This window comes from Trachurus japonicus, chromosome 16, assembly GCF_045865225.1.
Source record: "Trachurus japonicus isolate A0001 chromosome 16, Traja_1.0".
Lineage (NCBI taxonomy): Eukaryota > Metazoa > Chordata > Actinopteri > Carangiformes > Carangidae > Trachurus > Trachurus japonicus.
The window spans coordinates 35,512,475-35,656,653 of NC_140922.1; the positions used below are offsets into that span (position 1 = coordinate 35,512,475).

Sequence of the window (144,179 nt, forward strand, 5' to 3'; positions counted from 1 at the left end):
CATTCGTTTTTATATGTTTTTTCTTGACATTTTAAGTTTAAAATGGTCAAACGGTGTGCATGGGGTACATGCAACTCTGACACTAGGTATCCCGAGAGGCTGGGCCACGGGGGGGATTTTTTTAACCTTTTCCCAAGCCACATCTCAACCCAGAGAAGTGTCTGCTCTGGATAAAGTTATGCAGTAGACCACAACACCAACTAAACCTGGATAAACTTAACAAGGATGTCTACATCTGTTCTAAGTTAAGTCAACAACGTATTTGAGGCAACATATTGTCAGAGATGTTTAGATGTTAGCCAGTATCACAACTAAGCATAAAGTCCACTAGCTTAATGCTAACGTATAATGTAAAACTCCATAGAGAGGCTAACAGCCATAGCAGTAAAGCTAAGTGAAGTTTTGGTGACTTCCAGATGATATTTAATCTTTCTGTCTCCAAAAATCATCAATTGCCTCCTGTGAAATGTCTCTACTTGTCACCGAATGTTGACTGTTTGTCCCAGTGAGTGGAGGGGGCGGGGCTTAGCCACAGGTCAATTCTAGCCCTTACTCCTTGCCCCTTGAAACGGAGCTACAAGGGGTAGAGGTAGAAAGTCAACCTCTACAAATTGGGACGCCCCTTCAACAATCACATAGCCACAAACAATCAATGTACGTTCCACTCCATCCTCTCCTCCATCTCTCCACCCTCTCCTCCTCCCTCAGCAGCTCTGATCTGATTAACAGGAGGAAGTTGTTCATGCGTCCAGTCAGAGTCGAGTTACAGGAAGTGAAGGAAGTTATTTTAACATCTGACCACAGATCAGCTGATCGTCATGGTGACCAGAGGAGGATCCGGTTTCAGTCCACATGTTTCTCTGCTACGTTCACAGGAGCCGATCGATCAATACCAGTTAAAGTCTGATCTGCAGGTGCAGGTGAGACCACTATTTTACGTTATTTGTATTTTTTTAAATGTATTTTGTATTGATTAAATTGATTAATGCAGTGGTTCTCACTCTTTTGTACATCAAGGACCCTAAATTGACACATATTAGACCATAGAACCCCATTGGACTAAATTTTGAAACAAACACCAGAAATACACAAATATTTACTTAGTCAAGGTGCGTTCAAATGAAGAGTGAATTTAGGCTACAGAAATCTCTGTTTTCTCTGCTTCTCGAAGCTCCTCTTCCCGGTTTGTCAGAATTGGACGAACCTGGAAGAGGAGCTTCGAGAAGCTTCTGCTACAAAACAAGCTTAAAATATAGACTTATTTAATTTTTTTCGGGATAATTTCTCATTTCGGGGCTTCAATACCAGAGGGACATTACATACGAGCAGCATGGAGGTATTTGGATGTTTTCTGGTGTGTCTTTTTGTTACGAAGACAGTTGGTATCCATTTGCAACCGTCATATGGACATGCACTGCTACGCCGAGACCCCCTGTAACTCAGAGAAGCCACGGAGGACTCTGAAACTTCTCCCAGCCCTTAGTCCACATGAGGGGGAGGAGATTTAAATTTTGGGTGAACTATCCCTTTAAAAAGTAACTTAAGTGTTGAATAAAAAGCTTTCCATATCAAGTTTTTGTCATAATCGTTATTTAATAATGTTACATCTGACGCCAGAGTTAACAGCAGGTGCAGGTGCAGGTGGGCGGGGCTTAAGGCCTGATTCAGGAAGTCATTCATTATCTGATTAAAGATGGTTTCCCTTCACAGATCAGTGGAGCTTTCTCCTCTGTCGTAAAAAAAAATAACACAATAAAACATTTGTAATAATCTCAGATTTTGTGATGACATCATGTTACATCATCAGCCTTCCTGTTAACGAGGTCGTTACAGAGGATTCACCTGAATTAACCAGACCAAGACGAAGAAGAGGAAGAGGAAGCAGCAGCTTTTTAACAGAGAGAGAAACATGAGTTATTCATCTCTGATAAAACATTGATCACAGCTCAATACACACACACACACACACACACACACACACACACAGAGAGAGAGGGAGAGCTCGACATTCAGCGTCTGAGGATATTCAGTGAATGAAATCTTCACTATCAGCTCTCACACACACACACACACACACACTCTAACACACACACAGATCTGAGAATAAAACCGTTTTCACATCAAACAGTCGTCACACTCCTCTGACTCCTCTTCACTCTGAACCAGGGAGAATCCATCCAGCTGTGCAGCTCAACACATCTGGACTGAGAGAAGCTGCTGCTGCTGCTGCTGCTACGACAACTAAACCACAACTAAACCACTCAGACACACACACACACACACAGAGGATGGAGAGTTGCAACAATTCATCGATTTATCCAACAATAATCAATTATTAAATGAATCGTCAACTGTTCTGAGAAAAAAAAGTCCAGATTCTGTGATTCCAGCTTCTTAAATGTGAATATTTCTGGTTTATTTTGTTCCTTTATGACATTTTTAACATTTTATTGACCAAACAACTAATCGATCAGTGGTTTAAATAGTTGACAGATGAATCGATAATGAACATAATCCTAAATTGCAGCTCTGGACTGAGAGAAGCTGCTGCTGCTGCTACGACAACTAAACCACAACTAAACCACTCAGACACAGAGAGATAGAGAGGATGGAGAGCTGCAACAATTCATCGATTTATCCAACAATAATCAATTATTAAATGAATCGTCAACTACGGTATTCTGATAATAATAATAATACAAAAAGTCAAAATTCTCTGATTTCAGCTTCTTAAATGTGAATATTTCTGGGTTTTTTGTTCCTTTATGACATTTTTTAACATTTTATTGACCAAACAACTAATCAATTAATGGTTTAAATAGTTGACAGATTAATTGATAATGAAAATAATCCTAAATTGCAGCTCTGGACTGAGAGAAGCTGCTGCTAAACCACAACTAAACCACTCAGACACACAGAGATAGAGAGAGAGGATGGAGAGCTGCAACTATTCATCGATTTATCCAACAATAATCAATTATTAAATGAATCGTCAACTATTCTGAGAAAAAAAAGTCCAGATTCTGTGATTCCAGCTTCTTAAATGTGAATATTTCTGGGTTTTTTGTTCCTTTATGACATTTTTAACATTTTATTGACTAAACAACTAATCGATTAATGGTTTAAATAGTTGACAGATGAATCGATAATGAAAATAATCCTAAATTGCAGCTCTGGACTGAGAGAAGCTGGTGCTGCTGCTACGACAACTAAACCACTCAGACACACACTGAGAGATAGAGAGGATGGAGAGCTGCAACTATTCATCGATTCATCCAACAATAATCAATTATTAAATGAATCGTCAACTGTTCTGATAATAATAATAATAATAAAAGTCCAGATTCTGTGATTCCAGCTTCTTAAATGTGAATATTTCTGGGGTTTTTTGTTCCTTTATGACATTTTTTAACATTTTATTGACCAAACAACTAATCGATCAATGGTTTAAATAGTTGACAGATTAATCGATAATGGAAATAATCCTAAATTGCAGAAGCTGCTGCTGCTGCTACGACAACTAAACCACAACTAAACCACTCAGACACACAGAGAGGATGGAGAGCTGCAACTATTCATCGATTTATCCAACAATAATCAATTATTAAATGAATCGTCAACTATTCTGATAATAATAATAATGAAAAAAGCCTAAATTCTCTGATTCCAACCTTCTTAAATCAAAAAATTGACCAAACAACTAATCAATTAATGGTTTAAATAGTTGATAGATTAATTGCTAATGAAAATAAAGAGAGTTAGTGTTTTACCTTCTCACAGGAAGCAGCAGCAGAATGAGAAGAAAAGGGAAAAGAAGAAGCTCCTCTGTGACAAAAGCATGAGAAAGTTTCCAGTTTCAGCTCAGACCGACTGATCTGAGACCAGCTGCTCGCTGACGGATGCTCAGCTTCATCCTCCTGCTGCTGCTGCGCCTCCTTCTCCTCCTCCTGCTCCTCCTGCTCCTCCTGCTGCTCCTCCTCTGGCTGCTGGAGCCTCTACAGCCTCCAGCCGCCTCACACGCCTTTATAGCCGGGGAAGCCTCACACACACACACACACACATTCACACACATTCACACACACACACATTCACATACATATTCACACACTCACATACTCACACACACACACACCAGGGGAGGAGGAGGAGGAGGAAGGAGCAGGCTGCAGCGCCTCCTGCAGGCCGAGCAGCAGCAGCACAGACAGAGCTCACAATGAAACAAATACAATGATGAAAATAATAATAATAATAGTAATAATAAGACCTTTATTTTGAAACAACCAGGAAGTGCAGCTCAAAGTGTTTGTTTTTTTTTTACTTTTTATTTTTCATTTTTCCACAAAAACAAAACATTCACTGACTTAGGACCATATATGAATTGAAATACAGGTAAATAAAATGCAGTAAAAATACCATAAAGAGAAATCGCACAGAGAACAGATATTTGCACCAAAGGGAATAAATAACAGCAGTACAATATCAATCTTAGAGATGTATGACAGTCTTATAATAACACATATTCCTCCATTAGTCCTCCAAATAGAGAGTAATACAGTTCCACCTTTGTTCAAAAGTCTCCAGTCATTCGCTCCATTGTGTAAGCTCAAAGTGTTTTAATAAAGAAATGACAGAGTGACTGTTAGAACATTAATAAATGTGAGATCAAATGGAAAAAACAAGAAAAATTGAACCATAATAATCCGTCTGATGAATAATTAAATCTCGACCACCACTGTCTGGTATGTAAAATAAATAAATAAAATTAAATTACACAACAAAACATTGTTTTTTGTGTGTTTTTTCTTTATTAACAGTATTTGAATAGCACTATGACCTAAAATAGGCAGTAGGACTTATGTAATAGGGTTTTGTCACAGACTAGATGGCATAAAAACAACCCCGATTGTATAAAAACACATGATTTTTAAAGAATTTTGGGCTAATCAACTGGAAAAGAAAATATGAAATGAAATGCAGCAATAGAAAACATCAGTCAGAAGAAAAAAAACTAAAATAATATTGTGCAGCATTAAAATCTTTGCCATAAACACGATGTTCATCTGTAGTTTTGGGGTAAGATGTGACCTTTAGACAGACATTCAGTTAATTTATGAATCAAAGTGCATTGTTCCTATAATTATCTGTATATTAAATAATGTATGAAGTGCAATAAGACACTTTAGAAACACATTTGCATCATGTTTTTGGGGGTTGTGTGAAGCCAAACGGGGCGTGGACGTGAAGGAGTTTTGGTTGCTGTGGAGAGACACTTCCCTCTAGTGGTCCAAGTGAACAATTACATCACTAGTATGGTCAGAAAGGCAGAACTACTATTTTGTTCTCTCACATTGTTTTGTTTTGAAACACAAAGAATTTCTGTATTTGAGGAGTGAAACAGGAGAAAAATCACCCACTTTGTTTTTTAACATAACATAAAAATAAGATTTTTTTTTATTTAATGTCCTTGAGAGGCAGAAAGGTACGGAGCCCCCAAAGGGACATGGAAGGAATTTTTTTTATTGCGAGATCTCGCAATACTTTTTGCGAGATCTCGCAATACTTTTCTCGCAATACTTTTTGCGAGATCTCGCAAAAGTATTGCGAGATCTCGCAAAAAAAGTGCCCTGTCCGCTGTCTCAGTGCTGAAATATGAATGAATGACAGCGTGTCACTGCCCGTGAAAGAGAGAGAGAGAGAGAGAGATGGTCAGGCTATGTCAGATGAATTAGTCCTCTAACACAAACTACAGCTTGACTTGTCAGTTTTACTAGTAGGATGTAGTTAACGGACAGCGTATCATAGGGTCTGGGTTGTTTGGGGAGCTCTCTCCATGCTGATCGCCCACGGTGATTTAATTCAACAGCGTTATTTTGCATCGGACTGATGTCACCACCATCTCTCCGTCATATTGTCCACTCCCAGAGCGCAGGAGGAGGAGAGGACGGCGCGGCTGCATGGGATAAAGCATCCGGTCCTATCGAGAGTCAATTAAATATCAAAGACTGGGAAAAAGCCACTATCACAATCGTTACACTCTGTTTTCTTGTTATCAGTCCTAGTTAATGCTGTTCATCACAAAAACCGAGAGAAAATCGGCATAAATAAAAGCGTCATGTTAATTCTGAAGAATATATTTCAGGATGGAGGACCAGGATCACTAACTGACTCAACAAGTTTTATCGATCAGTCTAATTACTGTAAATAGGCCTATATACAGCGGTGAGCCCCGTGCGTAATGCTGCACCGCGGCACCGCTGGAGGAGAATAAGGAGGGAGAGGGTCTTCAGGGACCGACAACTGCCTGGCCCATGATGGTGACTGGTTCATATACAGACTCACTAGAACTGTTGTCATTGTTGTAACTATGTGCCGAACCAGGTCCAGCATTTGAGAGGGCAGTGCACCAAAACAACACAGCGTGCGCTCCGTGCCGCTGACGCCGTTAACAGCTGCAGCAACACGTCACGTTGTCACTTTCACACCTGCAGCTGATTCACAGCACAGACAGAACAGAACAACAGCACGTCATGTTCATTTACATGCAGACCGCATTCATGTGGTGGTTTGCATTGACCATCTAGGGTTAAAACAGGGTGTGTACAGGGCGGAACGTGAAGCTGATTCAGCTGCGCACACTTGTAGGAACTCTGCGATTTATGAAGGGAAGTTTGCTTGCAAGTGTGCGTGCGCAGGGTTTTATAGAGCAGCAGAGATATAGCCTTACTGCTCCACAAAATGACACAAGAAAGCTGGTGGCAAAACTCTCTACACACTCTCTCTCTCACGGGCAGTGACACGCTGTCATTCATTCATATTTCAGCACTGAGACAGCGGACAGGGCACTTTTTTTGCGAGATCTCGCAATACTTTTGCGAGATCTCGCAATAAAAAAATTTCCTTCCATGTCCCTTTGGGGGCTCCGTAGAAAGGCAACAATGAAATAATCTTTTAAATTATTATCATTGTTCATTACAGTAAGTATTATTTGTTTAATTGGCTTTAGAAGAAGCATTCATAAAATTAGTTTTCACCTATGAAGTATTTTTTATAAATTAATATTATTGTTCATACAGCATAATGTTATTTGTTTACGTAATAGGGTATAATCATCAATAAAATAGTTTTCACCATTTCTTCATTGAGTTAAATGAGTCAAACTTTGTCGTCTGTGTAGGATGAAGACTCAAGGTGATTAAATACTGTGGCACAGAAATAAATACAAGTTCCAGATTAACGGCACTAAGGGATAAAACGGTTCATTCAGACCCGTCTGATGTTCTGCAGCTCCAGTTTCTGAAGGTCTGGAGAAGCTCTTGATTACTCCCAGGAAGACTTTCTAAACACTGACAGACTCCAGCTGCTTTCTTCTTTACCTTTTTGCTCCTCCTCCTTTTCTACTTATTCCCTGTGTCATTTCACTTTATCACACATTACTTAATTCGTGGACATAAATGTTTGGATTTAGTGTGCATTCGTTGAGTTGTTGCTGACATCCGGTGGCTCTATTAGAAATATATTTTCTGAATCAAACATAGTTTCAAACAAACTGAATTAAATTTCATAATCTTACATTTAATTCAGTCTCAAGTTTATTGGTATTCAGGTCCAAACTAATAAATTCAATTTCAAATTATAGCCTAGGCTACTATTCAGGTGTTCAGATTCAGTTTTTCAATGCAATGTTATTTTGATATTTGATTTTCAAATTAAACAATAGAATGTATTATATATAATATATTCAAATTAAACAATAGAAGTCTACAAACACACATACAATATTTGTATGTGTGTTTGTTTTTTTAATGGACCTTGAGTCTAATAATAAAGTCTATCTATCTAATAGTACAAATTCAAATGATGTGATTCAACTTGAGTTTTTTAATGCATCTATTCAAGTTTACCAATTCAAATTCAGATTTAATGATTCAATCAGATCAGTTTCTAGTGGCAGTGGCACATATTTCTGCCCATAAACATCTTTCAGTTTCTAACATTGAATACAAATGAAAACCGAGCGGAGGCAACAGGGACACGTACGCATTTTAATTTGAAAGTCCTTGGCGGAAATGGTGGTATAGCATAGCATCACTTCCTGTTTTGACTTGACACATTGTAAAAAACTCTGGATGCGGAAGTTTGTCTGAAGTTTTGTCTGAAGTTTGTGTCTGGAGCTCGCGGAGCTGCGCGCGCGGGGGGGAAACGAAGCGACTACGAACTTTCTTTCTTTCTTTCTTTTTCTTTCAGCGGGAAACTTTTTACCTGAGTGAAGCGGAGAGAGAGAGAAGAGACAAAGGTGAGTCCGACATTTCTGTCTTCTCCTTTTATCACGGGGGGGAAACTGTGACTTCCTGTCGCGCGGCGGCGGCGGCGGCGGCGGCGGCTCCGCTGTCGGTGACTGAGGCCACGGCGGTGACGTCACGCACCGGACTGCGTTAGAAAAACAAGAGAAAGTAACGAGAGAAAGTTGTTTTACGTTCAAACTGAGTTAAACAACGCAGGTACAACCATTTTACACACACACAGACACACGCACGCAGCTCCACCTTTAACCGTCTGGGTTTTCCCCTTAGTGTTGTTATTGTTGTTGTTGTTGTTGTTGTTGTAGGTTGAAACATTAGAATATAACATTAAAATGTGTTAATGAGGTTCGTTTCCGTTCGTTTCCGTTCGGTTCTGTTCGGTTCAGTTCGTTATTAGGTCGTAAATGAGTCACACACCTGTTCACCTGAACTTTATACCTGCGTTAACTTTCACTTTCACTCCCTGGGAGCGTGTCCCTGAACGCACCACACACACACACACACACTAAACTGCACAGATAAGAGCAGGACATAATAAGAAGGTGTCCGTAATCATTTATAGTAGGTAGCTAAATATTAAACTAGTGTGTGTAAAGGATCTAACGTCAGTTTAGAGGAGGTGGTGCGTTCAGGTGAAGTGTGTGTTTACATTCACTAATAACAAGTTTAATGTCTTGTAAATTCAAAGTATTAGTTAAACAACATCTCAACAAAGAAAATAGATAAAAAGCAAATACGCCAATAAACCAAGCCTGGACTTTACCTGTCTTCTGCTATTATTCTCATATTATTTCATTTTATTAGTTCTCTGCTCTGTTTTTCGTTAAATTTAAATGCCTGATAAAATATTTAGCACCTTATCCCATCTGCTACTATTTGGTGTAGTTTTGCTTTTGTTTTGTTTTTGATGGGGCGGCCGCCTCAACCACTGCGCCACGCACCGCCCCTTAGTTTGTATTTTCAATTGCTAAATCAAAAAAGAAGGGAAAAAAAATGTCTCATGAAGGAACTGCTGAATAGATGATGAATATGTGTAAAATGAGTTGGGAAAAGTCAGAATGAAATGAACAGCTGATTGGAGTTTATTTCTGTTTCTACTACTGTGTTTTTTGTTTTTCTCCAGTTTTAGTGATTTTCCAGTTTATTTCTGCTTTTCCTAGGCAGAGGGTTTTTTTTGCATTTCCTTTTTTTCATTGGCGCCTCTATTGACTAACTTTTTTTTACCAGGAGCACAGTTCCCCACTGACTTACTGACTTACTGACTTAAAGGAATAGTTCACCAAAAAATGAAATCCAGTCATTATTGCCTCCCCCTCATGCTGATGAATACTCTGGAGTAGTTTTTTATTCCTCAAAGGTCATCTGGAGACCTGGGAGGCCGGTTCATAGTCCAACCAGAACTTTATATGAGAGTAATAGGGCCCGACACAAAAACGTCCATAAAACTACACAACAACCATTTAATATTCCTCCACACTGCTCGTCCACTGCAATCCAAGTGTCCTGAAGGGAGATAGTCCAGAGTTTACAGGAAACTACCTCATTTAGGACATTTTTACAGCCTCAACAGTCGTGTATTCTGGACTATCTCCCTTCAGGACACTTGGATTGCAGTGGACGAGCAGTGTGGAGGAATATTAAATGGTTGTTGTGTAGTTTTATGGAGGTTTTTGTGTCGGGCCCTATTACTCTCATATAAAGTTTTGGTTGGACTAGGAACCGGCCTCCCGGGTCTCCAGATGCACTTTGAGGAATAAAAAACTACTACAACTACTACTTGGTGAACTATTCCTTTAAAATCAAGCAGAACATTTAGGGACGTAGACTGTTAAAGGGACAACGAGAAGTTTTGGAAAAGCAAAGTGTTTCCACACTACATTATGAGCCTCCGCACCGTGAAATTCTTTGACCGGCGCAAGACAGACTCATGTTTTCATTCATCAAGAATTAAAGTCAGAGGTTGGAAGACGATCACATACCGTCGTAGTTCCCACCATAAACGGAGATTCGGCGGCGTTATTCTCATGACTCGCCACGAAACCGAAAGTAAAGAAACGCTGGTCGGCTCGCCCAGCGTTTCCACCACCACTAATAATAACAAAATAACCATAGAGACAAAACCATAGATTTATCTAAAATGGACCATTAACAAGTGGTAACGGAGATTCATCCACATTAATATCAGACTTTTTTATAACCAAATAGAAACTCCTCGTTGTCCCTTTAATCAATCGACTTGCAAAGAATATCCTCACATTTACTTTTCATTCATGATCCTCACACACACACACACACATCTGAGTCGCTTCTTCCACATTTGACCAGTGTTAAAACAAACAAACAAACTGAGAGCTGAGATGCCGGACTGTCCCTGAACACATCAGCGTCTTAAACTCAGATCAGTTTCTTTCTTTCTTTCTTTCTTTTTTTAAGGACTCTCTGTTATTGAGTTTATTATTGATCAAAGACTGAAGCTGTGTTTGTGTTTGTGTGACGTGTACGGTGGCCCCGAGTGGCCAAAACAGTCACTGACCTGTGTGTGTGTGTGTGTGTGTGTGTGTCAGCTCCGTCATCATGGCTTCTCAAGGTGTTTACGCTGAGACGACGACTCCGAACCCGAAGTCGTCCTGGTTCCAGGTTCCGTCCGAACATCTGGACAAGATCCGCTTCGTCATCAAGATCCTGGAAGTGGTGAGTGAGTAGCTGTGGTTCGGTCTCTGTCACCATGACGACCACATCTGTACCTGTGTGACGTGATGAGGAGGCTCTTTTAAATGCACGGGATAAAAAATAATTACTTCACTTGGAATTAGAAATGGCTTATAATGAAAGGAAAAGCCCTCTAGAATATTTTAACAGGGTGTAAAATTAACTTTTTACCTCATTGTCGAGGTAAATTCATGTAAAACCACTGATGCGCGTTGCCTTCAGGGACAGTTTTTCATCAACAGTCTCTGTATTTCCCTCTAAAACAACTCTGTGTGGTAACGTTGTGTTATTATCTCATAGCGTGGTGAATGTGCAGCTCACAACTTGTCCACCAGAGCGTTGTGGAGTTGTTGGATTGTGTATTTGATGAGTTTGATGAGGGAAACCAAGAAATCCCACAATGAGCCTCCGTAGCGTAGCTCTGAGCAGCTCACGGCTCTGCTCCGCCGTTCTAAAAACAGCTTGCACCGACAATTAAAGGTAACAAACCTACTGCTATGACTATAGAGATTATGGCAATGGGCCAATTTGACAAAATGTTGAACTATCCCTTTAATGGTCACAGTGTTTAGACAGGGGCCAATGAGATACAGCGTCTTGCATAAACCCCCCGTCTGAAAGGAGAAGAAGCCCGTATGTGGAAAGACGTACGGTCCTCCGACATGTAGAGAAACACATGATGAGTCATCAGTCATCTGTCCTGTGAGTTCAGCTTCCGTTCATGTGTTTGAACTGCTGCATAGTTGATGCATCATTTACATCTGGAGCATAAAACATCATAGATATCTGGTAGGGGTGTAACGATTCAATTTAATCAAATCAGCATTAGGGATGTCACGATTATAGATTTTCTTGGTACGCTTATTGTCAGAGAAATAATCACGGTATTACGATTATCACGATTATTATGCATTAATTAATTTCACAACATGTATGTATGTGTAAATCAAATATAGTCTTGCTAATTATTTACACAAAGTATCTATTAAAAAAGGACTAATTATATTCCCCAGGGGAAGTGTTTGAATTATTCAAGCCATTAATTGTCATCTATACCAAAAGTTTAAGTTTATTTTAAACGTTTTTTTTGTTTTTTTAATTACAAATGACGTGGACTTTTAAATTCCTACCACTTCAAAATGGACCAGTATCTGTGCATTTTCCTTTACTTTGGCACACATCTGTCAAGATGGTTCCGACATAATCTTTTTTTGGAAAGTGACGGTATTTAGGAATCTTTACAATAAATTAATTGTGGCGTTTAACACCGCGATTACTTGTGAAAAGAAGTAATCGCGACATCCCTAATCAGGATTCGTGGTCGCCGATTTGATTCAAGGACGATTTTGGTTCATTTAGAACGATATGATCCGATTCAATAGCTTTTTTCAACCAGTGTGACTGTGAAATAGATAAATACCTGAAGTAGGGTTGTGCCGATTGGCGATCCGATCGTCTATCGGCGATTGGAAGGACGATAGGCGATGTTTTGTTTTCTTGCTGATTTTACACACACACATACTCGCTACTTTTTTTTATTGATCCAATGTGCGATCTGTTTGTTTTGTTTTAATGAAGCCGCTTCTCTGGCTGCTTCCAACAGATACTCTGTCAAATGACAGTGTTTCACCAATCAAATGCAGCCACTGGCGACGTCCAATCAGACGGAGCTAGGTAGTCATATGACCGCACACAAAATCTCTGTGGTAAACAGGGTGGCCACTCCGCCTCAAATTTGAGGAAACACGTTTAGCTGGTGTTGTGGCTGTGACGCTGCCGATGCCAGCCCTGTCACAGCCCGACGAGGTGTTCACTGATATATCGTTCCGTTCATTGATCATAGCGCTCTTTCTCCATTATTAGCCCTCACACACAGAGAGAGAGAGAGAAGCGCGCATGCATGACAGCAGGGCACGGTAAAAGCGAAACTCATACGCCTAGGATAGGTCTATCGGCGATCTCCTGGGAGGGCGATTGGGACGATCTGAGAATGTCAAGATCGCCCAACACTAACCTGGAGACTGGACAGTTCTTAAAGACGATGAGAAGAGAGCAGTAGTTCAAACGCTCCACATGTATTCAATATATTCTGATATTCACAACAGCAAAAAACTATTGTTATTAATAATAAAACTATAGCAAGAGACACACAGGAACAACTTTTCTACTTATCTATATCTATGCATGTGTTCACTAGGCTACCATTAGTGCAAAATGTTCACATAATATAATACAGCTGTCAGCATCTGTACAACTGGAAGAGAACACAGAGAGCATCAGGTGTCTCTGTGGGTCGTGTCATTAATGATCTGACTTACTCAGATATTTCACTCAGACGACGGCCAATCAGCTGGTGTGTGTGCGGTTCGTCTTCATGTTCACCTACACAGGTGTGGACGTACAGAGTGAGGTGAGATAGAAATAAGGTAGAGCAGTGTGAACCTTGTCTCTCATGTTGCTCTCTAACTCTGTCTTTACACTACAAGGTTCAAGAGGCCAGATCTGTAACATGAACGTGTTGTCAGATCAGATTAATCAGATACAAGTGCCAATAGACAGATGAGATCTGTCCTGGCAATGCGAGTCGTACATCATCAATAATATTAATTCCCGTTCCCACACGTTTCTCTGAACCTCTGTAGCCTGTGATTAACACGTAGGACAGACGTGGACGACCGTGTCCAGCTGTGGTCACTGTCACAGGAGTTATTACACTGTTTCATTTTCCTGGTGTCCGTGCATCTGTTTTTTTTTTTTTCCTCACTAGTTCTTGTTTTCGTACAGTAACATTCATTTCTATGCGGATCGAGGACAAGAGGGAGTGTGAAAGAGAGAGAAACACCAGTTTTCCTTCCTTCCTACTTCAGCAAAAACTGAAACAAGACGATTAGAAATAGGGATGCACATGATTAACCGTTAACCGATAACAAGAACTTTGACTGATTAATACTATCGGCTAATTTAAAAAAGAAAAATTAACTCCTTATGTCGTCAACTCACGGGGGCGTGTCGACACGAACAGACTTCCACGTGCCTTCAGTCATACTTCCCAGCAAAACGCTAGAAAGGGGGACTGAGGGTAACCTATGTGCTTTGTGCAGTCCCCATGAAGGAAGATCAGACAACAAATGTAGCCCGGGTCAGGGACTAGTTTCTGCTGCGGATTGATCCACATGTGATGTTTGCAGTGCGAGTTTGCAGCAGGACCTCTGAGTGTGTGTGTGTGTGTGTGTGTGTGTGAGTGTGTGTGTGTGTGAGTGACCTCTGTCCATCAGGAAGCAGCAGCAGGAAGTGAGAGTGTGAGAGTGAGTGTGTGTCCGCTGTCGTTAGCAGATCTCAGAGCTGCTGTCGCAACGAGGAGCCACCGGCTGCATCCGGCCCCGGGGCCCCGACACCCCCACACACACACACACACACACACACACACACACACACACACACAGACACAGACACACACACACCCTATGCCCCCCTCTACCCCCCTCTACCCCCAACCACCACAGAGTCATTCACAAAAAGAGGATCTGTAGTGGACTTTCACAATAAAAGCCTTCCAGGGTCTTCACCTCAGAGAGCCTTTGTTGTGAAACTGAGACAGGACCAGCTCCTCCTCCTCTTCATCCTCTTCATCCTCCTCTTCCTCCTCCTCCTCTTCTTGGAATCAAACCCTGACACATATAAGTGTAGAGTGTATGTGTGTGTGTGTGTGTTGACATCAGCCCTGTGTTTAGCTCTGTGGTTCTGGTCTCAGGAACCGGCCCAGACTGGTTCTTTTCACCACCGTGATGCCTTCACTGACCCTCAGAGCTGCTGTTCATCTTGGGTGTGTCTGTGTGTGTGTGTGTGTGTGTGGGCAGCAGCTCTTTCCTAAAACACTAACACACACACACACAGACACACACACACACAGACACACACACACACACACACGTTGGTCTCTCTATAACAGTGAGGACCGGTCTCTCTCGTCATGACTCCAGAGTCTCGGTAGTCGACACCAGAACATTGAAACGATTCTCGATACTTATTTCATAACACGATTAAAAAAAACAAAACCAGAACTCTGTGATTCTAAATCCATTTGTCTACTTTATTAAAAAAGAAACTGTTTCACATCAAACGTTCTTGTATTGAAGCTCCACTGAGCTTCAACAACTTTTAGAGTTTAAAGAGCAGCAGAAACAAGGTCACCTAGGTTACCTGTGTCTGTGTGTGTGTTTATAAACACTTTAACGAGCGCCAGGTGGATGGTTTATGAAGTTAACGAGCTCTGGCCTGAGAATCAGACGTTACCACGGCAACTTGAGGTGGTTGCCAATGACGATAGGGCCCCCCAGGCTGAGGCAGACAGAAACGTGGAGAAAAAGAGCGATTTTCTGCCTCTGCGCTGGTCTCGCAAAAGGCTTACTGTGACAAAACGGTAACTCCTATCAGAACAAAACACAGACCATCATCACTGTAAGGACTTCCTGAACGATTTGGTGTGATTTTGGTGTTTCTACAGCAAATATTTTGGAGACACTTGTGAGTTTAAAACATCGGTCCGTTCTGCTTCTCTCAGAAGCAATGAGGAGCAGAGACAGACGTGGCCGCACTCAGAGGCTGATAATTCAAATTCTGTAAGTCTCTCTGATATTTTGAGCACATGGTGAGAGACAGAACAAGTTTGTCTACAAATTAGGAAAAAATCATGTGTGTAGAGTTTAAATTGTGTCCAGGAGGAGTGTGGAAAGAGAAAAAAATCTGGAATTTTTTGGGGGCTCTCTCCCACTCTAACCGATGATGTCACGCACTCTGACATGAACATTCCGTGCAATACACACCCATTATAATCTCATAATTTCTCCAAAAATGATCATGGTCATTGATCAGGGATTGATCAAAAACTATATGACCTATCAAAACGTGGAGTAATATGACAATACACAAGACTTGTGTCTACTGTTTAAAGTTTAAATGGAGTCTCTAGGTGAAAGTATGCCTGAGCAGTAGACGTTTGAAAAACTCCAATGATTGGTCTTTTTTGCTTTTTTTTCCCGGCCCGTCCCATTGACTTCACAACTTAGTTAATTCATAGCTGTAGGGGCCAGTGCTCGGTGTGATGACTAATAAGTCTCAACACCAACAGAAAGTCATGTTGTCGTTACTTTTATCCTCCCAGCAGTTCAACCAGAGAACTGTTGTTCTCATTTATTCACTTGCATTCACAGGCTGCGTTCACTCAGACTGGTGAAGAAATGACTCACTAGGCGAGTTTTAAACAGTTTAAATCAATCTGTTTGAAGATCACATGTTCCCTCGTAAACCTGACATCTCCTCTCCTCTCCTCTCTCCTCCTGCAGCTCCTGTCCTTCGTGGCCTTCATCATGGAGGAGGTGGTCAGCAGCTGCATCAGCTGCTCGGCCCTCTACTTCTTTGAGTTTGTCAGCTGCACGGCCTTCCTCTTCACGGCGCTGCTCCTCATCCTCCTCTCCACCGGCCTGCACAGCCGGGTCGGCATCAGCTGCTGGCACAGCGTGGTGAGAGGCTCCGCCCACCTCACACACACCTTTACAACATTTCAAATGTTTAGATTTTTAATGTTCATTATTAACATGAACAGTTAAAGCAGAAGTAAGCGATCCGGTGGTTTTGGCTAATGCTGCGTTCCAGGCAGGCTTTTGAAACCGTAAATTACAGCTTCAAGTCACGACTTATGACTTTGTAGCGTTCCAGACAACCACCTCGTGTTTCTCCGACCTGTTTTACCGGTGAAAGTCACTATAACGGCCACTCGTAACTTCTGACCCGTGAACTCGTACCAGATCGAACTGGTACCACTTCACAGGTCAGAAAAACACGAGTTACGAGTTGCCTTGAACGCACCATAACAGTCCTCGTCCCTACGTCACCACATTCACGCGCATCCCTTGGCTGCACACACAGAGAGGACTGCCCCTTTATGCCGTTCTCTCTCCTCATTGGATAAAGGTTGTAGGATACAAGGAAAGTTTTCTCCTGGGCTCAGAGCAGAGCAGAGTGACTGACAGACCCGTGTTTCAGTCCAAACACTCTATAGAAGTGATTGCTGTCGGAAGATACAACTATTTAAGACTTAGATTAACACAAATATATCACTTACTTCTGCTTTAAGTGCAATATGAAACCTATAGAACTCTTTATGCTCAGGTCAGTAAACTCACCGGTGAGAAACACAACTATTTTTTTGTAATTAAAGAAAACTTTACGTACGTTCTCCTGTTTACATCACACATAGAATATAAAAACAACTGTAGACGGTCACAAGGTTTTCTGCTACGTTTTTAATTCAATTAAAACGTTCTCAGTTTCTATAATAATAATGTGTGTGTTGGCTAGGGGTGTCACCATTTCGATTTTTTATCGGAATCGATCAAAATTACGTCATGGTCTCGAGCATTGGAGTCAAAGAGGGGATCGACGTTCATTAAAGGGATAGTTCACCCAAAATTCAAATTTCCTCTTCTTCTCTCCTCAGGACTTCTTCTACACCCTGGTCATCGCCGTCCTCTTCTTCATCTCCTCCATCGTCTTCGCTGCTCAGAACAGCGGCTCCACGGTGGAGAGAGGAGCAGTGGTGAGACTCACCCCTTCACTCATTCACCCTCTCAACTCCTTCACTCCTTCACCCTCTCACTCCTTCACTCTCTCATCTCCTTCACTCCTTCTCTCCTTCTCTTCTTCACTCTCTCATCTCCTTCACTCCTTCTCTCTCTCATCTCCTTCACTCCTTCTCTCTCTCATCTCCTTCACTCCTTCACTCTCTCATCTCCTTCACTCCTTCTCTCCTTCTCTTCTTCACTCTCTCATCTCCTTCACTCTCTCACCTCCTTCCCTTCTTAACTCCTTCTCTTCTTCACTTCTTCACTCTTTCTCTTTTTCACTCCTCTTCTTCTTCCTTTACTCCTTCCCTTCTTCCTCTCTTCCAACTTTCTCTCCTCCTTCTTTCCTCCCGTGCCTTCTCTTTTCTTTCTCCTCCTCCTCCTCCTCCTCCTTCTTCGCTCCGTGTCTCTCTTTTCTTTCTTCTCACCGGTATCATCCCTCTCTCTCTCTCCTCTAGGCGTTTGGTTTCCTGGCGTGCGGCTCCTTCCTCGCTGACTTCCTCCTGCTCTTTAAGAACCGCGGTTTTCCTCTGAAGAAAGGCGGGAAGATGGAGTCGAGTAACGGCGTTGCCGCGGCGCCGGTTCAACCGGAGGCGGAGAAACTCCACCCCGGCGATGTGGCATAAACCCGTTTCTACGCTGCTGCACTCAGAGGTCAAAGGTCTTAGCACTATTCTCTTTTTAACGGGACAACATGGCGTCCATTTTTAAAATCCTGTGTAACACATCAATCAATCAATCAGCCGCTCAGTGAGAGACATTTAAAGAGATAGTTCAACATTTTGTCAAATTGGCCCATTGCCATAATCCCTATAGTCATAGCAGTAGGTTTGTTACCTTTAATTGTCGGTGCAAGCTATTTTTAGAACGGCGGAGCAGAGCCGTGAGCTGCTCAGAGCTACGCTACAGAGGCTCATTATGGGATTTCTTGGTTTCCCTCATCAAACTCATCAAATACACAATCCAACAACTCCACAACGCTCTGGTGGACAAGTTGTGAGCTGCACATTCACCACGCTATGAGATAATAACACAACGTTACCACACAGAGTTGTTTTAGAGGGAAATTCATGTAAAACCGCTGATGCGCGTTGCCTTCAGGGACAGTTTTTCATCAACAGTCTCTGTATTTCCCTCTAAAACAACTCTGTGTGGTAACGTTGTGTTATTATCTCATAGCGTGGTGAATGTGCAGCTCACAACTTGTCCACCAGAGCGTTGTGGAGTTGTTGGATTGTGTATTTGATGAGTTTGATGAGGGAAACCAAGAAATCCCATAATGAGCCTCGGTTCGTAGCGTAGCTCTGAGCAGCTCACGGCTCTGCTCCGCCGTTCTAAAAAATAGCTTGCACCGACAATTAAAGGTAACGAACCTACTGCTATGACTATAGGGGTTATTATGGCAATGGGCCAGTTTGACTAAATGTTGAACTATCTCTCTAAAACCAGATGAGTTGGACGAGTCGTCATTAAAATGTATTGACAACGAATCAAATCAATAACACCGCATTTTGTAATAAAAGTCTTGAACGTAACATGTAATAAACTTTGCTGCATTTTGTAATAAGTCGTTAGGCTACATAATGCACCAAATTATTACTTTTTTTTCCATAAAAGAAGTGCGTTTTGTAACAGTTTTTCATATTATGTAGCCTAACAACTTATTACAAAATGCTGCAAAGTTTATTACATGTTACGTTCAAGACTTTTATCACAAAATGCAGCAGATTTTTACATCATGAGGTGAACATTTACCATATTATTACATAATTATGTAATAAATCTGTCCTCGTCAACCACCATAGTTTGACCTTTTCCCTCCGACCTCTGGACCAATCACTCTGTCTCTCTCTCTGTTGTCAAATATTGTTTTATTTTTTGTTTTTTTTGTTTTTTATCAAACTTGTGTCAACAGAAACGTCTTCTGTCTTTAGCTCTGTTGGGTTTTTTCCACTTCTCCGCTGTTTGAACGTCGTCTTCATCGCTTTGTTCTTCATGCTGAATGTTTTCTGAAGATTATGATGCTGTTTTTTCCAACATTTATATATAAAAGTCATATCTGCGTTATTATTAAGTGTATAAGTGAATGTCCGATTTCCTCCACTTCTCTCTCTCTGTCTGAGTCCAGGACAGATGTGGACAGATGTGGACAGATGCTTCAGGTGTTTTGTGTGTTTTTTGTGTCAATTGAGGACGAAACAAAACTTTATTGAGAATGAATTTGCTGCCATTTTTTTGTGCGTTTTGAGCGGTCGTCGTGTTTCATGTCGTGATTCTCGGTTTAGGGATCGAAACAAAATCACTGTGTTTGGGTTAAATGTTTTTTTTAATGCTTTTAATCTCCAGTTTTAAACTCATAATCAATCAATCAATCAATCAATCAACCAACCAATCAGCCGGCCCTCCACAGTCTGACAGTCTTACTTTAACGTTTATGCCCAGAGAATGAAGCGGACTGCAAGTTCACACACACACAAGGACGCACGTCTCATTTCACACCAAGTTCAAGTTGATTATTTTTTAATATCTTTATTTCTTAACATTCCTTTGATAAGTGGCCACCGAGTCTCAGGAGACAAAACTAACAGGAGATAAAACAAGTTTTTATTGATGATGATGATGATGATGATTTTGCTGTTGTGAGAAATCAAATCAAATGGCTAAAAACTAACACACCTGTATGTGAGCAGGTGTTTGTTGTGTCTGTGACGGGTTTATGAGATGATCTTTGACAATGAAGTTGTTTGTTTTTTTGTTTGTTTTTGTGTTTTCTTTCAGTCTGAGAAATTTTAAATTATGTGTAAAACTAAAAATCTGCCCAGTAACGTCACAACGGTTTGTTAAACATCCAATAAATCACTAAAAATCCACTGTAAAACTGAGAATAATATTTCCTTTATTTCTTTGTGACAATCGAGACATGAATCATGTTCAGGAAGAAGGTTTTTGTGTATGTATATATAAACAATGTGTGTATAGATGCACACACACATATAAACATTCAGTGACGATCACTTTGTCTTTAACACTTGTTTCAGTTTATTTCTACAATCAGTGAATATTTTGTCGTGTAATAAATGAATCCGCTCTGTTTTTTAACTTTGTCAAATCACTTTTCTTCTGTTTTTCTGGAAAAAAAAAAAAGAAAAGTTTGAAGTAATGATGCTACAGGAATTTGTGATGTATGTGTCAAGCACACAAAACTTTGTTGTATATTTTCTCTGGTTATACGATGACAATAAAGGCGATCTCTAATCTTGAATCAATAAACAGCACTGAGGTCATATTCATTCTGATTGCAAAGGTATTATGGGTAATCAAAGAGTGGACAGACAAACTGAAAAAAGGGCTGTAGGAGGTAACAACCTCCAGGAGGGGGCAGCAGCGCCACGTTTAAGATGCAGGCTGCTGTGTTGTTTTACAGTAAATAAAACCTTTATTGTAATTTTTCAGACATAATTTATATTTACTACCTTAAAGGTATAGTGTAACTGCAAAAAAACAACAACACAGATTACACAGAGTATTTGCCCCCTTCCTTATTTCTTAATTTTTGCATATTTGCCACTGTAGCGGACCCTTTGTTTCAATGAAAGAAGCGGAGAGATTCGTACGGATGCTTAACTTGTCTGACATAGCACTGTGAAAACTATGAAAAGGAAATACAGAAAAGAAAGAAAAGGAGATCAGATTAAAAAAACATGAGTGAAACATTTCATTAACAATTTCATAATACAGATCCAAACCATCAATACACTTCTCCCCATTCAATAAAAATTAACAACATTTATTAAGATAAGATAAGAACATTTATTATTAGATAGTGTTCACAATCATCGTTAAAACCCAATCAAAGCCTATCAAACAGTGTGGGCGGCATCCTTCAAAATAAAACTAATCCAGACATCCTGAGGATAAAAGGTAATATCCCAAAAACTGAGGTCCACATACCTCGTTCCTCTTTACCCAGGGAGCTAGTCTTTTATAATGCTGAAGGTGCTGAAGGTGCTGAAGGTGTGGTCTGGTCTGGGAACCATCTGCCTCCCAATAACGATTGCAGCAACCTTATCATCAGATAATACATATGTACATAGTCCAGGGAACTTAGAACCACAAACAATCCAAACAAAGGAGACTCTCCTCCCTTTTCTACCTTGCTGCATCAACACAAGACTGGCCACTAGGTGGCAGTCACAGGTCAGTACTGGAACTGGCCTTGGACAGGCACTTGAGTAGGAGAACAAGGGGAGTCCCCACAGACAGAACAGAGGAAGCAACCAGAGATGGACTAGTACTCCACCCCAGGACTTGAGTAAGAGTACAAATACTACTGGTCAACATTTACTCCGTTACAAGTAAAAGTAGCTCAGTCGACATGTTACTCCAGTAAGAGTAAAAAAGTACTTGCTTTTAAAGGTACTTAAGTATCCAAAATAAGTAACAGTAAGAGTACATTTCTTATTCTTCACATCAATGAATTACTATAATTTTTTCTAAATGAATGTAAGGAGCTTTTAACTCTTGTTAGTGAGAATGAACTCTTTGAAAGCAGCTGCACTGATGTGCTGCTTTTAGGGGTTAGGGTTTCCTTCACAGACAAACACAGCTTGTGTCCAATAGGATTTTAGAAAAATAAATAAATAAATAAAAGAGCAGACCTGAAAATAACAAGTACTTTTCAGCCTTCCTAGAAATTAACTCGAGTAAACGTAAAAAATATTTGTCTTGGAAATGTATTCAAGTAAGAGTAATAAGTACCAAAGAAATCTAATACTCAAGTAAAGTACAAATCCTCTGGATATGTACTTAAGTACAGTACTCAAGTAAATTTACTCTGTTACTGTCCACCACTGGAAGCAACTCACTGTAATTCACAGTCACATTTACTGTAAAGTAGCACAATCGCAAATTCCAATACTTTGTTCGGCCACTAGATGGAGCCAGTGGTGCAGCGTATGAGATATAAACATCCTCGTCCTCTTTACATAGAATAAAAATAATATTAGACAAAGTAACCCAAGTAAATGTAAAATGCAGTTTTTACAATTGATGATTCCATTCATTAATTTCACTGTCCACACCCCCAGGCCTGATCACTGCCAGACCTGTTGAATCCAGTTGAGTGAGGTAAAGGAGGCTAAAAGATCTCAAACAGCAACACATCATGCAAAGAAAAGATGAAAAAAACAAAATCATTGACATCTATCAGTGTGGGAAGTGTTACAAAGCCATTTCTAAAGCTTTGGGACTTTAGCTTTGGGTTCTATTCAAGCGATTTATTGATCCAACAGGTCTGGCAGTGATCAGGTCTGGGTCAGTTTTCCAAAAAAATTGATGTAATAAATTACTTTTTCTTTTAACTTTGGTTATCTTTATCTAATATTAAAATTTGTTTGATGATCTTAAACATTTAAGTATGACAAATACCTATACAAAAAAGTAAGGAATCCGGGAGAAGGCAAATCCTTTTTTATGGCAGAACATAGGTTACCATGGTGATTTTCCATAGCAACAAGTCTTCATTTAATCTTGTGTTACTCACAGGAGGAAACAACAGAACCACTGGACTGATGAGATTATTTATTAACAGAAATGTACAGATTTTATGAATATATGTGTATATGTACAGCATTTAGTTATGATGATGGCATAATGTCCTTGAGTTTAAACTTTTTTATTTGTGGATTAGGAGCTCAGGATTTAAAGAGTTTACAAATATAAACCTGTGTTTCCTTTAGGGAAAGGGTTAACTACTGTAGGTCTACTAAGTGAGGTCAGATGAGATTTGCCATTTGAAAAGTATGATACTATAATAAGATATTGTAAAACATGTATAAAGTATATAACTGTAAATAGCAAAGAAATACTAATTGAAATAGGCACTTATACTGCAATACTATGATTCAACAACAGTAGTAACACTGCAAATGAAAATACAGCAAAAATACTGAAATGAAAATACAGTAAATGACAATTCAGTAAAATACAGTAAATGAAATACTGTAAATGAAAATACTCTAAAAATACTGTAAATGAACATCATGTAAAAATACAGAAAATGTTTTACCCTAGAGGGGCGAGGAACTAAATAACGTCATTGAATTGACCTTGATTTGCAATATATATATTTATATGGAATGAATCTTGAATATATTGAATAAAACTTGAATATGTTGAATTAACCTTGAACATATTGAATGAAACTCTGAATATATTGAATGGACCTTGAACATGTTGAATGAAACTCCGAACATATTGAATGAAACTCTGAATATATTGAATGAAACTTGAATATATTGAATGAAACTCTGAATATATTGAATTAAACTTGAATATATTGAATTAACCTTGAATATATTGAATAAAACTCTGAATATATTGAATGAACCTTGAACATATTGAATGAAACTCTGAATATATTGAATGAAACTCTGAATATATTGAATGAAACTCTGAATATATTGAATTAAACTTGAATATATTGAATTAACCTTGAATATATTGAATAAAACTCTGAATATATTGAATGAACCTTGAACATATTGAATGAAACTCTGAATGTATTGAATGAAACTCTGAATATATTGAATGAACCTTGAACATATTGAATGAAACCCTGAATATATTGAATGGAACTCTGAAAATATTGAATGAACCTTGAATATATTGAATTGACCTTGAATATATTGAATGAAACTTGAACATATTGAATGAAACTCTGAATATATTGAATGAACCTTGAATATATTGAATTAACCTTGAATATATTGAATGAAACTCTGAATATATTGAATGAAACTTGAATATATTGAATGAACCTTGAATATATTGAATGAAACTCTGAATATATTGAATGAAACTCTGAATATATTGAATGAACCTTGAATATATTGAATGAAACTTGAACATATTGAATGAAACTCTGGATATATTGAATTAACCTTGAGTATATTGAATGAAACTCTGAATATATTGAATGAAACTCTGAAAATATTGAATGAACCTTGAATATATTGAATTGACCTTGAATATATTGAATGAAACTTGAACATATTGAATGAAACTCTGAATATATTGAATGAACCTTGAATATATTGAATTAACCTTGAATATATTGAATGAAACTCTGAATATATTGAATGAAACTTGAATATATTGAATGAACCTTGAATATATTGAATGAAACTCTGAATATATTGAATGAAACACTGAATATATTGAATGAACCTTGAATATATTGAATGAAACTTGAACATATTGAATGAAACTCTGGATATATTGAATTAACCTTGAATATATTGAATGAAACTCTGAATATATTGAATGAAACTCTGAATATATTAAATTAACCTTGAATATATTGAATGAAACTCTGAATATATTGAATGAACCTTGAATATATTGAATGAACCTTGAACATATTGAATGAAACTCTGAATATATTGAATTAACCTTGAATGTATTGAATGAAACTCTGAATATATTGAATGAAACTCTGAATATGTTGAATGAAACTCTGAATATGTTGAATGAAACTCTGAATATATTGAATGAAACTCTGAATATATTGAATGAACCTTGAATATATTGAATTAACCTTGAACATATTGAATGAAACTCTGAATATGTTGAATGAAACTCTGAATATATTGAATGAAACTCTGAATATGTTGAATGAAACTCTGAATATATTGAATGAACCTTGAATATATTGAATGAACCTTGAATATATTGAATGAAACTCTGAATATATTGAATGATACCCTGAATATATTGAATTAACCTTGAACATATTGAATGAAACTCTGAATATGTTGAATGAAACTCTGAATATATTGAATGAAACTCTGAATATGTTGAATGAAACTCTGAATATATTGAATGAACCTTGAATATATTGAATTAACCTTGAATATATTGAATGAAACTCTGATTATATGGAATGAAACTCTGAATATATTGAATGAAACTCTGAATATATTGAATGAACCTTGAATATATTGAATTAACCTTGAATATATTGAATGAAACTCTGATTATATTGAATGAAACTCTGAATATATTGAATTAACCTTAAATATATTGAATGATACCCTGAATATATTGAATTAACCTTGAACATATTGAATGAAACTCTGAATATGTTGAATGAAACTTGAATATATTGAATTAACCTTAAATATATTGAATGATACCCTGAATATATTGAATTAACCTTGAATATATTGAATGAAACTCTGAATATATTGAATGAACCTTGAATATATTGAATTAACCTTGAATATATTGAATGAAACTCTGATTATATTGAATGAAACTCTGAATATATTGAATTAACCTTAAATATATTGAATGATACCCTGAATATATTGAATTAACCTTGAACATATTGAATGAAACTCTGAATATGTTGAATGAAACTTGAATATATTGAATTAACCTTAAATATATTGAATGATACCCTGAATATATTGAATTAACCTTGAATATATTGAATGAAACTCTGAATATATTGAATGAACCTTGAATATATTGAATGAAACCCTTAGTTTCCTGAATGGCATTATATCTAATAAAAATAAAAGTTTTGAAAAGAAGTGACAAGAAATGAAGTCTTGTGGTATTCTCCTGTAACTCTCTAGGGTTTCTATGAGCGTCCTATAAAGGGTTGAGGTGAAGCAGAACAGAGAGCATTTGATAACCATAAACACTGAACTAGAAGATATGAAGTCATCAGCTGTTAACACACATAACTGTATCAATATGTTTGATCAATGACATCAGTCACCACGGTGATGTCAGAGGGAGGGGCCTCGTCCTCGATGGCGCCCGCAGCCTGGAACAGGAAGTAGAGTTCAGTTCAGACAACACAGAGAAGAGGAGAAGCAACAGTGTTACTGTGCCTTCACATGTGCTTGTGACTAATTACATGCCCATTTTCAATTATGTTCACGCTCTGTGCTCTTTTCTGTATTCAATGACTACACAAAACCTCCTATAGGCCAGCGAGGCATGCTTTAAACTCTTAAAGCAGCTTTGCGGCTCCTTTAAATGACCAGCACAATCAAACTTTGACGTCAGTCACGTGAAAAGCGTCTAAAAATATTTTGCTGCTTCAGAAGCTGTCTTGTCTGAGCGCTTCCTCGGGAGACTTTGCCTCTTTGGAAGCTTTTGGTGTGAACGCACAGTTACAGAGATAGTTGAGTTTTTCTGAAGTGAGGTTCAAACTGCCCTCTTTAGTAACCTGTAACACCTGCAGCAGACAGCTCTCTGATCTGCCCCTGTTAGCCTACACAGGGGCATTTCCACCTCATATAACCCCACTTAAAAGGAACTGAACTGGCCCTTTACCATAATATACCAGTCATTATCTGTGACGTGACCACAGAGCAACTATGTTGAAATCAGTGTGGTTTTCCTCTCTGAGTGATGGTGTGAAACAAACTTCCCTGCTGTGTGGCGCTTGCTCTTTGAAACCACATTTTATCTGTTGGTTAGTTGAGTTTTCAACTAGATGATGAACAGGTATGAACCTGTAGTGATGGTTGGATTTGTGAAGAGAGACTCACCTGCAGCATCACTGGTCTTCCTGCTCAGCTGCTCTGCTGCTGCTGACACACGTCCTGAACAACAACAACAACAACAACAACAACAACAACAACAGTTGGTGGGTTACTGTGATGAGCTGCTCAGCATGTCCTGTCCTGTCCTGTCCTGTCCTTCATTTACCTTTTGATAACGATGACCGTTACCGTGACGATGAGCACGGTGTGCACAGCGATCAGCAGCAGGCGGCCGATGGTCAGGACACCGACTGTGGGACGAGGACAGACGGAGGCTGTGAGACAGAGGGGACAGGAACAGGAAGTAGAAGAACAGACAGAGACTGACCTGTGTGTGCAGCCTCCACCTGCAGCCGGTACGCTGCAGAGCGGGACCTCAGGTCTCTCTTCAGAGCACAGCTGTAGTTCCCAGAATCCTGTGCGGTCAGAGGGCCGAGCTGCAGGGCGGGGCCAGACTCTGGGTGGATGAGGTCATCTTTGAACCAGGTGAGGTTCAGTTGGTGGATGGTGCAGACGGAGGAGGAGCAGAGAAGAGAGACAGAGTCTCCCTCTCTCTGTGTCTCTCCACTGGAGCTGCTCACCCTCGGTTTGACTGTCCCTGAAATTCATTCAACACTTTACATCAGCTCATTAATATTAATGATTCATGTCAGTGTCAGAATGAGGTCATTGATTCTCTCACCAACAACTGTCACTTTCACTCCTTCTGGTCCAGTCCAGTGTCCTCTTCTATCCTCAGCTTCCATCCTGAAGCGAAACGTTTTGTTGTCTTTGTTCTGTACGTCTGTGATCTGTAAAGTGCAGTTTCCCTCCTTGTCTCCCAGGTATCTGTAGCGGGGGTCGTTGGGGTTGTTGGTCACTGAGTCACTGTCGAACACAGACGGAGTCGGACCGAAACAAATAGGATGATCTGTGCACCAGACGACTCTGGTGATCTTCACTGGTTCTCCGTTCCTCTCAGACTGAGGAGTGAAGGAGCAGGGGAGGGTGACAGTCGATCCTCTAACAGCACAGACAGGAGATGAATAGTTCACACTCTGACCCACAGCACCTGCACACACACACACACACACACACACACACTGTGAGACTGCTGCAGAACTGTTCTCTGATCAGTCTCTGAGTTGTTCTCAGAGATGAAGGTGCAGAAACAAAAGGTCAAACAAAAAGTCACTTCATTGGTTTGATCTGAGACATCTGGAAACACGTTGAATCAGGGCTGTACGTTGTTGCACATTAAAAAATGAATGAATGAAAATGTGTTTATTTCGGTCAGGTCATTCAAAGTTAAAAGTCCAACAAAACAAAACAAAAATCAACTCAACTAGAAAAGAGCCGACCGAAAAGGAATAGGCTGAAGCTCTCGCTTATTTTCGCCTACCCTTCTTACATGATCAACTTCATCAGATCACATCATTCAAAACATCAAACAGAAATAATATTGTTTTGCACAATATCCCAAAAACATAATACCATAATAGTGTCAGTTACGTCAACCACAACTCTCATATTTACCAAATACCTTTTTCTTGAACAAACGTTTGAATTCATACATTGACCGGCACATATTCAGATCATCGTCTAGTGCATTCCATATATTTACACCCCTTACAGAAATACACTGATCTTTTATTTTAGTCCTGGACTTTGTTTTTTCCATCATACGTTTCCCTCGGAGCTCATATTTACATTCCCTTTTTTTAAACATGATTACAATTTTACAAGGTAACAAGTTGTTAAATACTTTGTACATTATCAATGCTATTTTATAATCCACTAAATCCATAAATTTGAAGGCTCTTAATTTAATAAATAATTCATTTGATGGTTGTCTATAATTTGACTTAGTGATAATCCTTACAGCTCTTTTTTGAAGAATAAAGATCGGTTTAGTATGGGTAGGATATGCATTCCCCCATATTTCTAGACAGTACGTTATGTAAGGAACAAACATTGTACAATACAGAATATACAAAGCACGCTGGTTCAACATATCTTTTACCTTGTATAATATAGCGATTGATTTAGCTAATTTAGATTTGACATGATTAATATGCATTTTCCAATTCAGTTTATGGTCCATAATAACACCTAAAAATTTTGTTTCAAACACCCTTTCAATTTCTGTATCCTCTATTCTCAATTTAACTACTGTATCTGTTTTACGGTTCCCAAAAATCATAAATTTTGTTTTACTTATATTTAAAGATAACTTATTTACATCAAACCATTTCTTTACAAGTTTCATCTCATTTTCAACAGTAGTTATTATATCAGTTAACTGGTCCCCAGAACAAAAGAAATTTGTATCATCTGCAAAAAGGATGCAGTTCATATATTTCGACACTTTACAAAGTTCATTCAGATACAAAATAAATCATTTTGGCCCCAGCACTGACCCTTGCGGGACCCCGCATTTAACCTTTAATAACACAGAATCTGTTTTATCACAGGATACATACTGCCATCTATTACTTAAATAAGAACACAACCAGGAATAAGCTACCCCTCTGACACCATACTTACACATCTTTTGCATTAATAATCCATGATCAATCGTATCAAAGGCCTTTTTAAGGTCAATGAAAATTCCTATCGTGTGTAATTTGTTGTCTGTGGCGGTGGTTATTTCATCCATGAGTTTCATAAGTGCTAATCCAGTAGACTGGTTTGTTCTAAAACCATACTGATTTTCGCTCAGAATGAAAAAATGTCCGTACTATGAATTAATTTGCTAAGTAGCGTGCGTGCCACAGCTCTGCCAGTCGTTTGTGTGTTTAGAGTTCTTTATTGTCCCTTAAGGGGAATCTTTTTTTTTTTCCCCTCAAGGGGAAATTTGGTGTGAAGTGTGAAGGGCAACAATACAAGACGCCGATCATAACAATAGCAACAGTCACAGTTGGAATAACCATCATGATTAAATTGTGTTCACAAAAAAAAAAAAGTTCACATTTTATCTGTTTTTGTGACAGGAAACTGATTGATTCTCCCCAGGTGACATCTATATCAATCAATAAACATGATCATGACCTACTGCTCAAACTAAACACACACACACAAGAGGTCCTACCAGCCAGCAGCAGCATGAAGCTCCAAATCTTCAAAGACGTCCTCATAGTGATGAGTGGACTGTTCAAGTCCTGATCAGACGACAGGACTGGTGATGGAGACAGACTGTCTCAACTTATCACTTCCCCTTTTCATTTTTTCATTTTTCAGGAAGTATTGATTGATATCTTGGTGGTTCTGCTACATCATTGCGTTGCAGCATCATTGCGTCCATCCTTCTGTACTGTGCAACCTGCTATTTCCCCATGCTGCCCCTCAATAACAAACAGAAACTTCTCAGAGTCACTCACACACACTCAAAATGTATTGGCTTTCCAACTCCCAGTCTGCCACCCCTCTAATGGTTTACATCATTTCATCATTTCACAGAACTGCAAAAACTCAAAATCTTTCCAAGAATATTTGTCTTATTTCTTGTCAAAATGTCTAATTTCTAGTCAAAACTAATCTATTTCCACTTAAAATAAGACTTGTCACCTAAAAATTTACTTGTTTTTAGATAATTTGCACTTGTTTAAAAAAAAAAAATACACTTGAAATAAGTAGAAAAATCAAAATCAAAGTTTTTTGTGCTTGTAATAGTCGTATTTTTCTACTTATTTCAAGTGAAAATCTGCTTGAAAGAAGTAAAAAAAAAAAAGTGTCTAAAACAAGCTGCTTTTTTATGTGATGAGTTTTATTTTAAGTAGAATGAGATTTGTTTTGACTAGAAATGACATTTTGACAAGAAATTAGACAAATATTCTTGGTAAGATTTTGAGTTTTTGCAGTGAGGTTTCAACGCAAATCTCAAAATAGCAAAAATCACATAAGACTTTCTCACCCTAACCTTACCATTGGTTACAATCAGACATGACTACCTTTCCCTATCCTTAACATTGGTTACATGTTGATATCTTTACTTCATTTTTAACTCATACATGACTTTATATGGTCATCTTCTCTAGGTGCTAGGTACATTTCACATCATTGCACCCGTCCTATTGCCTAACTGCACTTCCTCTTTTATATGCTAATGTATGAGACACTAGGTCATACATGTCTCAATTTAGTCTTGTTAATGCTATTACCATTTTGATTATAGTTGAGTATAGTCCTGCGATCTCAGTCTCACAACAACTGTGAATGAAAATACAGTAAAAAAATAAACTTGATGTAAAAATACAGAAAATGTCATCATCAACTGTTTACATAGATAACTGTATCAATATGTTTGATCAATGACATCGGTCAGGGTCCAGAGCAGATGTGTCACTGATGTCAGATGAAGAGGCCTTGAAGAGGCGTAGGCCTTGAAGAGGTGCCCGCAGCCTGGAACAGGAAGTAGATGGTGTGTGAAACGAACTATCACTTCCCTGCTGTGTGGCGCTCACTCTGAGATCATATTTCATCTGTTAGTTAAGTTGAATGACAACAAGATGATGAACAGTTATGAACTTTATTTAAAGAGGACCTATTATTATATTTTATTTTTATTATTTTGTTTTATTTTGTTGTTTTTCATTTATTTAATTCTGTAATTTGTTGTATCATGTTTTGATTGTCATGTATGTCATGTATATTTCGCACATTCTGTGACAAACTGTAAACTGTTTTCTTGTCTGTAACAACATCTATTGCACGTCTGTCCGTCCTGGGTGAGGGATCCCTCCTCTGTTGCTCACCCTGAGGTTTCTCCGTTTTTTCCCTGTTAAAAGGGTTTCCATGGAGTTTTTCCTCAGTCGATGTGAGGGTCTAAGGACAGAGGATGTTGTTACAATGCCATGTAAAGCCCTTTGAGACAAACTGTTTGTAAAAACGGGCTATACAAATAAAATTGCCTTGCCTTGCCTTGTCTTGCCTTGCCTTGCCTATGAGTGTCTGGACCCCAGGAAGAATAGTCCTTACCAAGGTGAGGACTAATGGGGATCCATAATAAAACTCAGCTCAACTCAACTCAACTCTTATTCTACTTTTCCAGCTTTTAAAATGTTGGACACTTGTTCTAAAGCAGTGGTTCTCAAAATTTTACATCAAGGACCCCTAATTTGACACAAATTAGACCATGGACCCCCGTTGGACTAAATTTTGAGGCACACACCAGAAATACACAAATATTTGTTATGAGACTGAAGAACATTACTTTTTCAGTCAATGTATACATTCAAATTAGGGTGGTACAATTTCTCCAAAAACATTTAAACATGGCTAGAAAAAAGTGGTCAGGAGCCAGGCACTCTGTGGGCTCAACACTGGAAACAAGAGCCAGACGCTCAGCCGGCTGGACATGAGGAAAAAGGAGTGGCGTTAGCCGGGACCCCCGACAATGGAGGACGCTGCAGCTCTGAGGACTGCACCGAGGGATGCTGCAGTGCTGGAGTTCAAATCAAATCAAATCAATTTATTTATAAAGCACATTTAAAAACAACCAAAGTTGACCAAAGTGCTGTACAGTTCAGTGAACACAAAATTACAAACAAAGTGCTGTACAAAATAGCCATGGCTGGGACAGCCAGAGTGAAAAATGACGCACACTTGAGACCATCAGGGACATTTAAAGGCCTGGGAAAACAAAAAGGTTTTTAGGTTTGCCTTAAAGGCAGCTGCAGAGGAGGAACATCTAATTGAAATAGGTAGGCTGTTCCATAGCCTTGGGGCTGCAACGGCAAAGGCACGATCGTCCTTTCCTCGTAGCCTAGACTGGGGAACGGTCAGGAGCAGTTGATTCGAGGATCTAAGAGTCCTTGGGTTGGAAAGGGGGGAGAGTAGGTCACAAATGTATTGGGGGGCCAGGCCATGTAGTGCTTGAAAAACAAATAAAAGAACTCTGTCCTATACTTGATGGGGAGCCAATGAAGGGATGCTAGTATGGGTGTTATGTGTTCTTGCCTCCTAGTTCCTGTTAGCAATATGGCAGCAGAATTCTGAACCAACTGTAAGCGGGATAGAGATGACTGGCTAATACCTAAATAAAGTGAGTTGCAATAATCCAGCCTAGAGGTAATCAAGGCGTTGGTAACTGTTTTAAGGTCAGAGAGGGAGAGAATTGATTTAAGTTTGGCAATGTTTTGTAATTGGAAAAAACAACTTTTCACCACAGAGTTTATTTGTTTATCAAATTTTAAATCTTGACCGAAGATCATCCCAAGATTTCTGGCATGGGTATGAAGATTGGGCGCCAGGGGACCTAAGTGATTTATTATACCTTTGGAGGAGTTTGGGGGACCGAAAAAGACCACTTCTGTCTTCCCATCATTTAATTGGAGATAGTTATTTACCAACCGAATGTGGGAAGGTGAAGAGGGCCCAGGCGGGGATTGAACCCACACCTCCTGGGTAATAGTCGTGCGCGCTTGCCAGTCACCCAAAGGGACATCCCCTTGGCCAAGTAGCCAGGGCACATGATCAATTGGAGGCATAGTGACAGGACCCTCAACTGTCACATCTCTCCCCCTCTTTTCACAAGCACATCCTCGTGCTTCCGCGCAGGCTGCCACACATTAGGAATCCATGGACCCACCCCTAGTGCTACATGGATCCTGCCAACAACGCCAGAATGTGGCAAGGTGAAGAGGGCCCAGGCGGGGATTGAACCCACAGCTCCCGGGTAATAGTCACGCGCGCTTGCCAGTCACCCAAAGGGACATCCCCTTAGCCGCAGCCAGGGCACATGATCAATTGGAGGCATAGTGACAGGAACCTCAACTGTCACACATAGTTTGACGTCTTGGAGGCAGTCAAGAATGGACTCCAAGGTGGAGTTGTTGATATGACCAGGTTCAAGTGGAAGATATAACTGTGTATCATCGGCGTAGCAATGATATGAGATATTTTGCTTTTGGAGAATGGAGCCTGAAAGGAGCAAGTATAGGGCGAATAGGATGGGGCCTAAGATGGAACCCTGGGGTACGCCGCATGTGATTGGAGCAGATGAGGAGTAGAGATTACCGATGTTAACAGAAAAGGATCGGTTTGAAAGGTAGGAGGCAAACCACTGGAGAGCGCTGCTTTGGATACCGACCTGGTGCTCAAGCCAGTTCAGCAAGAGGGAGTGGTCAACAGTGTCGAAGGCAGAGTTGAGGTCTAAGAGTATTAATAAGGCGGGTTTACCAGAGTCGAGGGAGAGCAGCAGGTCGTTCGTGACTTTTAGCAGTGCTGACTCTGTACTATGCCGTGCCCTGAAACCTGACTGAAATTTGTCCATGATGTTATTTTTATCTAAGAAGGACAGAAGCTGGGAGTAAACAATTTTTTCCATGACCTTGGATAGAAACGGGAGTTTTGAGATTGGCCGAAAAATTTTTAGAACAGCAGGATCTAGGTTTGGTTTTTTGATAATTGGCTGAACAACTGCGTGTTTTAAGTATGATGGAACAGAACCATTAGCCAGGCTACTATTGAAGAGGAGTGACACTGTGGGACCCAGAGTGTTAAAAACTTCCCTCAGCAGTTGGGTGGGAACGTCTGTGGTACAGGTAGTCGGCCTAGTATGGGAGACAATGTCGACAATCTGAGAGAGGCTCAAACCTGGTGAGAAGTTGGCCGAACTGCCGATGAGGCAAGGGGGAGCAGGAGTCGGCCGGACCACGAACTGCCTCTCCATAGGCAGGGGATATGGAGGCTGCAGCCCAGCTGGGGAACTTGAAGGCTGCGGCCCAGCCGGAACAGCAGGTTTGCCTGCCAGCTTGCTTTGGCTGCTGGCGGCGGCGAGAGGAGACTCCTCTGCTGGGTCTTGGGGAGTTGGAGACAGACGACTCACTCTTGGCAGTCAAGATACTCAACAAAAGTGATCATTCGGTCCACTGGGTCCTTCTTTGGTCGGTTCATTCTGTCAGGTTTGGTAGGAATGCAGGACCCAAATGCAGACTTTTAAAGAACACAGGCTTTATTTTACCTTGGCGTGACACAGGAACAAAGGAAACACCATGGAACGTGAAAAAATGACAATGAACCAACGAGGACAAAGGGAGACACTGGGGTTAAATACATGAGGGACATTAGGTAATCAAGGGTAGGGAGCACACAGGAAGACAGGACAAGGACTTCAAACTAAAACAGGAACCTAACAGGAAACAAAAGACACAGATCATGACACATAGGAAAACATAGAACTTCAAAATAAAACAGGAACTAAACTAAACAGGGACTGAACTCAACACAAAGAAACAGACACAGGGACACAGACCATGACACTGGGCACTTTTAGTAGGAAGCTGACATTATATCTAACCGTACGATGATGATATGAGATGTGGTGGAATTTAGCGTTTACCATTCAGAGAGGTGCAACATTTTATGGATGAACTCGACATTTGGAGCATCCTAAATTAATTAGTAGCTGAACTAGTAAACAAGCCAATTTCTGTACCTTTTAGTTACACAACTTCCTTGAATGTGAGAGCAGGCTTGTCATTGAGTCCAAAAGTATTTCAGAGGGAGCCGACGTTGTGTTGTTGTTGGAGTTTTTTATTGATTGAAACGTTCAATAGTGCTTCACTGGGGTCCAATATCACATTAAAAGCTCCTGAAAATAGCGTAATAGGTCCTTTTTAACAGTGTGAGGGTCATTAAAGTGTCTCTACATCCTGCTTCAGCTGCTCTCTCTCACATGAACCTGCAGTGTAACCTCCTCCACGCTCTCTCCTGCTTCTCCACCAATCAGCAGCCACGCTGTGAGAGACTCACCTGCAGCATCACTGGTCTTCCTGCTCAGCTGCTGCTCTGCTGCTGCAGACACATGTCCTGAACAACAACAACAACAGTTGGTGAGTTGGGGTTATTCCTATGTTCCCACAGCCTTATGTTCCCACATTTCTAACTTTTGTTGTCACTGAAAATTAGGCCCTATGTTCCCACAGCCCTTTGGTCCCACCATTGGTTGGGTTTAGGCAATGAAGAAAAGAGTTGGTTAAGTTTAGTAAAAAGACCCGGTAGAGGCTAGACAGGCCAGATAGATAGAGTCCAGATAGGTAGAGAGAGTCCAGTGGGAACATAGGGCCTAATTTTGAGAAAAATCTTAGAATTGTGGGAACATAGGGCTGTGGGAACATAATTCTGTGGGAACATATAGTCTAGTACGAAGAGGGGGGTATCATGCACCCCCCGGAAATATACTTCTAACCAGTGTTTCTAGATTGGAAAAAATGTGTAGAAAATGATGAGCTATGTTAAAAAGTTGTCAGAATGTCCCATGTATCATTTTTATGCAAATTAGTGCTGCCATTATCGAAAAAACCTCATTTCACTATATCTCAGCCAATTGCAGATATCTGAACAAATAAGGTGTCTAGACCCATGTTTTGAGGGTCAGAGATCACCGTCTTGTAATTGGTAAAAGGGTTAGGTTTGCTTACTAGCATGCCACCAACATGTGATCACTTTATGAATAGTTTTATTGTGATCTCTGACCCTCAAAACATGGGTCTAGACACCTTATTTGTTCAGATATCTGCAATATTGGCTGAGATATAGTGAAATTAGGTTTTTTCGATAATGGCGGCACTAATTTGCTAATTTTTTTATAGGGTCACCATGATACCTTTTTTTTTTATCTTGTGAAACATTGTATAGTGGAAAATTAAGGAAGTGTACTTCAATTTGCCATGTATTGTTGTATTTTAATATACTTTGGTGAGAAATATTTTTTTATGGGTATATTATATCGGGTAAAAAATACCCGGCGTTAGTGATGATGTTACTTTTTGTAACGTTAGTGTTCTAGGGTTAAGGCAATGGCCTGGTAGGAGATGAAAGACCTCCTAAGGGCAAGGGAGAGGGGGAGTATAACATTAAAATATAGACAATAATACAACAACAGTGACACAAAAGAATAGAGACAATAAGCCAACATAATGCAATGACCACAAAATGACAGTTCATTTTACGTACAGTGTCAGTCACTACGTTTACATCACACTTGAAAAAAACAAATTATTGCCTTAGTCTACCTTACCTAATTTGATTGGAAACCGTTTTTCTTCTTAATTAGAGTTAAACTGGACCATGCATGTGCACATGCTCCACAACAGATAAGATGACACAAAGTGTAGCACAGAACCCGGCCTGAACCAGGCAAAGACATTTTAAAAAAGCACTGATGGAGGACATTTCATTCATGTAGGCTGAAACCCGGTCGGCAACTGAAGTTGGGAACTCTGAGTTATTTATTTCCATTTTTTTTATTCTGTGACAGAAAAGTCAACAGAAAGGAGTCCGTATGAACTCACTGACTCGATGCATATCCACGCCCATTTTTAGGAGGACACTGTCAGTTATTTGATCTTCCCTGTTGCATGTAAACTGGCACAAGGACAGAAGTCCGACAGGACGCTCAAATGGAGCTGAGCATGTAAACACACTGAGCGATGTAAACGTGAGAGCGCTCCCCAGGCAAAGTCAACACAGGACTGTTGAGGCTGTAAAAATGTCCTAAATGAGGTAGTTTCCAGTCAACTCTGGACTATCTCCCTTCAGGACACTTGGATTGCAGTGGACGAGCAGTGTGGAGGAATATTAAATGGTTGTTGTGTAGTTTTATGGATGTTTTTGTGTCGGGCCCTATTATTACTCTCATATAAAGTTCTGGTTGGACTAGGAACCGGCCTCCCGGGTCTCCAGATGACCTTTGAGGAATAAAAACCTACTCCAGAGTATTCATCAGCATGAGGGGGAGTCAACAATGACTGAATCTCATTTTTTGGTGAACTATTCCTTTAAGGGAGTTCTTCCTCAGTGGATGTGAGGGTCAAAGGTCAGAGGACGTTCTTATGATGTCATGTAAAGCCCTTTGAGACAAACTGTTTGTGAAACCGCCCTGCCTGCACTGCAAAAACTCTACATCTTTCCGAGAATATTTGTCTTATTTCTTGTCAAAATGTCTCATTTCTAGTCAAAACTAATCTCTTTCCACTTTAAATAAGACTCATCACCTGAAACTTATCTTGATTTCAGATCATTTTCACTTGTTTCAAACTGATTTTCACTTGAATTAAGTAGAAAAATCTGCCAGTGAAAGCAAGTTTTTTGTGCTTGTAATAAGAAAGAAAAACTTGCTCCACTATCAGATTTTTCTACTTATTTCAAATGAAAATAGACTTGAAAGAAGTAAAAAGGTGTCTAAAAACAAGCTGCTTTTTTATGTATAACTATGTATGTAAATGTATAAATATAGATATTTTAGGTATAATGAGATTAGTTTTGACTAGAAATAAGACAAATATTCTTGGTAAGATATTGAGTTTTTGCAGTGTGTGTCACCCGTTGTTCAGGTGAAACGTCTTCAGGTCTCTGCAGTGAAAACATCAGCGTCTTCGAGGGCCTCTCGTCCAATCAGAGGGCTTCGCGCCTCGCTGCCGCCCCCCCCCCCGAGTGGCGTTCAAGGACTCGTGGTTCCACCAGCGCGCACAGAGGAGGATGGAGAAGAGGGTGGGGGGGAGGTGGGGGGGGGGGGGGGGGTACAGGTGTCCTCCTCATGCTGACTCAGCAGGTCTGCAGGTTTATAAACCGTTGCAGAGACGCTCGGCCCGTCACCACAGAGACGATGGCTCGGCTGCTCGGCATCACCTGCATCCTGCTCTGCTGCCTGGAGCTGCTGCACGGCAAAGCCTCAGGTAAGCAGCTACCTGTGTGTGTGTGTGTGTGTGTGTGTCTGTGTGAGCTCTGTGCTTCTTACTGTAGATGTAGAGTTTAATGTAAACAGGAAGTTTCTGACTCTAAGAGGAAGCAGAGTGTTGCTGGTCGGGACTATTTTCAGCGGCGGATGAATCCACATGAATCAGTGTCTCTGTTTATGTCAGAGAATCTCTTCTTTATATTTAAAGGTACATTGTGTAACTTCTCCTGTTATCTATTCACGAAAATCGATTATTTTGTTCAAAAGTACATTTTTCATTCATTAATAATCCCCCCCCCCCCCCCATCAACAAAGTGAAGTGTTCCTTTCAGCTCTGAATGAGCCGTTCATATCATTCATATCTCCATGGAGCGGGTAAGCTCGGTGCTGCTGCCATGTGGTGTCGCCATGTTTTTACGTTCAGTGGCAGCGTGACGGTAGGAAACCACGGAAACTCAGCGGAGACACCGGAGCTGTTGGCTCAGGTGGAGGTGGCGTCTGTGAAAAGTCACCGCGGTAACGCAGTGAGGAGGAACGGAGCGTTACACTGATGCTGCATTCACCTGCAGTCGGGCAGACGGCCGTCGCTAACAAACCAGATGTCATTTTAGTCACAGAAGTCCAGAGAAAGACGGTAAAACAATACCACATCGCCATGACAACATATTATCACGTGTATTGTGTTGCCTCGTGCTGACAGACCACTTGTTTACATAGAGGCTTGTTTATGCCGTTACGTGCAGCGGCTGTCGTCCGTCTGCCATCTAACCGATTTCACGTGAATGCAGCATGAAAAATACGACTGAGTTGCTTGCGATATACAACCACAACACTAGATGGGAGTAATTCCTACACAATGTACCTTTAAATTTAAATATGATATCGTATAATCTGTGTGACTACAAACTGAACAGTGTCTGACTGTGACGCTGCAGTTCATCACCTGTTGTCTTGTCTGTATACAACATCTATGTCACGTCTCCTCTGTTGCTCACCCTGAGGTTTCTCCTGGTTTTCCCTGTTAAAAGGGTTTTCTATGGAGTTTTTCCTCAGTAGATGTGAGGGTCTAAGGACAGAGGATGTTGTTATGATGCCATGTAATATGGAAAGCCATTTTAACATTTAAAAGCCAGACTGGATATGTGTTGCAGATATCTGTAATTCAGTTTTGTCTAGTCAAAAATTATATTTCCGATATCTGCAACTACTGTACATTCTTCCTATCCACAATTTACATTTCAGATCCACAACTACATTCTGTCTAGGACAAATGATGTAACTTTAACCATTCATGTGTATGGGGTTTGTCATTACAGATATCTACATATCAGTTGCAGATATCCACTATGTGAATTACGGATATCTGTAACAGAATTACGACTAGTACTAATTCCAGTTTGAGATATCTACAATTTGCTTCTGACTAGTCATAATTCCAGTTCTAGATATCTTTAATTCACCTCAATTAAAGATATCTACATGTCCCTTTTCAGATATCTGTAATTAAGTTTTGACTAGGCCAAATGAAGTTGTAGATATCTGTAACTGGAATTAGGAATAGTCGTAATTCAGTTACAGATATCTGTAATTCACATAGCGGGGGATATCTGCAACTGAATTGTAGATATCTGTAATGACAAACCCCATACACATGAATGGTTTAAGTGACGTTGTCTGTCCTAGGAAGAATAAAGTTGTAGATCTGAAATGTTCTTTTTGACAAGAGGCAAAACTGAATTACAGATATCGGGAATGAAAAATCCAACTATTCAAAATGTAATTACGACGAGTCAGAAAGACGTTGTTGATATCTACAATGTTAATTCCGGATAGTCAAATTTAGCTTTTAAATGTTAAATCTGCTTGCCCTTTGTAGTCTACTTGCCAACAATGAGTACCTGGAAATGTTGAGTACCCCAAAGTTTTATGTTATAAATATATAGTATGGGTCCCCAGTATTCAAAAACTGTCGGATGCTAACTTATATATATTGGGCAATTAGCATAACAGACATAATTAGCATAAATTTGCATATTTTGCCTATATGGGCAATATTTCAACAAAATTGACTTGGCTGATCTGGGCAATATTGGAGTGGTTTTAGGGGTTATTGATGATGCTGTTATGCTAATTGCCCAATATATATAAGTTAGCATCCGGCAGTTTCTGAATACTGGGGACCCATACTATCTATTTCTAACATAAAACTTTGGGGTACTCAACATTTCCGGGTTCACAATGGGGCCCTATGGGCTGGCAAGTAGACTATTGAGACAAACTGTTTGTAAAAATGGGCTAAACAAATAAAACCGCCTTGATTGCATGATGTCGCTCCTGTCTGACCCTCATGATGTCACAGCTTACTGATGATGTCACTGTTGTTGTCACGTCGATGTCGTGCAGAGTACCAGCTGGACTCGGAGAGCCTGAGCCAATGCGAGTTGCTGAGGGGCGTGGCCGTTGCCAAGCAACAGGGTGCGGCCCCTCACTGTACGGAGGACGGCCGGTTCAGGTGAGCGTCGATGATGACATCACAGCACATGGTGTGGTGGCAAAAAATGTTGTTCCTTCACCAAAGTATTTAAAAAAGGATGACTGGACACGTCAGCTGTCTTTCTGTAGTTTTAATAAAGGGCATTCATGAATGGAGTCACACACACAACTGAACGGGAGTACAGTCAGTGAGCGAGTGAGCTCAAGAAGTTTAGAGACACGCTATCTTATAGTTCAACAAAGCTTTGAACAGACAAAATATATGGCGCCATGCCTGGCTTCACCCCCTGATAGTGAGAGTGGTAAATCTCCACAGGCACTGTGTCAAAGAGATCCTTCAGGTCCTGACCTCGGGCCTGCTCTGTGTGGATATTGCTTCCCCTGATAAGGCCACATAAATTGTCATCATAGGAATGTTCACTCGAATAACATGTTTGTGCCCTAGTCTTAAAGCATATAACATGCTATGCCAAAATTTCCCATTACAATGGTCACGCTGAAGCCTGTGATGTCATGACGTGTGTGTGTGTGTGTGTGTGTGTGTGTGTGTGTGCAGGCCGGTGCAGTGCAGTGGTCAGGAGTGTTGGTGCGTCGATGCTGAAGGTCAAGAGGTCGTCGGGACTCGAACCAGCAGCTCTGCTCCGTCCTGTGAGTTACTGTGACGTCATCAATCACACGATGACACTTTCCTGTCTATCTCTACTATGGCTGTCAAATAAAAAGGCAAAAAAAAAAAGAAATCTTACCACTTTTTTCTAGAATTTTTTTTGTTTTTTTACCTTTTTTTTCCTTCTTTTCAAATTTTACCACTTCTTCTAGAAATGTTTAAGCGTTTTTGGAGAAATTGTACCAGTTTTTTCCAGAAATTTCTCTACAATATTTCCAAAATTTCACGCCGTTGGTCCTAATTTGAACATACATTAACTAAAAAAGTAATGCTGTTCGTCTCAAGACAAATATTTGTATATTTCTGGTGTTTGCTTCAAAATTTTGTCAAATGAGGGTCTGTAGTAGCCTGACCATCCAGACTATATCATGAACATGTCTAGTGTGTCAACGAGCGGTAGACCTCGGCTCAATCCAGGGGGCGGGATGAAGGCTGTCTTTCAACCTGCCTCTGCACCAATAGGGTAGCACTACGACCAATCAGAGCAAAGAGCAGGATGACGTTAGCCTGACGAGCCAATTAAAATGTATGTCGTCATGGCGTTAAGCCGCCCAACGACTCTCTAAACAGATAGAGCGCTGTGATTGGTCAACACAATCGGTGTTCGAGACTCAAAAAGTTCCTATGGCTCGTTTCTAGACCCACCTACGGAGCAAAGAGATTTGCTGCTGCTAGGGTAAAGAGAGATTTATAGGCTAGAATTTTACCACTTTTTTCTATAAATCTCCAAGCGTTTTTGGAGAAATTGTACCAGTTTTTTCCAGAAATATCTCTACAATATTTCCAAAATGTCACGCCATTGGTCCTAATTTGAACATACATTAACTAAAAAAAGTAATGTTCTTCAGTCTCAAATATTTGTTTGCTTCAAAATTTTGTCGAATGGGGGTCTGTAGTCTAATTTGTGTTAATTTAGGGGTCCTTGATGTAAAAAGTTTCGAGAGCCACTGAGGTAGAGGATAGTTAGGGGACAGGAAGAGGACATAATATGAATCAAGCTGAGTCTTAAAAACTGAGACGTCTGTGTCGTGTGTCCTCACCTGTCCGTCCTCAGGCCCCTCCCCCTGTCAGCTGCAGGCGGTGCTCACCTGCGCCCCCTCAGGTGAGTATGAGTCGGTGCAGTGTGACTCCAGCAGGGGGCAGTGTTGGTGTGTGGACCAGGACGGGATGGAGCTGTACGGGACCCGACAGAGCGGGACGCCTGAGCGCTGTACGTACACACACCTGACCTCTGACCTCTGACCCCACTGCAAAAAACTAAATCTTTCCAAGAATATTTGTCTCATTTTTGGTCAAATTGTCTCATTTCTACTCAAAACTACTAACTTTCCACTTAAAATAAGACTCATCACCTACAAATTAACTTGTTTTTAGATCATTTTCACTTGTGTCAAACTAATTTTCAATTGAAATAAGTAGAAAAATCTGACAGTGAAAGCAAGTTTTTTGTGCTCATAATAAGAAAGAAAAACTTGCCCCACTATCAGATTTTTCGGTAACATAAGGGTCCCTTAATTAACGTTAGTTAGTACATTATTAAGCATTAATTAACTGTTTACAGATATATGAACAATCATTATTATGTATTACTTAGGATTAGGAAACACATTAACTAATGTAGCCTATTAGTAAGTAGTTAATTCATGTTTACTACTCAAAGTTAGATAATAAATTATTAAGTAACAAAAACAGTTGAATAATGTAATTAGTTATCATTATGTATGCATTACTCAGCATTAATTAACATTAGTTTATATAATAATGCTTAATAATGCACTAAGTAACGTTAATTAAGGGACCCTTATTGTAAAGTGTTACCGATTTTTCTACTTATTTCAAGTAAAAAATCTGCTTGAAAGAAGTAAAAATTGTATAAAAACAAGCTACTCTGTATGTGACAAGTCTTATTTTAAGTACAACTAGAAAAGGCATTTCCAAGAATGGAAATGGTGTGACTGCTGACAGCAGCTGAACGCTGTTGCAGAATTAGGAAATAGTGCAAGCAGTGATCACCATATAAATGTTTGACCAAGGTCGGACTCGAACCCACAACCTCATGGTCAATAGACTTCCACTCTGCCTCTAGGCCACAGTGCACACACAGTTGCAGAGACTGTTGTCTGTTGATGAGCTGCACTCTGTCTCACTCTGACATCAAGAAAGCTTGAGAGTCAAGCTTGAATGACTTAGAATGAAAATTTCTGTGAATAATTGTTATTGAGGCAAGATTTGAACCAGTAACCTTCAGGTCTCCAGCTCAGCAAGCTAACCACTAGGCTACAGGCAGAGACAGTATGTGAGTGGCAAAGAAAACCTTTAATAAGAGGATCACTGGCTCCTGCTTAAAAAAAGGTAAGGAAAGTGCAGAAATTAGCCACACCAAGTAAGACTTAGAATGAAAATTTCTGTGAATTTCAGGCTGAGAGCAGCAGTTTCAACATGAAGCAAGTTATCAGAAGTCAACAGAGGACGACTGGGAAAATAATTCACTATAATTGTTGATGAGGCAAGATTTGAACCAGTAATCGAACCCACAACCTCATGATCACTAAACCTTTACTCTGCCACTTCACCACAGAGAGCACAGACATAAGCATGTTGCCATTGTAATGTGATGATGTGCAGAGAGCTCCCTGGCTGCATTTAAAAAATATTTAAAATTATTATCTAAGTCTCTTTGCATTTTTGACCAGAATTTTAGCCAGAAGACAAGTGTGGCTACAAAACTGGAGAAAATAATTTGTCTAGAGTTTAATTTGCAGAAAAAGTTTAATATTTTAAAAAGTATAAATAGTTAAAAAGAGAAAAGTAACGCAGATAAAGTTCAAAAAAAGCTGCACGTTTTGATATATGAATTGTTGAAATAGCACAACACCTAACACACTAACCATATGGCCACAGAGAACCTGAGTTACAATGAGCTTTATACTATGAGGAATCAAAGACTGTCCAATGACAGCTGAATAATTGGAATCAAAAGTCAAGCAATGATGTGAAATGACTGAGGCAGGAATCGAACCCGTGACCATATGATCACTAAGCCTTTACTCTGCCACTCGGCTACAGAGAGCACACTGCTTTCAAGACTGTTGTCATTCATTGTAATGTGATGATGTGCTGCAAACTGGTACGAGTAATCAAGGAGATAACAAACACCTGTAACCAATTGAAGGCGGGGGAGGAGAGCAGAATTCAACATAACATAACAAGAATTCTTCCCTTGGATTTGAACCAGTGACCTTAGGGTTGGCAAGCAGTTACCCTACCCCCTACACTACAGTGGAGTTGTCAAGAAGAGAGGTTGAGACTTTGATGAATGTGAGATTTTTCAATGATGCTTAAAACAAAAAGAAATTAATATAAATTAGCCACACCAAGTAAGAAGAGGACTTTTTTGTGACCTGTGACTATTTTTTGGTGAATTAAAATGAATTAAAAAGCACTTAACAGCAAGTTACAAAGTTGAGCTCCTTCTCCTGCTGATGTGAAAAAAATGCATTGAGCTGAATGAGAGCAGAGAGCTCCCTGGCTGCATTTAAAAAATATTTAAAATTATTATCTAAGTCTCTTTGCATTTTTGACCAGAATTTTAGCCAGAAGACAAGTGTGGCTACATAACTGGAGAAAATTATTTGTCTAGAGTTTAATTTGTGGCCGTGCTGACAGTTTAGCCAGAAAAACTCTAGAATGTTTTTTTGCCTCTCTACACTCTAGCTCTGCTCGTTAGACGCAATACACACACATTATAAAGCTGAAAAAAATCAGAAAAAGTTAAATATTTGAAAAAGTATAAATAGTTAAAAAGAGAAAAGTAATGCCGATAAAGTTCAAAAGAAGCTGCACGTTTTGATATATGAATTGTTGAAATAGCACAAAGTATGAAGGACTAGAAGAAGACCGTAAAAAGGCGGAAGAAAATGGCCAAACAGAAGAACAATAGTGTGACTGCTTCAGCAGTCACACTAATGAGATTTCTTTTGACTAGAAATAACATTTTGACTAGAAGTAAGACAGATATTCTTGGTGAGATTTTGAGTTTTTGCAGTGCAGCACTAACCAGGAGCGTTTGTCTCTGACCTTCAGGTCCTGGCAGCTGTGAGGTGAGGGAGCGGCGGCTACTCCACTCCCCCGGCTCTCCTACCTCCCCCCCTCAGTGTGCAGCCGACGGCCGCTTCCTGCCCGTTCAGTGTAAATTCATCAACACTACCGACAGGACCGAGCTCGACCTGCTGCACGCCATCACCAGGTACACTCACCTGACACACCTAATGTAACACTGAATTAGTAGGAATTTAACTTTTAGTTTGTCATTTGCAATAGAAAAACAAAACATTTGGTCCTATGTTAATAGATATTTCCAATATTTTGTGTATATAATTAGTAAGGTCATGTGCTGTCAAGTGAATTCTCTCTGTTGCCCTCAGGTCGTTGCTATGTCTCACCTGTCTGCAAGACAAACCCTTTTTTAAAATCTTTTATCCCCTCTGCTATTCGCCTCTTAAATTCTTTATAATGATTTTATTCCTCTTACCATGCACATTTTATTGGTCAAACATGTGCAACTTGTGTATTATTCACTTATTCAACTGATCTTTGACAACACTGTATCCTTGGCATCCTATTCTCTTTATTTACCTTATCTTTTATATGTATTTATTGTGTGTACTGTGTTTCTTTTTGGACTGTGCAAGCTGCTGAAATCAATTGCCCCTCGTGGGACTAATAAAGTTGTTTGAAGTTGAAGTTGAAGTTGAAGTTGAAGTTGAAGTAATGTAATTATATTTGGACTATATTTGATTTGTTGTGAGATTAATTCATGCATAATAAACGTGATAATCGTGATAATACTGTGATTATCTCTCTGACAATAACCGTACCAAGTAAATCTAGTGACATCACCTGTCTCACCTGTGTGTGTCAGTTTCCCAGAAGCCTTTGGGACGTTCAGCAGTTTCAGGAAGACGTTCCCGTTTGTCTCCTCCTACTGTTTCTGTTCAGACAGTCGAGGCCGCGAGCTGGAGGACACAGGTACATGATGATGTTGATGATGGTAGTTATGGTGAAGGTGATGATGATGGTAGTTATGATGAAGGTGATGATGAAGGTGTGTCGATCCCGTCCAGGTGTGGAGCTCCTCCTGTCTCAGGTGTACGACTCGGCCTTCTCCGCTCTGCCCTCTGGTCGCTCCTTCTCTCAGTCCAACATCTACAGGATCCTGCAGCGGAGGATGCTGGGAGTTCGCCTCGCCCTCACCGGACGCTTCAGATGTAACGTCACTCACTGGTCCTAACTGGTTTAGATTAGATTAGATTAGAAAACTTTATTGATCCCCAAGGGGAAACTGCTTTGCCACCCAATAAAAACACATACATCCACTTAACAAATATATACACAAACATTTCCATACCATTGCACAAAACTTATCAACATGATTGGATACTTCATACGACAGAGTAGGCTGCTCAAAGCAAGTGATTTAAATTGATATTAATATAGGCAAAGATAAATAAATAAATATACACCTCCAGAAGATAAAAAAAACAACAACAACAACAGACAGCCGCTATTTGTGGTTAAAATATCTGACTGCTGCAGGAACAAAGGAGCGTCTAAGTCGTTCAGTAGAACACCGAGGCATCACTAACCGCTCACTGAAGGAGCTTTTAAGATCCTTAAATATATTGTGGAGTGGGTGGTTATCATAGAGAAGGACTGTTTTCAACTTGGTCCTTGTTCTCTTCTCCACTATTACCTCAAGCTTATCTGGGTTAAAACCAATCAATCACTTTATCATCTTATTAATCCTGTTCTTGTCGTCAATAGATATACTGCCTCCCCAGCACAGGACAGCATAAAATAAAACACTAGCCAGGATGCCCTGGTAGAAGGTGCCTAGCAGCCTTGGGCTAATGTCAAAGGATCGAAGTTTCCTAAGAAAGAAAAGCCTAGACTGAGCCTTCTTTACAAGGACCCCAGTGTTTTCAACTGTTTGAACAGGTTTGAACTGGTTAATAACACTGTCTGTCTGTCTGTCTGTCCCAGGTCCGTCCCCCTGCGAGGAGGAGCAGCGAGCGGCGATGGCGGCGTCCAGCGTGTTCGTCCCGTCCTGTGACATCAGAGGAGGCTTCACCCCCACCCAGTGTCAGAGGGGGGGGCAGTGCTGGTGTGTCGACCCCGCAGGGAGAGAGCTGCCCGGGACACGGCGGCTCGGAGACGCCCCGCACTGTGGTGGGTGTTCACCAGACAAGACGCAAGGGTTTCTTTATTTTTTTTAATTTATGGATAGCCCCTTGAGATGAGCAGCCATCTTGTTTTTGAGGGGGTCCAACATAAAACGAAAAGCACATACAGTCATGACAACAAACATACATAGAAGCTCTCAAATACCCATCCACCATCCATATACAACAACCAAGGCGTAATACAAAACAACACAACAGAGCACAGACGGTAACAGTTCACGGCTCTGCATCATCCATTAATTCCTGATAATCATCGGTCGTTATCCCTTATGTAGCCGATGTTATCTGGCTCGCTGCGTTGTGTTTCAGTACAAACTGCCCCAGGTGGGGTTCGAACCCTGGTTTCCCGCACGGTTACATGCTGTCATTCCAACATCCCGCCATTTAGACATCCAACCATTCCAACATCCCACCATTCCAACATCCCACCATTTAGACATCCCATCACTCTGACATCCCACCATTTAGACATACCACCATTTAGACATCCCACCATTCTGACATACCACCATTTAGACATACCACCAAATCCGATATCCCACCATTTAGACATACCACCATTCCAACATACCATCATTCCGACATCCCACCATTCAAATATCCCACCATTTAGACATACCACCATTCCGACATCCCAACCATTTAGACATCCAACCATTCCGATATCCCACCATTCCGACATCCCACCATTGCGACATCCCATCATTTAGACATACCACCATTCCAACATACCATTATTCCGACATCCCCCCATTCCAACATCCCACCATTTAGACATCCCACCACTCCGACATCCCACCATTTAGACATACCACCATTCCAACATCCCACCACTTTAACATCCCACCATTTAGACATCCCAGCATTCCAACATACAGCTATGGGAATTGTCGGAAAGGCAGGATGTTTAAAAAAAATAGAAAAATTAAGTGTTGCCATTCAGACATAGAGGCCTATGTCGGACTGGTGGGATGTCAGAATGGGGGTTGCGGGCGATGATGCAAACCGTTGTGCCAAGAGGTCAATGACCACTTGGCAGTCGGGTTTGCACGTCCGTTATGGGTGAATGAGTGCACCCGGACCGTCCGTTACATATCACAGTATATAACAGTCAAATCCTCCTCCTCCTCCTCCTCCTCCTGTTCCTCCTTCTCCTCCTCCTCTTCCAGGTCCAGCTGACTGTCCCTCTAAGCGTCGAGTGGCTCTGTCCCGTCTCTTCTCTGGCCCTGTTTCTCCTCCTCGTCTCACCTTCTCCATCAGACTTCCTTCCTCCTCCTGCGCCTCCCTGCTCCGTCCTCTGAGGGACCTCCTCTTGCCCGTGGACTCGGACCCCACCTCCTTCCTGTCTCAGATGGTGGACGTCCTCCACGGTCTCTTCCCCTCGGTGGGCGGGGCTCTGCAGGCTCTGGCCCGCTCCTCCTCCTCCTCCTCCCCCTGGATGCTGCAGGAGAACCTGTTTGGAGGGAAGTTCCTGAAGAACGCCGTGGCCTTCAACCTGAGCGGCGAGGTGGGGGCTCGAGGAGCTCTGGGTCTGGAGCGTCTCTCCTCTCAGAACCTGCAGAAGAACCGGGACCTCGTCCGGTCGGTCAGCAGAGTCCTGGAGGATCAGAGCTTCCTGTCGGCGCTGAAGCAAACGCTGAGAGAACTGAGCATCTCCCAGGACGAATCCCTGGACCAGGTGAGACTGCAGGTGGTCATGCGGGTCACCGTGACCCCTCAGGGACTTCATTTATAAAAACTGTGCGTAGGATCATTACTAAAAGTGTATGTGCGTCCAAAAGTGAAAGTTAACGTGCGCCAAAAAATATTGAGACTTATAAAACCCTGCGTATGCACACTTGCAAGTAAACTTCCCTCAGTGTGCCTACAAACGTGCACACCTGAATCAGCTTCATGCCCCGATCTGTACACACCGTTTTTTAACCATAGATGGTCAGTGCAAACCACCTCATGAATGAGGTCTGCATATAAAGGAACCTGGCGTGTTCCTGTTCTGTCGTTGTTGTGAATATTGTCTGCAGGTGAGAAAAGAACGATAAAAGAGATTTCTCAGTGATGTGTGATTAAAGTCCCTTGATCTGGCTCTACAACCACTGATGAGCATAGGTATCGCTCCTAATCAATAACACTGCACAACAGAAAATATCAATTACCTACTTTAACTGCCCACAAATATATATTACTATACTATATATTACTTTACTCTTAGCGTTTCTATGTCCTTTAGTACCTTTTGTTTACTATTTTCCTGGTTTCCTCCTTATTTGTGCCAAAAACCTATTGGTTGTGATCTATAAGTAGTCTAATTTCAAAGAGAAATGAACAAGCACAAATAATATTTTATATTATAAAATTAGATTTTGATTGACAGGGGAAGACTCTATTAGGTACCAGTTCCGATCGGCAAGTCAATTGAAGTGAACGACATAGGCCTACGTGTCACTCTCACATATCACGTCACTTTTGTGTTGTTTCTATTCTGTTTTACAACCAAGGACCACCATGTCTTTAGGCCACTTTCCTTGCATCACCAACATTTCAGAGCTCCCCCTAAGTCGGCTTTCAGGGGACCATCCTTAGGCTACCGTTTTCAAAGAGTCTCAGACTCTGGTCTCCTGTAGTGAACCGGGTCTGGCTTCAAGTTTGAGCAAATAAAAGCCGGTCTCATTAGAAGCCAGGTCTATATCTATTTTCTGCAAGTTCTTGTGAATGTAAAATCCAGTCATAGCCAATGATGCCAGTTTAAACTGTTTCTAAGCTCCAACCAGGTCAGGTCAGAAACAGCGGGTACGCACCAGATGGTTGCCGATGGCTAAAGATAGGAAAACTACAGAATATACAATATACTGTATGTCCAAGAGACTTTGTCCCGTCATCACGTGCGTGAACGAGGGAGGATCGGATGGTGGCTCAGGTTTAGTGATGAGGAAACTGTCACTGTCAGCTGCACATCTGTCAGCAGCTGCTCCAAACAGACACGTCACAAACTTTAATTTGAAGGGACAGATTAGATGTTGATTTTGTTAACAGGGACTTTAACATTAAGTATAGTATATCTGTCGGCTGCTGTCTTATCCGGTACAATCGACAGGTTGGTGTCAATCTGTTGTTTTTTGACGGATGATTGACAGGAGAGGTCTGAGGTCACAGAGTGATGCTCCTCCTCCTCCTCCTCCTCCTGCAGGTCCTCTATCCGCTCCTTCGTTCCTGCTCTGATAAAGAGGACGACGTGGCGGCCATCTTTGTTCCCAGCTGCTCGCCCGATGGTGGTTACCAGGAGGTTCAGTGTTGGAGAGGAGCGTGCTGGTGCGTCGACCCTCAGGGGTCGGAGGTGCCCGGGTCTCGGACCTCCTCCGGCCGGCGTCCTCGCTGCCCGTCCCGCTGCGAGACAGAGAGAGCGATGGCGCAGCAGGTGAAAGGAAACCTGGCGGCCGGAGCTGAGATCTACGTCCCGGCGTGCTCCGAGGACGGGGACTTCCTGCCGCTGCAGTGCGTCGGCCAGCGCTGCTTCTGTGTGGACGGCGAGGGGAAGAGGACGAGCGCCGGACCAGCAGGGGGCGCTGCCAGCTGTAAGTCACGACTAATAGTGTTTTAATTCAAACTAGAGCACTGGAAAAGAGAGTAACGACACCACCATTGACTCCAGTGGTAAGGGTTTTGCGCCCTTAGTGGCGGGATATGGGTATTGCAAAAGCGCCCCAGAAAACCCATTCACTCCAATGTATGTGTGTTGCCCACTTGCTTGTAAATTGATGAAAACGGCCGTGTTTTTGTTTTTAGGTGTCTTGGTCATATCAAATTATACTTATAATTTGTTTATTACAAACTGTAGATTGCCACTTGCAACAGACAACAGTTTTTTTTTGTGTGTTTTTTTTTTACTCGCCTATGTGTTAATGTTTATCTGTAAAGGATCCTCAATGATGCTATTAACGTGGGTGATCTATAAATGTCCTTAAATTATTGAAAACACCACACTTGCTCATTCACCAACAATGCAGAGATGTCAGTTCTTGGGTGCTTTTGCAATACCCATATTTCGCCATTAGGAGGCGCTTCCATTGAACCAATGCGTGTCATTACTCTCTTTTCCAGTGCTCTAATTCAAACCAAAATATGCAATACACATAGGCCTGGACTACACAAATACAATACATTCCTAAACGCACATTTTTCTGTCCAGTTGGGCCTCTCAACCACACGGCGATTTCACCCACATAAACGGAGATATTTTTAAATGGATAAAAAAGTGGAGAAATAAAAAAATATCCGATTGAGTGGATCCGTGTAGTGATGTTAAATGGAGCTGGTGTTGACGCGATGACGTCAAGCGCCTAGCGACAAGCCGTTCGCACATGTGCGTTTAAGCAAAACGGTTCTCAACAACAATGGCCGACGTGTAATGGGCTATCTGTGAACGTAACGTTGTTGCATCAACTGCACTCCACCGGTACGTAAAGGCATCTGCTGCGCCCAATTTTACTGGATAGCCCCACGTATCCACGGTTTAAAATTGGCCAGAAACGCCCGTTTTGGGTCAGACCGGGTCGGTACCCATTGCACGCCGCGCCCATGTACCCACACTGGACAGTTTCTGATCCTTCCAAGTTTAGTTCAGTGAGATAATCTTCAGATATGAACTCCTTTTCTACCGTATCTGAAGCTTAATGCGATGTCCAGAAGTAAAAAGCTAACGTTAGTCTTTAACGGACTACTACACGGTCACCACCACTAAGCTTTCCACTGGTTTCAGCTGCTTTAAGTTAAAAACATTGTCTAATGGGGAAATGGGACTGTTTTGACTTGTTGAAGAGCCGTAAATAACATCAGATAACCTCCATTAGACACTCTGGAGCCACAGCAACCGTCCTGTCATTGTAACGAGTTGAATCGTGATGCGGCCACTGTCCGTCTGTTGTGTTTCAGGTCCAGAGACGACGTCACAGAAGCTTCCTCCGTCTTCAGGTCAGTTCAGCTGAGACTGATTCTGTCTCTGTAAACATCTGGACAGCTGTGACACGCTAACCTAGTGCCTATCCTCTTCCTCCTCAGGTAGCTGCTCTGAGGCGTCGGCCCTCGCTGCTGCGTTCAGGGACCGGGTGAGGAGCGTCATCTCTCTCTCTAACTCCTCCCACCTGCCGCTGGGATACGGCTTCCTATTGGCCGAGGGTCTGCGTCTGACGCCGGAGGAGCTGCAGATCAGCCAATCAGAGGAGGAGATGAGGATTTCTGAGTCGCTGCTGAGCCAATCCAACGCCGCTCTGCGATTGGCCGCTTTCTCCAGTGAGTCTGACCTTGAAGAAACACTATGACCTCACCTGTCAGGAGAGTTAATGTGTGAATTAGAGCACTGTAAAAGAGAGTAAGGACACCACCATTGACTCCCGTGGTAAGGGTTTAAGGGTTTAAGGGTTTAAGGGTTTTGCGCCCCTAGTGGCAGGATATGGGTATTGCAAAAGCGCCCAGAAAACCCATTCACTCCAATGTATGTGTGTTGCCCACTTGCTTGTAAATTGATGAAAACGGCCGTGTTTTTGTTTTTAGGTGTCTTGGTCATAACAAATTATACTTATAATTTGTTATTTTCAATACCCATATTCCTCCACCAGGAGGCGCTTCCATTGAACCAATGCATGTCGTTACTCTCTTATTCCAGTGCTGAAGTGTGAGTAAACACGATGTCACTTCCTGACGATGTCGTGGCCCTTCAGAATAAAAGCTCCAGAGAAACAGAAGCTGCAGAACTTCATGGAGAATCCATTGATCACACGACCACATCTGATCACAGTCTGTTCAGTCCAGGTGTTTTATTGATCTGATTAAAAACATAGTAATAATAATATTTAGGGCCATTAGTTGACTAATTATTGCAGACAATGATAATAGCCTACAGTGTTTACAATTAATTAACGAGACTATGACGTAAAAATAAATACATTTTAAAAACTGACAGTGAGTGAGTGTCACGACTTCCTTTATTTGGCCCTTCAAATTAAAAGCCCCATAGCCTTTCATACACAGTTCAATCATATAGATTTTGACTTCATTTTGATGAGACAAATGTTTTTTTTTTTCTGCGACCAAGCAACCAATGAAATTCAGGTTGACTAATGAGTTCTTGCTCGACTATATTGATGATATTGATAATCACAACAGCCATTAGAGCTGGTGGTTCGAGTCTCGGAGTCAAAACCTGTGAGCTCAACAGTGTATGTGCTGTCCTTTTTGGGTTACTGATGATGATGATGATGATGATGATGATGCTGTTGTTGTTGTTGTTGTTGTTTTGCAGCTGTCCAGATGTTGCTGCCTCTCGGCCGTCGCTCCTATCAGCCCTTCACTCCTCAGTGTGACGCCGACGGCCGCTGGCTCAACACACAGTGTTACCACGGCTCAGGTAACACTCACCTGTCTTCACCAAGTATCATAACTGTGTTACATTTATATATTTACATTATATTCTTATACAGCTGCAAAAACTGGAAAATAAAAAAAAAATTCCGGTAATTGAGTTATAGGCCGTTAATTACGTGTTAATATCAAGCAATAGCCAAGAAATACCAATTCATTGCATAGTAATGTCAAGAAATTGTCAATTTCATAGTAATGTCATGTTTTTCATAAAGACCAAAGATTACACATGCTTTTTTCTTGCTTTGATTTTTTTGGGAAAGGCCAGAATGTTTCTCCACCAAGTCCTTTTAATTGACCAATATTTCTGGTCTATTTCTACGTAATCAATTGTTATTTCTTGGCAATATTTCTCAACGTTATGACACAATTAATTGTTATTTCTAGGCTATTTCTTGACATTATCGTGTAATTAACGGCCTGTAAATTAAACGGCCTTACCCACATTTCCTCAGCAGAAACGTTGGCAATCTTGGAAATGATGTGACAAACATGTTTTGTTTTTTATCAGACTTTAGTTTATTTTAGTTTATTTGCACATTATATAGCCTGCATAAAAACAATGAAAATACTGAAATTCAACATTGTGCAGGAGACGTGGAAGACAGAAAAGGCTGATGAAAATACATCCGCTATGTGAAAACAACAGTGGTCGTCTTCTAAGTAACAAAAAAAAAGATAATACAGAAATTCAGAACACAGAACTGTGATATTTAACTTGTTTTATTGATCATCAGTCAGGACTAAAGTAGAACCGAGTGACATCGTCATGTAAAATAACCACAATAACAAAGTGTGTGTGTATGTGTATGTGTGTGTTCAGCTCAGTGTTGGTGCGTCGATGAAGATGGAGAATACATCCCAGGCTCCCTGACCAGCCGCTCACTCAGCCTGCCCAGATGTAAGCACACACACACACACACACACACACACACAGAGGAAGATCAGCATAAATTAACTGACTTGTGTTAGAGCTGGAAATGCAGGAGGCGACAACCTGAACGTGTGTGTGCGTTGCAGGTCTGACTTCCTGTCAGAGAGCTCAGACTCGTTCTCTTCTCTCTGGTTGGACGAAAAACATCGACGCTTCACCGTACGACCCCAAGTGTGATGAGGTAAGAACACACACACACACACACACACTCTGACACGTTACTGCACTTTTAAACCAACATTTAAAGGTATTCAGAAAAGAAACTTTAATTTGATTCCACTATGGGTCTTAACATTAGTCTAATAACTCATCTGTCAGACGATGGAGCCCAAACTTTGTGCAAAATTCTATTTTCGAGTAAATCTGGGGTGAAATCCCGCCCGCTTGGTAACGACCAATCAAATTAGTTTTCCTTACTCGGGTAAACTCGTGTGGAAACTTGTGGAAGGAGGTGGAACAAATAGGACAAACGGCCGTTTCTGAACACCTATAAAAGTTTCTCAGACTCTGTGGCACATTTGAAAACAGTGGATCAGATCTGATCAATAAAACAACTATCGATGAAATTATAGATGAGAAATATTGTGTCCGTTCAAAATGTTCATATACTTTAACTCCGCCCACATGTCTAACACTTGTATTTGTGTGTGCGTGTGTGTGTCAGGACGGCCGTTACTCTGTGCTGCAGACAGGGGGCGCTGCAGGTTGGTGTGTGAACCCTCAGACCGGAGAGAAGATTCAGACGGCGACGCTGAGCACCAGCGGAGAGCTGACCTGTACGAACACACACACACACACACACACACACACACTCTCTCTCTCTGCCGTCAGTGATGCATTCACTGTCACTTCACTGTGTTAAAGGGACAGTTCAACATTTAGTCAAATTGGCCCATTGCCATAACCCCTATAGTCATAGCAGTAGGTTCGTTACCTTTAATTGTCGGTGCAAGCTGTTATTAGAACGGCGTAGCAGAGCCGTGAGCTGCTCAGAGCTACGCTACAGAGGCTCATTATGGGATTTCTTGGTTTCCCTCATCAAACTCATCAAATACACAATCCAACAACTCCACAACGCTCTGGTGGACAAGTTGTGAGCTGCACATTCACCACACTATGAGATAATAACACAACGTTACCACACAGAGTTGTTTTAGAGGGAAATACAGAGACTGTTGATGAAAAACTGTCCCTGAAGGCAACGCGCATCAGTGGTTTTGCATGAATTTCCCTAAAAATAAACAATTAAAGGTAACAAACCTACTGCTATGACTATAGGGGTTATGGCAATGGGCCAAATTTGACAAAATGTTGGACTATCCCTTTAAAGTGTTGGCGGTGTGTGGTGCGTTCAGGTCCCAGCTGGTGTGAGCTTCAGGGTCTTCAGTGTCGCCCCGACGGCTCCTTCCTCCCGCTGCAGTGTGATGTCACTTCCTGTTGGTGCGTGTCTGTGGACGGGCAGGAAGTGGGCGGGACCAGGACGCCTCGCCAGACGGGTCGGACGCCGTCATGTGACCGTAAGTCATCAGCAGGTCGTTGCCTAAGACTAGAGCACTGTAAAAGAGAGTAACGACACCTCCATTGATTCCCGTGGTAAGGGTTTAAGGGTTTAAGGGTTTTGCCCCCTAGTGGCAGGATATGGGTATTGCAAAAGCGCCCAGAAAACCCATTCACTCCAATGTATGTGTGTTGCCCACTTGCTGGTAAATTGATGAAAACGGCCGTGTTTTTGTTTTTATGTGTCTTGGTCATATCAAATTATACTTATAATTTGTTGATTATAAAATGTAGATTGAAACATTAATGTAGATAACTGTTTTTTTGTTGTTGTTTTTTACTGGCCTATGTGTTAATGTTTATCTGTAAAGGATCCTCAATGATGCTATTAACGTGGGTGATCTATAAATGTCCTTAAATTATTGAAAACACCACACTTGCTCATTCACCAACAATGTAGAGATGTCAGTTCTTGGGCGCTTTTGCAAAACCCATATTCCTCCACCAGGAGGCGCTTCCATTGGACCAATGCGTGTCTTTACTCTCTTTTACACTGCTCTAGTGATGATGAAAGACAGCAGCTTCTGATTGGTCTGTCTGTCTGTGTGTGTGTTTTTGTCACTGTGTTTGTCTCCAGGTCCCGTCTGTCCCGACCCCGTCGTTACCCACGGTGCACTGCTTTGCCGGCGCCTGGCAGCAGCCGACGGCCGTCAGAGCTGCGACCTCGTCTGTCACCATGGTTACCACAACTCGCTTCCTGTCAGCAGCTTCACGTGTGACACTGGGAGTCGCCGGTGGGACGGAGACGACAAACCGCTGAGAGGAGCCTGTCAGAGTGAGACATCGTCTTACTTCTCTGAGGATCTTTGTGTGTGTAACACGTTTACACACTTTGATTGTTTTTCTGTGTGTGTGTGTGTGTGTGTGTGTGTGTGTGTGTGTGTGTGTGTGTTCAGTCTCTCGGCCTCTCCAGACGGTGTCGTCCTCTCAGCTCTGGTCCTTGTCCTCGTCCTGCTCTCAGATCAGCCGGTTACAGTCTCTGTTGTTCATCTCCATGACCAGCAGGGGGCTCTGCTCCCAACAGGTGAACACACACACACACACACACACACACACACACACACTACTCTTGTCATAATACCAGAGTCTCAGTAGTCGATACCAACACCAGTGAATTTTGATGATTCTCGATACTTATTTGATACCAAGATTTTTTTTTTAAATACAAAAAAAAATCTGAACCCATGTGTTTCTCAATTCATTAGTCTACTTTATTTTTAAAAAAAAACTGTTTCACATCAAACTTTTTGTATTTAAGCTCCACTGAGCATCAACAACTTCTCAGGCAGAAACATGAAGTAAGAACAGAGTTAAATGGTGAATATGTCTCAACACAAACAGAAACTCATGTAGTCGTTACTTCTCATTCATTCACTTTCAGGCTGTTTTCACTCAGACTGCTGCAGAAACGACTCATTGTTTTTCAGTTTGTTTGTTTCACATTCACACGTGTATGTTTTTCCTCTGGTCCAAACCATCATGGATGTGTTATGGTCCATATGAAACAGTTTCAGTTCACTAAACCAGTGGGTCTCAAAGTGGGGTCCGGGGACCCCGAGTGGGTTCAAGGGGGCCCCCAACGTTTTCTTGAAATTTACTATAGAACTGCTACCACTTTTTCTAGAATCTTTTTCTTTTTACCTTTTTTTGAGAAAATTTTACCAGTTTCTTCTAGAATCTTTTAAAAACTTTTTTTTGAGAAATGTGACAACTTTTTTCTACTGTAGAAAAATGTTAACTTTTCTATTTTAATTTATATTACAATCTTTACCACGTTTTTATAGAATTTTTTTATAGAATTTTTACCACTTTTTTCTAGAAATGTTTAAATATTTTTGGAGAAATTGTACCAGTTTTTTTCCAGAAATTTCTCTACAATATTTCCAAAAATTCACACCATTGGCCCTAAGTTGAACGTACTTTATCTAAAAAAGTAACGTTCTTCAGTCTCAGAACAAGTATTTGTGTATTTCTGGCTTGCTTCAAATTTTGTCCAATGGGGGTCCGTGGTGTAATTTGTGTCTATTTAGGGTCCTTGATGTAAAAAAGTTTGAGAACCACTGCGTTAAACAATTGCACATTACTACATCTGTGTGTGTGTGTGTGTGTGTGTGTGTGTGTGTGTGTGTGTGTGTGTGTGTGTGCAGCTGCCCATGTCCGGTAGCTCTGTGTGGGTGTGTGACGGCTCCTCGGTGCAGCTGCAGTGTGTCAGTGTCGGTGCTGAGTCGGTGGATCTGAGGCTCAAGTGGAGCGTGTCCCTGTCTGAGCTGTCTGACCTGCCCGACCTGCACGACGTCGGTGAGTGTGTTTCCTCTTTAATAACATGTACGAGCAAACTGTTTTTAGACCCTGAGGATATTGAATGACCCCTCCCACATCCTTCACTCAGAGTTCGACCTCCGACCCTCAGGTAGACGTTACAGAGTCCCTCACTGTAAACTCAACCGTTTTAAGAATTCTTTTATGCCAACTTCTAGCAAATTGCTTAACAAGTCTGTGCAATAACTCTTACAGTGCTCTTACCATGGGGACTTTATGAGGTGTATGTATGTGCTATGTTGTGGGATGTGTGCAATATGTGTTATATGTTATGGGATATGTGCAATATGTGTTATGTTATGGAATATGTGCAATGCTGTTGGATTAATATGGCTGAGGTGTATTGTTCTTTTTGTTTTTTGTTTTTGTCATTATTTTTGTGGCCATCAAGGCATTTATGGCGCAGCTACAGTGTCCAACAACAACAACAACACACACTCGTGATCAGAACCATCAGAAGTTGATCAGGTTGTGTCTTCTGTGTTCAGGTTTGTTCCTGAACGAGTCCAGACTCCTGGAGGGAGTGCAGAGGCTTCTGGGAAACATCCGGTCCATGTTCACGTCGGAGCCTAAACTGGTTTCCATGACGACGGCAACCTTCGGCTGTTCCCCCGGTTACCACCTGTCTGGAGACGGTGAAGGCTGTGGTGAGTCGTCTGGTCTGGACTGGTCTGGACTGGTCTGTGCTGGTCACTACTAGTCTGGACTGGTCTATACTGGTCTGGACTGGTCTATACTGGTCTGGACTGGTCTCTACTGGTCTCTACTGGTCTGTACTGGTCTGTTCTGGTCTGTACTGGTCTCTACTAGTCCCCGTCTCTGTCTCTACAGTGGCTTGTCCTGCAGGCAGCTTCTCCAGAGAGGGGGCGTGTCTTCTCTGTCCCGAGGGAACCTATCAGGACGAAGAGGGGCAGGGCTTCTGCAACAGCTGCCCCACTGGTTCCTCACCCGCTGGATCCTCATCTGTCAGTCAGTGTGAGTCAGAGCTTCACTCACTGGGCCTTAAACCATCAATCAATCAATCAATCAATCAATGGAAATCTAACTCGATGTGTGTGTGTGTTTAGAGTTTAGAGTTTATTTATTTAGCACAGAAATGACATGACACATTTCAATGGCTAACAAGTAAACATAGAAAAAAAAAGCAGATAAAGTGCATACATAATCAATGTTACATGAGCAAAATGAACAGAAATGAGAAAAAAAATAAAGAGATAAAGTGCAAAGCGATTCGGTAACAAATAGAGACAATAGAGATAAGGTACAAAAAAAAATGTATTAATTAAACTCATAAAGAGACAAAGTGAGGATGTGGGATATGGAGAGAGCGAAAGAGAGCGAAAGAGAGAGAGGAAAGAGCGGGAAATTCAAGAGAAGTTGAGATGTATTTGTAGCTGCTTTTTAAAAAGTGAATAAGAAGAAATGGATCTTAGTGAAGGAGGTCGTCCATCCCAAAACATAGGACCTCTGTAAGTCAAATTAAACTGATGGTGTGTGTGTGTGACAGGTGTGACGGACTGTCAGGGGCGGGGCCTGCGCTGTTCGGAGAGCGGCGACTTCCTGTCAGCGCAGCCTGACTTCCTGTCCGGCAGGTGGAGGTGTGTCAGCAGCGTGGGGGCGGAGCTTCAGTGGACCAATAGCGACGAGGCTCTGACCGATGAGGAGTGCTCAGGTGACGACGCAGCAGCAGCAGCAGCCAATCAGAGAGCAGCTACTGTTTGTTTGTTTTTTTAACATTTGGATGGATCAGTGCTGTTAATGTGTGTGTGTGTGTGTGTGTGTGTGTGTTGTAGTTCTCAGCAGGTTTCAGGCTGTTCCTGGATCAGATCTGATCGTCGGAGCTGAAGATACTGAAATCCTGCAGACGATGACCTCTGACCTCAAGACCTGTGTCCAAGGTGACACACACACACACACACACACACACACATACACACACTGTGCTCTTCACCAATCATGTGTACCACACCAAAAAAATGGGTGTATGCCAATTCCACCGCAAGGATCTGAATTTATCAATCTTAACATGAGCGTAGGGTTGAGAATTTTTGGTAACACTTTACTTTAATACATGTTCATACTGTAATATTGACATTACACTGTCATAACCATCAATGAATACTTATGACAGCTGTCTTTAAGTGTCATTCGGTAAGTTATATCACTTTGTTATGACAACTTGACATAATTTGGCACTTGGGTCTGCTATGACAGGTTATGTTGTCTTTGTGTCAAGTTGTCAGAACAAGGACATCTCAAACAATGTCAACTTTGCATCAAAAGTGACATAACTTACCGAATGACACTTAACGACAGCTGTCATAAGTATCCATTGATGTTTATGACAGCTGTTATGTCATGGTTATGACATTGTGGTCAGTTTTATCAAAGGTCAAAAGGTCAAAGGTCTCTTTATTGTCATACAACACATGTTAAAAACATGGGATGAAGGAAATTTCGATGCCCTGGTCCCATGCCAGCCCACTAAGATAAACAAAAATAAATAAGTACAATAAATAGAAACTATAGCTAAAAACTATGGTAATGTCATTTAAAACATACCGTAAAAAAGTAAGTATGAACACGTATTCAAGTAAAGTGTTACCAAACTTTTAAACTTTTTTGAGAAGTTTTACCAGTTTCTTCTAGAATTTTTAAAAAACTCTTTTTGTGAGAAATTTGACCACTTTTTTCTAGAATTGTTTTGAGAAATTTGACCACATTTTGTAGAACAGTTGAATCTGAGCTCTGTTGTGTGTGTGTGTTTCTCAGCTTGTGCAGTGGAGCCGTCCTGTCACCATGTGGCGCTGTTCAACAGACAGTGTGAACTGTACAGCACACACACACTGAACACACACTGCAACACCTCGCAGCAGGTACATACAAACACACACACACACACACACACACATACACATACACATACACATAAACATACACACACCTAAACATGTGATTCACGTGTATTTGACGTGTCGTTCTCCAGACCAGTGGGTTTCTGGGTAATCCTCAGGCCGAGCTGTTTGATTGGCTGAGCTGCTCTGTCAAAGTGAGGGGCGGAGCTTCAGAGCTGGTGGTCATCAGGAAGAATGGTAAGGTGTTACCGTGGCAACCAGGCGGCGACGGACACTTGGAACAACAGTTAGTTTAGTTTAGTTTAGTTTGTTTGGGTCTTGACATGGCACCTCGATGTACAATAGAAATTACAGCTCAACATAAATACAGCAATGTGACAAGGTCTAAAAAAGAAAAGAGTAACAAAACAGAAAATATGTAAATCAAGGTAAACAGTAAGTAAATTAAGAAAGTGTACAATAGACATTTAGATTGAAAAGGTGTAGGCTGAAGCTTAGTTTATTTTGCCTACCCTATTATAAATCAGGTTATATTAAAAACTATGCAATCTACTAGAGATAAAACTGTCTACAGCATAGCAGGCATCATGGTTCATTGTTCTAACTTACATCAATTGATCAGCCGATTTTTGAGTGTTTTTTAAATGATACTATGGTAGTCTGACAGGTGTGTGTGTGTGTGTGTGTGTGTGTGTGTGTGTCAGGGGCGGAGTTTCTGCAGACCAGGATGACCCGCGTAGTCTCAGGTGTGTTCAGGACTCAGGTGTTCCCGTCCGGTCGGACCTCGGTGACCGACGCTCACCGTTTCTGTCAGGACAGCTGCAGCCGCGACGCCTGCTGCGACGGCTTCGTCCTCAACCACAACAAGCTGAACGGAGGTACGTTACTATAGAGACGGGCCGGGTGAGTGAGTGAGTGAGGAATGAGAGTGGTGGAAAAAGTTTCTTTTAGATAAAGGAACAGACTGTGCATATGAGAACCAAGGGGAAACAAACAAACATATATAGTATATGTGACAAACATACAGTATGTGTATACATTTATAAAATAAGTAAAACTAAGGCCAGGGCTTCTTTTGTAAATCATACTTACCAATAATACTAAGCAGTTTAATGGCATTTTTCTTTTTCATAAGATTGAGAGCTTTTATGAAATGAAAACATTTGTTATGAAACATGTAAAAAACCTAAGAGTTGATTTTTAGAAATTTGCACTTGTGTCTGTATGTTATTGATGAGAAAGTCATCAAGTTGTGAAGTGCACATTCACCACGCTATGAGATAATCACGTATAATTATGTAACATAACGACACATGAAACAAATACTCTGAACTACTTGTGCTTTTGAAATCCCTCCGCCCAGCAGCCGTGTCAGGAAAGTAGTTCTGTTCTGTCTCATATTGTTACATGATTATTTCATAGTGTGTTGTATCCTTGGAAAACATTTGTGAGATTGAATTTCTATAAGAGGAGTATAAGATATTACTATGAATTTTACGTATAGTTTTGTCAGGAATTTAAATCTTTTCAAACTCACAGGTTAACTCCAAGAGAGAACCAGTGATACATGATCATACATGTTTCGGTGTTGTCTAAGTGTTGTCCATTGTCTAACTGTGTCTATTTATGCCTCATCTTTGTATAGTAGCTTGTATTCTGTGTATTTTATCACTTTCCTGTTATGTGTAGGGACGACAGATGGAAATTAGCTGGGAGCTAAATCTGGTGCAACCATCTTTTCATTTTTTTTTCCTTTAAATGATTAATGTAATTGCACACTGTCCCTTAGTAAACTAATAAACTAAACTAAACTAAGTGATGGTTTTAGATATGGATGTAGAAGTGTTAGTGAGTGACTGGATGAACGCCCCCCCCCCCCCCACAGGGTCTCTGTTCTGTGGTTGGCTGAGAGCTCCGTCGGTGCTGATGTGTGGCGACCAGGACTGGGACGTGATTGGACAGGGACCGGCCAGTCGTGACTGTGGGACGAAGCTAACGAACAAGGAGCAGGACGGGCGCTTCGTGTGGGACTTCGGAGGAGAGACATTCACGTTCGGTGAGAGAAATTTTTTTAATTTTTTTTTAATGCATTTTGTATTATTGTTTGCCGCCACTTTTTTGAGAAATTTTACCACATTTTTCTATAATTTAAAAAAAAAAATCTTTAAAACATTTTTTTTTACCACTTTTTTCTAAAAATTGTACCACTTATTTTCCAGAAATTTCTCTATAATCTACGCCTAATTTAAACGTACATTGATTGTTTATGTATTTTGTCAAAATGTTATCCAATGGGGGTCCGTGGTCTAATTTGTGTCAATTTTGGGGTCCTTTTTTTTTTTTTTTTAATTTTCCAATAAACAAACAATTAACAAACAATGACAGACATTCCCTCCACACTCTACAGGGTTATAAAAGGGGAGAAAAAAAAACAAAAAACAAAAAAGTAAAACAAAAAAGAAGAAAAGGTGAGAGAATTTAACCCTCGAGGTTCAGACAGGAAGTAGGTTAGTTTCTACCCACTGATGCTGTGTGTGTATGTGTGTGTGTGTGTGTGTTTGGTTCCCAGGTGGCTCAGCTCTGCCACAGGACGATGCCTTCGTCTTCCAGGGCGTCTACCTGAACTCAGGTACCTGACCTCTGACCTTAACCCTGACTCCCACTGCTTTTTTATTGTGCAATACAAGTGACAAACATGGAGACATGACACAGCACAAGACATGAAGGACCTAACACCGCAACACAACAGCTAAAAAAGCAAATTAATTGAGAAAAAGAAGAGAGTTAGAATCAAAGAGAGTTAGAAAATTAAAACCTTTTCTAGTTTTAATTTTAGCTATAGCCTTTCGAATATTTCAAATAAAAAAAACATCAATTTGAGCAGCTTGTCTGCATGATTATCATTTGACAGACACTGTTGATATCAACACTGGTATCTTGTACAATGCACAATAACAAGGTAGGTTTATACATGGCACTGGGCCCAGATTAATAAATTGCAGTTTTATATAATATACTGTATATAGTGGGTCCCTGCTGCATCTCTGCATCAGGTTGGGGGTCTTTGGCCTAAAAAACATTGAACACCCCTGTGTTAGACGTTAGCAAGAGAATAGAAAGAATGAATAAAACGGGTATAAAAAGAGGAAGAAAGAATGTAAGTGAAGATAGACAATTTAAAAAATGCTAATAAATGTTTTTTCTTTTGTTTGTTTATTTCAGTCATTTACTTTTTTCTTCTTTTTTTTTTAATTTTATCTCTACGTCTAACTTTTTCATAGATTTGTTCTTTGATGGCCCACTGCCACGGTTAATACACAGCAGTGTGTTAAACATCATGATGATCGGTGTGTACGTGTGTGTGTGTGTGTGTGTGTGTGTGTGTGTGTGTGTGTGTGTGTTGACTCACTGTTTGTGCATCTCAGCAGCTCGTTCTGGTTCTGGTTCTTCGTCATGTGCAGCATCGACAGAACTCGATCCTCTGGACGGTGTGTATCATCTGAGCAGTTCTTCTTTTTCTTCTCCTCCTCCTCCTTCTTTTTCTAAAATAATAATATTGTGATAAAAAAAATATTATTTTACTCACATCAGAAAACAAACATCCTGTCGTGCGTTTGTCACAGATGAAGATCAATATAATGTGTGTGTGTGTGTGTGTGTGTTCAGTGTCAGTGCAGCAGAGGTTCGAGTCCCTGTCAGGAGACGACGTCCTCGTCGACCCTCAGAGGAAACTCCCATCTCTCTCCTTCTGGCTCAACAAGAACAACTACAACTCCCAGCAGGCATTGCTCTGGTGCTTCTCACGTACGTACCTACAGCCGCAAGTTGTTGTTGTTGTTACTTGTGTGTGTGTGGTGACCAAGGGGGCAGTTGTGGGTCTGAGAAGTGAAGTCACTTCCTCGTTCAACAAACTGCAATCCCCTCTTCTTCCTCTGGGGGCTGGTGTCAGAAAGCAGCATTCTCCATAGACCCCCATGTTAAAATCACCCACTTTACATCCTCAATAAACATGATCAAAGCCTGGTGTCAGAACGTTTTCTGCTCTCAAACGATAGTTTCTACCCCCGCACACACTCTGAGGGGGGGGGATTTTTTTTAAACTCTACCGTTTTACTGTTATTAGGTTAAAACTTGAGTGACAGGTCCGAGCAGCTCCGTGGACAGCTGCTTCGAGGCCAGTGGGCGGGTTCTCGGCCGGCCAATCCAACATGGCGCTGTTCAGGCCGCCATATTTTAGTCACAAAAACGACTCCCCAAAACCAATGGGGGACGTCACGGATGCTACGTCCATTCTTTTTACAGTCTATGGTGGTAACAGGTGTGTGTGTGTTTCAGGCTGTGAGGTGGAGCCACTGTGCTCGCTCTGTGACATCACAGACGGCGACGATGACTCAGCAGGTTTCTTCAGCTGCTCCTTGTTCCCCGACACCAGAGTGTGTGGAGGCTACGAGACACCGCTGAGACGAGCCTGTCGCCCCCTGCTGGACCGGAGGCCCAACAACACCTACAGCAAGAAGGGTGGGACACAGACACAGTATCCTTCTCCTCCTTCCTCTTCTTCTCCTTCTTCTTTCATTTCATTTATTGTTTATTTGCCGAGGACAATGCACATTAATGAACAATTTACCACAGTGGCGTCATGTACGTGTGCCGGATTTAGCTCAAAGCTAGTTTCCGTCCGTAGTCCTCACATTAAAAAACAGACAGACATACCAGAGATCACAGATAATAATAATAATTCTTGTTCTTGTTCTTCTCCTTCTCCTTCTTCTCCTCTTTCTTCTTCTCCTTCTTCTTCTCCTTCTTCTGATAGGAGAAATTGGAAGTGTTACATCTGACCCATGTTACAACCATCCCCGCTCTGCCCTATGTTAAGTGGATGTGTATTACTGATTATTGATTCCTCTTGTTTGTACCAGTGGATCTGTCAGGACCGGTCAGGAGCTTCTACACCAGAGTTTCCTTCCAGAAGATGGTGTCCTACTCCGTACGCAGCCGAGTCAGCGTGAGAGAGGACACACCGCTGTCTGAGGGGTACACACACACACACACACATACACACAATAAATGTATTACTGTATATGTGGAGTTAACATCTTCAAAAAGTGAAAGTTTAGTGAGTCAATCTGCATGTGTGTGTGTGTGCAGGTTCAGGGAGTGTGAACGTCGTTGTGATGAAGATCCTTGTTGCCGTGGCATCGGTTTTGTCCGAGACACCAAGTCAACAGGTGACTACAGGTGTAACGGTGATGGCTGCTGTTTTGTTTAGTTTGTTTACTATTAACTGTGTGTGTGTTCATGTGTGTGTGTCTGTGTGTGTGTGCAGGGGCCTCAGACGTGGTGTGTCTGTCTCTGATCAGTCTCGGGGTTCAGACATGTGGTGAGGACGACAGGACGACCTGGAGGACTCAGGACTGTCGGGAGTCTGACGTCAAGACCAAACCAGAACCATTCGGCTGGTACCAGAAACCTGGTAACGACCACACACACACACACACACACGGACATACACTGACTGAAAGGCATGTGTTATGGGCCAAAGCTTAAAACTTCACAGACAGCTTAGAACTGATCCTTTAGTGATTTGAAAGGGTTTCCCTTATGGGAACCTCAATCTTGGTCCCCATGTCGTCAGTGGTGCCCATTGTGTAGGTGGTCCCCGTGTTGTCAAAGGTCCCCAGAGGTCCCCGTGTTATCAGAGGTCCCCATGTTGTAGGTGGTCCCCATGTTGTAGGTGGTCCCCATGTTGTCAAAGTTCCCCATGTTGTAGGTGGTCCCCATATTGTCAGAGGTCCCCATGTTGTCAAAGGTCCCCATGTTGTCAAAGGTCCCCATGTTGTCAGAGGTCCCCATGTTGTACAGTGTCGGTGGAACAGCAACCTTTGACAACACGGGGACCTTTGACAACATGGGGACCTTTGACAACATGGGGACCTTCGACAACATGGGGACACCTGACAACATGGGCACCACCTACAACATGGGGACCTCTGATAACATGGGGGCCACCTACAACATGGGGACCTCTGACAACATGGGGACCACCTACAACATGGGGACCTCTGACAACATGGGGACCTTCGACACCATATGGGGACCTTTGACAACATGGGGACCACCTACAACATGGGGACCACCTACAACATGGGGACCCCTGACAACATGGGGACCTCTGACAACATGGGGACCACCTACAACATGGGGACCAAGATTGAGGTTTGATTGATTGAGGTCCATACCTATAGTGTAGGTGGTCCCCATGTTGTGACTGTGTAAACACATTAATGTTCCCATCACGATACAAATACAAGCCCACACATAAACACAGTGTAACCCAGTGTGTGTGTGTGTGTGTGTGTGTGTGTGTGTTGTCAGTGAACCAGTGGAGTTCAGCTCCTGCTCTGTGTCCGGAGTTCAGCCTCAAGACAAACACAGGTGAGACTGGATACTACTGATACTACTACTCTTACTAATGTTACTACTACTGCAGTACTACTGTTACTGATACTGTTATTAATACTATTACTGATACTACTACTATTACTAATACTGTTACTGTTATTGCTGTTTCTACTTCTCTTACTGATACTGTTACTGCAGTTGTACTAGTGCTACTGCAGTTGTACTGATACTACTACTGTTAGCTTCTGATACTGATACTTCTGTTACTACTACTGTTACTGATACTATTGTTACTACTAACCTCCTCCTGCTCCTCGTGTCTCAGTGTCTCTGGACGTTTGGCGTCTCCTCCCTGACTCTTCCCTCCTGGTCGACCCGTCTCTCTCCACGTATGACGTCATCCACTTGAGCCGTGACATCAGCACCGACCGGAACAGGACCAGGGATTGGTGTCTCCATGGTAACCACAGAAGACAAACACAACAGAACACAACACACGTCTTGTGTTTCACTGTGTTTCACACACTGTCACTGTGTTTCTGCGCCGCCATATTTGTGTCCGAATCAGGGCAACCTGGGCACAGATCACAGCGTCACGTTACCAGAACAAGTGGAGTAGTAGGAGGAAATCATCAAGAGACCGAAAACTGACGTTATTTGAAAGATGCCAGGATTATATTGTGCTGTTGACTGTGATAGCAGTCGCCAAAAAAAACCCGGACTGCAGTTTTATTCCATCCCAAAAGACGTAAAGTTATAGACGGAATAAATGGTTGACTGCAGGCATCTATCAGTGGCAGCGTGGGCTGTGACAAGTCTCACTAAAAGAGGGGATTCACTTTTTAATAACATGGATATATTGAATTCTGCATTTTGATTACTTTCTTATTAATTGCTCACTGATTCTGCATTTAGGGTAGTTTTATTTCTGTATAACAGACCGTTGCTAAGTAAAACGGGCCGTTGCTAGGGACGCCGCTCTGATCAGCGGAGCAGGGCAGAAGAACTATCAAGGATTTTTACCTTGTGTTTCATTTTTACCAGCTTCAGACTAATTGTGACTTGTAGCTTGTTAGAGGGAGAGTGGAGGCTCTCTGCCTCCCTCACCGCTGCTGGAATCAAACCTGCGATCAGAGCAGACAGAGCGGACGGGCCAGCGCAGTGTCACAGCTGTGACCAGCTGTGTCTGTGCCACCGCGAGTCCGTGACACAAACGTGTCCCGTATCGTCATCTCTTATGACAGACAGGACGACATAAATGTCCACATCGTAACATTTACATGATAATTCATCAATCTACTGATTGATTATCAAAAGCTCGTTGAAAACAACTACACACGAGTCGACAGGAGGAGGGTGAGGAGCAAACAGTGGAGAAGTGACCGGACTAAGGACTTTGATCAACATTACGTCTCAAATTAATTAATTAATTAGTTCATAAACTGTGTAATAAGTGGGATAATATAGAGTTAGTCTGTTGTTATAGAGATATAAACCCAGACAGGATGTATGAAACCCTGTCATTTTGTCAAGAAACGGTCATTTCCATCCTGCGGTTTGATGCTGTCATATGAGGAGACCTGTCAAATCGGACACAAATATGGCGGCGGTCCCTTCGACGTGACGTCACTGCAACCCATGATTACCAGATAAAAGAATTGGACCCAGATTAGAGGTTGTCACTACCCGATTTGTATCGCTACCCGATTTGTGACAGCTACGTACGGCAACTCCACTTGGACAAACTTAGTTGAATTGACTTAGGATCACTGCCCTATGTGCGTCGCCAGAGACGGTTTATCTTTTTATTTTATTTTTTAAAATACGTTATTAGTAATGTAAATTGAGGGTTGGTTGTGGTGGTCTGGATCTTTATGCTCAGAAAACAGGAACAGAGGTAGAGACTTTTAGTGTTTGCTCTCGTCTTTTCTCGCCGGCCTCATCACCACGACAACCACAAACAATCACAACTACCACAACACTCACTGAATAAACAAGTCTGCCGCGGCTGTCTTATGACGGACGTCCGCGTTTTTTTGTTTTTTTTAAAATCATTTTCACAGTATCGTATTTTAAATGTACAGAACTTTAAGCAGACTTGCGATTGTACGCAGATCGGGCAGTGCCCAAATTAAGTTTGTCCAAGTGGAGTTGCCGTAGGCAGCTGTCCAAGATGGCGGCCGGCCTGCGCATGCGCAGACCAGTTTTGTCACAAATCGGGTAGCGTTGCAAATCGGGTGGTGACAGAGATGCATCACTTCATCACTTCCTGTTCACTTCCTGTCAGCCTGCGAGGAGGCGGAGTCTTGTGTGGCCGTGTCACTCGGGGAGGCGGAGTCTGCCGCCCGCTGCGTCCTCTACCCCGACACCACGGCCTGTGGGCTGAGCTCCGCCCCCGGCTCCTCCACGCCCGCCGCCACTTCCTGCCGGCTGGTCGTCAGAGAGCCGGCCGCCCAGGTGTACCTGAGGACAGGTGAGCGGCGTCAGCCAATCACAGCACAGAGCACAGGTTGGTGTTGGTGCTCACCTGGCTTCTTGTGTGTCTCCTCAGAACGGTTGCCGCCAGTTACGACCGTCGCCATCCCGGGTCACGGGACCTTGCAGGGCGTTGCCGTGGAGACAGCCCTGGGCTCGGACCTCCAGAGGACGGTGGTTCAGTTCCTGGGAGTCCCCTACGCACGTCCACCAATAGGATCGCTCCGCTTTGAGGAGGCGCAGCCAGCTGATTGGACGGGAACCTGGGACGCCACCAAACCACGGTAACCACCTGTCTGTCTGTCTGTCGTGATGTCATAATGTAATAAAGTTTCACCTCATGATGTAATAACACCGTATTTTGTAATAAGTTGTTACATAATGAACCAAATTATTACATTTTCTTCATAAAAACAAATGCAAAACCTGCATTTTGTAATAATTTGGTGCATTATGTAACAACTTATTACAAAATGCGGCAAAGTTTATTACATATTGCGTGTGAGGGATGATGCCCGACGACAAGGTGTCACTAATCAGGAATTGTGGCTGAATTTGCCTTAATTTGTGTAACTTTGTAAAGACTTGATTTATTACCTTAGTTGTTATGTGTTGTTCTTTGTCATTATCTGAATTTTCTCATTACTATTTTATATTTTTGTGTATTTGAATATTGTGCTGATTATTAAACAAATCAATCAGAGGTTACTCAACAGTTTCTTAGTACTTGAGTAGTTTTTTCAGCAAGTACTTTCTTATTTCTCTTATTCAAGTAAATAGCTTGGCTACTGCTATGGCTCCTTTTTACTTTTACTCGAGATATATTATTCTAAGTTACAATACTGCTACTTGAGTACAATCTTTCTGTGTGTGTGTGTGTGTGTGTGTGTGTGTGTGTGTGTGTGTGTGCGCGCGCAGGCCGACCTGTGTGCAGCCAGGTGAGGAGGAGTCAGCAGGTGTCTCTGAGGACTGTCTCTACCTGAACGTCTTCTCTCCTGTTGCCGTGGTGAGTCTTCCTGTTGCCGTGGTGACTCCTCATCTCTCTCAGGTCATCTCACAGTTCACCTTTGACCTCACCTGTGTGTGTGTGTGTGTGTGTGTGTCTGTGTGTGTGTCAGAGGGGGCGTGTGCCAGTCCTGGTCTTCTTCTTCAACCCATCAGCCAATGACAACGCGGCGGGATTGTTGGACGGCTCCGCCCTCGCTGCTGTGGGTAACATCGTCGTGGTAACGGCAAACTACAGGACTGCAGCGCTGGGATTTCTGAACACAGGTGAACAACACACACACACACACACACACACACACACACACACACACATACCTCTTCCTTAACCACTCCTTTATATATTAACGACATCTGTAAAATGTATTTTTTTGGTGAAAAACACAAATATTCTATGTTCTGGTGATAATCTCCAATCTCCCCTGTGTTACCAACAAGGAACTGATCAAATTAAAGTGTTGGTTTGATGAAAATAAACTATCACTAAATGTAATAAAATCTGAAGTATGCTTTTTGGAAATTGTAAATGTAAAAACGCAAGTTCACCTTAAAATTAAAGACAAGCTCATTAAAAAAGCAACACAAGATCACAGCATACAACACAAGATACAGTAATACAACACAACACAATAAAAACCAAAAACACAAAAATGTGTAAAGAAAAAGACATTTTGGATCAGAAATCTCTACTTACTTTGTACCATTCACTTATAACCCCCTATTTGTTATATTGTGTTGAAGTATATGGGGTAATACGTGTGAAAGTAACCTCAAATGGATATGTACATTGCAGAAACAAGCTATACTATATAAATATTTTGTTTTTAGCCTCTAAAACATTAAGATTTCTGGACCTTGAAATTTAAAACTGGTCAACTTATGTTCAATGTAATTAATAACAATGTTCCAGCTGTTTTCTGATAGAGAAGGGGGTTATTATTATCTGAGAGGACACCATGTGTTAAAACACCCTGTTGCCCTATGGAATGGCTTTAGATATAATGTATTTTAAAAATATGTTTGGTGCTGCTTGTACTCGGGGGAAAATTAAGAAATGAAATGAACGACTTGACTTGCCCCTTCCTCCCCCCAGATGATGAGTCTGGTCTCCGTGGTAACTACGGGCTGTCGGACCAGGAGGCGGTGCTTCGTTGGGTCAACGCCCACATCTCCCTGATGGGCGGAGACAACAGCAGCGTGACGGTGGGGGCGGAGCGTCAGGGCGCTGACATCACCAGCCTTCACCTCCTCTCCTCCTCCTCCTCCTACTCCTCCGCTTCCTCTTCCTCCTACTCCTCCGCTTCCTCTTCTCCTCTGTTCCACAGGATGATGCTGATGGTGAGTCTGTCGGTCACTCCAGATGTTTCCTCATTCAGCAGCTGTGGAAAATTTACTGACACCTCCTCTTCCTCTTCCTCTTCCTCTTCCTCTTCCTCTTCCTCTTCCTCTTCCTCTTCCTCCTCCTCCTCCTCCTCCTGCAGGGTGGGTCTGTCTTCTCTCCGTCCCTCCTCTCCTCCTCCTCCTCCTCCTCTTCCTCCTCCAGACGTCTGGCTCTGGATCTGGCCTCGGAGCTCGGCTGTGTGACCTCTGACCTCCCCTCCTGCCTCCGGGCGGCGCCGGTTCACCAGCTCAACGCTGCTCAGACCAAGGTAGAGTTTAAAGGCCTGGTTTCTGTCTCACCTGTGCTTGCAGAAGTCATAAAACATTAGGGTATGGATTCACTTTATTACCAGACCTTAAAAAAAAACAATAGACCAATGGTTCTCAATGTGTGGTCAACTTTTTCTTGAAATTTTACCATTTTTTCTAGAATTTTTTTTTTTTTTTTCAAGAAATTTTTACCACTTTTTTTGAGAAATTTAAACTTTTTTTCTTTTTTTTCTGGAATTTTTTAAAAGCTTTTTTAATTTTTTTTTAAAATTTTACCACTTCTTTTCTAAAAGAGTTTAAGCTGTTTTTTTTTGTTTTTGTTTTTGACGACCATCAATCATCATGTTTGCTTTGACACGACTCCCAGTCAACTTTTAAACCACTTACAATATTTGGAGTTTGAATCCAGTGGGGAAAATTTCGGTCTTCTTCTCTGTTTCTGGTGTTTATGTGTGACAGCGTTACAGCGCCACACACAGGCCTGGTGGAGGTACTACAGTGTTTAGAGTTGTTTTTACTGGATCAGAGTGGAAGCAGAGATTTATGGAAACAATGATGCATTTAAGTAGCCTATAAATCTCTCTGCCCCCTAGCAGCAGCAGATCTCTTTGCTCCGTAGGTGGGTCTAGAAACGAGCCATAGGAACTTTTTGAGTCTGGAACACCGTTTGTGTTGACCAATCACAGCGCTCTATCTGTTTAGAGAGTCGTTGGGCGGCTTAACGCCATGACGACATACATTTTAATTGGCTTGTCAGGCTAACGTCATCCTGCTCTTTGCTCTGATTGGTCGTAGCGCTGCCCTATTGGTGCAGAGGCAGTTTGAAAGACAGCCTTCATCCCGCCCCCTGGATTGAGCCGAGGTCTACCGCTCGTTGCCAGACTAGACATGTTAATGATATAGTCTGGATGGTCAGGCTAGCATTTAAGGGAAACTTTTTCAAAATGAACAAGAAAAAGATTGTTTTGAGTTCACTCACTGAGGCCTCAGTGTGCCTAGTTTCTGCAATTTAGTGAAAATAAGATAATAAAAGGTACAATCTCAACAAAAACAGTTTGTGGCGAAGGTCAAAACTACCAGAAGTTAAGGTCCTAAAAACATAATGATTAGTTTTAAAAAAGCCTCTCACCTGTCCTGTCCCTGCAGCTCCTGGCGGTCCGTGGTCCCTTCAGGTCCTGGTCTCCGGTCCGCCGTGGCTCCTCCCCCCCATCAAGCCTCCACAGAGTCGACCTGCTGCTGGGAACGTCGGAGCAGGACGGGCTGATTGGCCGAGCTCGCCGGTTAAAGGTCAGAGGTCACAGGAAGTCACACCCCACACCCCACCCCTCCACAATAAGGGTGTATTCCCATCTTTGGTTCAGACCTTTTGGGTCGTTGCAAATGCATATACAAATACAAATACGAATCCTGGTACGATTCATTTGTGGTGTGAATTCAGCCCGAACCTTCTCCGAACCAAATGCAAAATCTAGTAATGTACAAAAAAGTGCCTTTTTGGGTTCAACAGGCTTCCGTTTTTGTCAGAAAATGCAGAAATCATTGCTCATTAGCAACATGCCAGCCATATTTTTTATTTGGTAGTTTTTCATTTGACACATAACTTTCTGACAGCTGTAAGAGTCTCTCCATGTTTCTCCTCCTTCTGTGAACAGTAAAAATGGTACATTTACAACACAAGATGATTGTCTTTGAGTTTTTTTTTTCTATTTTATTCTCGACTATTTGAATATTTGAAAATCATTGCCCATCCCTAGAAGACACACTCCCCAATATATAGGAGGCATTGATGAAGGCTCTCCTCCGTAGTTGTCTTGCACGTCTTTGCCCTCAATGATGAAGTGATGTAAACGACTGGAAATACCAAATTAAAAGGGCAGCGAGAAACATGACCTGCACTGTGTAGCTACTTTTTATGCAATATTCCGTCAAAAAATGTTATCCAATAATTGAGCAACTGTAGGACACACATGCTTTTGTTTTCAAAGTTTGTCTGCTTGTAAAAAAAAATGCAATGTGAATAGGAACTGCACCAAGTTAAAAAAAAGCATTTTTTCCGTACCAAAGCAAGTGAACTATTGGACTTTCCTGGTGTGAATACGTTTGAGTCAGTGACTTGGACCCATTCGGGCTCCACTTCCTGTTTGTACCGGGTGTTTTGTGTGTGTGTTCAGGACTTCGAGGCGCTGCGGGGCCGGGCTGACGGGAAGACGGCATTCTACGAGGCGCTGAGTCGCTCGCTGGGCGGAGAGACAGGAAGTGAGCTGCTGAAGGAGGCGGCGGCCTGGTTCTACTCTCTGGATCACAGCCCCTCCCCCGCAGGATACAACCTGTTCTCCAGAGCGCTCAACAACGCCACCAGGTTAGAGACACACACCCAACACACACACCTGGTCCCACCTGAGATCTGGATCAATACCTGGAATTGACCGAGTAACTGACAGTCTAGTAAAAAGTACTTGAAAGTGATACTTGAGAAAAAGTATCTTACCAGAAAATGACTTTTACCCCTTTCCCACTGGTCAAAAAACCCGTTTAAACCCGCTAACAATCGGCTTTTGGTGGCAGTGGGAAAGGCGCACCGAGCCTCAAACGACTCGGCAAGCGACGCGGGTTAAAATCGCCTTTAATCGGCTCGGCTCCGTTCGGCTTGCAGTGGGAACGCCAGACCCGGGTCAACCCGCTAATTTACGGGATGACACTGAGCGTTAGGTGACGCCACGACATTTAAAAAACCCGCGTTTGATTCTAAACTTTTATTTTGTAGTAACGAAGATGGTTAAGGGAAATGTATCAGAGTAAAAGTTCACATTGTATTTAGGAAATATAGTGGAGTAAAAGTGGAAGTTGTCAGAAATATTTAGTATTTAGTACAGTAACAAAGTATTTGTACCTTATTACATTACAACGCTGCCGAGTGATTAGTTATTGATCCAGAGGACGTTGTGTCCCCACAGAGATCTGTTCATCACCTGTCCCACTCTGCACATGGCGTCCCACTGGGCCGACAGCAGAGCCAACGTCTTCCTGTATCACCTACCGGCCTCCAGCACCGACCTCAGGTACCACAGCTGTCCAGAGAAAGAGTTTCACTGTACTAGCTGTATACGTGACAAATAAAGCACCTTTAGCTGTCCACTTCCTGTCTGGGCCTCCACCACTCTGATCACCGCTGATCATACCTGTTGATTGGGTTTTTGTTTTTCAGAGCCGACGTGTTCGTTCCTCTGGACGTTCAGCTCGCGTTCGGGACTCCGCATCATCCAATCAGCGCTCAGCGTTTCACCTCCTCTGATCGACGCCTCTCATTGGCCATGATGAGCTACGTGTCCAGCTTCGTCAGGACGGGGTGAGACACCTGCACAGGTGTAAGGACGGGTGGAGCCTAACCCAGGACTCAGTAGAACTCAGTAGAGCTCAGTAGTACTCAGTAGAGTCCAGTAAGATCTAGTAGAACTCAGTAGAGCTCAGTAGAACTTAGTAGAATTCAGTAAGATCTAGTAGAACTCAGTAGAGCTCAGTAGAACTTAGTAGAATTCAGTAAGATCTAGTAGAACTCAGTAGAGCTCAGTAGAACTCAGTTGAGTCTAGTAAGATCTAGTAGAACTCAGTGGAGCTCAGTAGAGTCCAGTAGAACTCAGTAGAACTCAATAGGACGAATCACCTTGTTGTTTACAACTACTTCCTGGTAGAAAACCAGCATGAGAACAATAGTGACGGACGAGAGTTTCGCTTTATATATCTAATTTCATGTCACTATATCACCGTTTAGACTAATCTGATGTTTGTAAAGTCTATAAAACCAATGATTGGACAAACATTACTATTACGTGTGCACATTTTTGTAATTAGTCATGGTTATCATAGATTAGCTGGGCTAACGGTTAGCTACCTGTTTAACTTTAATAACTCAGTGACTCAATAAACGGTCCATGAAAAAATATTTTCTCCAGCGGATATCTGAGTTCCAACATGACTGAGCTAACTGGAGTAGTTTCATGTCGTGTCCCACAACGGGAGGGTTTTAACAGCTGACGTCCTGCTGTTAGCTTAGCTACCGTTAGCTGTCCCTGTCAGCTGAGCCACTGATGCTTTCTAGACACTGCGATTCCCCCAAACTGAATAAATACAACACATAGCAACACAAAACACACACACACAGAAATAGTAATGTTTCTTCAACCATTTAATATGATGTATATAGCTAAACTCTCGTTCGTTACTATTGATCTCATTCAAATTACTTGCTGGTTTTCTACCCGGAAGTAAAATGTAAACAACAAGGCGATTCGGTCCATAGAGCTCAGTAGAGTCCAGAAGAGCTCAGTAGAGCTCAGTAGAGTCCAGTAGAGCTCAGTAGAGTCCAGTAGAGCTCAGTAGAGCTCAGTAGAGTCCAGTAGAACTCAGTGGAGCTCAGTAAAGTCCAGTAGAGTCCAGTAGAACTCAGTAAAGTCCAGTAGAGCTCAGTAGAACTCAGTAGAGTCCAGTAGAACTCAGTGGAGCTAAGTAGAGCTAAGTAGAGTGCAGTTAGAGCTCAGTAAAGTCCAGTAGAGCTCAGTGGAGCTCAATAGAGCTCAGTAGAGTCCAGTAGAAATCAGTAGAACTCAGTAAAGTCCAGTAGAGCTCAGTAAAGTCCAGTAGAACTCAGTAGAGCTCAGTAAAGTCCAGTAGAACTCAGTAAAGTCCAGTAGAACTCAATAGAGTTCAGTAGAGTCCAGTTAAAGGGGGAGGAGTCTGGCTCAGGGAGGTTTGTGATGTCACCAGGTGAGATGATGAAGTTAATTTGTCGTGTTTTTTCCTCAGGAGCCCGAACCCGTCCCGTGTGTGGGAGGAGTCAGTTCTGCCGCGCTGGCGGCCGGTCCAGGCCTCCGAGGCCCCGCCCACCTACCTGCAGCTAAGCCTCGCCCCCGTCCACCAGCAGGGCCTGAGTCAGAGACCCTGTTCCTTCTGGAGACACCTGGCCCCGACACTGACCGCTCTGACAGGTGAGACGGACTGGACTCTACTGGACTTTACTGGACTCTACTGGACCCTATTAGACCCTACTGGACCCTACTAGACCCTACTGGACTCTATTAGACTCTACTGGACCCTACTGGACCCTACTAGACTCTACTGGACCCTACTGTACTCTATTAGACCCTACTGGACTCCACTGGACTCTGCTGGACCCTACTGGACTCTACTGGACTCTATTAGACCCTACTGGACTCTACTGGACCCTATTGGACTCTACTGGACCCTACTGGACTCTACTGGACTCTATTAGACCCTACTGGACCCTTCTGGACTCTACTGGACCCTACTGGACTCTACTGATCTCTACTGTGTCCTCTTGACCTGCTACTCTTTGTTTTACTTTACTACAGTAGAGTCTAGTGGAGTCCAGTAGAACTCAGTAGAAGTCAGTAGAACTCAGTAGAGTCCAGTAGAGTCCAGTAGAACTCAGTAGAGTCCAGTAGAGTCCAGTAGAACTCAGTAGAGTCCAGTAGAGTCCAGTAGATCTCAGTAGAACTCAGCTCCCTCTGTTCTTCTCTCTGCAGGTGAGTCGGGGGCGGAGCCTGTCCTACCTGTGCTGAGCCCTGATTTGCCAGTGGCTGCAGCTTCCGGCCAATCACAGCCCGAGAAGGACGGCTACAGTTAATCACATGACATCACAGCTTCCTGTCTCCACTTTGATTCATTGATCCAGTTTGTATTGATCCAGTTTCCAATCATCAATAAAAGCATCTGAAACTCACCTGAGTCTGAGCTCGCTCTCTCAACTGAAACATGACATCATCAACACTTCGCTATGACATCATCGTTTCAGGCCGCTGAGTGTTGATATTTGATACTTTCTTCAGTGTCGTCATTTTTATCAATAAGAAATCATAATTTTCCAGCCCAGAGGCATGATGGGAGTTAGCAGTTACACTCACCTGATGCTGTTGCCCAAGCACACGGCAGCGCCACACAGCCGCCATCTTGATCAGATCAGACTGGGGCAGATCATAAAGCAGAGAAAGTTGAACTGAATGTATGAATGACCTTACTGCAGAACAGTACAAGACAAACATGGCACATAAAATAAAAAGAGGAGTAAAGCAATATTTTAAGCGGCAATATATATTTAAGCATCAAAGATGTTCAATCAAACCCACATAGTTTGAAACAATGTTCAAAACACACACAGCTAGTGTCACAACTAAGCATAAAGTCTGCTAGCTCAATGCTAACGTATAATGTAAAACCTCATAGACCGGCTAACAGAAATTAGCATCGCTGTCACCATTTCACAGCAACCGAGCCATGTAATAGCAGTAAAGCTTCTAAAAACTGTTTTAATTCTGGCTTTAGCGCTGTTAACATGTCACCGTTTAATCCAGAGTTTATAACGCTTGTTTTGGGAGAAGTGCAGAGTCTGTGGAAGCCGCGACCGGGGACCGTGGCAGCGGCTGTCACAAGGGCAGTAGCCCGGTCTACTCAGCTGATCTGCCGGGGCAGAGCTCCGTCCTCATCCCAGGGGATCCTGCACGCTTTTAGAGGTTTACCGCTGGCTGGTTAAATTCTTTTTAGGAGATTAGTGTTGGTCTCATTGATGAAAATTAACAACTGTGGCAGTGGCATTAGTTTGTTTGAATGAAAAGTGAGCAGGGCTGCCTCTGGGCTACGTACTGAAAACACCACATTTACGTAAATAAATAATGATGAACTGATCGGTTCATCGATCAGTCTAATAAATGTTATTTTGTTAAGTCAACATGGTTACTGTACATGGCAAAGATTATTACCACTTTATGACTTAAATTGGTCTGTATTTCTATGAGAGTCCTATCGCCACTCTGTTATATCAATCGCTCTGGTCGGCAGTCGGGGCGGTGTGTTTCACTGTTTCCTTTCTCCCGACGAGAGGCGAAAGACTCGTTGGTCAAAGGCCATCGATGTCAGGTCGTGACGGGGCGGTGAGTTCCTGGCTTAAGGGCAGAGGATGTTGTAAAGCCCTTGGAGTCAAACTGTTTGCCAGAGAGTTGAGGGAGTTGGAAAGAGTGTTGTTTAGGCTGTCAAACACAGCCTGAATGATTGTAAACTATATCCTCCTGACTAATTTGTCCTCCACAGAGGACATTTATAAACCTGAGTATCTCCCACCTACTGCATACTACTGAATGAACTCCTTTTGCTCTCTACAGAGGACATTTAGGGCTTTTCAATGATACCAAATGCAGGCGCGCTGGAAGTTGATTTCAGTGGGGGGGGCTGGGGGCTGCTACCTGAATGCATAACGTAGGCTACGCGGCGGCGGCGGGGGGGGGGTTACTGACTGGGGTTTCTATTGTAGCCGAGCGTTCTGGATTCGCATACTGTATTGATATAGAAAATCAATAAACGGGACAGGAGACGAGATAGCGTGTCCAGTAGCAACTCTGCTTCACTTTATTCCTCCAGACCAAGAGACACCTACACAACACTAGGGCTGTCAATCTTCCCCCAAATCAGGTTCGAATTTCTAACCCCTTTCATGTTAAATATATAGGCTATATTTTTCGGGGCACACTTTCCTGATCCACCATGTCAGATATTAATACCTACACGAAAGGAGGCTCCCACATGCTTGAGCCTAAACTGCTGAATAATAAGTCATGTCCTGTTATTTTAAGCCTTTGAATATATTTCATCCTACAAGTCAGGGTCCTGAAATATGTGTTTCTCTTAATAAACATTACACATCTCGGGGTTTGCAGGTAGGCCTATCACACACACACACGCACAGACACACCTGCTGCTGTGTTATCTCTCCCTCCTCTGCCTCCGGGCTGGGCTGCCTGGCTGTTTGGGCTCCCTATCTGCATGGACCCCTATGGGCTTAGATTTGAGTTCTCAACGGGCCAGAGCGGCTCAACCAACCCGACTGGACGCGCCAGTTCGAGGCGGGTTCAGCCCAAGAATGTAGAAATGACACAGTCAGTCAGGTTGGGGCCGTCAGGTTGTGCCTCGTGCTTCTTCTTCTTCTTTTTTTTCCACGGCGTCGTTTCCGAGCAGATGGTGAGACGGCTGGGCGCTGTGCAGCCCGAGTATAATTTATGGGAAGTAAGTGCATAAAGTTTGTTATTGAGCCAATTTTGGCTTGAAATGTTGTTGGCATATTTTATATAAGTCTCTTAACAACACATTAAAACACTGTCTGAATTATTCTAACTGTATTTTAGCATAGTATTTAAGTGTTTAAAAAATGTCCTCTGTAGTGGACATTTGTAGTTATTTCCTCCAATTTGGTGTGTTTTTTTTAAATGACAAGAAAGGGAGTCATTCTCAGAAGCAGGGATAGTTTACTGCAAATTGTTGGTGGAAACTCAGATATTGAGTTGTCTGATGAAGCAGATCAAGATGCAGTGTTTGAGGCACAAGCAGAGGAAGATGATTCAGAGCTCTGAGGATGAAATTCAGGCAGGGCAAGCAGATGCAGAGGAGTCAGATCAAGCAGAACAGTTCACATCTAAGTCACCAACACATGACTTCAGTATAAGAGTGACTGCTAGTTTCTGGAGGAAGAAACCACTGAAGTTCCTTGACTTCAAACTGCTTCTTGGTGAGTAGTTACTTACTCGGGCCCTAACTTGAATCGTGACTGACAGCGAAGATGACTACACTCCCCCATGTCAAAAGTGAAAACGACAACCAAATGCAGCTCTGAGACACTATAGCGACATCATCCAGAGATGGTGGACGAAACACATGCATCAAGGTGTCACAGATCCGGCTGCAAGAGCTAAACATACTGTATGTGATGTGCACAAAGTGCAAGGTATTCCTTTGTATTTCGTAAAAGGGGGATTGCTTTTTGAAGTATCATACCAATTAACCACAACAAAGCAAAACAAAACAAAACAAAAGTGATGATGCACAGTTATGTGGATGTTAAACTCATTCTTGTGTTGGCTTTTTGGTATTTTCTATGGGACAGACTGGTTGCCATCAAGGTTCAGTTTCACATGTATGGCGTTCCGATGTCCACTGTAGTGGACACATGATATCTTAAAATTAAAAAATTATTATTATTTTTTTTTTTCAATATACTAATTACCTTACAAAGATTGGGGAATTAAAAAAAATAAGTGATTGGACAATATTTTTTTTCTTGGTAGTCAGGAGGATATGACAGCTTCAAAATGATGTTACTGTTTTTTATTTAACCAGGCAGAATCAATTAAGAACAAGTTCTTATTTACAATGATGGCCTGACAAGAGGAATAAGCTTCTTGAGGGGGAGGGGGAGGGGGGCTGTGAGGGAGAGAAGATTAGAAGATTAGATTAGAAGATAGGTTAAAAGACAATAGCAAATATGCACAACTACACAAACATTCAGCAGAAAACAAGGCATAAAAGTTAATAACAAGGATATTCAAGCATAAAAAGACATGATTTTTGCAAGCATAAAAAGAGTGAATGTCTGTTACAGATATTACAGGATTCTTTAGAGAGCAGTGTGTCACAGAAAGTGGCCTAGGCCGACAGCGGCAGGTATGGGCATGCAACAAGCAGAAAAACTGAGGAAAAGGGTTAAATAGTTAAATAGTTAAATAGTAGGGAAGCAGCTGCAAGAATCTGTAAAAAGATGTGAGATGGCGTCTTTGAAGGCCAGGATGGACCGTAGGATGGACCGCACCCTGTTATGTTGAAATCCAAATCAAACCCTCTCCTCTCCTCTCCTCTCCTCCTCTCACCTCATCCCCCTCTCCTCTCCTCTCCTGTCCTCCTCTCCTTTCCTCTCCTCCTGTCCTCTCTCCTCTCCTCTCATCCTCTCACCTCATCCCCCTCTCCTCTCCTCTCCTCTCCTCTCCTCTCCTCTCCTCTCCTCTCCTCTCCTCTCCTCTCCTCCCCTCTCCTCCCCTCTCCTTTAAAAGTGTTGATGGAGTTTTTCCTCAGTGGATGTGATGTTTGCCAGAGAGTTGAGGGAGTTGGAGAGAGTATTGTTTAGGCTGTCAAACACAGCCTGAATTATTGTAAACCATGTGACAGCTTCAAAATGATGTTACTGTAACCGCACCCTGTTATGTTGAAATCCAAATCCTGTTATGTTCTGTTATCTAACGGCTTCTGCTGAATGTTCTCTTTTGGGTGTATTGCAGTAGGGCAGCTGGAGAGAGAATGGGGAGTGAGAGAGCAGGGGCAGACTCTACCAGCTGAGCTACACCATGGCCCGTCTCAGACCACACCATCGGTCACTGCTCCGTCTCTGCAGCCCAGAGCAGCTGGAGACCCAAGGTCACAAGTTCAGGAGGTAGTGCGGATCGTTTCTTAACCGGAAGGTCGGAGGTTCGATTCCAGGCTCCTCCAGTCGACATGTCGAAGTGTCCTTGGGCTCCCTGAACCTACACTTGCCCCCCGATGTGTGCATTGGGTGTATGAATGTATGTAAATGGCTTAGTTTCCTGTGCTGTGTCTAGCGCTGTATGAATGTGTGTGTGAAAGGGTGAATGTGAATGTGACCCACAGTGTAAAGCGCTTTGAGTGGTCAGAGAGACAAGAAAAGTGCTGTAATGCAAGTCCATTTATCATTTACCATCACGGAGCACAACCAGCTAATGTTATAACAGCGGCGTGTATGAAGTGACATGTAAACAACAGGTCACTTTGCCTTTCTGAGACGTTAACAACATTACTCTGTGATTTTTTTTTCTTTACTTAATGTTTGTGTTCTTGTGGATGTTTTATATCATAAAATATTGTGTTTATTCTTCCTCCATGAGCTCCTGTTTGCTTTTTCAAATCCCGCGAGATTTGCACAGACACCCAGTTCACGGCTCTGCAAACTGGTTGTCTGGGTGTGAACAATTTCTCATGTCGGGGCTCCAATACAAGAGGGACATTACAGACGAGCACTTTGGAGGTATTTGGATTTTTTTTGGTGTGTCTTTTTGGATGAAGAGAAGTGAGCTCCGTTCACTACCGTTATATGGACATGCAGTGCTGCGCCGAGCCCCTCTGTAACTCAGAGAAGCCACGGAGGACTCTGAAACTTCTTCCATTAATTCAGTCAGGTCGAGTTTCCATTATGCATCAGTGTGACGAGACAATCGATATAGATATAAGTTAATGTGCTGATTCAGATAGTTAGAATAAACAGTGGTTATTGTGATTATTTATTGCATTTAAATGTGCCTGGAACTGTGGACTGTGGACTGTGCACTGCACACTGGCCAGTCAAATTACCACTGCGCTGGCTGCGCTTCTCTTGCGCCGGGAGTAGACCAGGTTGGAGCTGGCGAGCTTTCGGCGCACTCTCGGCGCGGCCTTTTGACACAAAATTGTTGAATCTGTCGACACCTCCTCCTGCTGCGCCACCACACCCATCTTGACTCACTGCAGTCTACCAAATCCGCCGCGCACGTTGCTGCACTGGAGGAAATTACCACTGTCCCCTAAGGTTGGCAACCACTGATGGATATTTATTCTTCTGTTCAGTTCATGACACGGATGTATAATAGATCCATGGTTCGGTTCTTGTTGTTGTTTGTTGATGTTTCCGTTTACCGGGCGGACTGTGAAAGCTGCAACACGGAGGCGGGACTTCCGCCGGGTGGCTCGCTCGTATATATATTATGCAGAATTGAAATATGTGGACCCAGAAAATTTGCATCCTTGAAATTCAACCCTGCAGCAGAGACCGATCCTGGCCGAAAACAAACCATAATCGAGGTTATGAAATCCAAGGGAACATTCCTGCCTTAGCTAATAAGTTATTAAAAATGTTGGACATGCTTTTACCAGTTTAGACTTTTAAAACAAGTTGTTTGAAAACAGTTCAAGAAAAGGCTTGGTTTAAAAACGTTTAGGAAATGTCAAGTTAAATGGCAAACTAAACCTGTCAGTTGTTCCGTTGTGTGACTGGGCTGGGCGCTGGCTTCAATTTGGACTCATGTGTTTCCGCAGTGCTGTGTTTACTGTCACTGACATTATTATGTTATCCTGGAACATGAAAGAATCATTTGCATTGACCTGAGTCTTTGGATTTATTTTTGTTGAGATTAACGTATGGCTTGACTGTTTACAGTTTACAATATATGTACTTGAACTTGTACTAACTGACTGTCTTCTAGTCTAGTTGTATGCTGTAATGACTGAACTAAATGTGAAGAGTCTGCAACTTTAGTATAGGGAACAAATGAGGGTTAATAAGGGTCAAACTACTTGTGAATTAAATATGAACAAGACCCCACTTTAGAATAGAGGACATATTTTGAGTTACAAATAATTAATTTGTAGTTATTAGGGTAATATTACCACTTGTAGTTTTGCATATATATATATATTTTATAGCACAAACAATATCATATAAAAAAAACAACATGAACAATCAACATGACTATAATGTAATAATAAACCATAAACTATACCAGTCCGACCCTCAGAAGGAAATCTGAGGGACCAAGCACCAAACTGGGGGGGACAGAGCCTTCTCCGTTGACCCCCTCCCATCCCCTCTGGATTTCACTCCCTCAACCCATCAGAGTCTGTACAGACTTCAAATCACTCCTACACTCCTAATAAACAAACCTTTTTAAACTGGCTCTGAATATGTGAATTAAATAGGTCTAATTTTCTGTTCTTTTATCCTCTTCTCATTTTATGTCTTTTTTAACCTTCGACATTGTTTATCTTTATTGTGTGTTACTCCACATTGTTCTACATTTTAATTGTGTTGATATTTTCATGTTAGTGTCTTTGAGCACCTGTAAAAGCACATTATGAATAAAAGGTATTATTATTATTATAACGTTGTGAACATTATGAACCCGACCACCACCCGTCCTTGTTGGAGGACGCTGAACAGACAGAATATAGAGTAGAGTGAACTTTACTGATCCAGAAAGGAAATTCCAATGTCAGGTAGCTCATCATAAAAAACAGATAACCAAAAATTGGCTCAAGTGTTGGTCCTACAATCTTTGAGCAAATGCTTAGCAGTCTCTCCAGTCGAGCTATAAGTTGCACTGAGAGACAACTATACCATGCACTGACTCCATAGAACAATAGGTTGAAAGAACAATAACAGAATAGGCTTACGAATGCCAAAAGACCTTAGTCTCCTAGGAAAATAAATATGTTGCCGTATTTTACTACAATAGTCAATGTGTGCGCTCCATGATAGAGCAGCATCCACATGGATGCCTAAATACTTAAAGCAGAAGTAAGTGGTCCGGTGGTTTTGGCTAATGCTGCGTTCCAGGCAGGCTTTTGAAATCGTAAATTACAGCTTCAAGTCACAACTTACGACTTTGTAGCGTTCCAGGCAACCCACTCGTGTTTCTCCGACCTGTTTTACCGGTGAAAGTCACTATAACGGCCACTCGTAACTTCTGACCCGTGAACTCGTACCAGATCGAACTGGTACCACTTCACGGTCGGAAAAATACGAGTTTCCTTGAACGCACCATAACAGTCCTCGTCCCTACGTCGCCACATTCACGGCGTCCCTTGGCTGCACACACAGCCCTGCATGCCGTTCTCTCTCCTCATTGGATAAAAACTGTAGGATACGATAAAAGTTTTCTCCTGGGCTCAGAGCAGAGCAGAGTGACTGACAGACCCGTGTTTCAGACCAAACACTCTATAGAAGTGATTGCTGTCGGAAGATACAACTATTTAAGACTTATATTAACACAAATATATCACTTACTTCTGCTTTAAAGGAAAAGACGTGTTTTTTTTTGTGTTATTGATAGTGACAGGTGGAGGATATGAGTTCTCTGGAAGACCAAAAGTGACTTCTTTTGTCTAGAGTTGGAGCTAAACTGCAACGGGCCGTGGTATAGCTCAGCTGGTAGAGTCCACCCCCTGCTCTCTCACTTCCCCATTCTCTCTCCACCTGTCCTACTGTGACACACCTACAAAAAGCCCCCAAAAGACAACATTCAGCCCAAGACATTAGATAACAGAACATAACAGGATGTGGTTTTCAACATGATGCAGTTAACACCTTTTTTCAGCTGTCACATGGTTTACAAGAGTTCAGGCTGTGTTTGACATAAGGGTTTGCGAAGCATCCAATCTAGGTGAAAAAAAATCCCTTTTTTTTGTTACACTTCTAATTTAGGATAAGTAAGTGTAAAAATAAGTATTCTTTAATTAGGCATTACAATAATTATGGATGTAATGTAACATTACATTGGTTGATGTTTTTCATAAATCCAGCAATAAACATGTAAGGAGGAACATAATTGAAAAGAAAATAACACCAACAACTAATAAATACCGTTGTGAACATCGTGAACATTATGAACCCGACCACCACCCGTCCCTGTTGGAGGACGCTGAACAGACAGAATATAGAGTAGAGTGAACTTTACTGATCCAGAAAGGAAATTCCAATGTCAGAGAGCTCATCATAAAAAACAGATAACCACAACCAAACTTCCCACAGGAGCATAAACCCACATAGAGCATAGACAACACGAGGACAAACCATTAAATAAGTTAAAATAAGTTAAGGGGTTCGGGTTAGGGTTGAACAGGTTTCAGTCAATCAATCCATCTTTATTTAAATCAGAATCAGAATCAGAAAACCTGTATTGTCCGCTGCAAAAAGTAGTGGACATTTTTCTTGGACGTGTGCATAAAAGAAACATAAGTTAAGAAAAAGACAATTTAACATAACATAAAACAAACAACAAATAGATACAGAATGACACAGGTAAATACAGAATAAAACCTTAAAAAGTGTAGAATCACCACATGGTCTTAAAACAGAGCCGGATTGTTTGCAACGTGTCACTAGCACCTAGCATTTACTCTGATCAACACAAATGAAAGTCTACAGCCTATAATGCAGTGTAAAGGGTAGAGCAATCAAAAAACTGTACAAAATCGATCACACAGTCATTCATCTTCATGGTCTTTGGTCTGGGTCACAGACCACAGCACTTCATCAACATCACATGCTACATTTGTCCCAGTTAGACTCCATGTAATGTAATGACATCGTTTTGATGGACCATCTCAACAATATGACAGTCTGGCAATTCTACAAAAAGTAAATATACAAAATATATATTTTTTTCTTATTTTTTTCTTATTAACCCCACCACCACCCCCCCTAATGGGGACCTTTTTTTTTCTTCTTCTTCTTTCTTTCTTTCTTGTTAATTTCTTTTCTTTTCTTTTCATTTAAAAAAAGAAAAAAAGACAACATTCAGGTGGCAGTAACATAAAAACCCATCAACATCACAAAAACATAGGGACGGACAAAATACAAACAAAACAAACAAAAACCAACAAAAAATCGACAAACAAAAAATAATAATAATTCACTCTACAACAACCAAAAAAGGAAATCAACAACAGGCACAAAACAAAAACATACAACACAATAAACTATATTGAAACTTCATCCCAAATTTTTGTCATTGCGAGAATTTCCCATCTTTTTTTCTCTGCACAATTTTTTGGCAGTAGCACCAGTGTAGTTGAACGACAAACAGAACATCAACAGAAACAGACGGCATTGGGGCTGCACTGCACCACACAAGTCGAGGTCGATTAACGTCAAAACATACCTGCAACAAATCTACTGTTGGAGCAGCAATGGTTTCCGTCTGAGCATTACTGTATATGAAAACGTCAGACATGACATCCTGAACATGCCTGTGCCATATGACAAGGACAAACTGAAGAACTTCTGCACTGCCACAAATCCACAACTACAAACAAACAACCTAATCAGCAGTAAAACCAAACCATAAAGAAGGACAAAAATGATACAAAAAAAACAACAACATCAGCCACAAACACAGCAACAAAACAACAACATCAAACAACAACAACAACAAAAAGACAATAAAGGTGAAGAAAAGGGAAAAAAAAACAAAACAATGATAGAAAGAAAGTAAAAACGGCCCTCCATTAGCCTACAATTATAACCGTTTTAGGGTAAAGACCAACCTTCACCCTGGCTCAAGATTTCCCACCCACGTTCGAAGATTACACTTTGTTCTTTATTTCTGCTAATGTCTTTCTCGAGTGACCACTGAAATTTTAAGAATATTTTGAAACTTTCTAGATTCAGTTGTTGTCTTTTTGTAGCTCGAAAAATAAAAGCTTTTCTAACCAAACTAATAATATTATTCAGGTTTTTTCCTTCTGCACTGTCTCTTGACTTAAATCACCAAAAATTATAGTTAAAGGGCAACAATAGAAATTTAAACTGCGAGCTGAAAACCATTTTCCTACTTGATTCCAAAATAGTGCAACTTCCTTACAGTACCAAAATAAATGAAGATCTGACTCTTCTTCCTCTTCACAAAATCTACACAAATCACATGATTGAATACCCCATTTTTTTAACCTCATTTTTGTGGGCAGATATCTGTAAATAATATTTAGCTGTATCAGCCTAATAGAAATGTCAAAAGTAGCTGTATAAATACACATAAAGATTTTTTCCCATGGAAGACATACATCAACAAATATTTCCCACTTTGCTTGCACAGCAACAGGTGGCTCTGCTATTTTTTTTTTGAACATATAAAACTGATACATTTTTAAAATGTATTTTTCTCTTGTTTACCCATGTTCTATCTTTAATCTTTAAAAGGTCACTTACAAATAATATGCCCTTTTCAAACATTGGTTTAAAGGTTCATGAGGCAAGAAATTCACATGCGTTTTAAGTTTTTTACTGCTAATGGGCGATGAAGCGTTAAAAACCAAAAAGAACTAGAAAAAACATTTCCAAGAATGGAAATGGTGTGAATGCTGAAAGCAATGCTGAATGAGCTGAAGAAATTGTTGAAAGAAAGAAAGAAAGAAAGATTGAAACAAGAGAGAAAAAAGAAAAGGACAGAAAGAAAGAAAGAAAGAAAGAAAGAAAGAAAGAAAGAAAGAAAGAAAGAAAGAAACAAACAAACAAACAAACAAACAAAGAAGTAAAAAGACAGAAATGGAGTGAAAGAAAGAAAGACAGAAAAACAAAGGAAGAGAAAAGGAGTAGAAAGAAAGAAAGAAACAATCAAGCAAACAAAGAAGTAAAAAGACAGAAATGGAGTGAAAGAAAGAAAGAAAGAAAGAAAGAAAGAAAGAAAGAAAGAAAGAAAGAAAGAAAGAAAGAAAGAAAGAAAGAAGAAAAAGAGAGAGGGGGATGATAGGTAGAAAGAGGTAGATGGATGGATGGATGGATGGATAGAGAGGGAAGGATAGAAAAAGTTACGTAAAATACAAATGAAGGAGTAGAAGAAAGAAAGAAAGAAAAAAAGGAGACAGAGGGGTTAAAAAATAGGGAGGGGTATAGATAGATAGATAGATCAGAGGGGTTAAAAAATAGGGAGGGGTATAGATAGATAGATAGATAGATAGATAGATAGATAGATAGATAGATAGATAGATAGATAGATAGATAGATAGATAGATAGATAGATAGATAGATAGATAGATAGATAGATAGATCAGAGGGGTTAAAAAATAGGGAGGGGTATAGATAGATAGATAGATAGATAGATAGATAGATAGATAGATAGATAGATAGATAGATAGATAGATAGATAGATAGATAGATAGATAGATAGATAGATAGATAGATAGATAGATAGATAGATAGATAGATAGATAGATCAGAGGGGTTAAAAAATAGGGAGGGGTATAGATAGATAGATAGATAGATAGATAGATAGATAGATAGATAGATAGATAGATAGATAGATAGATAGATAGATAGATAGATAGATAGATAGATAGATAGATAGATAGATAGATAGATGTGTGTTTGTCTGTTTGTGTATGTGTGCACGTGTGACTGTGTGTGAGTGTCTGTGTGTGTCTGTCTGTGTGAGTGTGATGCCTGTGTTTGTGCGTGGACATCCTCTGTCAGTCTGGTTTATCATGTGTCTGTGTGGGGCTGTGTTTAAAAACATCTTAACGAGCGGCCAGGCTGCACCTGCACTGTTCTATTAATAGACTTTGATAACGAGCTGGCCGCTACAGCTGGACCAACTGCACACAGAGCAGAGCAGAGCAGAGAGATTTGAGCTCTGTGCAGCTTCCCAAAACAGCCCATAAAAAGAGAACCGTACCTCTTATCAGAATGTGGCCATGACTACTGGGGCAAGGAGACCTTCCTGAGCACATTGATGTGCATTAAATGTTTGTAGGGCAAAAACTTTTCTCAGAATCGCAAGGTAGAAAAAGGGGGCATTTCTGCTTTTCTAAAAAAATCAGCTCCTACTTTTATATTGAAGTGGATGAGCCACTGGAGCGGGTCTAGCTGCACAATTAGGCTCATTGAGACAATTCTGTAAGTCTGTCTGCTGTTTTGAGCACATCAGATGAGAGACGACAAGTGTGGCTACAAACCGGTGAGGAAATCATGTGTCTAGAGTTTAATTTGTGGCCGTGCTGGCAATATATCCAGAAAAAATCCTGAATGTTTTTTCGATCCCTCTCACTCTAACGATGATGTCACTCACTCTAAGCCCTGCTCGTTAAACGCAATACACAACCATTATTAAGTTGGATTTTGTCGAAAATTTTAATGATTTTAAAACAGCCAAATACCTAAAAACTGTTGAAGATATCAATAAGCTGAGTAATATATGAATAGATTAAAAGTTTGTCTACAGTTTAAAAGTGAAATGGAGTCTGTGGGAGAAAGTATGCTGAAGTTTTAGAGGTTCAAAGTAGTAAGAAGATTTTAAAAGTTTGAAGATGTTTTCAATGCATTCCTATTGGAAAAAAATTGCAGAAAAAGTTAAATATTTTAAAAAGTATAAATAGTTAAAAAGAGAAAAGTAATGCCGATAAAGTTCAAAAAAAGCTGCACGTTTTGATATATGAATTGTTGAAATCGCACAAAGTATGAAGGACTAGTTTAAGTCCGTAGAAAGGCGGAAAGTAGTAAGAACTAGAAAAAGCATTTCCAAGAATGGAAATGGTGTGACTGCTGACAGCAACTGAACGCTGTTGCAGAATTAGCAAATAGTGCAAGCTGTGATCACCATACAAATGTTTGACCAAGGTCAGAATCGAACCCACATCCTCATGGTTATTAGACTTCCACTCTGCCTCTAGGCCACGGTGCACACACAGTTGCAGAGACTGTTGTCTGTTAATGATCTGCACACTGTCAACATCAAGAAAGCTTGAGAGTCAAGCTTGAATGACTTAGAATGAAAATGTCTGTGAATTTCAGGCTGAGCACTAACCATATGGCCACAGAGAACCTGAGTTACAATGAGCTTTATACTATGAGGAATCAAAGACTGTCCAATGACAGCTGAATAATTGGAATCAAAAGTCAAGCAATGAAGTGAAAAGACTGAGGCAGGAATCGAACCCATGACCATATGATCACTAAACCTTTACTCTGCCACTCGGCTACAGAGAGCACACTGCTTTCAACCCTGTTGTCATTCATTGTAATGTGATGATGTGCTGCAAACTGGTACGAGTAATCAAGGAGATAACAAACACCTGTAACCAATTGAAGGCGGGGGAGGAGAGCAGAATTCAACATAACATAACAAGAGTTCTTCCCTTGGATTCGAACCAGTGACCTTAAGGTTGGCAAACATCCACCCTAACCCCTACAGTACAGTGGAGTTGTGAAGAAGAGAGGTTGAGACTTTGATGAATGTGAGATTTTTTGTGAAAAAGTTAAATATTTTAAAAAGTATAAATAGTTAAAAAGAGAAAAGTAATGCCGATAAAGTTCAAAAAAAGCTGCACGTTTTGATATATGAATTGTTGAAATAGCACAAAGTATGAAGGACTAGAAGAAGACCGTAAAAAGGCGGAAGAAAATGGCCAAACAGAAGAACAATAGTGTGACTGCTTCAGCAGTCACACTAACTAGAAAAAGCATTTCCAAGAATGGAAATGGTGTGACTGCTGACAGCAACTGAACGCTGTTGCAGAATTAGCAAATAGTGCAAGCAGTGATCACCATACAAATGTTTGACCAAGGTCGGAATCGAACCCACATCCTCATGGTCATTAGACTTCCACTCTGCCTCTAGGCCACAGTGCACACACAGTTACAGAGACTGTTGTCTGTTAATGATCTGCACACTGTCAACATCAAGAAAGCTTGAGAGTCAAGCTTGAATGACTTAGAATGAAAATGTCTGTGAATTTCAGGCTGAGCACTAACCATATGGCCACAGAGAACCTGAGTTACAATGAGCTTTATACTATGAGGAATCAAAGACTGTCCAATGACAGCTGAATAATTGGAATCAAAAGTCAAGCAATGAAGTGAAAAGACTGAGGCAGGAATCGAACCCGTGACCATATGATCACTAAACCTTTACTCTGCCACTCGGCTACAGAGAGCACACTGCTTTCAAAACTGTTGTCATTCATTGTAATGTGATGATGTGCTGCAAACTGGTATGCGTAATCAAGGAGATAACAAACACCTGTAACCAATTGAAGGCGGGGGAGGAGAGCAGAATTCAACATAACATAACAAGAATTCTTCCCTTGGATTCGAACCAGTGACCTTAGGGTTGGCAAGCAGTTACCCTAACCCCTACACTACAGTGGAGTTGTCAAGAAGAGAGGTTGAGACTTTGATGAATGTGAGATTTTTCAATGATGCTTAAAACAAAAAGAAATTAATATAAATTAGCCACACCAAGTAAGAAGAGGACTTTTTTGTGACCTGTGACTATTTTTTGGTGAATTAAAATGAATTAAAAAGCACTTAACAGCAAGTTACAAAGTTGAGCTCCTTCTCCTGCTGATGTGAAAAAAATGCATTGAGCTGAATGAGAGCAGAGAGCTCCCTGGCTGCATTTAAAAAATATTTAAAATTATTATCTAAGTCTCTTTGCATTTTTGACCAGAATTTTATCCAGAAGACAAGTGTGGCTACAAAACTGGAGAAAATAATTTGTCTAGAGTTTAATTTGTGGCCGTGCTGACAGTTTAGCCAGAAAAACTCTAGAATGTTTTTTTGCCTCTATCCACTCTGACACCACTCTAGGTCTGCTCGTTAGACGCAATACACACCCATTATAAAGCTGAAAAAAATCAGAAAAAGTTAAATATTTGAAAAAGTATAAATAGTTAAAAAGAGAAAAGTAATGCCGATAAAGTTCAAAAGAAGCTGCACGTTTTGATATATGAATTGTTGAAATAGCACAAAGTATGAAGGACTAGAAGAAGACCGTAAAAAGGCGGAAGAAAATGGCCAAACAGAAGAACAATAGTGTGACTGCTTCAGCAGTCACACTAACTAGAAAAGGCATTTCCAAGAATGGAAATGGTGTGACTGCTGACAGCAGCTGAACGCTGTTGCAGAATTAGCAAATAGTGCAAGCAGTGATCACCATACAAATGTTTGACCAAGGTCGGACTCGAACCCACAACCTCATGGTCAATAGACTTCCACTCTGCCTCTAGGCCACAGTGCACACACAGTTGCAGAGACTGTTGTCTGTTGATGAGCTGCACACTGTCAACATCAAGAAAGCTTGAGAGTCAAGCTTGAATGACTTAGAATGAAAATTTCTGTGAATAATTGTTATTGAGGCAAGATTTGAACCAGTAACCTTCAGGTCTCCAGCTCAGCAAGCTAACCACTAGGCTACAGGCAGAGACAGTATGTGAGTGGCAAAGAAAACCTTTAATAAGAGGATCACTGGCTCCTGCTTAAAAAAAAAGGTAAGGAAAGTGCAGAAATTAGCCACACCAAGTAAGACTTAGAATGAAAATTTCTGTGAATTTCAGGCTGAGAGCAGCAGTTTCAACATGAAGCAAGTTATCAGAAGTCAACAGAGGACAACTGGGAAAATAATTCACTTTAATTGTTGATGAGGCAAGATTTGAACCAGTAATCGAACCCACAACCTCATGATCACTAAACCTTTACTCTGCCACTTCACCACAGAGAGCACAGACATAAGCATGTTGCCATTGTAATGTGATGATGTGCAGAGAGCTCCCTGGCTGCATTTAAAAAATATTTAAAATTATTATCTAAGTCTCTTTGCATTTTTGACCAGAATTTTAGCCAGAAGACAAGTGTGGCTACAAAACTGGAGAAAATAATTTGTCTAGAGTTTAATTTGCAGAAAAAGTTTAATATTTTAAAAAGTATAAATAGTTAAAAAGAGAAAAGTAACGCCGATAAAGTTCAAAAAAAGCTGCACGTTTTGATATATGAATTGTTGAAATAGCACAACACCTAACACACTAACCATATGGCCACAGAGAACCTGAGTTACAATGAGCTTTATACTATGAGGAATCAAAGACTGTCCAATGACAGCTGAATAATTGGAATCAAAAGTCAAGCAATGATGTGAAATGACTGAGGCAGGAATCGAACCCGTGACCATATGATCACTAAGCCTTTACTCTGCCACTCGGCTACAGAGAGCACACTGCTTTCAAGACTGTTGTCATTCATTGTAATGTGATGATGTGCTGCAAACTGGTACGAGTAATCAAGGAGATAACAAACACCTGTAACCAATTGAAGGCGGGGGAGGAGAGCAGAATTCAACATAACATAACAAGAATTCTTCCCTTGGATTCGAACCAGTGACCTTAGGGTTGGCAAGCATCCACCCTAACCCCTACACTACAGTGTAGTTGTGAAGAAGAGAGGTTGAGACTTTGATGAATGTGAGATTTTTCAATGATGCTTAAAATAAAAATAAATGAGTATACATTAGCCACACCAAGTAAGGAGAGGACTTTTTTGTGACCTGTGACTATTTTTTGGTTAATTAAAATGAATTAAAAAGCACTTAACAGCAAGTTACAAAGTTGAGCTCCTTCTCCTGCTGATGTGAAAAAAATGCATTGAGCTGAATGGGAGCAGAGAGCTCCCTGGCTGCATTTAAAAAATATTTAAAATTATTATCTAAGTCTCTTTGCATTTTTGACCAGAATTTTAGCCAGAAGACAAGTGTGGCTACAAAACTGGAGAAAATAATTTGTCTAGAGTTTAATTTGTGGCCGTGCTGACAGTTTAGCCAGAAAAACTCTAGAATGTTTTTTTGCCTCTATCCACTCTGACACCACTCTAGGTCTGCTCGTTAGACGCAATACACACCCATTATAAAGCTGAAAAAAAATCAGAAAAAGTTAAATATTTGAAAAAGTATAAATAGTTAAAAAGAGAAAAGTAATGCCGATAAAGTTCAAAAGAAGCTGCACGTTTTGATATATGAATTGTTGAAATAACACAAAGTATGAAGGACTAGAAGAAGACCGTAAAAAGGCGGAAGAAAATGGCCAAACAGAAGAACAATAGTGTTAACAATAGTGTGAATGCCTTCAGCATTCACACTAATGAGCCCACTCGCGTATCTCTCCGTTGCCTTGAACAGGCTGTGTGCTGCATAATGCGCTGCAATTCTGGGTCCGAATTTCCCGCGCTGTCCGCGGATGTGACGTCAAATGACGCTGCATGCGCGTCCTCGACCGCTTCGGCTTTCCTCCGCTTGCGCCCAGCGGTCGGCGGATGTCTTGCAGCCTGAACAGTCATGTGAGCAGCGAGTAGAGAAATAACGTCACTTTCTTACATTTTAATATTTTTTCATGCGAGAAAGTGACGGTTTAGATTCCCAATCTGTTGTCAGTTTATCCAAATAACGTCTGTAAGTATTAGATTTGCTCCGACATTTTTCGGAGGAGTGCAGAGCCACACACACGCAGCAGCAGCAGCGGCTCGTCACAGAGGCTGCAGCCGGGGAGCTGAGCTCATCGGCCGGGCAACCTCTGTCCTCTGTCCTCCTCCTCCCAGGGAAGAAAACGAGCCGAGTAACTTCCCCACAGGTTTTTAGACGTTTTCTGCCGGCTGGTTGAATTGTTTTTAGGAGATAAATGCTGGATGAAATCTAACAGTGGCACTGTGGCAGTCGGATTAGTTCATTTGAATGAAAAGTGAAGCTTCAGGTGTGTGTGAGCAGCGCAGCCTTGGGGCTCTGTACGTGCAAAAATCACCATATTTAGGCTACTTCAATAAATAAATAAATAGTTTTACAATGAGCCGATTGATTCATCCGTGGTCAGTTTATCCAAACAACGCCTGTAAGGAAATTCTCCGACGTGTTGGGAGGAGCAGAGCCACTAGAGCAGTCGAGCGGCACCAGCGGCTCACAGAGGCGGCGGTGGCCGGTGCTGACCAGATGCCTGGGCGGTCAACCTCCCGGTGTCGCGGTACAGTGAGCACTGTACAATGAGCGCGGCACGGCGCATTTACTGTTTATTAACAGCTAGGTGTGTAGCCTACGTGTGTGCGTGCGTGCGTGCGTGCGTGCGTGCGTGTGTGCGTGCGTGTGTGTGTCTGTGTCTGTGTCGTGAGACAGCAGGGAGAGGGGCTGACTGGCAGAGATGAGGGATAGTGAAAAATGTTCTTTTTTTTTGTGTGAGAGACTGCTGCGGCGGACACAAACCAAACTGTGGCGGCTGATTAATGTAAAACACTGGTATAGTAACGTTGTGCCGTTTCCAATTCAGCCACAGTGTCACTGTCACATCATCAGCTGCTGCTGTGGAGAGTTGATGCGCGCTCCCACACCAGCTTGGCTGATATGGCTGCAGTAACCCTGACGGCCGCTACGGCCGTTGTATCGCTACTGAGTTTTATTCCTCGATGTTGCCTCAAGCACCTTTAATAAAGAAACACAAATTATTCATCAAAATATTGCTATTGTACCACAACAGTTGATTTTGGATTTCATAACAGGTACTAGGCTGATGATACTGGTATTGAAGCCAGCTCACTATGACTTCTTCCAAAAAGCCAGATAAATAAGGAAAAGCTTTTCTTTTTAATAAAGCAAGCTGAACACCAGTTAAAGGTGCTTGAGGCAACATCGAGGAATAAAACTCAGTAGCGATACAACGGCCGTAGCGGCCGTCAGGGTTACTGCAGCCATATCAGCCAAGCAGGTGCGGGAGCGCGCATCAACTTTCCACAGCAGCAGCTGATGCTGTGACAGTGACACTGTGGCTGAATTGGAAACGGCACAACGTTACTATACCAGTGTTTTACATTAATCAGCCGCCACAGTTTGGTTCTCTCACACAAAAAAAAGAACATTTTTCACTATCCCTCATCTCTGCCAGTCAGCCCCTCTCCCTGCTGTCTCACGACACAGACACAGACACAGACACACACACACACGCACGCACGCACACACGCACGCACGCACGCACGCACACACGTAGGCTACACACCTGGCTGTTAATAAACAGTAAATGCGCCGTGCCGCGCTCATTGTACAGTGCTCACTGTACCGCGACACCCGGAGGTTGACCGCCCAGGCATCTGGTCAGCACCGGCCACCGCCGCCTCTGTGAGCCGCTGCTGCCGCTCGGCTGCTCTAGTGGCTCTGCTCCTCCCAACACGTCGGAGAATTTCCTTACAGGCGTTGTTTGGATAAACTGACCACGGATGAATCAATCGGCTCATTGTAAAACTATTTATTTATTTATTGAAGTAGCCTAAATATGGTGATTTTTGCACGTACAGAGCCCCAAGGCTGCGCTGCTCACAGACACCTGAAGCTTCACTTTTCATTCAAATGAACTAATCCGACTGCCACAGTGCCACTGTTAGATTTCATCCAGCATTTATCTCCTAAAAACAATTCAACCAGCCGGCAGAAAACGTCTAAAAACCTGTGGGGAAGTTACTCGGCTCGTTTTCTTCCCTGGGAGGAGGAGGACAGAGGACAGAGGTTGCCCGGCCGATGAGCTCAGCTCCCCGGCTGCAGCCTCTGTGACGAGCCGCTGCTGCTGCTGCGTGTGTGTGGCTCTGCACTCCTCCGAAAAATGTCGGAGCAAATCTAATACTTACAGACGTTATTTGGATAAACTGACAACAGATTGGGAATCTAAACCGTCACTTTCTCGCATGAAAAAATATTAAAATGTAAGAAAGTGACGTTATTTCTCTACTCGCTGCTCACATGACTGTTCAGGCTGCAAGACATCCGCCGACCGCTGGGCGCAAGCGGAGGAAAGCCGAAGCTGTCGAGGACGCGCATGCAGCGTCATTTGACGTCACATCCGCAGACAGCGCGGGAAATTCGGACCCAGAATTGCAGCGCATTATGCAGCACACAGCCTGTTCAAGGCAACGGAGAGATACGCGGGTGGGCTCATTCTTTTTGGTTTTTAACGCTTCATCGCCCATTAGCAGTAAAAAACTTAAAACGCATGTGAATTTCTTGCCTCATGAACCTTTAACTGAAAATAAGGATACAATTGCTTGGAAAAAAGAGGGTGAAAGGTCACCAATAACTTTGCCGAAAACCACTGAGGATTTGAGATAAGTTTAGGCACAAGGGATGCTTTCAAAGAAAAATTAAGTCCTCTTAAGCTTACCATTTTTAGCCCACGATAACTGTACTCATTATACCGGTAACCACGCTTTATTTTGTCTGGTTTACCATTCCATAGAAAATCGAAAGCCATCTTTTCATATTTCTTAAAATGGTCTTCCTTTGGTGAAGGCAGTGCCATAAGAATATTGGGGAATTACTAAAGCATTTAATATTGTGTGACAACCCCAAGTGGTTGTGTGTATGTTCGCCTGTGTGTGTGTGTGTTGTTATTTTCCCATATAAAGTCAAATTAGCCGTTGTCCAGACCTTTAGTGTCTTTTCTGCTTTAAAAGTTTTCTTTCAAAATTTTCATTTAGTAAGTGTTCCATATTTCTAGGCACATGTATACCTAGAACATCAATAGGACCATCAGACCACTTAATTGGCAGGCTAGAGCAAAGCTCAAAGTTAGAACCTCTCAGGGAGCCCACACGCAGTACAGTGCATTTATCATAATTTGGCTTCAATCCAGAGATAACCGAAAAGTCATTTAGCTCATCAACTAAGGCGGAAAAGGTTGCCATATTTGGTTGTATTTGAAAATTTACATCATCCGCGTACATTGCAACTTTTGATTCCAAAGTATGTATTCTCAAACCCTCAATTTTATTGTTAGCTCTTACTTTTTGGGCTAATATTTCTATAGCTAAAATAAATAAATATGCCGAAATTGGACATCCCTGTTTAAAATATACAAAATATGTGTAATGTCATGTTTTGAAATATATAAATACAGTACAATAATACAATAATAAAACAGTACAGTAAAAAATCTCACTGGAAATGACCACTCTTCCCCTTCCACTTCCTCCTCTGACAGAAGGTCCACGGTGCACTTACTCACCCGTAAAAAAAGGACGTGCAAACCAAGACCTCCTCTTGGGGAGGGGTGTGTGTGTGTGTGTGTGTGTGGGGGGGGTATTATAAAACAGAGAAGGGTAAACTGAATGTATTCACTGCACAGCAGGAGCAGAGACTCAACACATCGTCCACCTGGAAAAGACAAACATGGCTGGTAAGGTTTTTTTTTTTTACAACTCAGGGTTATTTACAGGATTATAATTTGTCTATTTTATACGGAGCCCTCTAGGGGATATGCTGCCGGACCCGCCAGAGCTGAGCTCCGCCTCACATCAGACCGCAGCTACTGTCACAATGAACGATATCGCGTATGAACTGTAAACACGTCTCTACGGCACTAAAAGCATCGTTAGAGTGAGAAATGTCCATAGATCTGTTATTATATTGTTTATTTATCTGCTACATCACAGACAGACAGACAGACAAACAGACAGACAGACAGTCTGTGATATAGCAAAAGTTTGCGAGATCTTCATCCTTTTTTTTTCACCCATCAATTTTTTCCCCCATGTCCTCAAGGGGCTCCGTAATTTTACAGTGATTTAATTTCATAAAATGTTTCTATTCTAAAGTTGGACCACTCATTGACCTCATGATTAGTGTTGAGCACTTTGGGGTTGGTACTATGTTAGATGTGAGGTTAAAATGTGCAGCTCATGGCTGAGTGGTCAGACAGCAACGTCCCACACAGGCTGTGATCCTCAGGCAGGAGATCGTGGGTTTGATTCCAGACATAGAACATGAGTTACTGTCTGTTAACTATTGTCTCCTACTGTTTCCTGTCATTCCTCAACTGTCCTATCTAATGAAGACCAGAGAGACCCTACATAATAGTGTATAGAAATGTATTAGTGATCAATGTAACAGGTCCCAGGCAGAGTGATAAGGTTCCTGTAAAACAGGACAAAGAATGAGACAGGCGACCGTTTGCTTCTGTTCACTGCAGCTTTGCTCAGTAGAATTTACTTTTCAATTTGCAAATATCTTTTTCCATATGCAAATGTCAATTAGCAGTACAACATCCATAATATCAGAAACAAAACCAAAATACTGTACATACTGTATAAGCTATAGTTACAGCACAGATCTCCTATTTCCAAATAAAACACACATTTCTCAATTCTTCATCAGGAGTAATCCTGAATTCAGTGGACCACTGCATTAATACATCCTCATTCAGTCAATTGACCGAGCTATCATTTAGTTCACAATACTGAAAATAATACCATGAAATATAAAATGTATAGACCCTCACACAGTTGCTATATTTATTGTTTATATGGTAAATGGTAAATGGTCTGTATTTATATAGCGCTTTTACTATACCTGTAACGATACCCAAAGCGCTTTACAATACATCATGCATCGCATTCACACATTCACACACACATTCACACACTGATGGCGGAAGCTGCCATGCACGGCGCTAACCACGACCCATCAGGAGCAAGGTGGGTAAGGTGTCTTGCCCAAGGACACTACGGCAGCAACCGGGACAGAGCGGGATTCGAACCGCCAACCCTCTGATCTCTGACCCATTATTAGAAAACTATTTACAGAAAAGCATCAGCATTGAGCTTCAGATTTTTGATCACAATAGTAAACAATTTACAGAATAAGTTCCTTAGAAACACAGAACATGGATATTCTCGACCAGCGCAGGACGGACGTTGTAGTTCCGACCATAAACAGCGATTCGGTGGCGTTATTCCCATGACCCGCCGGGCAGCGTCCACAAAATCAAAACTAGGAAACGCTGGGTGAGTCGACCACTAAGTGATAATATCAAAATAACTATGAAGACAAAACGATATATTTATCTACAATGGACCCATTAACAAGTGGGTAATGTAGATTCATCCACATTAATATGAGACTCTTTTAGAACCAAAAGGAAACCCCTCGGGGAATTTTTAAGTGCATCAATGAATTATGAATTATGAAGGAAAATGCAGTTTTTTTATGATCAGACAGTGATTATTCATTTATTTATTGTTTTACTACCTAATGCCCCCCCCCACCCCTTTTATACACAAAGTTAAACATAATGTTGATTATGGTGTGTGTTTAGTGAGTGACTGAGAGAGAGAGAGAGAGAGAGAGAGAGGAGAGAAATGTTGCACCAAATATGCTGTTTTCTCAGATCTTTACAGTATTTACTTTAATGAAGACGGACTAAAAAAAACAAAAAACGACCAGTGTTGCGGCAGTGAGAGTCACGAGTCGCATTCAATCCTGTCAGGTCAAAACAAAAGCACCACGTCTGTTACCAGGGGCGGAGTGGCCATCGGGAGGACCGGGAGATTTCCCGGTCGGCCGGCGGCCAATAAGCTCAAGTGAGCCGGCCCGAGAGCTGCCCTGCACGGCCGTGTGGTGCTCACGAGTAAAAAGTAACATTTACTGCCCCCCCCAATGATAATCTCCAAGCACCACCTCTGCACCTATTCAAAAAGTCCAACCATTATTTGTACCCCTTCATGTCTCTCTCCATCTCACTCATGGTTGCGATAGTGAATCAGACTCTCATCAATCCAGCCTACTAAATGATTTTTGTTTAGCCTCCAATCTTTATCTAATTATTTTTGTTCAATGTTACAGAACTTTCATGACCACAATATATAAAAATAACCAGCAATTTAATGTTTGTTTGTTCTTAAACTAATGTAGAATGGTGCAAAGCCTCATGGGAAACGGTAAATGCGTTAGCCTATCACTGTGAAAGTTATCATTAAACTAGCGGCTGCGGCTAAAAACAGATCGACTCACGGAAGCTACCCAGCAAACCCGATCAGTCCTGCCCGTGTGTAACGTAATCTATAAATTATATTAATTTAACAAGACAACACAGTCCGTGCTTTACTGTAAGTGGGCCAGGGGGCGGCGGTATGCGGACCGCGGTACCGTTATGAGCCGGAACCTCATGATGAGTAGGACAAGACCCAAAACGAAACCGTGGCGTTTGCAGCGCGCTGTCAGCAAAATCAATTTGCAGAGTAGAGTAGTTGAGAGGGGGAAATAAAGGAGTAAACATGACTGGATGTAATGTTATGGTCAGCAGTGATAAGTAAATCTGCTTGGGAGGCACTGATTGCAGCTCTTTCACATTCTGTATTTCTGTAATTTCTTTCTTTCTTTTTTTTTTAGCTAGATAAAAGTAACAATGTGTTAAAAAATGCACCAGCATATGGGAAATGGTGTAGCCTTTATAAAAAAAAATTAGTTAAATTTAAAGTAAGTAAAGTAAATTTTAGTAAAAAAGCAACTGGACTTATTCTCTTGACAAGAGAAGAAGTCCAGTTGCTTTTTTACTAAAACTCCACAAGAATAAGATGACTGGATGACTGAGAACCTTCACGGACAGAGAACAACAGATGTAGCAGCGTGTGTGTAAAAACATCTAACCTTATTCAATAATGTAGCATCCCCGGCTAAATGATGGTCGAAATCTCAAACTGATGGTTCACAATGTTTTATTCCTTGGACCATTTCAATGTAAACACACCGTAAGAGCTATGAAAAGAAGAAAACAAAATACAGTTACCTTTACTCTTACTTGAAATTACCTTTAACTGCCTTTATCACAATCATGTAAGTTGACCTTTTATCTAATAAACTTATTGTAGACTCACAGGTTTTACTCCATGAATTTAAATATATATTTTAACTGCTACGAATGATGTTACAATCATGAAGGAAAATTCACCTTTTAACTGAAAGACAACCTCCCATAGAGTGCAATATAAAACAATATTTAACATGAAATTAGCATTTTTAACCGTTCGTTTTTAACCCAATAAACAGTTTTTAACCTTAGCAGCCCTTATATAAAACAGACAAAATACATCATGTTGCATTAATAAAACAACCTACGAGTTAGCTTATAGCTTCATCTCACTTCAATACAGACCGACACGGCAACTTGACCGCTGCTAATAGTAGAGCTACCGCTAACCACAATACATGAAAATATCCACGGCAACCAAACTCGAGCCGGACATAAATATAGCATGAAATGGTAACAAAAACAAACCTTGTGCCCCTTATTAGCCAGGTGCTAGGGCGTTCTATGTGAGTTAGGCACACTTTGCTTGCTTTTAGCATTGAAGACACCTGTCCCATTTCTCCACACTTGGCTCAGTGCGCTTGGTTACGCACACACTTTGGTAACGTTTTGCCGGCTGAACGTATATTTGCATATAGTGTGCAAGCATGGATTAAGTGGTGTGGGGGGATATTTAAAAGCAATCGGGACACACTTGACAAGTGCAGCCTGTGCCGTTGCGCACAGCACACTAGCACAACTACTACACACACACACACAGCAACAGTTTTAATAACCAGTGCTGCTGGATCAGTCTCATCTACTCCTAAAGTGTCTCTATGCGCAAGATTCAAATCATAAATGTGTAAACCCAACTCCGTAAGTAAATAAGACAAACAAGAAAAATGAAAATATAAAAATAAAAATATGACATTAAAAGGTCATAATTATTAGATAGAAAGTTAATTTCATTTTATTGAGATTAATTCAACCGCATTTCCTAAACGTGACTTGTGGCTCTGGGTGATGGCGGACTTCACCGTGGTGCATTGTGGGATTTATACTTGGCCAAAGACCGCTCGGATGCGGTCTTACCATAAGTGTGGGTAAAGTGCAAATCAAGCGCGCTGCACTTTCGGTCGTTGGAGAAATGGGACACACTTGCGCACTGACACTAGGCCCATGAACGCGCACGCCAAGTGCCCAAGTGTGTAAGTGTGATCGAGTGTGCATATTGGGACAGGCCCACTCTTAGCCTTGCAGACACACTTTTCCTACTGCCGGTAAAGTCCAAAGCACCGGATGTGTACGAGGTCTCGGCGAGACGCCTTCAAAATAAAAGCACTGAATATCCGTCTGCTTAATATAAAAAATAAAAGCCTGGCTTTAAAGAATGTTACTAAGTAAACATAAAAACACATTTATAAAAATATTATGCTCATATTAAAGGTCATTTACAAGTAAACTATACAAACAAAGACGTGTGTGTATCATTTAAATCAGACCGTCTGCTCCTGTAGTGTACTGTGTACCAGTATTTCGGTGGTTTGAAACATGTGTGGGACTTTCGGTTCCAGGATGTCATTCCGAAGGGCCGCCTTTCCGAACATTTACTTTAATTTGTTGGAATGCCGGCCCAGGCGGCCCTTAATTATTTATGGAAAAGGGCTGCCATTCCGAACCTGAAAAAAGTCTGCCATTAAAACGTTTAACACACTGGGTACACCCATTGTAGTGAATGCTTTGATAGAACAGTGGTTAGAGCATCCACCTGCGGCGCAGGAGATCAGGTTTCGACTCCTGAAGGAGCTGCATATTAGCGGAGACTTTCTTGGCCTCTACCTGATCTTTTTACTAAACTTAACCAACTCCTTTCTACATTGCCTAAACCCAACCAAAGCACAGAGCAAGGACATTTATTTTTCAGCAGGAGCGCCGCGGCTGCATCAGACTCGCACCTGTGACCTGGGTGAAACTTTGGAGGGGGAGGGGGGGGGCTGTCAAGCCGGGCAGGAAGTCAAACCACGAGAGAATCCGGTCAATTTTCAAAATAAAACACATTCGGAACAGCGGCCCCTCGGAAGGAATTTTCGGACTGGCAGACCGTCGGAATGGCGGTCCTTCGGAATGGGGGTCGCCCCCTGGGACTTTCCTGCATTATGAGTGTTATATTTGCGGGAATCTGTTAAATTATGCGTGCGGGGAGGGGAGGCGGGGAGGAGGGGGTGAGGTGGAGGGGAGAGGAGGGAAAGGGAGATGAAAAGAGAGAGGAGAAGAGAGGAACCAATCAGATCAGATGGAGACGATGGAGCAGAAACACCTTGAACCTTGTGTAGAACTTCCATTAAACCTAAACTACATCCTGTTCCTCTTTCCACATTAGCACCACCTGTTAGCGTCACAGCAACCTTCAAGGCCTTTAATGTGACTGTGATGAAGTGAGTTTGTTTTCTGGACCCAGTATTTAATGACTGTTTAGACCGTAAAGGACAATTCCAGGCAAATTCAACTCGGGGCTGTATGTTCCTATCATTTTAGGTCTAAAAGAAGGAATCTGAAGATTTTCAGTTCAATTGCTCCTGTTTTGCGGTGGTTGTGTCTGTCCCCGCATCGCCACGGCAGCAATGAATGGGAGCGGATTGAAGTTCTGCTGCTTAGACTGTTTACAGCCCTCAAAGCCACAGACAGCGTCAGATGGAGACTCAAACATGCACCCAGAAGTTTATTTAGCTACTTCAAGCAAGCCGACATGTTTGTAAAACTAGATCTAATTCAAAGTCTCCCAGAGTCTCGCGCGAGACCCAGTTGCCCAGCTACTGTTTTTGTCATAAACACAGGATTATCAACTCTTTACTTGCTTCAAGTGGACATTTTTTTCCACAGACAGCGTCAGATGGCGACTCAAACATGCGCTGAGAAGTTTTTTTAACTTCAAGCAAGTCAAGAGTTGATATTCCTGTGTTTATGACACGAACGGGAGCTTTCCCACTGCACCTGAACACACCGAGCACGGCAACTGGGTCTCGCGCGAGACTCTGGGAGACTTTGAATTAGATCGACTTTTACAAACATGTCGACTTGCTTTAAGTAAATAAACTTCTGGGTGCATGTTTGAGTCTCCATCTGACGCTGTCTGTGGAAAAAAATTGCGGCTTTGAGGGATGTAAACAGAACTTCAATCCGCTCCCATTCATCGTTGCCGTGGCGACGCGGGGACAGACACAACTACCGCAAAACAGGAGCAATTAAACTGAAAATCTTCAGATTCCTTCTTTTAGACCTAAAATGTTAGGAACATACAGCCCCCAGTTGAATTCACCTGGAATTGTCCTTTAAGTTAAAAAAGACTTCCAGACTGGTTCCAGCCTGACACTGTGGCAGCTGGTCTGGACTCTAAAGACAATTGTTGTTTCCCTCTGGTTACTCACTGCTGTAATTTTAGTTCACACTCTGTTAACAACAATGGTCAATAATGAGTTTTAATATTCTCCCACAGAACTCAGGATTGTACTTGTTGGGAAAACTGGAGTTGGAAAGAGCGCAGTGGGAAACACCGTCTTAAGAAGACAAGCCTTTGAATCAACATTGTCTTTATCCTCAGTGACGGCAGAGTGTAAAAAGGCAACAGGAGCTGTTGATGGTCAAACAGTGGCTGTTGTTGATACTCCAGGTCTGTTTGACACTGAAAGAAAAATGGATGATGTGATAAAAGAGGTGGCTAAATCCATCTGCTTTGCTGCTCCTGGTCCTCATACGATCCTCATCGTGATCCAACTGACCAGATTCACTAAAGAAGAACAAGAAACTGTGAAGATCCTTGAGAAGATGTTTGGAGAAGAAGCAAGAAAGTACAGCATGGTCCTGTTCACCCATGGAGACGAGATAGAGAAGGCAAAAGCCAAAATAGAAACACTGATCAGTAAGAGTAAACCTCTCAGTGACTTGATCAGGCAGTGTGGTGGAAGATACTACGTGTTCAACAACAATGACACAGAGAATCGTGTCCAAGTCACTGAGCTGATGAAGAAGATCAACACAATGGTTCAGATTAATGGAGGAAGATGCTTTACCACTCAGATGTTCCAAGCAGCTGAGAGAGCCATCGGAGAAGAACAGCAACGTCAACTGAGAAGAAATCCAGTTATAGGTCCTGAATATGCAAGAAAATTGGCAGAGGAAACAAATTCATTTATTCAGAATGCTGCGGAATACGGTTCTGCTGGAGCTAAGGCTGGGGCTGTTGCTGGAGCTGTTGGTGGAGCTGTACTAGGAGGTGCAGCTGCTGCTGCTGGAGCTGAGGCTGGAGCTGCACTAGGACTTGTAGCAGGTCCATTGGGAGCTGCAGTGGGAGCTGGGGTGGGAGCTGGGGTGGGAGTTGCAGTGGCAGTATTAAAACACTATGATGTCTGTTCCATACAGTGATATTTAATGTCAAATAAGCATGATATTCTGTACACAACCGGATAGCTTAATCTTCTTTTATCACTTGTTCTGGTTTTCATTGATTATGAACATTTTCATTTATTAGCACTGATCATTAATTTTGTCAATAATATCCTCTCTAACTGATTCAGAGCTGTAACAGACTGACTGCAGCAGTCTGATGGATCAAATATGTGATGTATCTGTGTTCAACAAGTTAATAAACATAAATGTTTAAAAGCAGCTGTGTCTCCAGAACTTGATTCTTCAACACATGGAAACATGAGACAGGAACATGTTGTAGTGTCTCTCTGATGTGTTGACAGCTCTGAGTCCTGGAGCTCAGGTGTTTCCTCTCTGTCTCCAGCCTAATGACCTGTGTTGTTTCCAGGGTGTAGCTCTGACCTGAGGGTGGTGCTGGTGGGTCAGGAGAGAGTGGGGAAGAGCTCAGCAGGAAACACCATCCTGGGGACAGAGGAGTTCGACTGTAGGCTCAGTGCTTCACCTGTGACACTGAGCTGTGAGAAGAGAGAAGTTAAGGTTGGTGGTCGTAGAGTCTCTGTGGTGGACACCCCCGGTCTCTCCAGCTCTGAGCTGGACCAGGACCAGGTGAAGACTCAGCTGGAGGAAGCTCTGAAGCTGAGCTCTCCAGGTCCTCACGTCTTCCTCCTCACCATCCAGCTGGGAAGATTCACTGAACAGGAGCAGAAAGGTCTGGAGGTTCTGGAGAACATGCTGAGTCCTGATGTCTCTAAACACACCATGGTGCTGTTCACCTACGGAGACAGACTGGAGGAGGAAAACAAAGACCCAGACCAGTTCATCAGTAAAGACAAGAACCTGCAGAAGCTTCTGAAGAAGTGTAGTGGTCAGTACCAGGTGTTCAACAACAGAAAGATGGAGGACAGAGATCAGGTCCAACAGCTGCTGGACAAGATAGATTCAGTCTCTGAGGGAGGACGTCGGGTTTATGAAAAGAAAAGACCTGAGTCCATAGAGGGAGAGGCTAGAGATGGTGGGAGGGTTGACCTGAGGGTGGTGCTGGTGGGTCAGGAGAGAGTTGGGAAGAGCTCAGCAGGAAACACCATCCTGGGGACGGAGGAGTTCGACTGTAGCTTCAGTGTTTCACCTGTGACACTGAGCTGTGAGGAGAGAGGAGGTGAGGTTGGTGGTCGTAGAGTCTCTGTGGTGGACACCCCCGGTCTCTTCAGCTCTGAACTGACTCAGGACCAGGTGAAGGCTCAGCTGGAGGAAGCTCTGAAGCTGAGCTCTCCAGGTCCTCACGTCTTCCTCCTCACCATCCAGCTGGGAAGATTCACTGAACAGGAGCAGAAAGGTCTGGAGGCTCTGGAGAACATGCTGAGTCCTGATGTCTCTAAACACACCATGGTGCTGTTCACCTACGGAGACAGACTGGAAGAGGAAAACAAAGAACCGAAGCAGTTCATCAGTAAAGACAAGAACCTGCAGAAGCTTCTGAAGAAGTGTAGTGGTCAGTACCAGGTGTTCAACAACAGAAGGATGGAGGACAGAGATCAGGTCCAACAGCTGCTGCACAAGATAGATTCAGTCTCTGAGGGAGGACGTCGGGTTTATGAAAAGAAAAGACCTGAGTCCATAGAGGGAGAGGCTGGAGATGGTGGGAGGGGTAGTCAAACTTTGTGGAGTCGGTTCCCTAACCCCTTTAGAAGGGGACAAAATAATTGAGGTAACACTGACAGATGAATACAGAGGCAAGTATCAGATCAGTATCAGATCTTATCTAACCACTATTCTGAATAAGTCTCCTACAAATGCATTTAATCACTGATCCTACATTAATATTCATGAGGTCATAGACCTGCACAGACATGTTGGAGTGGTTCTGTCTATAACCTGAAAACCAGACAACCTCCATCCAATCAGCATCAACCTGATGTAAAATGTGGTTGTTTAAATGTTTCAGTTGTTTCAATGTGTGAAGATGAATAAAAGTTTGAAAATGACTGGGTCTAAGTTCTTCTAGAGCTCAGATGATGAGGCTCCTAGTTGACGAGGAGTATAACTATGGAAACAAGGGGTGTGGTTGGGGTTGGGAGGGCTACTTCAAAAGTCTAATACAAGTACAAGTTACCTGTTAAAAAATGTAATCAGAAACTTACTCTCAGTATCACAAAATTAAAGTAATGTACCCGATTACTTTTGGTTACTTTGGATTACTTCAATACAAAACATGCAGATCAAGAGTGTCATACAGCCAGCATGCATCAGTCTATGTAGACTAGATCACTCCAAACAGGAAGTCAAACACACTGAGCATCCGGTAAATTTCAAACAAAACACAATGGGTATAGTCTGAATTTCATACAAAATCATTGCTTTAGTCAACATTAGTAATATAACATATAATAATAATTAATAACATGATGTGGATTTGAACATAACAGGATGCAGTTAAAAAAGTATTTGTACTTGTATTCAAATAAAATTCAAACTAGGTGTGTAAATACATTTTTTTTAGTTACACTTCTAATTTAGGATAAGTAAGTGCAAAAATAAGTATTATTTAAGTTTCCATTATAATGATTATGGATGTACTGTAATGCAATATTAGTTGATGTTCATAAATCCAGCAATAAACGTGTAAGGAGGAACATCATTGAAAAGAAAATAACATTCTAACAGCAGCCATTACCTCATTAATGCTTGAACCAACAACTAATGAATACCAATGTGAACATTGTGGACATTAGGAACACCACCACCACCCGTCCTTGTTGGAGGACGCTGAACAGACAGAATATAGAGTAGAGTGAACTTTACTGATCCAGAAAGGAAATTCCAACATGGAGCTGAGTTAAGGTGGAAATCCTTCTTTTGGAGAGGCAGAATAAAAGTGTTCCATTTATGTCTGTCAAATTAGTTAGTTACTACAGACAAATCCCTCCACATAAAAGCTGCCACTGATCACTCGCTCTCTTCAATCTTGTAAGGAAGATGCCTATTCCTTTTTTCATTTTCCACTGTCAGTGTCAAGATTAAAAATATAATCAGTCAATAATCAACTCTATGTTGTAAATCAGAAGTCTTAGCAGAATAAGCAACACAATAAACTCTCACAATGAAAATAAATATATTTTCTCTTACCCAGTATTTAGAGTTCAACTCTGTACAATAAACATCTCAGTGTTTTGTGTAACAGTCAGTCAGTGGATGCAGAATAAACAGAACAGGCATTAGCTCCTGAAATAGTTAAATTGATAACCATAACAAACAGGTGTGCAGTTACAGTGCAGTCTTCAGTGAAGTTCTCAGCGTTGCCCTCTGGTGGTTGGAGGTTTAAACACACGACACTGAGTCATTGATTCAGTTTGTTTTTCTCTCCTTAACATCAAACATCTGGACATATGGAGCCAGATCCCTGACATTAAAATGTGGCCTTGTAATAAAAACGTCTGCCATTGAAAGTTTTGACAGTGTAAAACAACAGACAACTATCTATTACAATGCCAAATGTTAATGTCAGTTGTCTGGCTCCATCTAGTGGCCACAGCTGGATGTCGTCAGGTGAAACAGGAAACTGATTTAAACTGACTGAGCTCTGCAGCAGTGAAGTGACCACAGAGTGGAGCTCTGAGCTCACACCTGCATCAGGTGCTGTGAGGGTAAGACAGACCCTCCCCCTCCCTCTCCTTCCTCCCCCCTTCCCTCCACCTGTGCAGGTGTATAAAGGAGCCTTTCTCTGGAGGAATCAGACTCCAGCAGCCGCTCACACTGAGATCTTTGTCACAAACCGTTGGATTTCCCTGCAGAAAGATGGAGACGCTGCTCGTTCTCTTCTTCGTCCTCGGCTTCACCGGCACAGGTAAGAAACTCTGGACTCACCTGGACTCACCTGGTCTAACCTGGACTCACCTGGACTCACCTGGTCTAACCTGGTCTAACCTGGACTCACCTGGACACTCTGATATTAGTTTGTTTCACTGAGGATCCAAACAGAGCAAGGTCAGAGTCTGGAGGACGGAGACGCCTGAGGACGGTTCAGGTGTAAAAACCTGATTTAGATTTAGACTTAAAACTATTGTTTGATTGTTTGATTGATTGATTGATTGATTGATTGATTGATTGATTGATTGATTGATTGATTGATTGATTGATTGATTGACTAACTAGGGGAGTTTGGTGGTGAAGTGGTTAGAGCCTAAAGCAGTGATCATAGTTGGACTGAGACAGTCTGTCTTGTCTCTGCTTCCTGTCTCTCTCTGTCAAAATAAAAGCATAAAATGTACAAAAAAATACTTTTAACAGATCAGCTGATCGATTGATTAATGATCGATTGTTCAGGCTCAGAAACCAGAACCCAGAGCAGTTCTTTACGTTTTTTTAAAACCCAAACACATCCATCATATTATAGCTACAAATCATGATTAATATTCTCGATTGATCAACCTGCTGCTTTTTTAACAAACTGAACAAGCCAATCGATCGATCAGTGATCAAACCTTTACCTTCACTTCCTGTCACGTACTTTCTTCTTCCTCTTTAGTGTCTTCCACCACCACCCATGTTGCCATGACAACCTTGTCACTGTCGGTCACCGGGACAACCGACCACACCAGAGCCCCTGCGACGGTAAACAGTACCTCCACATCTGGGCCCAGTAACTCCACACCTGGACCCAGTACCTCCACATCTGGGCCCGGTACCTCCACACCTGGGCCCAGTACCTCCACATCTGGACCCAGTAACTCCACATCTGGGCCCGGTAACTCCACATCTGGACCCGGTACCTCCACACCTGGGCCCAGTACCTCCACATCTGGACCCAGTAACTCCACATCTGGGCCCGGTAACTCCACATCTGGACCCGGTACCTCCACATCTGGGCCCGGTACCTCCACACCTGGGCCAGTACCTCCACATCTGGGCCCAGTAACTCCACATCTGGACCCAGTACCTCCGCATCTGGGCCCAGTAACTCCACATCTGGGCCCAGTACCTCCACATCTGGACCCGGTACCTCCACATCTGGACCCGGTAACTCCACATCTGGACCCGGTAACTCCACATCTGGATCCGGTACCTCCACATCTGGGCCCGGTACCTCCACATCTGGACCCGGTACCTCCACACCTGGGCCCAGTACCTCCACATCTGGGCCCAGTAACTCCACATCTGGATCCGGTACCTCCACATCTGGGCCCAGTAACTCCACATCTGGGCCCAGTACCTCCACACCTGGACCCAGTACCTCCACATCTGGGTCCAGTAACTCCACATCTGGATCCGGTACCTCCACATCTGGACCCGGTACCTCCACATCTGGGCCCAGTAAGGACGGGTGGAGCCTAACCCGGAACTCAGTAGAGTCCAGTAGTACTCAGTAGAGCTCAGGAGAGTCCAGTAGAACTCAGTAAAGTCCAGTAGAACTCAATAGAGTTCAGTAGAACTCAGTAGAGTCCAGTTAAAGGGGGAGGAGTCTGGCTCAGGGAGGTTTGTGACGCCACCATGTGTAATGATGAAGTTCATTTGTCGTGTTTTTTCCTCAGGAGCCCGAACCCGACCCGTGTGTGGGAGGAGTCAGTTCTGCCGCGCTGGCGGCCGGTCCAGGCCTCCGAGGCCCCGCCCACCTACCTGCAGCTAAGCCCCGCCCCCGTCCACCAGCAGGGCCTGAGTCAGAGACCCTGCTCCTTCTGGAGACACCTGGCCCCGACACTGACCGCTCTGGCAGGTGAGACGGACTGGACTCTACTGGACTCTACTGGACCCTATTAGACTCTACTGGACTCTATTAGACCCTACTGGACTCTATTAGACCAAACTGGACTCTACTGGACCCTACTGGGCTCTACTAGACCCTACTGGACTCTATTAGACCAAACTGGACTCTACTGGACCCTACTGGACTCTATTAGACCCTACTGGACCCTACTGATCTCTACTGTGTCCTCTTGACCTGCTACTCGTTGTTTTACTTTACTACAGTAGAGTCTAGTGGAGTCCAGTAGAACTCAGTAGATGTCAGTAGTTCTCTGTAGAGTCCAGTAGAACTCAATAGATTCCAATAAAACTCACTAGAGTCCAGTAGAACTCACTAGAGTCCAGTAGAACTCACTAGAGTCCAGTAAAACTCACTAGAGTCCAGTAGAACTCATTAGAGTCCAGTAGAACTCATTAGAGTCCAGTAGAACTCACTAGAGTCCAGTAGAACTCATTAGAGTCCAGTAGAACTCACTAGAGTCCAGTAGAACTCACTAGAGTCCAGTAAAACTCACTAGAGTCCAGTAAAACTCACTAGAGTCCAGTAGAACTCACTAGAGTCCAGTAAAACTCACTAGAGTCCAGTAGAGTCCAGTAAAACTCAGTAGAACTCAGCTCCCTTTGTTCTTCCCTCTGCAGGTGAGTCGGGGGCGGAGCCTGTCCTACCTGTGCTGAGCCCTGATTTGCCAGTGGCTGCAGCTTCCGGCCAATCACAGCCCGAGAAAGAGGGCTACAGTTAATCACATGACATCACAGCTTCCTGTCTCCACTTTGATTCATTGATCCAGTTAGTATTGATCCAGTTTCCAATCATCAATAAAAGCATCTGAAACTCACCTTAGTCTGAGCTCTCTCTCTCAACTGAAACATGACATCATCAACACTTCGCTATGACATCATCGTTTCAGGTCACTGACATCATCAGTGTTGATATTTGATACTTTCTTTAGTGTCGTAATTGTGTGTAGTGTAGAGTGAAGCTCTATTAGGTGACCACTTCCTGTTTAATGTTTAAAATCTGCTCTGTCTCTTTATTATTGTCAGTGTCATTTACTGTTTATTACTGTAATCAGAGAGAAGCTTCAGACTCTGATCAATGAAGAATCAGGTTTCATGTTCTGTGCAGTTTTTCAAGGCAAGGCAAGGCAATTTTATTTGTATAGCCCATTTTTACAAACAGTTTTTTTCAAAGGGCTTTACAGTTGTTAAAACACATTGTTTGAATCCTCCTGCCATTTTCTCAGAATTGGAAACACAAAACTAGTTTGTCATACTACATTCACAAAACCTCTGATTCTTTTTGTAAAACCAAACCATTGCCTCAGCAAACCGAAACAGTGTTTTCAGATATTGCTCTAATCAGTTAAAATAAATAGAAAAACATGGGAGTTGTTTACTGAGATCTGCAAATAGTGTTCTACTAGGTGAAGATAGTTTATGGTTTTGTCAAAAGGATGTTTGATTCAGTGAAGAAGTTTAGAAAACTGAGCAACTGATTCACACAACAAGAATTAGAGATTTAGCAACAAAGAAAAACTGTAATATTCCTCATACAGGCTGTAAACTGATAAGATCAGCTGCAACTTGTTTTCCATCAACTCCGCCCTCTGACTGGATGCAGATCGTTGTTATTGGTGAAATCCTGACGTGTTTTTCAGGGTGGTGGCGGTTTTGGGGGGGGGGGGGGGGGGGGGGGGGCAGACTATAAGGCAGATAAAGTGAAAGTGAACGTATTGACTTCAGCAGCAGCAGAGACTCAACTCATCCTCCACCTGGAAAAGACAAACATGGCTCATCGTCAACTTGGTGAGGTTTTTTACTGCTCAGAGTTTTACAGGATTATGATTTGTTTAATTTACAGTGATTTTTAGAGAAATATCATTTCTATTTATTAGGCTAATTCTATTTTTATTTTCTATAAGTTGAGCCACTCATTGAGCAGATGATTAGTGTGTGAGCACTTTAGGGTTGGTACAATGTTAGATGTGTTAAAATGTAAAAATGATTGTGGGTTTGATTCCAGACAGAGACCATCATTTAATGTGTGTTGTCTGTTACAGTAAGTAAGTAAAACTTTATTTATACGGAGTGCTTCAGAGTATAGGAAAAAAATCAATCAGCACAAACATTATACATCAATAAAACACATTTGGAACTTATGCACAAGGCACACGGCAGTGCATATATAAAATGTAGTAACAATCAGATGGTATTGCACACATTGCGGTCACAGGAGGTTAACGCAGACAGTTTATCTGTATTGTCTTACCTCAACTGTCCCGTCTAATGAAGACCAGAATGACCCAGATATCAGTGTATATAAATGTGTTAGAGATCAACATGCTGAGTCATTAGTATGGGGAAAAAATCCAGATGCTTAAAAGAAATGAATGTAACAACCATCATGGTCATTGTGTTTTGTTGTCTTAGCTCCATCATCACTGAAAAGAAACATCATAGGACAGACTGGGGTGTGGTGGCCATTAGAGGGAAGAAGATGAGGCAGGGAGGAGGGGGGAGAGAGGAGAGAGGAGAGGAGAGGAGAGGAGAGGAGAGGAGAGGAGAGGAGAGGAGAGGAGAGGAGAGGAGAGGAGGGGAGAGGAGGGGAGATCATGGTCGTTGTGTTTTGTTGTTTTAGCTCCGACATCACTGAAAAGAAACTGACATCATAAAACAGACCTGGGTGTCGCGCCCATTAGAGGGAAGAAGATGATGCAGGGATCGGGGGGGGGGGGGGGGGGGCTTTACATGGCATCATAACATCCTCTGTCCTTAGACCCTCACATCCACTGAGGAAAAACTCCATAGAAAACCCTTTTAACAGGGAAAACCAGGAGAAACCTCAGGGTGAGCAACAGAGGAGGGATCCCTCACCCAGGACGGACAGACGGGACAGAGATGTTGTTACAGACAAGACAGTTTACAACAGAGAATGTGGGAAACATGGAAATGTTAACAACAGCTGAAGGAGGAAGCTTCTAGTAGGCAAGGGAGGCAGGGAGAGCAGATCAGCTTAATGGGAGGACTGGATGGCAGACTGGTTCATAGGAAGGGAGGGGGCCGGTCTAACAGCAGGGGAAAAGGGAGCAGAGAGAGAGAGAGACACCAAGGCCAAATTACAATGTACAACAGATAATGGGTCTCATTCATGAAACGTGAGCAGCACGGATTTGTGTGTAAACCCTGAGCAGCGCAAATTTACGTGGATTTCCGCATTCATCAATCTTTTAGTAGTGCTGATTTTTTCGTAGCTACTCACAAAATCTACACCAGGGGCCTCATTTATCATTGTGGATACACCTTTTTTTTTTACACCATTTTCCCCTCGTTTTGTGCGTACACACTTTTCTCTGCCAAATTTGGGATCTATCAAGCCAAAACCTGAAAGGAAAATGGCCCTCATTTATTAAACTTGCGTACACCAAAAAAATGGGTGTACACCAAATTCACCGCAAGGATCGGCATTTATCAATCTGAGCGTGAGCGTACGGTACGCACAAATCTCACGCCAGCTCTGACCAGGTGTACGCACATTTGGAACCAGCGTAGAACATGCAGGAAGGAGTGCTGCTGTGTCAAAATGATTATTAAACCATAGTCTAATAACGCAGCGATGTGGACCACATGTTGTTGTTGTTTATATTGATAAAAAGATAAAAAGTAGACAAAAAAAAGAAAAGAAACGATAAAACCAAGTCCGTGTTGAAAATATATCTCGAGTTTTATTTTGGGCAACTCCGCTCCGCTACCTGTCCAGGTGCAACTGATCTCGGCAGAGTGTTCTTCTTTTCTTTTTTTTTCCCGCCACCGGGACCTGTCAGCGGGACATCGGGCCGGTGTTTCACATCCCTCCATCAGCCGAACCATGCCAGCGGTGCTGATGGTCATAAAGTCGCGTTCGCAGCAGTAATATGCCTATATGATTTGTCCTCAATCACTTGTGTTTAGTAAACTGCAGGAGCATTTCATGAGGTCGCTGGTTTTCCTGACGTGGTCGGTGACACGTGCGTCTGCAGCCTCCATCCACCGGGATGACACTTATCAATCACAAAAACTATCAATCTATCAATGTCCAGATATTTAATGTTGCCGCCCTCTCCCTGTTCAACGCGGTAATGCCGGTAAAGTCCGTCTTCTTGGCCATCTTCCGTGTCTCCATGTCGTAAAAGGGGCAGGGCGACGCCTCTAAAGCAGGAATATATCGGGGCGTGACATTTAAATTACGCTCGTTTTCAGCCGCCGGATTTATCACCACCACGCCGGTTCTACGCCGAAATCAGCAGCGTACACACTTTTAGTAAATCACACGTGACACTTGGCGTACACTGATATTTACACCAGAATCTACACCAGATCCTGCGCAAGTTTGATAAATGAGGGCCAAAGTGCGGACATTTACACCCATTTTGACCCTGGCGTACCGTGATTTACGCCTTTTTTGAGGAACAGGAGGAATTGGCGACACCGTTGCTGAGTCAGAGAACTGCAGTGTGAGAGGGAGAGAGGAGCGGAGTACATTTAGAAGAGCACAGTAGGATTTTTTTAGTAATTGTGGTAGTGGTGGGCCGTTGATGCTGGCAATCCAACCCGCTCTATAATAACACTAGGCTTTATGTTAATTGATTAACAGAGCGGATTGTGGATTTTGCTTTTTTGATTAGGCTGTGTGACGTCCGACAAGGATCAAACCATCCAAGTTCAAAAACACATCGGCAGCAGCGCACACTGATCTGCGGGGGAGATTTTATTAGTATAGCCCGTTTTTACAAACAGTTTGTCTCAAAGGGCTTTACATGGCATCGTAGCAACATCCTCTGTCCTTAGACCCTCACATCCACTGAGGAAAAACTCCATAGAAAACCCTTTTAACAGGGAAAACCAGGAGAAAGCTCAGGGTGAGCAACAGAGGAGGGCTCCCTCACCCAGGACGGACAGACGTGCAATAGACGTTGTTACAGACAAGAAAACAGTTCATAACACAGGATGTGGGAAACATGAAAATGTTAACAACAGTGGTCAATAATGAGTTTTAAATTCTCCAACAGAGGCAGAAAATCCAACAGAACGCAGGATTGCACTTGTTGGGAAAACTGGAGTTGGAAAGAGCGCCTGTGGAAACACCATCTTAGGAAGACAAGCCTTTGTATCTAAGGTGTCTCTATCCTCAGTAACGGCAGAGTGTAAGAAGGAAACAGGAGATGTTGATGGTCAAACAGTGGCTGTTGTTGATACTCCAGGTCTGTTTGACACCAGGATGGAAATGGATGATGTGATAAAAGAGGTGGCTAAATCCGTCTGCTTTGCTGCTCCTGGTCCTCATGTGTTCCTCATCGTGATCCAACTGACCAGATTCACTGAAGAAGAAGAAAAAACAGTGACGATCCTTCAGGAGATGTTTGGAAAAGAAGCAAGAAAGTACAGCATGGTCCTGTTCACCCATGGAGACGATCTAGAGGCGGATGGTGTTACCATAGACACACTGATCAGTGGGAATCAACGTCTCCGTGCCTTCGTCAGCCAGTGTGATGGAGGATACCATGTGTTCAACAACAGAGACATGAAGAATCGTGTCCAAGTCACTGAGCTGCTGAAGAAGATCAACAGGATGGTTCAGAGAAATGGAAGAAGCTGCTACACCACTGAGATGTTCCAAGCAGCTGAGAGAGCCATCAGAGAAGAAAAGAAACGTCTACTGACGGAAAATCCAAAAATGGATCCTAAAGTAGCAAGAATAATGGCCGAGAAAAGCAATTCATTTATTTGGGATGCTGTAGTATATGGTGTTGCTGGGGCTGCTGCTGGAGCTGCACTAGGAAGTGTAGCAGGTCCAGTGGGAGTTGTAGTGGGAGCTGTACTGGGAGCTGGGGTGGGAGTTGCAGTGGCAGCAGTAAAAAACTACAATGTCTGTCCCATACAGTGATATTTATATATATATATATATATGTATGTATATGTATATGTATGTATATGTATATATATAACATATATTTATATTATATTATATATATATTTATATTATATATAGTATATTAACATATACATATACTTTCCATACAGTGATATTTATATATATATATATATGTATATGTATATATGTATATATATATATATATATATATATATATAACCATTATATAATATAATCTTTTTTTTATCACTTGTTCTGGTTTTCATCGATTATGAACATTGTCATTAATCAACACTGATCATTCATTATGTCATTAATATCCTCTCTAACTGATTCAGAGCTGTAACAGACTGACTGCAGAAGTCTGATGAATCCAGCATGTGATGTATCTATGTTCAACATGTTAATAAACATAAATGTTTAAAAGCAGCTGTGTCTCCAGAACTTGATTCTTCAACACATGGAAACATGAGACAGGAACATGTTGTAGTGTCTCTCTGATGTGTTGACAGCTCTGAGTCCTGGAGCTCAGGTGTTTCCTCACTGTCTCCAGCCTAATGACCTGTGTTGTTTCCAGGGTGTAGCTCTGACCTGAGGGTGGTGCTGGTGGGTCAGGAGAGAGTGGGGAAGAGCTCAGCAGGAAACACCATCCTGAAGAGCAAGGAGTTCAACAGTCGGTTCAGTGTTTCACCTGTGACACTGAGCTGTGAGAAGAGAGAAGTTATGGTTGGTGGTCGTAGAGTCTCTGTGGTGGACACCCCCGGTCTCTCCAGCTCTGAGCTGGACCAGGACCAGGTGAAGGCTCAGCTGGAGGAAGCTCTGGAGCTGAGCTCTCCAGGTCCTCACGTCTTCCTCCTCACCATCCAGCTGGGAAGATTCACTGAACAGGAGCAGAAAGGTCTGGAGGCTCTGGAGAACATGCTGAGTCCTGATGTCTCTAAACACACCATGCTGCTGTTCACCTACGGAGACAGACTGGAAGAGAGCGGCATCGACCTGGACCAGTTCATCAGTAAAGACAAGAACCTGCAGAAGCTTCTGAAGAAGTGTAGTGGTCAGTACCAGGTGTTCAACAACAGAAGGATGGAGGACAGAGATCAGGTCCAACAGCTGCTGGACAAGATAGATTCAGTCTCTCAGGGAGGACGTCGGGTTTATGAGGAAAGACCTCAGCCAGATGTTCTGAACACCATCTGTAACTTCTTCAGGTGGTTATGGAACACCACTTGTAGCGTCTTCAGGTAGATCTGGAGACAGGTATAGTAAGTGTATTGAAATCAGATCTTATCTAGCCACAATTCTGAATTAATTTCCTACAAATGTGATCGATCACTAACCCTACATTAATATTCATGATGTCACAGACCTACACAGACATGTCGAGGGGCTCTGTCTATAACCTGAAAACCAGACGACCTCTATCCAATCAGCACCTGATGTAAAATGTTTAAATGTTTCAGTTGTTTCAACGTCTGAAGATGAATAAAAGTTTGAAAATGACTGGGTCTAAGTTCTTCTAGAGCTCAGATGATGAAGCTCCTTGTTGACGAGGAGTATAACTATGGAAACAAGGGGTGTGGTTGGGAGGGCTACTTCAAAAGTCTAATCCAGTAAAATTATAAGTTACCTGTCAAAAATGTAATCAGAAACTTACTCTAAGTATCACAAAATTAAAGTAATGTACCCGATTACTTTTGGATAACTTCAATACAAAACATGCAGATCAAGAGTGTCATACAGCCAGCATGCATCAGTCTATGTAGACTAGATCACTCCAAACAGGAAGTCAAACGCACTGAGCGTCCAGTAAATTTCAAACAAAACACAATGGGTAAACTCCAAATTTTAAAATCATTGCTTTAGTCAACATTAATAACAGAACATAACAGGATGTGGATTTGAACAGGATGCATTTGTATTTGTTAAGGGAAAAAAGTATTTGTATTTATTCAAATAAAATTCAAATAGGTGTAAAAATCCATTTTTTTTTAGTTACACTTAAAATTTAGGATAAGTAAAATAAGTATTATTTAATTAGCCATTATAATGATTATGGATGTAGTGCAATAGCTGTTGATGTTTTCATAAATCCAGCAATAAACATATACAGGTTGAAAATAAAATAACATACTAACAGCGGCCATTATCTCATTAATGCTTAAACTAACAACTAATAAATAGAACGCTGAACAGACAGAATATAGAGTAGTGTGAACTTTATTGATCCCGGAAAGAAATTCCAATGTCGGGTAGCTCATCATAAAAAACAGATAACCACAACCAAACTTCCATTTATCCACAAGAGCACAAACCCACATAGGGCATAAACAACACAAGGACATAGCATAACATAAGTTAAAATAAATTAAAGGGTCAGGGTTAGGGTTGAACAGTCTTCAATCAATCAATCCATTTTTATTTAAAGTGTAGAATCACCATGCAACATGGTCTTAAAACAGAGCCGGATCGTTTGCAACCAACACGTCACTAGCACCTAGCATTTACTCTGCATTCATCAGACATAAACTATCATAATAAGTACTGGGGGGAAAAATCCATCCTGAAATTGATCAATACAAATGAAAGTCTATAATCTCTTCCTCTCTTTTTACAAGCACGTCCTCGTGCTCCGCGCAGGCTGCCACACATTAGGAATCCATGGACCCACCCCTAGTGCTACATGGATCCTGCCAAAAATGCCAGAATGTGGCAAGTGACAGGACCCGCAACTGTCACATTTTGAAAGATATAAATACAGTACACAGTAGTACTGTAAACTTTCAATAATAACACAGTAGCCTACAGTAAAAAATCTCACTGGAAAGGACCACTCCTCCAGTCCTTCCTCTTCCTCCTCTTACATGCACCCCCCCTCTGTGTCTCTGATTGTGTCTCCATTGTTGTATGTGTTTGCAGGACCAACCTGTTTAAACTCTGAACTGGTTTATATTGGTTGTCACATCATGAGAAACAAGTGTAACCAATTGAGTTGTGTTTAAAGGGACAATGAGGAGTTTCTATCTGGTTATAAAAAAGTCTCATATTAATGTGGATGAATCTACGCTACCCACACTTGTTAATGGGCCCATTTTCGATAAATATATCATTTTGTCTCTATGGTTATTTTGTTATTTTAATCAATGGTGGAAATGCTGGGCGAGCCGACCAGCGTTTCCTTACTTTCGGTTTCACAGAGAGAATAACGCCGCCGTATTGCCGTTTATGGTAGGAACTACGACGGTAACTGAACCTCTTTGAACCTCTGACTTTAATTCTTGATGAATGAAAACATGAGTCTGTCTTGCGCCGGTCGAAGAATTCTACGGTGCGCGCGGAGGCTCATAAATGTAGTGTGAAAACGCTTCGCTTTTCCAAAACTCCTCGTTGTCCCTTTAAAGCGGCGTTCACACCGAACGCGATAGACGCGAATATAATCGCGCCAGATGCTTCATTCGCACCGCTTGGTCATTTTGGATCATTCGTGTCCATCGCGTCATTCGCGCTAGACGCTCTAGACGCTCCGCCCGTTCATTTGAAAACCGGTGATCTCAACCTGCTCTCTTTCCATGTCAATCGTGGCTGATATCACCACCGTTGCTGCACTGTACTACCGCTGTACAAGTCTCAGAAACACCAGAAAACCACCCGCCGTCGTGTCTGGGTTCACTGTGTGTGTGTGTTTTTTTTTTTTTGTACACTCTCTGTAGAAGACGGCAGCGGTGCCCGCCCCACACACAGCTCATATAGCTACAATTAGCTTCTCCGTCATGTTGTTCTGAGTGTAAACAACCGTACAGAGAAGTGACGTCGTCGGCTTGAACTCGTCGCTGATTGGATGTCACGGCGCGATGCCGTCTGAAAAGTTCAATATTTTCAACTTTATTCGCGCCGCTCCAGACGCTCCAGATGCACCGCTTCATTCGCGCCGCGTCTCATCGCACCAGACGCTCCATTCGCGCCGCCTCCGCCTGCATCGCGTGTCATCGCGCCATTTACATTGATTTTCAATGTAGAGTTGCCGCTCCATTCGCGTCTATCGCGTTCGGTGTGAACGCCGCTTAACAGATAATTTGTTTTATAAGTGTTCATGTTTCACCACGTGTTATGCATCAGAGTGATAAATGACACTGGAGCTAGTCTGGACTCTAAAGAAAGTTATTGTTTCTCTCTGGTGACACATTGCTGTAAATTTAGATTACATGCTGTCTGTTAACAACAATGGTGAATAACGAGTTTTTATATTCTCCCACAGAACTCAGGATTGCACTTGTTGGGAAAACTGGAGCTGGAAAGAGCACAGCAGGAAACACCATCTTAGGAAGACAAGTCTTTGATTCTACATTGTCTCTGTCCTCAGTGACGTCAGAGTGTCAGAAGGAAAGAGGAGATGATGATGGTCAACCAGTGGCTGTTGTTGATACTCCAGGTCTGTTTGACACCAATAGAGAAATGGATGTGGTGAAGAGAGAGGTGGCTAAAGCCGTCAGCTTTGCTTCTCCTGGTCCTCATGTGTTCCTCATCGTGATCCAACCAAACAGATTCACGGAAGAAGAACAAGAAACAGTGAAGATCCTTCAGAAGATGTTTGGAGAAGAAGCAAGAAAGTACAGCATGGTCCTGTTCACCCATGGAGACGACCTAGAGGCGGAAGAGGTTACCATAGAAACACTGATCAGTGAGAGTAAACCTCTCCATGACTTCATCAGCCAGTGTGATGGAGGATACCACGTGTTCAACAACATGGACAAGAAGAATCGTGTCCAAGTCACTGAGCTGCTGAAGAAGATCAACATAATGGTTCAGAGAAATGGAGGAAGCTGCTACACCACTGAGATGTTCCAAGACGCTGAGAGAGAAGAACTGAGACGTCTCTGGAGAGGACAAGGTGATGATTGTTGGTCCTCTTCCTCCCCTTCTTCCCCCTCCTCTTCCTCCACCTCTTCCTCCTCTTCTTCCCCTTCCTCCTGGTCCACCACTCCTCACACCAACTCTTCCTCCTCTTCCTCTTTGTATGTTTCTGTCCATTGTAGATGGATGCACATGTGCCAGCTGTGTTCAGCCGCTGTGCTCACATGTGTAAGTTGTCCAGACGAACAAAAAAGTCTCCTGCACCAATGGTTTACTCCAAACAGGAAGTCAGCCATTTTGATTTTTGACGTGCAATTTTAGCGTGATTACCAAATGTTGTATTTTAACAAACTAGTCCTAGGGATTTTGTCCAATTGACTTAAGATTTTTTACTGATCATCTAGAGACCATACTGATCAGTAGAACTCTGCATGTCTAATAGTTCAAAGGGCGTGGCCGCTACACTACGCCATATTGGATCCATCGCCATGCATATTCAAGCAGCTCTCTCTCCCACATGCTTCATCCAAACTGCTTCAAATTTCATATATATGATACATGACAAAAAATACAGAAAAAAAAATAATGATAGAAAAGTATTAAGACGGCCCTCCATTACAATCATCACCATTTCAGGGTAAAGGTAAGACCAAACTTCAACCTGGCTCAAAATGTCCCACCCATGTTTGAAAATTACACTCTGTTCTTTATTTCTGTTCATGTCTTTTTCAAGTGTCCACTGAAATTTCAGGAACATTTTCTAGAATTAATTGTTGTCTTTTTGGAACTCAGAAAATAAAGGCTTTTCCCACCATACTAATATTATTATTATTATTACTACTTGATTCCAAAACAGTACAACTTCCTTGCAGTACCAAAATAAATGAAGATCATAGGCTCACCTGTGGGGGTATGTGTGTGTGTGTGCAGCATCTACATGTATGTCCAGCACAAATTTCCTGCGGGACCAAATAAATTAACTTAAAGCAGAAGTAAGCGATCCGGTCGTTTTGGCTAATGCTGCGTTCCAGGCAGGCTTTTGAAACCGTAAATTACAGCTTCAAGTCACAACTTACGACTTTGTAGCGTTCCAGGCAACCCACTCGTGTTTCTCCGACCTGTTTTACCTGTGAAAGTCACTATAACAGCCACTCGTAACTTCTGACCCGTGAACTCGTACCAGATTGAACTGGTACGACTTCACAGGTCGGAAAAACACGAGTTACGAGTTGCCTTGAACGCACCATAACAGTCCTCGTCCCTACGTCACCACATTCACGGCGTTCCTTGGCTGCACACACAGCCCTGCATGCCGTTCTCTCTCCTCATTGGATAAAAACTGTAGGATACGATAAATGTTTTCTCCTGGGCTCAGAGCAGAGCAGAGTGACTGACAGACCCGTGTTTCAGACCAAACACTCTATGTAAGTGATTGCTGTCGGAAGATACAACTATTTAAGACTTATATTAACACAAATATATCACTTACTTCTGCTTTAACTAAACTTACTGAATATATTCCACTGCTTTTGTGAAGCTAAGACTTTGATAAACCTATTTCAAGCACCAAAACAGTTTGTATGAATGTCGTTGTGTGTGTGTTCTTGGTCGTAGATTATTTCTGTATTTGCAGCGTTTGGCTGCTGCAGCGCGTTTGCTCTTGTCGGCTACTGTACAAACTGCATCCTGTTCCTTGTTCCACATTAGCGCCACCTGTTAGCGTCACAGCAACCTTCAAGGTCTGTGGGAAAAATGAGTTTGAATGTGATGAAGTGAGTTTGTTTTCTGGACCCAGTCTTTAATGACTGTTTGGACACATTGCTGTAATTTTAGTGTACACTCTGTTAACAACAATGGTCAATAATGAGTTTTAATATTCTCCCACAGAACGCAGGATTGTACTTTTTGGGAAATGTGGAGTTGGAAAGAGCGCCTGTGGAAACACCATCTTAGGAAGACGAGCCTTTGAATCTACATGGTCTCCATCCTCAGTGACGGCAGAGTGTAAGAAGGAAACAGGAGCTGTTGATGTTCAAAAAGTGGCTGTTGTTGATACTCTAGGTCTGTTTGACACCTATAGAGAAATGGAGGATGTGAAGAGAGAGGTGGCTAAAGCCGTCAGCTTTGCTTCTCCTGGTCCTCATGTGTTCCTCATCGTAATCCAACCAAACAGATTCACTAAAGAAGAACAAGACATAGTGGAGATCCTTCAGAGGATGTTTGGAGAAGAAGCAAGAAAGTTCAGCATGGTCCTGTTCACCCATGGAGACGACCTAGAGGCGGATGGTGTTACCATAGAAACACTGATCTGTAGGAATCAACCTCTCCGTGACTTCATCAGCCAGTGTGATGGAGGATACCACGTGTTCAACAACAGAGACAAGAAGAATCATGACCAAGTCACTGAGCTGCTGAAGAAGATCAACACAATGGTTCAGAGAAATGGAGGAAGCTGCTACACCACTGAGATGTTCCAAGCTGCTGAGAGAGCCATCAGAGAAGAACAGGAGCATCTACTGAGAGGTCTAGTAGGAGCTGGATTGGGAGGTCAAGTAGGAGGAGCTGTGGGAGGTCAAGTAGGAGGAGCTGTGGCAATCGGGGAGACCTGTGTCATACAGTGATTTTCAATATTGATGATTGATTAGCTGCAGCTTGTAACAGGGAATTATTATTTTAATCTTTGTGTGATCTTAAAGGGATAGTTAAGATATTTTGACATGAAGCTGTATGACATCCCCATCAGCAGTGAAGTGCATCAACAGTCAGTACGTTTACATGCAGAGCTTCATCCAGCTCGGCTCAAAATTCGATTTTGGCGTCAAGTCGACTTCTGTCCTTGTCTCAATTTACATGCAACTGAAAAAATCTAATAACTGACGGGGTCCGCCCCATCATGCGGCGTCACCCGTTGTTTCAGCGGGTTAATACACCCCCCCTCCTGTCCTGTTGACTTTTCTGTCACCTCGTAAAAAACTGAATATAAACAACTTATAAGTTTAATAATAAATTCTCAACTGCAGTTCCCGACCAGACGCACCAGTCTGGGCTGGATGCGCCTCTCTCTCTCTCTCTCTTTTTTTTTTTTTTTTTAAATAAAACACTCTTGCTGGTCGCTCTGTGTGAAATGCATTGAATCGGCGCTAACGTTGGGTATTTTTCTTTACTTTTCCGGGTTCGGGCGGCTTCTCTGCTCCACTTTGTGCCGTCTCTACTGTTATGGACCATGCGCACATGCATTGTCCAGTTATACTCCGACTAAGGTGCATACATGACGGAGAAAATCGAATTCCAATCGCATTATCTGGGTGTCTTAATCGGAGTTCTCAACTCCGATTTCAGTCGGACTAAGGTGTTTACATGCACTTCAGTTGTCCAGTTATAGTCGGATTAAGGCAATAATTCGTTTTTTTCAAGTGTCATGTAAACGTACTGACTGACTTTCCCCCGACTGCGTCCTGTGAGCAGAGTTCTGGCCTGGTTTTGATGCTGACGAAGCTAGTCCGGCTAGTTGACTGGGGTCATGAAAATAAAGTGTTTTGCTTCTCAAAACAATATGCGTTCAAAAAAGTAATACATTTTCATCACAAAACCGTTGTCCATGAAAAAGTCAGACCTCACAATCGCTTGGAGCTTTCACCGTGTTTAGAGCGCAGGTCTGACCTTTTCAACGCTTTATTTTCATGACCCCAGCCAACTAGCCGAACTATAGCTTTGTCAACACCAAACCAATGCCAGAACTCTGCTCACAGAATGCAGTCGGGGGAAAGTCACTGTCGATGCACGACACTGCTGATGGGGATGTCATACAGCTTCATGTCAAAAGATCCAAACTATCCCTTTAATGTGTAGGTCAGGGCTGTGCAGTTCATTGCTGTAGTTTCCTTTTTAACTTTGACTTATAATAATTACAAAATAAAACAATTAAGATCTGATCATTATTTAGCCACAGTTTAATATTAGTGATCTTTAGAGCTCTAGTGCAGTTTGTCAGTCTGTCCTCTTCTGTCCTTCACCAGTCTGATGGAATCAAACATGATGAATCAAGCATGATGTATCTGTGTTCAACATGTTAATAAACACAAATGTTGCATGTTTCAAGAACATGATTCTTCAATGTTGTTTAATGTCACATGTATAGACACTGACTGTCTTTTTTTCCTATTATTATTCATTGTTATGATCATGAAACTGGTCTTGTTAATTTATTTCCTATTGTTGATCATATGCGCTGTGTTTTTAGAAAAGCCGCATATGGACTGGTGTTGAAAATTAGCATGTCTTTACACGCCCAAGCTACGCATCAGGGGTCTCATTTATAAAACTGTGCGTGGGATCGTTACTAAAAGTGTACGTACGTCCAAAAGCCAAGTTTTGCGTGCGCCAGTAAATATTCAGATTTATAAAACCCTGCGTACGCACACTTGCAGGCAAACTTCCCTTTATAAATCACAGAGTTCCTACAAGTGTGCGCAGCTGAATCCGCTTCACGTTCCGCCCTGTACACGCCCTGTTTTAACCCTAGATGGTCAATGCAAACCACCACATGAATGTGATCTGCATGTCAATGAGCCTGACGTGCTCTTGTGTTGTTCTGTCTGTGCTGTGAATCAGCTGCAGGTGTTAAAGTGGCGACGTGACGCGTTGCTGCAGCTGTTAACGGCGTCAGCGGCTCAGAGCGCACGCTGTGTTGTTTTGGTGCACTGCCTCTCACATGCTGGACCCGGTTCGGCACATTTACAGTAATGACAACAGTTCTAATCTGAAACGAGTTATTAACCTTCATCATGGTCTCCCTCTCCCTCCTTTCTCCTCCAGCGGTGCCGTGGTGCAGCATTACGCACGGGGCTCACCGCTGTATTATTTACAGTAATTAGACTGATCGATAAAACTTTGAATAATTAGCGGAATCAGTTACATTCTGAGGAATGATCAAACATGACACTTCTCTTGATAATGTAACCCTTTTACCACCGGCTCGTGTATTAAAACCCACCTTATGTTATGAAGATGAAGCTTTAACGCTTCAAATGTATTATGGTAAAAGTCACATCTCAAATAGTATACAGTCTAGGGTAATGTATGATTCTCACTCTTAAATAACGTTGCAGACTGTAGGGAATACACTTGACCTGTATATATCTTAATACTTCAATAATGAAACACAATTTAATTAAACCAAACACAATAATCTCAGTTTCAGGAAATGTATTAATGATGCAGGAAAAACACACATCAAAAAAGTTCTCTATGGAAGAGAGATATAGAAAATAAAAAAGTATAACCCCGGGGTTTCAGAGTTTTTGTCTTTTCTCAAACTGTCTAATTTTATTTTGAGTGCACTCTTTTCTACTTTCGTTGGCGCGCTTAGTTGGAGCTCATGATGGAAACCTTTTGATACCTGTACTCCCGTGTGTCTGTGAAGTCAGCCAGACCAGGCCGCAGCTGATGAATCGCTCGCTCGTTGCGGTAACGACCGTCTCCGCTCGCAGCAGCTCGCAGCGGCGAACCTCCGTCTCCCACGGCAGCAGCGAAGCGTCCTCTGTGTCCCTCGGCAGCAGCGAAGCGTCCTCCGTCGACGACTCTCTCCCGAGACGACTCACCGAAGCTCCTCCCGTCCGTGCAGGCGGCGTTTCCCCTCAGCGAGGCCCGTGGTGTTAGCCTAGCTCCTGCTGGCTAACAGAACCGAACTCGTCTTCGTGTTCACAAAACACAAGCAGTGGTGGAGAGTCGGACTAAACACGCTCCGAACACGTCGCTCAACTACAGTTCACAGTCACTCACTCATAACTCCACACTGGCGACACACACAGTCCCGAAGTCTCCGCTCTACGCCATTAACACGTTGCTCCTTCTTCTTCCTCGCTCGAGTCTCTCCCCGGAAGTGTAAACATTCAGGTCATGACCTCACGCATGAACTCACGCACATAATGTAACGTAATAGAATTACTTTTAACTTATTTTAAAGGCATACACATCCCATGAAATTATGTTTTTAAAGTTACTCATTTTAAACATTAATTATTTATACATTTTAATACCTCGTTTATAGAAATAGTTATTTATGTAGATTTTAACTTCACCATGAACTGGCATTTTATACTTAACTTATTCCCATGGAAATAATGAAATAAATACCACTGATATTTATCAGAGTATTACACTCTCCCCCCACCAAAATAAAAGCATGCCCTCATGACTTTGTACCTTGAAAACATAAAAACCAACATGGCACATCTGGTGAGTGAAACACACAATTAAGCAATTATAGGTGTAGCCTACCTATCCACTTGTAAATACAAGAAACAAACTTCACCGTAGGGGCTGCTATGACACTTGGATGACCTGGGGTGTCATAAGTTAACCTTAAAGGAGCCCTCTTTAGTCTCTGAGGTCTGGTCTGAGCGTCAAAGTCAAGATCAGTCTCAGAGTCAAGGTCAATGTCGTCTTCTTGTAAGTGAATGTCTTCAGTCAGTGTTTTGTCTCTTTCAGTCTCTTCGTGGTTCTCACATGTCTCTTGTAGTTCAGGTTCTGTTGTCTCAGTTGACTCAAGTTCATTTCCACTGTCCATTTCAGGTTCCTCCACACATTCCTGTGTTTCTGCTGGCTCAACTGATTTCGGTTGTCCAGTCAAGTCGCTTAAGAAGATATCCAAATCCAGACTGAATGGTTCCAGTGTACCATCATCCATGTTGTTCCTGAGAGGTTCAATAGTGGAATCATACCACAGTCCATAGTCCTCATCCTCTGAGTCAGTGTACTCTTTTCCAACAGGATCACTGGGTCTAGCCTCTCTTCTTTCAGAGTCTTTATCTGGCGTTTTCTGTGATTGTGTCTTTTCCTTTTCAGGCTTGTCTGTGTGTTCTTTCTGCTTTCTCTGTCGAAGAACCCTCCTTGTAGGTGTAACATCTGTATTAGATACAGGATCTGGACATATCCTCTTCCCGAGAGGCAGGAGGTGATTTCGATGAAGGATTTTGATTGGTCCATCACCATCTTCAGGTTTCAAGCGGAACACTGGTAAGTTCGGCATCTTGCTTTCCACAACATATGGTTTCGATGCCCAGCGATCTGCCAGTTTATGCTTCCCTTGTAATCCAAGGTTCCGTAGCAAGACTCTGTCTCCAGGTAACAACTGTGTAAATCTGATTCTTTTGTCATATCTCTGCTTGTTGTTATCATTTTGCTTGGCAGCGATGGACTCTGCTAGTTCATAGGCAGCCTTCAACTCTTTCCTCATGTCAGAAACGTACTTGAGGTAAGTTTTCTGTTGTGTGCCGTCACTGGAAGTCTCAAAACATAGATCCACAGGTAATCTGGCTTCACGCCAAAACATAAGAAAATAGGGAGAAAATCCTGTAGCTTCATTCGGAGTACAATTATAAGCATGAACCAAATGTATGACGTGCTGACTCCATTTTTTCTTCCTGTTTGGTTCCAGAGTCCCTAACATGTCCAACAATGTCCTATTAAACCTCTCGGGTTGGGGGTCTCCTTGAGGACGATAGGGCGTCGTTCTTGATTTTTCAACTCCGAGTGAACTCAACACTTCGTGGACAAGGCGACTTTCGAAATCTCTGCCCTGATCACTGTGCATCCTCTTGGGCAATCCATAATGGACAAAATATTTCTCCAGTAACACTTTTGCCACTGTAGAGGCTTTTTGGTCCTTTGTTGGAAAGGCTTGGGCGTAGCGAGTGTAGTGATCAGTAATGACTAGGACATTTTCTGTGTTGCTCGAATCGGGCTCAATGGACAGAAAGTCCATACAAACGAGGTCAAATGGTCCATCACTTTGCAGATGAGACAAAGGTGCAACTCTCTTGGGTAAAGTCTTTCTTTTTATGCACCTCACACAAGACTTGCAATACTCTTCGATCTCTGACTTCACCAGCCACCAGCTGAGCCACCAGCTGCGCCCTCCTGCCTGCTGCTCCTCCTGCCTGCTGCTCCTCCTCCTTCTCCCTGCTTGCCGGCTGCTCCCTCACTGCTCTGTGGTAACCCCTACCTGCTGCATTACTGTTGCCTTGTTACCGGGGCTTGCTGCTGCTGCTGCTGCTGCTGCTGCTGCATTACCCTGTGGAAACTAAAACCTGTTGCTGTTGCTTTGCTGCTGTCCTACACTCCGCTCTCCCCTTGCTCTCCTCAGCCCTTGGTTAGCTAGCCCGCTAACTAAGCCAGCTTCTCTCTCTCTCCCCCTGCCTCTGCTCTGGTTAGTTGTTCAACTAGCCGGTCTGACCCCCTTCTCCTGTCACCCTCCCTTCACCTCCCCCCTGCCTTGCCCAACCTAGACCCCCCACCTTTTGCTCTGGCTAACTAACTAGCTACCGTACCTCCCCTGGCCATCAACTTTCACTCATCTACCAGCTGGCTAACTTGATGCTAACGTTAGCTACGATAGCAAGCCTCGGACTGCTACTTGCTAATCTGTGCTGAAGTTAGCTAAAAGTTAGCCTGCAAACTACTGACTGCCAATGGTACTGGTGGCTAAAAACACTTTATACTGACTGTGAACTAACATCTCGGTGAGCACACACTCGACGTGTGGTATCTCAGCCTGCTATTTTTGTGCTAACGTTTGGCCGTTCTAGCCGGTCACGGACTGTTGCTTGCTAAGCTAACTGTTAGCGGCTAACGTGGCTAACGTCTCCGGCGGCTAGCTAACAGCTAGCGGCTAACGTCTCGGCTAGTTTACATCTCACGGACTATCTGCAACTTTGTTGCACTCTATGTGGACTCGACATGGCTTGTCTCAAGATGATAATTGTCTTCCTCCTTGTGTCTTTTTCGCTTCTCTCTCCTGCTGTACATATGAGGGAGACAACCCCTTTGGTTCCTCTCCTCTGTCTGCCTAATAGTGAAACGGACTCTACTAGCATCCAAAACAATGATTTTGTCTCTCTGTTGTGCACAATGTCTCTGGGATTACCAGTGTCTGCAAACTACATTACTCCTCCTCTGTCTTCCTGCTATGTCATGAGGCTACTTAGCAACATGATTTTGTTACCATCTCAAGTCCCTACATCTGTCAAAATGTACAATAACTCATCCTCTCTCTGCCGTGTTCTGATTGTGCTGTTACTCATGATTTCTGGAAATGTGCATGTTAACCCTGGTCCTTTTGACATTGCTCCCCTCTCCATTGATCCTCAGTCACGTAATCTCTGTTTTAATGACTTCTGTGACAGAAACAGCTTGGGTTTTTTGCATGTAAATGTGAGAAGTTTGGTGCCTAAAATGGATCAACTTAAAGTCTGGGTGGAGTCCTCAAATCCGCATGTCCTTGTTTTGACCGAGACGTGGCTCCGTAAATCTGTTGCCTACCCTGACACCAATATTACTGGCTATAACTTATTTCGCCAAGACAGACCATCTAAGGGCGGGGGAGTAGCAATTTACACTAAAGAACACCTACACTGCTCGGTGGTATATGCCAAATCCATTCCTAAACAGTATGATCTCCTGGTTATTCAGATTAAGCTATCAAATAATCATTCTATCAATGTGGCCGGCTGTTATCGCCCTCCTTCAGCCCCAGCCTGCACTCTTGAGGCCCTGAGCTCTGCATTGGCACCCTTCACGAGGTCTGAGTTTGTCCTGCTAGGTGACCTCAACTGGGACATGCTTAAGCCCCCCGAGAAAGTTACTCTGCAGTTAGACTCTCTAAATCTCCTTCAAATTATTACCCATCCGACTAGGCTTAACCCAAATTCTCTGGATAAGGCCACTCTGCTAGATGTGATTCTCACTAACACTCCCTATAGGTACCATTCTGGCGTGTTTTGTAGCGACCTAAGTGACCATTGTTTTATTGCATGCATTCGCAATAACACCACTGCCAAACAGCCTGTAACCATTAGTGTTAAGCGCTCACTAAAGCATTTCAGCATTTCAGCATTCCTCTATGACTTGGCTAACGTAAACTGGCACAGAGTCAGCCTGGTTCCTACTGTGAATGATGCATGGTCCCTGTTTAAAGAGCAGTTTAGCGCTGTGGTTAACAAACACGCCCCCTTCAAGAAACAACGGATAAAAAATCGCCATAGTCCTTGGTTCACTCAAGAACTTACATCACTTCTTAAACAAAAAAATGCTGCATGGAGCAAAGCTCGCCTCTCAAATTCTCCCACAGATTACCTCAAATTCCGGCAGCTTCGAAATAAGGCCACACAAGCCGTACGGCAGGCTAAATCTGGTCATTTTAAAGCCCAATTCACTCGATGTAGCTCTGATCCCAGTGCATTTTGGAAGACAGTTAGAAAACTCCAGAACAAACCCTCATCTATGCCTGTCTCACTCAAAACAAACAACCTGGTAATCTCAGACAAGACTGCTATGGCAGATGCCTTCAATAGCCATTTCACTAAGTCTGGCCTTGTTTTCGATGCTGTTCAGCCCATCTGCTCTACTCTATCGCCATCCAATTCCCACTGCTCCTCTGACCCCCCAGCCTCCCCATACAGTTTCTCCCTTCGTCCCATCACAGAGTTCGAGGTTCTGAAGGAATTGTCTGCCCTAGACCCTCATAAATCAGCTGGATGTGATGGTCTTCCTGCTTTTTTTATTAAAGCCGCAGCTCCCATTATTGCTGCACCTATAACCGCACTCTTTAACCTCTCACTTCATACTGCTGAAATACCTTTAGACTGGAAAGAAGCTATTGTCCTCCCACTGTTTAAGGGTGGTGAGCAGTCTGATCCAAACAACTACAGACCTATATCCATTCTGCCCTGTGTGTCCAAGGTATTTGAGAAGCTTGTAAACAAACATCTCACAGACTACCTCGACATTTCTGGTACTCTATCTGATGTACAGTCCGGTTTCCGTGCCAGGTATGGGTGTACAACAGCTACTTTAAAGGTGTTAAATGACATTACCTCTGCCCTAGACAATAAACAATACTGTGCTGCAATTTTCATTGACCTTGCCAAAGCCTTTGACTCTGTTGACCATTCCATCCTCATTAACAGGCTAAGCAGTATTGGGATCTCAGAACACTCACTGGCCTGGTTCACTCACTATCTCTCTCACCGGGTGCAACGCGTAAGGTTCGACAACTCATTCTCTCACCCCCTCCCTGTCACCAAGGGTGTCCCCCAAGGTTCAATACTTGGTCCATTACTGTTCTCCATTTACATCAATAACATTCCCCTAGCTGCTGGTAATTCTTTCATTCACCTTTATGCTGACGACACAATCCTGTATGCCTCCGGCCCATCTCCCTCCTATGTCCAAGCTACACTCCAGGATAGCTTCCTCCAGGTACAACACGCTTTCTCTCTACTGAAATTGTCTCTCAATACATCTAAGACGAAAGCTATGTGGTTTCACAGGAAGGGCGCTCCCCCCCTCTCCCCATCTCAACTAAACATCTCTACCTGTGAGGGAGCTATCCTGGAATATGTCTCCACCTACAAATACCTTGGCATCTGGTTAGACTCCACGCTTAGTTTTTCACATCACATCTCCCAGTTACAGGCTAAGGTCCGGGCCAAACTTGGTTTTCTTTACAGACACCGTTATGCCTTCACCTCTTCTGCTAAATTGAGTCTCATTAAACTTACAATTCTCCCCACACTTGATTTCGGTGACACCATCTATCGTACAGCATGTAAAAGCACCCTTGCTAAACTGGACACACTCTATTACTCCGCCATCCGCTTCGCTACAAACGCGTCCCACAACACCCACCATTGCACTCTTTACTCTTTGGTAAATTGGCCATCACTTCACACCCGCCGTCAGACCCACTGGCTCACTCTCATTTATAAGACCCTCCTTCTACGGACCCCCCCTTACCTGTCCCGTTTGCTGCACCAACTCCCTGTCACATACAACACTCGGTCCTCTCATCTCATTCTGCTAACAATCCCCAAAACCAGATCTACAATCGGCTCCGCATCATTCCAGTCAGCTGCTGCCTCTGATTGGAACATATTACAAAAACTCCTCAAACTTGACAAACTCATCTCCATTCCAACCTTCAAAGAGGCCATCTCACACCTTGTCACAGACTCCTGCAAATGTTTTCCCCCCGTCTAACCCCTCTTCCTTTAGCCTGTATTTTTATGTTGAGTGCCCATACCTGCCGCTGGCAGCCCTGGCTCCTCCTTACATGTTGATAATCCTTGTATAGTGTCTTCGCATGCATTTCTGTGTTGTGATGTTCTAGATAACTAATTCCTCGCTATTAACCTTGCCTGTTCTAATTGAGCTGTTACATTAATTTTCTGCCCTGCCTGCTATTGCCTGTCTCGCTGCTCTGCTCATGCCTTGCTAACCTGCTTCCCTGCACAGCCATGCTGGTGTATTGTCTTTGTGACTGTCTTGCTACATGTCTGTTCAGTTGTGTTTTGTGCCTCTGCTTGTGTATTGTCTTTATGGTCGTTCTGCTGCATGTCTGTTTAGCTGTTTTATGCCACTGTTTTTAACTTGTACTTTTTTTCACAGCCCTCTCCCCCTCTCCCCTCAAGAAGCTTGTGCTTTTTGTCAGGCCATCATTGCAAATAAGAACCTGTTCTTAATGATTTTTCGCCTGGTTAAATAAAGGTTAAATAAAATAAAAAATCCGGGGCCAGTAGAACCGATCTTTAATCAGGCCGTATGTCTTGTCGAGGCCCAAATGACCTGAGTCATCATGCAGTGATTTCATTACTGTGTTTCTGTACTTTTCTGGTAGCACCAATTGAGAACAGCGTGATTTTCCTGGTGGAGTTACAATGCGATACATTACTCCTTTCTGCATCTTTAACCTGTCCCACTCTCTCAACAGCAAAGAGCAAGCTTGATGTTTTGTCTTGTCAACTTGGTTGATATTGCCATTTCTCAGAGCCGACCACACTTGTCCTATGCCGGGATCTTCCTGCTGAGCGGTTGACAACTCAGTGAGACTCACAACAGGCATATTTTTGACACTCAAAGAAGCCAAATTACAATAAGGTTGTGGGATAGCTTGTGGAGAAATCCCCAAAAGGTCAATGGCTCTTCCAGACTGTGGGTTTCTGTGTTCTGTCACCGCAGACATCTGGCACATGGCTCTCACACCTGCTGCAGGAATGTCTTTCCACTCTGATTTTTGTATTGGACTGGGATGTGGACGACGTGAGAGGGCGTCGGCATCAATGTTTTGGACACCGGATCTGTACTTGAGACTGAAGTCATACGTAGATAAGGCAGCAAGCCAACGGTGACCCGTCGCGTCCAGCTTGGCAGACGTTAACACGTATGTCAGAGGGTTGTTGTCTGTCCTCACCTCAAACTTAGTCCCGTACAGATAATCATGCAGCTTGTCCACTACCGCCCACTTCAGCGCCAAAAATTCCAATTTATGGGCTGGGTAATTCTTTTCTGAAGGAGTCAAGCTTCGACTGACGAAAGCCACGGGTCTCAATCCTTCACCCTGATCCTGGTACAACACTCCTCCTAGCCCTTCTCGGCTAGCGTCAACATGCAGCACATAGGGGAGATGAGGATTTGCAAAAGCTAACACAGGAGCTTGAGTAAGCCGTCGCTTCAGTTCCTCAAAGGCTGCTTCACATTTTTCATCCCACCGATGACCAAAAGGCTCTGAGGGGTTGAGGTAAGTATTCTCCTGTTTACCTTTGAATTTCTTTGCAGCTGGTGGGTAACCGGACAACAGTTGGTTCAACGGGTGAGCTACTTTGGAATAATCCTTCACGAAGCGTCTGTAGTACCCACAGAATCCAAGAAACGACCGCAAAGCAGTCACAGTGTTCGGTCTCGGCCATGTGGTTACAGCTTCGGTCTTCTTTGGATCAGTAGAGACCCCATCTTGTGATATGATGTGTCCGACGTAGGTTACCGATGGCTGACAAAACTGGCATTTATCCAGTGACAACTTCAGTCCTTCATCTCTCAAGCGGTCAAGCACCTTCAACAATCTGGTCTCATGCTCCTCAAGCGTTGCTCCAAACACAATGAGATCATCGAGATAAACCAATACCTCAAGCAGATTCATGTCTCCGACAGTCTGTTCCATGATCCGCTGAAACGTAGCGGGAGCCCCTGTCACTCCCTGTGGCATTCTTTCAAATTGGAAGAATCCAGCCGGGCAGATGAAAGCTGTCTTGTCTTTGTCAGAGTCTGTCATTGGCACTTGATAGTATCCACTCCGAAGGTCGAGCACACTAAACCACTTACTTCCACTGAGACAGGCCAAAGCATCTTCAATTCTTGGCACTGTGTATTGGTCTGGGACAGTGCGACGGTTTAGAGTCCTGAAATCCACACACATCCTTATTTTCCCGTTCTTCTTCCTCACGACCACAATGGGTGAGGCATAAGGACTGCGTGACTCTGTAATAACACCAGCGTTTTTTAGCTGCGACAGATGTTCTCTCAATGCCTCCACATCGGCAGGCGGCAGCCGACGAGACCTCTCACGAAATGGTTTGTCGTCTGTGGTTTTGATAGTGTGCTGGGTGCTTTTGCTGCATCCTACATCAAACTCATGCAGAGAGAAAGCCTCGCTCCGTTCCATCATTTTTGTCACCAATCTTTCTTTCCACTCCTTAGGAACTGGTGAGTCTCCAAAGTTGAAAGAGAAGGGCGTCAACTTTCCAGGTGGCTCAACATCCGACTCTTTCTTTTCAGGTGGAGATGACACGACGTCGACTGGAAACAGATGAGCTATCGGCATTCCTCTGGTCAAGGTAATTTCTCGTGCTGACATGTTTCTGACTAGAACAGTGATTTTCTTAGCCATCACACCAGCGGATGTCTGCAACTCTGGTCTCACCAGGAGTTCATCTGGAAACCGTGACTCATTCGCAGGGTCATCAGGTGAGTCCACGAGGATGGTCTGAGTGCTCGGCGCTCCCTGAAACTTTGCTGCACCGGTCACTCTGGCGACTCCCCCAGGCCGTAAGGTGACAGGTTTGGTTTGAGTGAACCACACAGTTCCTCTCTTGTTGTTGTCAGTGTTAGGTGGCAGAAGTGAGATCTCACTGAAAACTTTTCTGAAGATTGGGTGAATGTGCATAGTTCTCACAAAGTTTTCTCCTCCCTTTTCTTTACAGTGGCTAAGCAGTCGTCTCACAGTGGGTGTGTTTGTGCCTACAAGCATGGAAGCTTCACCTCTCACAACTGGGTCAGGACATACCAACACAAGTGCATCAATGGTCTCACTCACTCCGACGTCCGCTTCCAAAAACTCCAGCCTAAGTGACAAATAGCCATCATAAGGGTACTCAGCAGGACTAAGACCCCATATCTGCAAAGTGCTGATAGACGTCAATGGCAGGTGTGTCAGATATCTGTCGTAGAAGGATCTGTACAGCAAAGTTACTTGAGAACCAGAGTCGAGTATGGCTTTAGAGTAGATGCCTTCAATCTGTACTGACACGACAGCGCTTGGGCCCACTAAGCCTTCAGGTACAGTGTCAATCACTTTTCTTTCTGAGTTTTTACACTTGGTGGAACGTGTTGCAACCACCGGGATGCCAGGCCGTTCCTCTACTGGACCCCGCGGTAGTTTCCCGATTTCTTTGTCAGTTTAATGAGGCGCTTGTTGACTTTGAGTAGGTTTTCTTCACCTTCACATTCTCTCCTAAAATGTCCATCCTCCCCACATCTATAGCAAAATATCCCAGGTTTATCCTCTTGATAGCCAGACCTTTGAGGGGTAGCATTTTTTTTGTAGGTTGTCTTGGCAGGGATTTCTAGTTGTGGACTCTGTGTGTCTGGATGTGATGCTGTAGCAGCTTTAAGACTAATCATTGCAGCTTTCATGACACTGATCTCTTTTTTCAGCTTGGCTACTTCAGGATCGACTTCCGGTTCAGGTGCAGGCTTGGAAACAGGAGTTACAGACTGTGACATTACTGGGTTCTTGACATCGTTTCTGCTTTGGAGCATGTCCTCTTCCTCCCTTACCTCTTTTAGCAACTCACTGAAAGAAGGAGGTTCTCGCAGCTTGTGGGTCATGCGGAGACGTAGAGCGATCATGTCTTGTTGCAGTGCTCCTCTCACAACCTGCTCCATCCGTAATCGATTCATGTCAGACAGTGCCACGCCTCCTTTTCTGAAAATACAGTGCAGCAGTTTATCCAGCCTCAACAGGTAAGTAGACAGTTTTTCACCAACATTTTGATATGTGTGTCTAAACTTCACCAGGAGATCAGATATACTCTCAGTTGTCCCAAAAGCTGTTTCCAAAGCTTGCATGTAGTCATATGAAGTTGCAGTGGGCTTCTGCACTCTCAAAAATCTCACAATGTCAGCAGCTGGACCTTTTAAGCTTTCCACTATCCTCTGTTTCTTTGTAGTGTCACTGCACTGCCACTCTTCTAGCAAATGCGTTGTCTGTTCTGCCCATGCATCATACTCTTCCTCGCCACTGGGCGTAGGTTTCACACCAGAGAACATGCGCAGCTTGCGATAACTCTGAGAATCAGCAGATGTGGTGTTACATTTATCCACTAGGGAGCTGATGGCGTGTATTAGTGCAGTGTTCATGTCAAGGGGTGAAGGTTGGAGTAAGCCGCTAACATCAGTGAGAGTTTTACCTTCAGTCTTCAGAAACGACATTAGTTTAGCTTGAAACTCTTCATTTTCTGCAGGAGCGGTGAGCACATGAACAGGCCATGGACCAGCCTCCCCAGGAAGTCCAACCAGGGGTGCAAACTCATCAGGGGTAAAAAAGGTGACAAGATACCGACCCCCTAGGGGGGTCCGGGGGCATGCTCCCCCGGGGAAATTTAAAAAAACAACAACTTTAAAGGTGAATTTACAGTCAATTTTAGCATGAGACTAGGGTCCAGATTTACTCAGGTTTGCACAGCTTTTGCTCCTGTTAAACCTGCACAATCTGTCTCTCTGTGTTTGGTTTTGAAACATGTGAAGAGGGTCTTCAGCCTGTGCAGGTTTAGCATGAGTAAAAGCTGTGCAAAACTTGGAGAATCTGTCCCTTGATGTCCATCAGATGAACCTTGCAAACCTTGCCTTCAAACTAAATAAAATTGAATACAGACTGATTGGTTCATTGTGAAACATTTAGGCTATTTATTGATGTAAATGTGTTTTCTGTAGGCTACGTAGGCTATGCTCCGAGGCAGCGCTGCTCTTTCTGTCCAATAACACACATGAAGCTTAAAAATGCCATAGGCTACGTAAAACATATTAAGCGGCGATATGTATTTAAAAGATGTTCAAGTAAACGGTTCGGTTCACGGTTTTGTGGTCATGGTTTTCGGTTCGGTTTCGTATATTTTGATCGTTGGGAAAATCAATCATGTCTCTATATTCAGGTTAAAACTGAAAGAATGAGGCAGTCTGACATCTGATACATCATAGTGACAGTCTGAGGTTAAAAGTAGGTGAGATTCTGGCCTCAAGGGAGGAGACATTGATAGTTCCAACATGTTTTAATTTATTGGGCAAAGAAAGTTATCTAACAAATGCTAAGAACAATTAGATATTCACTGAAATATATAACCTATATTTATTAATTGTGGTTCTTACAAATCTTATAAAATATAAAAGCTAAAATGTCTCTTAAAGCTCTGCCCCTTTAATTAGTGCATACTAAATAATTTAACTTTAGCCTACTACTTTTACAACCACATTATTTACCAGCAACATAAAGTGAAACAGAGGCAGAGGTGTCCTGCCACAGTCAGTCAACCTCCTGCTCCTGCTCCTCCTCTTCTTCCTCCTGCTGCTGCACAGGTCGCACTGGAGCTAGTCTCGCTCGCCAGACCCTCCTCCAGAGAAGAGGGAGACACTGGAGCTAATTAATGCTAAACGCGCTAATCGCTAATTGGCCGCGATCGCGATCATCACACACACGCGGTCCCATACAGCAGAGCAGACCTATACAACACTGCTGGAGCATCTTCTTGCTCCGACTCTTTCACTCGCCATGCTCAAAAAGTCGCGTTAGTCTGTATAAAAGTGAAGCTTCAGGTGTGTATTGCTGGACAGAAGAGGAGCGCTGCCACCACTCGTTGTCATCCAGATAAGGTGCATGCGCCTTAAAGAGACAGGTGCATTGGCTCGGCTTGGCTCGGCTCGCCTCGCCGCGCCGGACCCCCCCCCCTCAATTTTCTTTTTATTGCGGATTTACACGAATCACACAAATGACCAATTTGGGATCCAAAACGGCGAATTTCGCCGAAAGGTGACAAGTTTGCACCCCTGCCAACAACGTCAGGTAGGGTTTGTTTAGTCAAGTCAGTGGAAGTCTTGATCAGTATAAAATGTGTTTTAGAAGCTGTATCAAGACAACTATCAACTATTTCAGACTTCCCAAATACTTTAACCTGACTTAAAGCTGTTAGCAGAACTGCATCTGTGACATCTGGGTCAACATCACTCAAAACAACTGCATTTTCATAAGCTAACTGCTTCCTTTTGCACCAAGCTTCAATTTCAATTGCTTCCATTTTTTTTTTAGCTCCAAGCAGCAAAAACTTCACAATAAATGTTAACACACTTGATAATTCCCCGTTTTTAGCAATGAAGATAATTACATTAGCAGTCTCAGAAAAAAAATTCTCTCTCTCTTTTTTTTTTGAATAAAGAAAATAAAAAAACAGGTCAGTTACAACAAAAACAAATCCCGGACGAGCCCCCAAAAATGTAACCCTTTTACCACCGGCTCGTGTATTAAAACCCACCTTATGTTATGAAGATGAAGCTTTAACGCTTCAAATGTATTATGGTAAA

At 42.3% G+C, this 144,179-nt stretch overlaps 7 protein-coding genes across 7 annotated transcripts; 6 read left to right on the plus strand and 1 right to left on the minus strand.

Annotated features, from left to right (window-relative positions):
* Positions 1-10,868: 10,868 nt before the first annotated feature.
* On the plus strand, positions 10,869-18,538 carry cmtm6 (CKLF-like MARVEL transmembrane domain containing 6). Its single transcript, XM_085803453.1, has 4 exons — positions 10,869-10,991; positions 16,352-16,528; positions 17,506-17,604; positions 18,088-18,538. Exons 1-4 carry the CDS (start codon positions 10,875-10,877, stop codon positions 18,253-18,255), a joined length of 561 nt encoding a protein of 186 aa, XP_085659579.1. The 5' UTR covers positions 10,869-10,874; the 3' UTR covers positions 18,256-18,538.
* Positions 18,539-26,387: 7,849 nt separating this feature from the next.
* LOC146972806 (uncharacterized) lies at positions 26,388-30,330 on the minus strand. Its single transcript, XM_085803257.1, has 5 exons — positions 30,263-30,330; positions 27,875-28,243; positions 27,521-27,790; positions 27,382-27,467; positions 26,388-26,465 (listed from the first exon to the last, which is right to left on the minus strand). The coding sequence occupies exons 1-5, from the start codon at positions 30,306-30,308 to the stop codon at positions 26,388-26,390; spliced, it is 849 nt and encodes a 282-aa protein (XP_085659383.1). The 5' UTR covers positions 30,309-30,330.
* Positions 30,331-38,779: 8,449 nt separating this feature from the next.
* Positions 38,780-79,579, plus strand: LOC146972807 (thyroglobulin-like). Its single transcript, XM_085803258.1, has 50 exons — positions 38,780-38,849; positions 41,255-41,363; positions 41,901-41,992; positions 43,066-43,221; positions 46,095-46,257; positions 46,933-47,039; positions 47,135-47,278; positions 48,054-48,243; positions 49,203-49,210; positions 49,429-49,931; positions 51,438-51,822; positions 53,180-53,222; positions 53,310-53,536; positions 54,546-54,650; positions 55,488-55,565; positions 55,685-55,779; positions 56,263-56,374; positions 56,954-57,115; positions 57,733-57,930; positions 58,052-58,179; positions 59,303-59,453; positions 59,963-60,121; positions 60,306-60,449; positions 60,982-61,146; positions 61,268-61,372; positions 62,247-62,350; positions 62,461-62,566; positions 63,034-63,207; positions 64,215-64,385; positions 64,899-64,958; positions 65,758-65,817; positions 65,996-66,133; positions 66,665-66,847; positions 67,249-67,363; positions 67,478-67,557; positions 67,656-67,802; positions 68,705-68,764; positions 69,057-69,191; positions 71,019-71,204; positions 71,283-71,490; positions 72,125-72,212; positions 72,325-72,478; positions 73,305-73,549; positions 73,693-73,860; positions 75,008-75,148; positions 76,033-76,220; positions 76,816-76,920; positions 77,067-77,207; positions 78,662-78,843; positions 79,402-79,579. The coding sequence occupies exons 1-50, from the start codon at positions 38,780-38,782 to the stop codon at positions 79,500-79,502; spliced, it is 7,239 nt and encodes a 2,412-aa protein (XP_085659384.1). The 3' UTR covers positions 79,503-79,579.
* Positions 79,580-101,145: 21,566 nt separating this feature from the next.
* Positions 101,146-109,409, plus strand: LOC146972808 (GTPase IMAP family member 9-like). Its single transcript, XM_085803259.1, has 3 exons — positions 101,146-101,191; positions 108,075-108,934; positions 109,392-109,409. Exons 1-3 carry the CDS (start codon positions 101,185-101,187, stop codon positions 109,407-109,409), a joined length of 885 nt encoding a protein of 294 aa, XP_085659385.1. The 5' UTR covers positions 101,146-101,184.
* Positions 109,354-110,707, plus strand: LOC146972809 (GTPase IMAP family member 9-like). Its single transcript, XM_085803260.1, has one exon. The coding sequence runs from the start codon at positions 109,733-109,735 to the stop codon at positions 110,705-110,707; it is 975 nt and encodes a 324-aa protein (XP_085659386.1). The 5' UTR covers positions 109,354-109,732.
* A 5,781-nt stretch (positions 110,708-116,488) lies between these two features.
* On the plus strand, positions 116,489-122,143 carry LOC146972810 (GTPase IMAP family member 2-like). Its single transcript, XM_085803454.1, has 2 exons — positions 116,489-116,545; positions 121,225-122,143. The coding sequence occupies exons 1-2, from the start codon at positions 116,527-116,529 to the stop codon at positions 121,890-121,892; spliced, it is 687 nt and encodes a 228-aa protein (XP_085659580.1). The 5' UTR covers positions 116,489-116,526; the 3' UTR covers positions 121,893-122,143.
* Positions 122,144-124,995: 2,852 nt separating this feature from the next.
* LOC146972811 (GTPase IMAP family member 9-like) lies at positions 124,996-128,116 on the plus strand. Its single transcript, XM_085803261.1, has 2 exons — positions 124,996-125,532; positions 127,383-128,116. The coding sequence occupies exons 1-2, from the start codon at positions 125,097-125,099 to the stop codon at positions 128,114-128,116; spliced, it is 1,170 nt and encodes a 389-aa protein (XP_085659387.1). The 5' UTR covers positions 124,996-125,096.
* Positions 128,117-144,179: the final 16,063 nt, after the last annotated feature.

Excerpts from the sequence above, each read along its gene's own strand:
- cmtm6 (XM_085803453.1), top strand. The coding sequence starts at position 10,875 with ATGGCTTCTCAAGGTGTTTACGCTGAGACGACGACTCCGAACCCGAAG. Across the intron at positions 16,529-17,505 it reads TCAGCTGCTGGCACAGCGTG|GACTTCTTCTACACCCTGGT; the intron begins GTGAGAGGCTCC and ends TTCTCTCCTCAG. Across the intron at positions 17,605-18,087 it reads CGGTGGAGAGAGGAGCAGTG|GCGTTTGGTTTCCTGGCGTG; the intron begins GTGAGACTCACC and ends TCTCTCCTCTAG.
- LOC146972806 (XM_085803257.1), bottom strand. The coding sequence starts at position 30,308 with ATGAGGACGTCTTTGAAGATTTGGAGCTTCATGCTGCTGCTGGCTG. Across the intron at positions 28,244-30,262 it reads CTTCATGCTGCTGCTGGCTG|GTGCTGTGGGTCAGAGTGTG; the intron begins GTAGGACCTCTT and ends GTGTGTGTGCAG. Across the intron at positions 27,468-27,520 it reads GGTGGAGGCTGCACACACAG|CCTCCGTCTGTCCTCGTCCC; the intron begins GTCAGTCTCTGT and ends TCTGTCTCACAG.
- LOC146972807 (XM_085803258.1), top strand. The coding sequence starts at position 38,780 with ATGGCTCGGCTGCTCGGCATCACCTGCATCCTGCTCTGCTGCCTGGAG. Across the intron at positions 60,450-60,981 it reads ATCCTCATCTGTCAGTCAGT|GTGTGACGGACTGTCAGGGG; the intron begins GTGAGTCAGAGC and ends TGTGTGTGACAG. Across the intron at positions 77,208-78,661 it reads TCCAGCTTCGTCAGGACGGG|GAGCCCGAACCCGTCCCGTG; the intron begins GTGAGACACCTG and ends TTTTTTCCTCAG.
- LOC146972809 (XM_085803260.1), top strand. The coding sequence starts at position 109,733 with ATGCTGAGTCCTGATGTCTCTAAACACACCATGGTGCTGTTCACCTAC.
- LOC146972811 (XM_085803261.1), top strand. The coding sequence starts at position 125,097 with ATGGATGTGGTGAAGAGAGAGGTGGCTAAAGCCGTCAGCTTTGCTTCT. Across the intron at positions 125,533-127,382 it reads ACGTCTCTGGAGAGGACAAG|AACGCAGGATTGTACTTTTT; the intron begins GTGATGATTGTT and ends ATTCTCCCACAG.